The 132,036-nt window shown below is 38.0% G+C and overlaps 4 protein-coding genes across 4 annotated transcripts in view; 1 reads left to right on the top strand and 3 right to left on the bottom strand.

Annotated features, from left to right (window-relative positions):
- The first annotated feature begins 21,840 nt into the window (after positions 1–21,840).
- Positions 21,841–53,052, top strand: LOC127631142 (mitoferrin-1-like). Its single transcript, XM_052109145.1, has 4 exons — positions 21,841–22,133; positions 44,957–45,185; positions 46,845–46,901; positions 49,136–53,052. The coding sequence occupies exons 1-4, from the start codon at positions 21,942–21,944 to the stop codon at positions 49,681–49,683; spliced, it is 1,026 nt and encodes a 341-aa protein (XP_051965105.1). The 5' UTR covers positions 21,841–21,941; the 3' UTR covers positions 49,684–53,052.
- A 17,850-nt stretch (positions 53,053–70,902) lies between these two features.
- On the bottom strand, positions 70,903–72,078 carry LOC127631146 (homeobox protein Nkx-3.1-like). Its single transcript, XM_052109150.1, has 2 exons — positions 71,874–72,078; positions 70,903–71,575 (listed from the first exon to the last, which is right to left on the bottom strand). Exons 1-2 carry the CDS (start codon positions 72,004–72,006, stop codon positions 71,142–71,144), a joined length of 567 nt encoding a protein of 188 aa, XP_051965110.1. The 5' UTR covers positions 72,007–72,078; the 3' UTR covers positions 70,903–71,141.
- Positions 72,079–87,803: 15,725 nt separating this feature from the next.
- LOC127631143 (homeobox protein Nkx-2.5-like) lies at positions 87,804–90,352 on the bottom strand. The gene is made up of 2 exons (XM_052109146.1): positions 90,040–90,352; positions 87,804–88,306 (listed from the first exon to the last, which is right to left on the bottom strand). The coding sequence occupies exons 1-2, from the start codon at positions 90,350–90,352 to the stop codon at positions 87,804–87,806; spliced, it is 816 nt and encodes a 271-aa protein (XP_051965106.1).
- Positions 90,353–112,294: 21,942 nt separating this feature from the next.
- LOC127631145 (stanniocalcin-like) overlaps positions 112,295–132,036 on the bottom strand; it is a 19,758-nt gene continuing 16 nt past the window's right edge. Inside the window, exons 1-4 of the mRNA XM_052109149.1 lie at positions 131,793–132,036; positions 121,506–121,648; positions 117,805–118,016; positions 112,295–113,350 (exon numbers count right to left, since the gene is read on the bottom strand). The exon at positions 131,793–132,036 is cut by the window's right edge and continues 16 nt beyond it. Of these exons, the coding sequence (XP_051965109.1) occupies positions 113,068–113,350; positions 117,805–118,016; positions 121,506–121,648; positions 131,793–131,907 (753 nt within the window). The 5' untranslated portion in view covers positions 131,908–132,036 and the 3' untranslated portion in view covers positions 112,295–113,067. The remainder of the gene's footprint in view (positions 113,351–117,804; positions 118,017–121,505; positions 121,649–131,792) is intronic.

Below are 132,036 nucleotides of genomic sequence, written 5' to 3'. Positions count from 1 at the left end.
TTTAGCAGACTTTGAAGGAGGTTCCCGAGTCATGGGAACCAGAATTATAGAGACTTGGGGTATGGAAAGCCATATGGGTCAAAATTCACGTGTTTTGTATCAACGTATTAAGCATTGAAAGCTTTAGGCCCATTCGCTTTTTCTATTTTCATGGGGGCTGACATAAGATCACACGACCAGCTGAGTACTACTCACTGTTTCTTTGTAATTACACTTTTGTTGCAGAATAAATTAATCATTTGTAATATTTATTACTGTGAGTACAGTTTCTCTACAACGGCATCAGTAACCAAAAAAGAATGCTTTGGCATGATGCTGCAATTACGCTAATGCTCTATTAAGTCGAAGACCACTGTTGTATCACCCAGGACAAAATACAAATAAAGCCATGTACATCTCTGCAGATCATGCAAGTTCTACATGATGCAGAAGTTATGTATTAAAGTGTGTGGTCAATGAACTTTCACTATATAATATAACCACAACTTCCATAAACATCTTTTTACTATAATTATAGAAAAATATAGAAAGGATAATATAGAAAAAAGATATATTGTAGAATATCTGCCATCTGTTTTACAGAACAATCGCAAGAAGAGATCAACCTATGTATCCACTACAAATCAGCAATGGTCGATGTACAGGACTGTCTGAGGAGCAGCAGATTAAACTTTTAAATAAACAATATCTCATGCAATAATAAATTTGCATAACAAGGAAAGTTGACAAACTGGCCAACAGCAATTATGTCTGTAAACAGTAAATATATACTTCTGTAATATTAGCAACACACACACTGCAGTAAGTGAATACAATTTGTGAATTAAAGTTAGCAAATAGGGTATTGCTTAGCGAATATCCAGCTTAGTTAGCCAAAAGTTGACTGCAGTCATTTAATGTGCGTTTGCAATGTGAAACAAAGGTTCTCGTTGCCATTAATGATTTTAATCCGCCGACTTACCGTAGTTCCCTCAAACACAATAGAGGAGGAGTTATGTACATGAGCAAATTAATGGGCTAATTACGTTTTGAGGCGCTAAACTAACACGCGTTAATGCGTGACGTATATGCCGTTTATGTAACGCCTAACGCCATTTACTTAACGACTTATGGCATTTATAAAATGGCATTTCATGTATGGCAATATAAAACACATGAATTTTGACCCTTATGGCTTTCCTTATTGGGGGTGGGTTTGACTTGGGCCTGTAAGCAAACATCATGTAGCTAACAGAAAAAAAATGCTGAAACCCACTCAGAACACCTTAGCTACACTCTTAAGTCATGGTGCAGACACTTTACTTAAATTTGCTGTTTTGAAGAGCAGGATCTTTCTTCATGAACAAATTGAGAGGCTTTGAAATCAGGGTGGTAATGCTAGAGGTTGTATTCATTAACTAAAGACGTTAACTACACCACAAAATATCCAGTGTTTTTTAGTGTTAAAGGAGCAATATCATTGACTTCAAGTGTTTAAAATGGGCACTGGAGAGAGTCGATTCACCCACCCCCTCCTCCACAGACTCGAAGCTCACGTGGTTGCCTGGTGGAGGACACGCAACAGGAACAAGCAAACTGACAGTGGCAAGCGACAAGCCTTACACTTAACTGTTTTTATTGTTTGTAAGTTATAAACCAGCTCATGTGGATTTTTTTATTACTCTATCAATGTTAGTTAGATGTATTACTTGCTTCCATGGCTGCAGTACACATAATTTTTCCTCTTTTATTAATGGCGGACAACCACTGAGAGGGCAGTGTTCAAACTGAGAGGCCAGTGTTCGTTTTAACCATTCTATCAATTTTCATATTTGATTTTACATTTTGTAATAACATATGTAAGATTCCCAACATTGCCAGATTGCAAACATTATTTCCTTTTCGATAACATGGCAGACAACCGACAGGAAGCACGAGCCAGTCTAGTTAGCTAAGTAGCTAATTCTCTGTCAAATTAAGATAAGGGTAATACAATAATTTAACCAGTTTATTGTATCAGTTGCCACATTGGATTGATACTACACAATGATACTAATGTCAGCAAGATGCTAGCTAGCTATCGCCAGGTATGTTCAAAGTTGGTTAATGACAAGTCAGTTCACTCTGCGGCAATACTGGCAACGCTTCCGGACAGCTCTTTCGGTCATGCAAGAACAACTCCTATCTAATTGAACGGGATAATACCGAAATCTCAAAAATTGCATGCCAAATTCACAATTCAATAACATATTTTAAATCAGCAATAAAATATGACATGAATGGTATCATTAATGTTGTTTTGTATGTTCAAATATTATTATAAATAGTATGTTTCAGTTTGTTCCGGCCAAAGCGCATGTGCAATCCTGAGCGCAAGTCTCACAACACCAACCAGTTTACCGGTGTTTCAATAGTAACTGGAGCTTCTAACAGCAGCTGCAATGACATTGTTGTAAAGACCAAGCAATTACACTTTTATACAGTATGCAGTACTGTCTGAATGCTAACAATTGCTAACGTTATCATTTGCATTTTTATCGAGGAGTGAATACATTTTTAAAAAATGTCATGAAAATGTTTTATTTAACAAACTACAGCACGTATTAATCTTGGTTAATATAATATACATTTTAACCATTAAAGTTGTATATTTTAACATTTGTTAATGTTTATGATTTATGAACTAACAATCAAGAATTGTAATTAAATAATTACCAATAACCAATATGAATAAATTCTGATGTTGTTCATTTTTAGTTCATGTTACTTAAAGGTGCAATATGCAATATATTTACCACACTAAAGCTTAAAATTATCATAATATGTTATCAGAGATGTTATCAGAGATTTAAAATACTGGCTTCTCCGACAACAATGCTACAGCCAGTATATTCTACTTTGAAATGTCTGTCTTGACTGGAATTTCTGTTTGTGTTTTGGCCTGTGTGATCCCAACCACTGCCCAACCCAACACCGGGTTGCCAGATCTGAAACAAGTTAGCGGGCAAACACAGCGCGCTGCAGATGGCTGCAAGCCAGCAATCAATACATCTAGCTAACATTGACAGAGTTATTAAAGATCCACATGAGCTGGTTGCCATTGCAAGTTTGCTCGTTCCTGTTGCGTGTCCTCCACCTGGCAACCCGTGTGAGCTTCAAGTCTGAGGAGGAGGGGGTGGTGGAGACAACTCTCTCCAATATTTTGCATTTGGACTGCAGTACCCATTTTAAACACTTGTTGTCAATATTACATATTGCGCCTTTAAGGCATTAACTGATGTTAACAAACAGAACACTATTTTAAAGTATAACCATCATGGATTGTCATGTTTGAACAGTATAGATGACAAGTGTTTTGCACCATGACAACATTGTACAATGTATGTTGACAGAGAGGTCAATCACGTTGTTTTCCTCATCTCTTAGAGCTGTAAAGAGTCATTGATATCTAATGTTTTCTCCTTTTTTGTTACAAAACAAACCTGTGAACATATTAAATGACAGTAAATTTGTTAATACATCCAGATGTATTTTTGACTGGATAAAAATGTGCTTTATATTATACTTTATATTTAATAAAAGTAAATAATTTAACTATAGTTTCTACATTCTTGTCTAAAAAAAAGTTAATGTTAAAATAACATTAAAGTTAACAAATCCTTTCAAAGTGCATGTTTTTGGGCTTAAAATGTGGATCACAAAGAAAAAAAAAGTATTGACAGTGTGACTTATGGTTGAAGTTATTATCAAAACAATAAGTACTGACAGGGTGACCGATGGCTGAAGTTATGATGAAAACAATAGGTACTGACAGGGTGACCGATGGCTGAACAAACAGTAAGTACTGACAGGGTGACCGATGGCTGAAGTTATGATCAAAACAATAGGTACTGACAGGGTGACCGATGGCTGAACAAACAGTAAGTACTGACAGGGTGACCGATGGCTGAAGTTATGATCAAAACAATAAGTACTGACAGGGTGACCGATGGCTGAAGTTATGATCAAAACAATAGGTACTGACAGGGTGACCGATGGCTGAACAAACAGTAAGTACTGACAGGGTGACCGATGGCTTAAGTTATGATGAAAACAATAGGTACTGACAGGGTGACCGATGGCTGAACAAACAGTAAGTACTGACAGGGTGACCGATGGCTGAAGTTATGATCAAAACAATAAGTACTGACAGGGTGACCGATGGCTGAAGTTATGATCAAAACAATAAGTACTGACAGGGTGACCGATGGCTGAAGTTATGATCAAAACAGTAAGTACTGACAGGGTGACCGATGGCTGAAGTTATGATCAAAACAATAAGTACTGACAGGGTGACCGATGGCTGAAGTTATGATCAAAACAATAAGTACTGACAGGGTGACCGATGGCTGAAGTTATGATCAAAACAATAAGTACTGACAGGGTGCCCGATGGCTGAAGTTATGATCAAAACAATAAGTACTGACAGGGTGACCGATGGCTGAAGTTATGATCAAAACAATAAGTACTGACAGGGTGACCGATGGCTGAAGTTATGATCAAAACAATAGGTACTGACAGGGTGACCGATGGCTGAAGTTATGATCAAAACAATAAGTACTGACAGGGTGACCGATGGCTGAAGTTATGATCAAAACAATAGGTACTGACAGGGTGACCGATGGCTGAACAAACAGTAAGTACTGACAGGGTGACCGATGGCTGAAGTTATGATCAAAACAATAGGTACTGACAGGGTGACCAATGGCTGAAGTTATGATCAAAACAATAGGTACTGACAGGGTGACCAATGGCTGAAGTTATGATCAAAACAATAGGTACTGACAGGGTGACCAATGGCTGAACAAACAGTAAGTACTGGCAGGGTGACCGATGGTTGAAGTTATGATGAAAACAATAAGTACTGACAGGGTGACCGATGGTTGAAGTTATGATCAATCAATAAGTACTGACAGGGTGACCGATGGCTGAACAAACAATAAGTACTGACAGGGTGACCGATGGCTGAAGTTATGATCAAAACAATAAGTACTGACAGGGTGACCGATGGCTGAAGTTATGATCAAAACAATAAGTACTGACAGGGTGACCGATGGCTGAAGTTATGATCAAAACAATAGGTACTGACAGGGTAACCAATTTATTCTGTAAATACAGCAATTATTCTAATGAATCCTTTGATCCTATTGTTTATTCAGACAGGGTGACAGAGACAGAGGGTGAGTTAAGATGTAATTATTTTACTTATATACAGGGAATGAAAAGAGACATTTATTTATTCATTTTCTTATCTTATTTTCCTATCTAGCCCCAATTTTTCCACAGAGTGTTGTCTGAGTTTGAATATTGGTAATATATATATATATATATATATATATATATATATATATATATATATATATATATATATATATATATATATACAGGTATATATGAAAAATGTGTTTGTGAGTTTTGAACCCTTCCTTATAATAATTATCTCAAATCATCCATAATCAGGTGTGAGCTCTGATGTGAAACGTTCTAACCAGTGATAATGGGGACAAATTATTTGTCCCTCAATTTATACAAAGATTTTATAGTCAAACTTTGAACTGCTTTTATGATGAGCATTGTGGCAGCGGGGGTGTGGACAAGCATCCGTGGCGCCTGGGCCGGTCTGCTGGAGTTGCAGGGATCCGGGACACTTCAGGGATTAATGCATTGTGATGGAGCTGGGGACATTGGTCCAGATCACTGATAGGGCTGGATCGTACCAGAAACGTCAAGGGGGGTACTCGCCAAGCATTGGTGGACACGAGTTGTAATCAAACCACTATTCACCAATGTTTGGTTCAACGTGAGGCTTTGGGCACAACCAAAAGGGTGAAGTGTGTGCATGGGGATATTCACAATTACCCTGTGGTGACCCTTGTCATAAAATTAAAATAAAGTCAATTTGCCCCAGCATTTACCATCCACAAATGGCTTGACCCCCTGTTATTTGGATTACGAGAGGTCCTGCAATCCTACACTGGGTTAACCCCATTCAAGCTGCTGTATGGGTGGCGGCCACACGCCGTGCTTTATGTCATTCACAAAGCTTGGGAAGAGGGACCTTCAGCCAGAAAGAATAAAATTCAGTACATTCTTGCTCTTAGAGCAAAACTCCACACCTTGGAGCAACTAACACAGAAGAATTTGCTTCAAGCTCAAGAATGACAGAGCCGAATGTATAACAGGGGAACTCGGCTGTGGGAATTTGCACCGGGAGATAAGGTACTCATATTACTCCCCACATCGAGCTTCAAATTAATCGGCAGGTGGCAAGGACCCTTTGAGGTCACATGAAGAGTGGGATATCTTGATTATGAGGTAAAGCGAACTGATAGAGGGGGCGCACGTAAAATATATCACCTCAACCTCCTAAAATTATAGAGGAAGGCAGTCCCTGTGGCATAGCTTGTTTGCACATGAGGTCGCGTCACTGTGTTGCTGTGGCGTGAAATGCAGATGGAGGGCAGGAAGTGATTTTCTACATAGGAAGCACTATCACAAACACAAAATGCCTATGTTTTGCATTGTTCACGGTTGCTCAAATCGACCAAACCTCCTGTTGCTCAAATCGACCAAACCTCAAATCGGTCCTCACTCTCCTCTACTACCTGTTTGGGCGGGCCTTCACCCTCTGCTCAGATCACGCCCCACTCCATTGGCTCCATCGCATGAAAGATACCAACGTGCGGATCAGCCGTTGGTAACTGGCCTTCAGCCATTTAAATTCAAGGTGGTCCACAGACCGGGGGCACAGATGGCTGTCGCCAACTTCCTTTCCAGAAATAGGGGGGAGTGGTAGACAGGCAGTATGTCTCCCCGGCCTGAGTCAGGCAGTGGGGATATGTGGCAGGTGGTGTTTGGTCAAGCGTCCGTCCAGAGAGAGAGATAAAAAGTGGTAAGGGCGCTTGCACCTGAGCTAGATTATGTCTAACACCTGTCTCTAATTGCAGTGATCATGGGGAGAGCGGCATATAAGCAGCCATGCCACCAGCAGAGTGGGGGCAGAGCCTGGCACAAGGAAGTCCATGGCGTCTGTGAAGCTGATGAGTTTATAAGTGTTCGTATCTGTGAAGATAATGGGTTTGTGAAACTATGTACAGTGCATCCAGAAAGTATACTCAGCGCTTCACTTTTTCCACATTTTGTTATGTTACGCCTTATTCCAAAATTATTAAATTAATTATTTTACAAAAAATTCTACAAACAATACCCCATAATGACAATGTGAAAGTCATTATGACTCACATGTACATATAAGTATTCACCGCCTTTGCCATGACACTCAAAATTGAGCTCAGGTGCGTCCTGTTTCCACTGATCATCCTTGAGATGTTTCTACAACTTTGGATTGGAGTCCACCTGTGGTAAATTCAGTTGATTGGACATGATTTGGAAAGGCACACATCTGTCTATATAAGGTCCCACAGTTAACAGTGTATGTCAGAGCACAAACCATGCCATGAAGTCCAAGGAATTATCTGTAGACCTCTGAGACAGGCTTGTATCAAGGCACAGATCTGGGGAAGGGTACAGAAAAATTTCTGCAGCATCGCCAATGAGCACAGTGGCTTCCATTATCCGTAAATGGAAGAAGTTTGGAACCACCAGGCAGACATGGGGACTTGTGACTTGGTGACTTGGACTCGAGTCGCTATTTTTATGACTTGTGACTTGACTTGACAAAAAATAAAATACTTGAGACTTGACTCGGACTTGGAAGTTAAAGACTCGGGACTTGACTTGACTTGAGACACGAAGACTTGAATGACTTGAGTGTTAATCACATCATGTTTTCAGTTTGAATATAAAATATATAAATTATTTAAAAAAATAAAGTTGATCCAGCTGGAGCGCAGGCTGAGAATAGTTTTGTCATGACTGGATCACAACACTATAGGCTATCATCAGCCATGCCCTCTCGTACCTTACGCACACCACGCCCACTTAGATCAGATAACACATCAACATGTCAGCCGGAGGGGTAACGTTACCGAGGGTCATCGCTTCGGCTTCAAAAATTATTATCAAGATGGCAAAAGACGAACAGCGCTTTGCAAGACATGCAACGTTAAGATCGCTGACAGCCAGACGATAACCTCCAATTTAGATCCGCCATTTGAAGAGCCATTCTGCCCAGTAAGTGCTTGTCAATTTGTTAATTTTATCTGGTTAGTTGATAGTTAGCTAATGTAATAATAGCAGGGTTCCCACGGGTCCTTGAAATCCTTGAAAGTTTGTGAATCTGAAAAATAAAATTCAAGGCCCTGGAAAGTTCTTGAAAATAAACATACATAGATACAGGTCCTTGAAAGTGCTTGAATTTATTTTGTGCAAGAAGTTTTCTGGAAAAAAAAAATCTGTCCATTAATTTATTTCGCCAACACTTTGTGGCTTATGCTGCATACTAGCCTGCTTGATTTACGTTAGTTACGCGCATTTACGTTAAGTGTTTCCCACGCGAGGTACTTTGTTTTGTACGTTGCCATGACGTTCACGCGCGCTGGTACCTCAACGTTTCCCACTTTCAGACATTGCAAAAATAGGCTTATGGATATACTCTGTGTGAGTGAGTGTGGGTGTGGGAGTGTGAGAGCGCGAAAGTGAGTGTGTGTGTGTGTGAGCGCGAGAGTGAGTGAGTGAGTGAGTGAGGGTGTGGGAGTGTGGGAGAGAGAGTGTGTGGGAGTGTGGGAGAGAGAGTGTGTGTGTGAGAGAGAGAGTGTGTGTGAGAGAGAGGAGAAATGTAACAAAGTTTAATGTATGTAACTGTGTTTGAGAGAGAGAGAGAGGGAGGTGTTCAGAGAGGAGTCTGTTGGATGTTAAGCTGTTATTTGTTTTATGGACTCAATGTTGAAAATTTAAAACATTTCAAACACTGTTGGCAGAAGTGAAAAATAAATAATTTTATGAAGTTACAATTTTGTTTGATTCCATGATGTATTTTACTGAACATGAGTATTGTAATTTACTGACAGTTACATATATCTTGTCTTTTCACTTTATTATGATCAGATTCTGCAGGTAAAATTACAATAATAAGGTGACTTGACTTGGACTTGACATAGCCTGTGACTTGACTTGGTCTTGACTTGACATAGCCTGTGACTTGACTTGACTTGACTTGCCCAAGAAAAAAATACTTGGGACTTACTTGAGACTTGAAGGTTAAGACTTGAGACTTACTTGAGACTTGCACATGTGTGACTTGGTCCCATCTCTGCCACCAGGACTCTTCCTAGAGCTGGCCGCCTGGCTAAACTGAGCGATCGGGGGAGAAGGGCCTTAGTCAGGGAGGTGACCAAGAACCCGATGGTCACTCTGACAGAGCTCCAGTGTTTCTCTGTGGAGAGAGGAGAACCTTCCAGAAGAACAACGATCTCTGCAGCACTCCACCAATCAGGCCTGCATGGTAGAGTGGCCAGACGGAAGCCATTCGACAGCCCGCCTGGAGTTTGCTAAAAGGCACCTGAAGGAGAAACAAAATTCTCTGGTCTGATGAAACAAAGATTGAACTCTTTGGCCTGAATGGCAAGTGTCATGTCAGGAGGAAACCAGGCATCGCTCATCACCTGGCCAATACCATCCCTATAGTGAAGCATGGTGGTGCCAGCATCATGCTGTAGGGAGGTATTTCAGTGGCAGGAACTGGGAGACTAGTCAGGATAGAGGGAAAGATGTATGCAGCAATGTACAGAGACATCCTTGATGAAAACCTGCTCCAGAGCACTCTGGACCTCAGACTGGGGTGAAGGTTCATGTTCCAACAGGACAATGACCCTAAGCACACAGTCAAGATAACAAAGGAGTGGCTACAGGACAACTCTGTGAAGATTTCAAACAAACTTCTTTCACGTTGCCATTATGGGGTATTGTTTGTAGAATTTAATCAATTTTGGAATAAGGCTGTAACATAACAAAATGTGGAAAAAGTGAAGTGCTGTGAATACTTTCCGGATGCACTGTACCTGTGAAGCTAATGAGTTTTGTGAAGCTGTAAGTGTTGAAGTTGCCAATTAAAATCTTACTTGTGCCAGGAGAATCCTGTTTCCCTATTTCCTCCTTTTATTCTGCTTTGGACCCTTTTACAAGCATTTTCATCACAAATGGCCAATGACATTGTATAATTATTTACACGTGATTGTGAACAGAGAGTTTGTCTGTGACTTAAGGTGAAATTATTAACTGAAACAGTTCAAGCCCAGGCATTTCTTGGTGACGCCATTTCATTCCTCATTCGAGAGAGTGTTATACAGTAATTTAGCTTGGCACCAGAATACATACCATGCAACATCTTTAAGTGAAATTCAAACTTAACAGCAGATAGAAGATATAATGAATTTTATGTCAAGTCAAGTCAAGTGGTTTTTATTGTTGTTTCAACCATATACAGTTAGTACAGTACACAGCAAAACGAGACAACGTTCCTCCAGGACCATGGTGCTACATAAAAACAACAAAGGACCAACACAGGACCACATGAGACAACACAACGAAATAAAATACCTATATAAAAAACCTATATATATCTATATAAAGTGCACGTGCAAACATGTGCAAAAAGTACTGGACAGTACAACAAATTTCTGACAATGAACAGGACAATAGACAGTGCAGCGCCGACCAGTACTCAGTAGTGCAAAAAGATGACAGTTTCTAAAAATGTAAACATAACATACTATGAGATAGTGTTCTATGCACATAGCAGTTATTGAGGTAGCAGACAGTTATAAAGTGACAGTAATTAAAGTGCAACTCAGGACACGTGTGTGTCAAACCAGTCTCTGAGTATTGAGGAGTCTGATGGCTTGGGGGAAGAAGCTGTTACACAGTCTGGCCATGAGGGCCCGAATGCTTCGGTACCTCTTGCCAGACGGGAGGAGGGTAAAGAGTTTGTGTGAGGGGTGTGTGGGGTCGTCCACAATGCTGGTTGCTTTGCGGATACAGTGTTTTTTGTAAATGTCCTTGATGGAGGGAAGAGAGACCCCAATGATCTTCTCAGCTGTCCTCACTATCCTCTGCAGGGCTTTGCGGTCTGAAACGGTGCAAGTCCCAAACCAGGAAGTGATGCAGCTGCTCAGGATGCTCTCAATAGTCCCTCTATAGAATGTAGTGAGGATGGGGGTTGGGAGATGTGCTTTCCTCAGCCTTTGAAGAAAGTAGAGACGCTGCTGGGCTTTCTTGGTGATAGAGCTGGTGTTGAGGGACCAGGTGAGGTTCTCCGCCAAGTGAACACCAAGGAATTTGGTGCTTTTGACGATCTCCACAGAGGAGCCGTCGATGTTCAGCGGAGTGTGTTCACCTTGTGCTCTCCTAAAGTCAACAACCATCTCTTTTGTTTTGTCAAAATTCAGGGACAGGTTGTTGGCTCTACACCAGTTCGTCAGCCGCTGCACCTCCTCTCTGTATGCTGACTCATCGTTCTTGCTGATGAGACCCACCACGGTCGTGTCATCGGCGAACTTGATGATGTGATTCGAGCTGTGCATTGCTGCACAGTCGTGAGTCAGCAGAGTGAACAGCAGTGGACTGAGCACACAGCCCTGGGGGGCCCCAGTGCTCAGTGTGGTGGTGGTGGAGATGCTGTTCCCGATCCGGACTGACTGAGGTCTCCCAGTCAGGAAGTCCAGGATCCAGTTGCAGAGGGAGGTGTCCAGGCCCAGCAGGTTCAGCTTTCCAATCAGGTGCTGGGGAATGATTGTGTTGAATGCTGAGCTGAAATCTATGAACAGCATTCGAACGTATGAGTCCTTATTGTCTAGGTGGGTGAGGGCCAGATGGAGGGTTGTGGTGATGGCATCGTCCGTTGAACGGTTTGAACGATACGCAAACTGCAGTGGGTCTAGTGAGGGGGGCAGCTGGGTCTTAATCTGCCTCATGACGAGCCTCTCGAAGCACTTCATGATGATGGGTGTAAGTGCGACGGGACGGTAGTCATTGAGGCAGGACACTGAAGACTTCTTTGGCATGGGGATGATGGTGGTGGCCTTGAAGCACGTTGGAACGACAGCGCTGCTCAGAGAGATGCTGAAGATGTCGGTAAGAACATCTGCTAGCTGGTCTGCACATCCTCTGAGCACTCTGCCAGGAATGTTGTCTGGTCCAGCAGCCTTCCGTGGGTTGACTCTACGTAGAGTTTTCCTCACATCTGCCGCGGTAAGACAGAGCACCTGGTCGTTGGGAGGAGGGGTGGACTTCCTCGCCATCACTTCGTTCTGCACTTCAAACCGAGCGTAGAAGTTGTTCAGCGCATCTGGAAGGGAGGCATCTTTGTCACAGGCAACTGATGTTGTCCTGTAGTTGGTGATGGCCTGGATGCCCTGCCACATGCGCCGCGTGTCACCGCTGTCCTGGAAGTGACTGTGGATTCTCTGGGCGTGTGCACGCTTTGCCTCTCTGATTGCCCGTGACAGTTTGGCCCTAGCTGTTCTTAGGGCTGTCTTATCGCCTGCTCTGAAGGCGGAGTCTCGGGACCTCAGCAGTGTGCGCACCTCCGCAGTCATCCACGGCTTCTGGTTGGAGCGTGTGGTGATGGTCTTGGAGAAAGTGACATCATCAATGCACTTGCTGATGTAGCTGGTCACTGATGCTGTGTATTCCTCCAAGTTGGTAGAATCGCCATATGTTGCAGCCTCCCTGAACATGTGCCAGTCAGTACACTCAAAACAGTCCTGAAGAGCAGAGATGGCTCCTGCTGGCCAGGTTTTCACCTGCTTCTGAAGCGGTTTTGTGCGTCTGACGAGCGGTCTGTATGCTGGAATTAACATAACAGAGATGTGGTCTGAGTAGCCGAGGTGGGGGCGGGGCTCCGCCCGTGCGCGCCTGAGATGTTTGTGTAAACAAGATCAAGCGCGTTAGCCCCTCTCGTTGCAAAGTCCACATACTGATGGAATTTAGGGAGCACTGTCTTGAGATTTGCATGGTTGAAATCTCCAGCGACAATAAACAGTCCGTCGGGGTGAGCGTTCTGCAGTTCAGCTCATAGCCCCATACAGTTCACAGAGCACTTCCTTAGCGTTAGCGCTGGGGGGAATGTAAACTCCGGTTATGCAAACAGTGGTGAATTCCCGTGGTAGATAAAAAGGTCTGCATCTAACAGTCACAAGCTCCAACAGCGATGAACAGTAACTAGAGACTAGCATAGAGTTCTTGCACCATTCCGTGTTGATGTAAACACACAAGCCACCACCGCGAGTCTTACCGCAGAGAGTTGTATTTCTGTCGGCACGAAACGAGGCGAGCCCGTCTAGCTGAATGGCGGCATCCGGAACGCTGTCGCTGAGCCACGTCTCTGTGAAAACAAAGACGCAGCAGTCTCTAAACTCACGCTGCGTAGCCTGCTGGAGTCGGATATAGTCCAGATTATTGTCCAGGGAGCAAACATTTGAGAGCAGGATAGACGGGAGAGCCGGCCGGCTAGGGTTTGTTTTTAGCCTAGCATGGACCCCCGCCCTCTTTCCGCGCTTCCGCTTTCTCGCACACCGCTTACGACGTCCTCTCCCCCGGCCACGGGCATCAGGCGACGCCGAGGGCTGGAGGCCTGGTCTCCGCAGCAAGCCGAGTACGCGTAGCGCCTCCTGCAGGTCATCATGCAGCTTGGTTTTTGCATGAGTCTTATATTTCAGTAGTGTCTGGCGATGGTAGACACGAACACCGGTTGCTCCGATGACCATGTGTTGCAAAAGTTGGGCTTTTTTAACAAAAATAGCACCATTGTGGATCCGGAGTGGCCGCTGCGTGCTACCGCGCCGCCATCTTGGATCGTTATGTGCCTCATGATGAATTATTGAATGAGTCTATTCAAAAACAGAAATGGTATACAATGTATTTCTGGTGTGTGACGAGGAGGAGGGCTGGGCCAGGCCGTGACTATGACCGGCCCCCAATCGAGCTAATCAGCTGAGTGGGATAAGTGCAGCGGGATGCAGAGGCTCGAGAGAGACCGCCACATGCAGCTGCCGTTTGTGTTGTGTGTCTTTTTGTTTACGTTTTCATTACCATTAATACAACCATTATTTTGACAGGGGCGGAGGGGCTCCCTACCGGCCGCCAAAATGCAGAGGGGCATTCCATCCGCCAGGGGTCGGAAGACTTGCTCCAGTCTGCCCGGAAAGGAGTGCCTGTCGTCCACCAGAGGGTGGAGGAGTGATCGAGGACCATGCGACAGCATGTCTAGGAACTGACTCTCTCTATCTCTCTCCCTCTCTCCACACGCCACACGCAGCTGCAGTGTGTGCATTTGTGCTCTGTGTCTTCTTGTTTAAGTTTTCATTAAACTATTATTTTGACGGTTCAGCCGGTTTCCAACTCCACCTTTTCCCATTTTTAACCGTGTTACATTGGTGCCAAAGCCCGAGAGGGAGGAGGGATGCGCTGTCATGGAGTCCTCACCACTACCAGCCAAACGAGAAGCAGCCGTGGCCGTCCGCCTGGGTGGACGCCTTGTGGATTAATTTTGTTGTGTTTTGGATTAATTTTGTTGTGTTCTGGCTTTACTGTTTTGTTGTGGATTAATTTTATTGTATTGTGGCTTAACTGTTGTGTTGTGGCTTTTCTGTTGTGTTGTGAATTTTCTGTTGTGTTTTGGCTTTTCAATTGTGTTGTGGATTAATTTTGTTGTGTTTTGGATTCATTTTGTTGTGTTGTGGCTTTACTGTTGTGTTGTGGATTCATTTTGTTGTGTTGTGGATTAATGTTGTTGTGTTGTGGCTTTACTGTTGTGTTGTTGCTTTTCCGTTGTGTTGTGGCTTTTCTGTTGTGTTGTGGATTAATTTTGTTGTGTTGTGGCTTTACTGTTGTGGATTCATTTTGTTGTGTTGTGGCTTTACTGTTGTGTTGTGGATTAATTTTGTTGTGTTGTGGCTTTACTGTTGTGGATTCATTTTGTTGTGTTGTGGCTTTACTGTTGTGTTGTGGATTAATTATGTTGTGTTGTAGCTTTACTGTTGTGTTGTGGCTTTTCTGTTTTGTTGTGGATTAATTTTGTTGTGTTGTAGCTTTACTGTTGTATTGTGGCTTCACTGTTGTGTTGTGGCTTTTCCGTTGTGTTGAGGCTTTTCTGTTGTGTTGTGGGTTTCCATTGTGTTGTGGATTAATTTAGTTGTGTTTTGGATTCATTTTGTTGTGTTGTGGCTTTACTGTTGTGTTGTGGATTAATGTTGTGTTGTGGCTTTACTGTTGTGTTGTGGATTAATGTTGTGTTGTGGCTTTACTGTTGTGTTGTGGATTCATTTTGTTGTGTTGTGGCTTTACTGTTGTGTTGTGGATTCATTTTGTTGTGTTGTGGATCTACTGTTGTGTTAAGGCTTATTTATGTTGTGTTGTGACTTATTTTCATTGTGTTGTGGCTTAATTTAGTTGTGTTGTGACTTATTTTCATTGTGTTGTGGCTTATTTATGTTGTGTTTTGACATATTTTCATTATGTTGTGGCTTAATTTCATTGTGTTGTGTCTAAATGTTGTTGTATTGTGGTTTAATTTCATTGTGTTGTGGCTTTATGTTGTGCTGTGGCTTAATTCTGGGGTGTATTCCAGAAAGCAGGTTATGTGACTTACCCGGGCAAGTTTAGTAAGCGGATAACCTCTGCTTTCGGTTCCAAAAACGGAGGTAACTTTCGGGTTATGTAAGTAACCATAGCAACTGACTCTCTGATGATAACCTGCTCCGGAGCAGGTTATGTTGCAGGGTTAGTTTGTTTCAGAGAGGTTTCCGAGCATGGCGTGCCCTTTTGATGAGGATCCTGTCGACGTAGAGGCACAGATTATACAGGGTTTTATTCGCCATGAGAGGGTGATAAGACCACGTATCGATGTCTTTTCTTATCCTAACGAATATTTGCAGGAGCGCTATCATTTTTCTAGGGAGTCGTTAATTTATTTAACAAACCTACTAAAACCACACATCTCAAACGTAACAAACCGCGGGTCAGCGCTTAGCGCCGAAAAAATTCTTTATATTGCTCTGCGCTTTTTTGCTACGGGGAGTTTTCTCTACAATGTGGGCGATGCAGAGCATGTGGGAAAGGCAACAGTGAGTAGAGCCGTTCGTACAGTATGCATGGCACTGAAACTTTTGTACAGTTCCCTGGCCATAAACCTGTGCGCTTTATTAAAGAAGAATTCCACAGGGTGGCAGGTTTGCTCTCAGAAATTCTGTCATCTACTTCAATTAAATGACATTTCTTAATAGGTTTATTTTTACTGCACACACACGTAAAGGCTACACAGACTTCTTAAACTTGTAATTAATCTTAATTTCAGGGTTCCCAAACGTGATTGGGTGCACTGATGGCACCCACATTCCTATTAAAGCTCCATCTATCAATGAGGGAGACTATGTTAATAGGAAGTCTGTGCATAGCATCAATGTGCAGGCAATAGCTATATTTTGGCTCCTTAATATTGGTGTAACAAATAATAAACGTATTGTTCTCCACAGGTAATATGTGATGCAACCCACCTCATCACTAATGTTGAGGCAAAATGGCCTGGGTCTGTACATGATTCCAGAATATTTAGAGAGTTATCTCTGTGCAACAAATTTCAACAGGGTACGTTTTGTTAGACAAATGCTTGTAGTCTTTATTACATTTACAAAACACCTCAAACATTACAGGACAATTCTATGGTTACTTGCTGGGGACAGAAGATACCCTTGCCTAGAGGTCGACCGATATTGGTTTTTTCAGGCCGATGCCGATCTTTTGAAATCCGGGTCGGCCGATGGCCAATTAATGCTGCTGATTTATTTTGGCCGATATTTGGCCGATATGTGCTTGTTTTTAACCTCTTATTTGAACCTTTTATTTGAAAGATAAAATGTAACACACATAATTACTTAAGATAGACAACATTTCTCAACAAATACATTTATTGAACACTTGACCAATCTGCAATTGTACACTTAAATTAAAAATGTATAATGTAAAAACATATTGTATAAATAATGTATAACAAATATATTAAATAAACAAAGCAGGTGTTACTGAACTGCTCCGAGACACGAAGGTTGAGATCCAAATGCAGCTTTAATTAAGGGGCAATCCAGACACGTAATCCAATATTCAGAGCATCCAAGAGAAGCACAGGCATAAATAGGGATGGGTATCGTTAAGGTTTTAATGGTATTACAATCTTACCGATACTGCTTATCGATCCGGTACTTTAACGGTATTCTTAACGGTTCTTTTTGTTATATATATATATATATATATATATATATATATATATATATATATATATATATAATTTTATTTCAGGAAGGTCTACTAACATTACTGTTCAGGTGTGGTCTAAAAAGAAATCTAATAAAGTAATCAATTGTAAAATAACACTGCATAGTTTATCATAGATAGATTAATCCTTATTAATGCAGAAGTTATTCATTCAAGAGCTGTAAGTGATTTTCTCTTTGCCTTTTGTTGTTTGATTCGCAGTAATGGCTCAATCGTCACACGTTTAATAGACAGCTTCCCCTTTAAGACCGAGTTCAGATCTAATAAGCTCCTGATGCAGCATATTTTCTCCCCAACTATTTCCATAACTACGTCCATTTAAGACATAAACTGTGTTTAAGTGAATCTCCAAGCCGGTCGTTTTGACATATTTTTGTGTCCAGTTGATCGTTTAGACGTGCACATGAAACCCAAAACGCGTCCCGCAATTTAGCAACAGTAGCTAGACTGCATTTTACAACAATCACCGATCGTGCTGATTCTGACATTAAGTTTGAGTTTTAGGGAGAAATGTCAGTGCACCGCTGTGAAGGGAAGGAAGTTGTGCTAGACAGAATGCGGCTTATGTAGAAGTATTCTTTTTATAATCTTTGGAAGGCGAAATCTAAAATAAAATCAGACTAATAATCACATATCTAAACCAGGCTATGTTTGAATGTTTAGTTCTGTCACTCATTATGCTGGGCTCGTTTTGTGCTCGCTGTGGCACCGCGTGAGCGAGTTCTCTCTCTCTCTCTCTCTCTCTCTGACTGCGAATAGCTAAATTGCATCACAGACAAATGGTTTCATATTATTATACATAGAAATGGCTGGCGATATAAAATAACTATCTCTTTATAGCAATAAAGAATGTATTTTCTTAATTTCTCCAGTACCGACAGCAGAACCGATAACGTCCGAGCTTACCAAAGCCAGTCCTTCAATAGCCTATACTGCGTTGGTATATTTTTATTACTTATTTATCTGCATTGAGTGACAACCCTCTCAAATATAAGACACACAAACAGAACAAATAAAAGTCTCAGATTCACTGTCTGTAATTGCAAAATTCTTGCTTCCTTATTGTGACATGATAGCAACCCTTCTGCTGTGATAATGCAACTTCAACTATGCTATCAATATCCAAAGTAGCCGAACGTCATGGCAACTATCGCGTTTGTCACGTTTTTTCTTGAAGTTGGCAGTAACGTATCAAAAGTTTTTAATTAAATCTAAAGAAGTTATACAAATTTAACCCTTACTGTTTTCTCCAAAGAACTTAGCTCCTTCCTTAGGCACTGGATGAGGTCTGCTCACTCTGCTGGAAAATGACTCTAGGGGCAGCGTGCGTCAAACACGTGTTCCACAACAACACTAGGCTGCCCACAGATGCACCTGCCTAATAATCGGCTTGATATGCGTGGATATTGGCCGATGCCGATTATGTAAAAAATGCAAAAAATCGGCCGATTAATCGGTCGACCTCTACCCTTGCCTCCCCTATATGATGACACCCTACCCTGATCCTAAGCCTGGACCACAGACACGCTTCAGCCTGTCTCACAGCAGAACATGGGCCAAGGTGGAGATGACAATAGGCATTCTGAAGGCGAGGTTTCAGTGTCTGCGTGGGCTCAGGGTCACTCCAAATAGGGCATGTGACATCACAGTTGCTTGTGTGGTACTTCACAACATTGCCACAATAAGAGGAGAGAGGCATCCCCCCTGTCCTGATGACGATGACCTAGAACAACACCCATTGAATCTAGCAGACCACAGAGATGGCAGAATGCTTAGAGACATGATTTGTCAAAATCACTTTATATAATCTGTTCTATTTCTTCATATCCTGAAATAAGAGACATGACAGATTTGTATTTATTGCTTTATACACACACAAAAAAATAAAAAATAAATAACAGATTCATGTTCACATATAATTCTTCTCACCTTAAGGCGATGCTCCAGTAGTTCTATTTCAAGTTTGGCCTTTTTCAGTGGCCAGCCTTTTCTCCTCTAGCTGAAGCTGTATAAGGTCCATGTCAGTTTTTTTTAATTTGCCTTAATAGATGGACCTTATACAGCTCCTTTGCAGACAACTAGGAAGGCAAAGTAAATAAGATGGTTAAAGAAGAAAATCTGCCACATAGTAACATTATGTAAATAAGGACAACTAGGGACAAGTTCTTACACTGCTAAGATTATGTGTAGAGGTAGATGGACCCTCATCTGCATGTACATCCCCAGCTAGATTCTGTCACAGGACAAATTACACATTTTTCACTCCATCTAAAAAGCTATGCATTGTCCAGTATATGCATCATACCTCTGTGGGTCTCCTAGCACTTTCTAATTCAGTCACAGCAGATGTGGTCTCTTCATCATCATTCTAGAGTGGAAATATGCAAGGTTACCTTGTCTGGCAGACAAAGTGAAAGATCTAAAAGCAACTGGTTCTTAAAATGCACCACTAACAATTGTGACAGACTGTGTGGTTTCAGGAGGATCCAATAATACAATGCGTCCATCAGCAACTGCAAGAAAAAAAAAGATACTCAATGTGTAAATTACTAAAGTATGACAGACACTGAATAAAGGCATTAGGAACATGCAAGAATAAAAAAAAAACAGATTACTGTATACAGCATATGCTGTAAAATAGAATATGTATGCATAAGGCACAAGTGAAACAATGACTGCATTTGGGAAGCATTTAGCCTTCTTCGTAATGACAAGAGTTAATGATCGTTTTGTCCAAACGTATGACTAAATATTAATAAGTACTAATATGGTACACCTACATTGTACCAAGTCACTTGAGTTGTTGTGGGAGGTAGCAAAATCTGATGAAGTGCCCTCTGAAATACCCATATCAATTTTTGGAGTGGTGGTGGTGTAGTGGACTAAAGCACATAACTGGTAATCAGAAGGTTGCTGGTTCGATCCCCACAGCCACCACCATTGTGTCCTTGAGCAAGGCACTTAACTCCAGGTTGCTCCGGGGGGATTGTCCCTGTAATAAGTGCACTGTAAGTCGCTTTGGATAAAAAGCGTCTGCCAAATGCATAAATGTAAATACCATCGACCACAGGGCGACCTTTATTAAGTGAAAGAGCCAACTCCTCAGATTGGCTGAGAGGAGGTGGAGGTGGACCCCCACCAGTTAGACGGGCCTCAGCCTTCTTTCTATTAGCTATATAGGAAGAATACTGTAAAAGTAACTTAAGTCATTGATCTTACAACAGTTAAAATAAAATGTTACATTTTTGGAGAATGTTTTTGTGTTTCATTTTGACTTGGGAAAGAGTTCTTTTGGCTCCAGAAGGATTACACCTTATAAAACAAGAGGCCTAAATATTTCTTGTCAATATACATTGCACTGTATTCTTAAGAAACTGATGTAGAGGAAAGTAAATGCTTGTCGACAGTTGTTCAACTTTGCAAATTAACAAAGGCAAGCATATTTAAAATGTAATTAAAAAAAAAAGTACGCATTTACTCTGTTGGTTATTTTTTGCCAAGCCAATTGTCTTTCCCTCGCATATGCAGCTGTAGGCTATTGCTTTTTTTCATTATGGGCTTGAACTCCTCATAAGCCAACATTAAAACTTCTAACTCTGCTTCGGAGAAGTACGCGGCACGTAACTTTTCACCCTTAGTTTCCATGGTGACTCCTGAATTCGGCGTTCCATTGAAAATGCCTTTAGATGTTGGCCGTGCGCGCGCATTAACTAGAGGTTATTAGCAGTAGGTTGATTAAACTAACTCGACACACCCCGAGTAAGCAGGTTTTGGGTTAATCAACCCATAGTTCAGGGTTAATCTGATTGTAAATTAACCCAGCTTTCTGGAATACACCCCTGTTGTGTTGTGGCTTATTTTCAAGTGTTGTGCATGGCTGCATTTTATTGTGGATTTATGTTGTGCTGTGGCTTAATTCTGTGTTGTGGCTTAATTTCATTGTGTTGTGGATTCGTTTAATTGTGTTTTGGCTTAATTTAGTTTTTTTTGTGTGTGCTAATTTTGTCGTGCTGTTCACTCCCGCGCCACCATACATAACACGAAATATGTCGCTTTGTGACTTCTGTAAACACATTTGTCAGATGATTGAATGAATCAAATGAATGACTTCCCTAAAACCAGTTTACTGAAACAAACCGTTTGAACGATCCGCATCCCTTCCAAGGGTCAGTGAGTGAATAATTGAATTAATAAGATTTATGAATAAAATAAATATATTTATTATACACCCAATTAATGCACAAATGTTGTGTTACTTGTAACAAGTACGGTTTACCCTTGAGTCGAGTGGGGTTAAGTTGGTAACAGACACACTATTGATTGGTAATAATGAATAATAAAAAAAAGGAAATATTTAAAAGTTTGGTGAATGACTGCACTCCTGAAAGTGCTCATCGTGATACTGTAAGTAACAGTGGTTGATAAAAAAAAAAAAAAAAACATTTTAAAATCTTGACAGGCTTTTCATGGTTAGTAAACTTTTTATTGGGCACATGAGTTTTGTCTTGAACCCCGCCTTCACTTCGTACTTTACAGTTCTCGTTGCCTGGCGCGGGACCGCTGCGTCACGGTGACGCGGTGTCGCTGAGATGACGACGATGCTGATAGTAATGTGCTCGTTCAAGTTGCCGTTTCACATCGTTGCCGCGTCTCATCCGTGCGGTTGAACCCTGCTTTCCCAGCGTCCCCTTTCACGCATGGAGTTGCGCACCGACACGGTGCTGGCGAGTCTGGAGATGTCGGAGTTAAAAAGCGACGGCGGTTCGTCGGAGGGCGACGAGGATTACGAGTGTTTGCCCGCGCACGCGTCCCTGTACACGCACATGACAGCGGGCGCCGTGGCTGGAGTTCTGGAGCACACCGTCATGTACCCCGTGGATTCGGTCAAGGTAACTCAAAAGACAAGAGGACACGAAGACCTTCACTAATGTGTCAGATGTACTTTTAGCAGCCTGAGACCGCTTTATGCAACGTTGCCTTCCTGCTAACTTATTAAACAAAACTTACAAATTAACTTACAAACCACTTGATGACTCAAATCTTCTCAAAATTGTAAAAACTACACACAAGTTACAAAATCGGGCATGTTTTTTTGCTGTAAACAAATGTGTGGATTGTCACCCTGCCATGCAACAGTCAGATTGCAGCTGTGTACTTTGTTTCCAGCACTAGTACGAAAGTATGTTTGAGAGTGACTACTGCTGTCACTAACAGCTGACCCAAAGAACCTTCGCTTTTTAAGATGCAAATCCAGACCTTTCTTGCCATACTCTACCCATTTAGAAATCTGATTTATAATGTATGCTAAACATATGAAATGTATGTTCATATATGGCTTTCTCTTATTTAAAGTCACGTACTTGAACATATATGCAACATATGTTTTAAACATGTCCATTTTCGTAACATATTTTTCCAATTACAAGTGGAGTTTGAAAATGTCCATACATGCTCAAAAATACTCACTAATTGGATATGTTCATATATGAGCATACAGTATATCAGATATATCAAGTTAACAAGTTGTAATGGTTTGGGTTCATGTCTAGAACACAATGCAATGAATTACTATTATGTAACTTTAATTTGTCTGATTTAATCAGTCACTAAAACTCATGCAGTGTCCCGTTTGAGTTTTTCAGTAGCGGACATACATGATTATAAAAGGGCTGGGTTTTGAAACAGATTTTTCGATTCTTATTCACAAGCTTTCGATTCCGATGAATATTTTAATTATAATGTCCACTTTGCTTACATATGAAATATATTATCACCCAGATATTGCTTTTAATTTTACTGGCGACCAGTATACTGAAGTAGGTACATTACAAAAATATAAGTTTTACTAATTTGACTATTTTATTAGTTTTTCATAATTTTAGTCACATTTTAGCTTTTTAAAAATGAACAAATCCATGTATTCCATTATTGCATGTATTATATTTTGCTACATATTTATTGTTTAATTGCATAATTTGTTCTATTTACTAGTATTTAATTTGTTGAACACCTACTAAAATGGTACTGTCTCTTTAAGAAAACCAGCAGTTCTTTAAAGAGCTTAAATGAGCGCATATATGAACTAGAGAGGACCTAAATGGCTTTATCTCATCTGTGCTATGTGTGATTATAATTAAATTTCAGTCAGGACCACTTGAGTCAAAAATACCAAAAAACAATAATATTTCCAAAATATTTATTTGCATGATTGTTAAAGTTTCATTTGGTGGTATGGCTCTGTTCTGAATTACCCATCCTTTTCATGAGCTCCATGAAAGCTAGTCAGGTAACAGCAGCAGCTTCTGGGGACAATCTCCCATTTAGAACTGGGAAAGCAGCAAACAAATCCCCAATTGAGAACAGAGCATGCGTCAGTGAAAACAGAATGACACTGATTAAGTTAAACAGAGTTAAAGGAGGAGCTAGGGGAGGAGGTGGGTTGCAAGAATGCAGTGGAAGCAGCCAAGCAGACAGACAGAAAAAAGCCTTTAAATAAGGCCTAATTGAAAGAAACTAATTGAAGGCGTATGAATCGGATCAGCTGATAGACTGGGTATCAGCTGATAGCTGAGCTTGACTACGCGGCCTGCCTGAACTAACGCTGAACGCTAGATTTGTATTTTTTGTTGTTGTTTTTTATCAACAACTCCGTGTAAAAAACAGGAAAGGATATTAAGAGACATTATTCAATGACAAATGGATTGCGCAAATCTCTTCTGTGGACACATTACACGGAACAATTCAAACCACTCTCAACATGGTGCTTAACAACTTCCCCACTATACTGCACAATCACTTATGAGTGGAATCTGAACATTTACCAGCCAGGTGCCATACAGTATCTCACAAAAGTGAGTACACGACCCCTCACATTTTTGTAAATATTTGAGTATATCTTTTCATGTGACAACACTGAAGAAATGACACTTTGCTACAATGTAAAGTAGTGAGTGTACAGCTTGTATAACAGTGTGCATTTGCTGTCCCCTCAAAATAACTCAACACACTGCCATTAATGTCTAAACCGCTGGCAACAAAAGTGAGTACACCCCTAAATGAAAATACCTTGCTAAAGAAGCTGAGGGTGAAGGTGATGGACTGGCCAAGCATGTCTCCAGACATAAACCCTATTGAGCATCTGTGGGGTATCCTCAAACGGAAGGTGGAGGAGCACAAGGTCTCTAACATCCACCAGCTCCGTGATGTCATTATGGAGGAGTGGAAGAGGACTCCAGTGGCAACCTTTGAAGCTCTGATGAACTTTAACAAGAGGGTTAAAGTAATAATGGAAAATAATGGTGGCCACACAAAATATTGACACTTTGGGCCCACTTTGGACATTTTTAACTAGGGGTGTACTCCCTTTTGTTGCCAGCAGTTTAGACATTAATAGCTGTGTGTTGTTATTTTGAGGGGACAGCAAATTTACACTTATACAAGCTGTACACTGACTACTTTACATTGTAGCAAAGTGTAATTTCTTCAGTGTTGTCACATGAAAAGATATAATCAAATATTGACAAAAATGTGAGGGGTGTACTCACTTTTGTGAGATACTGTACATATTTTACATGCATAGTATGAAATTTGGTCGCAAACGCAAGCGATTTCCACTCATTGTAGTAGATGGAGTAAAAGATTGATCTAGGGATTTAAGTATCTATATCAAAATTGTTCAAATGAAGATAGTGATGCATCGGATAATCAATATTTTTTACCCAGTCCTATGGTGTAATACAATGTTATAGTACCAAAATGAGAAGTACATAAAATTGTGGAAATATTTTACTTAATCTACTTGCAGTATTTAAAAATAGTATTCTATATGCATTCTTAATAGACAAGATTGTTAGTTAATTTTGTGAATGACACTTAACTGCAATAGGGCCAATTATCAATAGATATATCAGTCCACCACTAATTCTCATCAACATTCTTGGTTGTTTAATGATCTACCTAGAGATAGGAGCATTCGGACTGGCAGGATTTTAACTTGTATTATAATTTATAACTTGTAAGAGGGACATGGATCTCACCTCACTGAGCTTTGAACATATAGGTACTTCCGTGGACCTTTTACTGCATCCCATAGCTACACTTTTAACTCAGCCTAACATTGTAATGAAATTGATATAGTGGCCTTACAAATCCTTTTCTTTTGGAGGAACAAGGGGTTATTTCTGTTTTCTCCCTTAGTAAGTTTGGTTTATCCGAGGTGAAATAGCAGTCTCATGATGTTGAGTGGAAATGCCAGGGTTTTTTCCTGTAATGGCAGCACTAATCTTTGGGTTAGCCTCAGTCTGGCTTTAAAACAACAGTTCTTTCAAACTGGCCAGTTAGTTCACTGAACAAAATAGTCCTTTTGATCCAGTGCCTTTTTGTAGGAATTCTAGGCCTATCTCTTAGAAGTTATGGGTGAGACAAAAATGTTAGGCTAAGGTTAGTGCCAGGGCTGAAAATTCTCTCTCCTAAGTGAGTCTTTTTGGGAAACTTGCGAGTGAAAGTATCTATTATGTGAAACTTGCATAGGCCATTGTCACCATTTCCTTAAAGGCTGCAAGATTTCACTCATTCGCTGGTAACCATAGCGCTACACATTTTAAATGCACATACTACATGTCTGGAGAGCACAGAGACCTTTCAGATGCCTGACCCACCGAGGCCCTGCTTTTCATCTGAAAGGAACTAATTAGTTTGTGTGTATGAATATGTGTTTGACAGTGGCAGTCAGAGATCAGAGATGAATTTTAGTAAAAAGTAGAGATGTGCATGGTAGCCGTTTGTAATATTCAGGTTGACCGCGAGGTTTCACGAATGGTTATTAGTTTTTTTTTGTTTTTGGAGATTTGGGACTTGGGAATAAATAATTTTTATTGCAATGGATATGCATCAAACACTACTTAAAATAGCAGGAAATACAGTGAGCCATGAGTCAAATAGCACAATACAGATCTTCAAGTGAAAAATACACATTTGTAACAAAACAATTCACAAGGTGGGAACCTAATAATGAAAATTAGGGTCACGATTGTGAAATTTGGGTGATGATTAATTGCCTGTTTTAGGACTATGCTGATTAATTTTCTGTTTTCTGTTTAATTTAGCTTGGGTCATATAATAAAATAAGGGTATGATTTAATTTTCAGGCTTCAAAAACATATGAATGACAGTCAAATAAACTTATAATATTTAAATTATCAAAATATGTCTAAACTCAAATATATCTCTTATATTTGTCCGATTCACTTTTGATCCATTGGGCTTTTTCAATGTTTTGTTTAGCTTCTTTTGTAACCCAGCCAACCTGTATAGCTATTATATTATATTGTGTTGTATTGTGCAATAGTAAAATACTTCTGCCTTAAATCCTTCACTTTCACAGATTTTTTTAAGGCGCTCTGATTAACTCACAAGCCCTTATTTCTCATGAAGGAAGACTTTGAGATTCTGTTTCTTGCATTTTATAACTTCCACAGAAATAGAGCAGGACATCTCCACTGTCTCACTGCCTGTTATTAACACTGTGTGAATAAACCCACAACGACCACGGACATTTGACATTACTTGGCTGTTAAGTGAAACTGGAGCACTTTGCGTTCACAAAATGAATCTGTTTATACCTTGTTAATATTTTCGCGGGAGATTGGCACAAGCCTCTGTAGACGGCGTGCCCATCAGAGCGCTTGAGATGTGGTTCATCTTGACACACGCTCAAAAGAGCTGCTCTTGTGAAGTCAGCGGTGCGGTTCCCTGAGATGCTTTGAGTTCAACTGAATGACACGTCATGCAGGGAAAGATGAGGCTGAATCCAGCTTCTTTATCAACTGCTTTTTATTCAGTAAAGGGGCCTCGGACACTACACAACTCTATCACTGGCGAGTGATATGTTAAAATTTACCTGCCAGTGGCTAATAACACGTATATACGTAAAATTTACTCGTATATGAAGTGATATACTCACAATGTACAGGGCTGAAAAATATATTTTAAGTGATTTCTACTAACAGAAACACGTGTTGTAATACTATGTCATGTTTGGGTGGGGACAAAAAGTAAACCGGACTTACTTTGGCTGTCTTGACAAGCTCTCCGGGATGCTTTCGCTTCAAGTGTTCGTTCATGGCGGTTGTATGGCTGTGATTAGCCATTTCCAATTTGCATATCTTACACATCACCACATCGTTGAGTCTCTGGCTATAATACTCCCATGCTTTAGATCACCGTGTGCAAGTTTTTTTTAGCTGCAGCTTGTTCTTCGGGGAATCCATGATTAATCCGGGCGCTGCCATTTTAATTATTCCATTGCGATGTACCGACCCATGTTATGCAAATCGACGTATTTCTGTAATCGATGACGTCGATTATGTCGACGAATCATCCCAGCCCTTCTATTGGATAAACAGCGCACAGTGCAGACACATGCAAAAACTAGTGTAAACAGCCCCTAATTGCACTTGGAAAAACTGACCCGAACCTGGCCCAAAACACGACGGTTTGTCGGGTACTGTCTAGCTCCGATCAGGTTGAAGACCTCTATCGCACATGTAGAATAACCGAATATTGATTTTGGAATTTGAATACAGGCATTGTGAATGGTTAACCAAATGTCAACTGTCCGTGCACATCCCTAGTATTAAGGAATAAAAGTAATTATTGTTTGAAGCACCTCTAGTGTTCATTTTATCAGGAAACTGGCGCGATACTTACAATGAGCCACATAAAAATCATCTTGCAAAAATGTACTTCTAGTGACGTGATATGAGACCATGTTTTTTCTTGGTGCTGATCTTAACAAGGCAATGTGGGAGTGGAAAAATTATGTTAACTGGAGATATATCAGTCTTTTTCACAATCCAGTCACATATCAATGGATAAAATTAAGTCGCATTTTCTACTAAATATTCTGTTTAAAGAATAATTTGTTGTCAGGAAATTTGTGTTGTCTCTTAATAGTTTTATTTTGATAAGAGGATTTCGACATAAGCAGATGTGGTCTATGCAAATGAAATAGTTTTTTTATACAGCTTATTTTTAATTTTTTTTAGTCACAGATAATACGAAATGTGAATTACTTTAAAAACACATGTTAGACCAAACTTATTCCCCAAATGGTATCCCAACTAGCCTAACAGTGTTGTCTGAACAAACAATTGTATATTGAACAATGTTGATGTTTTGTGAGATCCCAGCATGCATTGCTACATGAATAAATTATGCTTTTGTGTTATAGGCTTACTTTTAGCTGTTTGCTGAATGCTGTTATTGTTGTTTTTTGTTGGCACTGTTAAGTCAAATTGTTGTTTGGGGATGTTATGAGATCATATTTTAACTTAAAGGGTTAGATCACCGAAAAATTAAAATTATCGTATCATTTACTCACCCTCATGCCATCCCAGATGTGTATGACTTATTTCTGCAGAACACAAATTAAGATTTGTTCGAAGAACATTTCAGCTCTGTGGGTCATGCAATGCATGTGAATGGGTGCCAAAATTTTGAAACTACAAAATCCATATAAAGGCAACATAAAAGGACGATTCTGGTGGTTAAATCAATATCTTATACTGTGATGTGGATGAGAAACAGATCTATATTTAAGTCCTTTTTCCTTGACTTTCACCTTCTCCTTCTGTTTTTGGTGATCCACATTCTTTGTGCATATCGCCACCTACTGGCCAGGGAGGAGAATTTATGACAAAAAGGACTTAAATATTGATCTGTATCCTACCCACACATGGATTACATTTATGCTGCATTTATGTGTATTTTGGAGCTTCTTGGCACCCATTCACTTGCATTGTATGACCCACATAGCTTCTTAACTCTTTCCCCGCCAGCGTTTTTAAAAAAAAGTTGCCAGCCACCGCCAGGGTTTTTGACGATTTTCGCTAAACTTTAATGGCCGGCAGAATATTTTCTTCCACGAATATGTGAAGATGCTATACATCACAATAAAGATCTGAGCCTCTGCTTTTATCCAAAAAAACAGATTTTATTTTATCTTCATTTGTTCTTTTTTTATTGCGACTTGAACAGAGGTCGGTTTTGTCAAAAAACAACATTTCAGACAAAAAGCTGATAAAAAGGCATGTTTATGTCTGATATTTTGAGCTTCTCAATACTCCACTTCTTCATGTTTGAGACGATCGCAGTCTGTTTCTTTGATCAAAGAGTTGCGTACTCTTTCAAAACATGCGGAGGGGTCTTCCTTACCGTATAACACCTAAAACACGGAAACCCGGAAAATTCCGTGTTTGGCGGGGAAAGAGTTAAAGGTTAACTAAACCCTAAACCAACTTTTTTTAGTTAATGATCTGTAAGCATGGGGCTTTATTAGTACTGGTCCTTGATTCAAGTAATTTTTTTGACATTTGTGTATAAAGTGTTTTAATTCTAAAATATATGGTGTAAAAACGTCTGAGTGCTGCCCTCTTCAGGTTGATCGGTGGCTACTGCAGTTGAATTTTCCTATTGGCTGTTGCGTTACTTGGTGACGTAAGCAGGTTCCAGCTCACCACGCCAGATTCATGTACATGTCGTCTTGCGACCGTGTGAGGAATAATAATAACAGAGTCTGACAGCAGCTGTCAATTAATACGTCACTAGAGTCTCAGGTGCCACCCGCTCAGCCCTCGACTCGGTTCGTTCCCTCTATCCCCACCGGGGTCTGCCCACTTTTCCTGCATTTTCAAATATTTCTTGTGGGTGGAGTCAGACTCTGAGCAGGTGTTTAGTTACCCTTTAATCTTAATTTGTGTTCTGCAGAAGAAAGTCATACACATCTGGGATGCCAGTAGGGTGAGTAAATCATGAGAGTAGTTTCAATTTTGGGTGAACTATCCCTTTAATTTTGTTTATTGTCACTGTTATTAAGGTTTGTGGGCTAAGGGTTGATGACTATTGTTTGTCTTACTAGTGGCTTGCAAGATATTCCTCTCTTTAGAGGCCAATATTGCAGTTAACTTCATGTAAAAGTAGTAGTGCCGATCAGGAAATTTAAGGCCGATACAGATCTCCGATTTATTTTAACACTAAGATCGGCTGATACCTATACAGGTTTTTTCTTAGTGCCCTTTGCCACAATTTTGCAAGTTAAATGCTGCAGTTATATGTTTATTCCCCACACAGTAAAATGATGGTAACACTTTACAAAATGGTTCCATTTGTTAACATTATTTAACATTACTGTAGTTAACATGAACTAATGAATGTAATGTTAGTTACAACATATATTAATACATTTTTAAAATCAAAAGTTGTATTAGTTAATGCACATTTATGCACTATGTACTAACAATGAGCAAGTGTATTTTTATTAACTAACATTATGATTAATAAATGCTGTAAAAAATATACTGTTAATTGTTTGTTCATGATACCTAATGCATTAACTAATGTTAAAGAAATGAAACCTTTTCATTAAGTGTTACCAAAATTACGTTGTGAATTGCTAACATGTATTTGTATTGAAAACAGTTATTAATAGATCTGTTCCCAATATCAAAAGGTCATTGTTACATACTGGCAACCAAAATACTTTAATAAAATAAGAAACATATATCCATTACCAGCTCTCCAGATATCTTCCAGTGAGAAATCATTAATATGATTTGTTTACTGTCTTTGGCGTTGTACTGTAAAACAAATCACTAATTATTAATAATTTGCATGAAGACGCTGTGCTGACATTAAAGGTTAAACAGTTACATCTTTTATTAGTATTGTGACCAATGTTAATCTAATTTAAATTGGAATCCTCCCATAAAAGCGCTGGGATGATGAGATGGAGAGCACCTGCTGAGCGTGCATGTTTGACACCAAGACCGCTCATGTTGAAGAGAGTGAAGCTAAAAGCACTCATGATGGCTCAAACAGTCTCTATCACTCAACACAATGTCTGATTGTGATGACTCGTGTTATATAATGTGTACTCAGATTTCTATTTGCATGTTTATTTTGTTTTTATAACCTCTAGCAGACTCTTTATCCTTTTCCTGCTCACTGTGCAACGAATCAGAATAACTACCATAATGACTCTAGAAAATATCAAATCCATTTATTGTCAATCAACCGTATACACAAGTGCAACATAGCAGTATGACAATTACAATAAACATCTGATTTACACATAACACAGTTTACACCTAATGTTGTATACACAAAAATAAGAAGACTGTATACAATACAAATACACTGTACACTGGAAATAAATATGAAATGTCAGTTGCCAGTGTGTTATTAAGAGAAGGATAAAACGTGAGTCCAGTCTTAGGCTAATAAAGTGCGGTGCTGATATACACTCACCTAAAGGATTATTAGGAACACCTGTTCAATTTCTCATTAATGCAATTATCTAATCAACCAATCACATGGCAGTTGCTTCAATGCATTTAGGGGTGTGGTCCTGGTCAAGACAATCTCCTGAACTCCAAACTGAATGTCAGAATGGGAAAGAAAGGTGATTTAAGCAATTTTGAGCGTGGCATGGTTGTTGGTGCCAGACGGGCCGGTCTGAGTATTTCACAATCTGCTCAGTTACTGGGATTTTCACGCACAACCATTTCTAGGGTTTACAAAGAATGGTGTGAAAAGGGAAAAACATCAGGTATGCGGCAGTCCTGTGGGCGAAAATGCCTTGTTGATGCTAGAGGTCAGAGGAGAATGGGCCGACTAATTCAAGCTGATAGAAGAGCAACTTTGCCTGAAATAACCACTCGTTACAACCGAGGTATGCAGCAAAGCATTTGTGAAGCCACAACACGCACAACCTTGAGGCGGATGGGCTACAACAGCAGAAGACCCCATCGGGTACCACTCATCTCCACTACAAATAGGAAAAAGAGGCTACAATTTGCAAGAGCTCACCAAAATTGGACAGTTGAAGACTGGAAAAATGTTGCCTGGTCTGATGTGTCTCGATTTCTGTTGAGACATTCAGATGGTAGAGTCAGAATTTGGCATAAACAGAATGAGAACATGGATCCATCATGCCTTGTTACCACTGTGCAGGCTGCTGGTGGTGGTGTAATGGTGTGTGGGATGTTTTCTTGGCACACTTTAGGCCCCTTAGTGCCAATTGGGCATCTTTTAAATGCCACGGCCTACCTGAGCATTGTTTCTGACCATGTCCATCCCTTTATGGCCACCATGTACCCATCCTCTGATGGCTACTTCCAGCAGGATAATGCACCATGTCACAAAGCTTGAATCATTTCAAATTGGTTTCTTGAACATGACAATGAGTTCACTGTACTAAAATGGCCCCCACAGTCACCAGATCTCAACCCAATAGAGCATCTTTGGGATGTGGTGGAAGGGGAGCTTCGTGCCCTGGATGTGCATCCCACAAATCTCTATCAACTGCAAGATGCTATCCTATCAATATGGGCCAACATTTCTAAAGAATGCTTTCAGCACCTTGTTGAATCAATGCCACGTAGAGTTAAGGCAGATCTGAAGGCGAAAGGGGGTCAAACACAGTATTAGTATGGTGTTCCTAATAATCCTTTAGGTGAGTGTATGTATCATGAGCGATCAAGAATTCAAAAGTCTGATTGATTGGGGGAAGAAGCTGTCATGATGTTGGCTGATGTGGGTCCTAATGCTGCGATACCGCCTGCCTGATGGTAGCAGTGAGAGCAGCCCATGACTCGGGTGGCTGGAGTCTCTGATGCTCCAAGCTTTTTTATATGAGCTTCATATTCATATATGTGTAATTCTTACACATTTTTAAAAACAAAACGGCACATTCTTGTGAATTACATTATGTATTAAAGTTTAAATTTGTGAATGCTTAGAATTGCCTACAACTCATCCCGCATAGGCCACACTGTCATGCTCAAGTGCTGAGCAAGCACTCATTCATTAGAGTAGCTGTCTATGTGTGATTCCCTGCATGCTGCAAAAAAGATCGGCCCTGATTCTAGGCACTATCGCGATCACTGATTTAAGATGATGATCGGCTGATTTTTATCAGTGCACCCGTTTGTAAAAGTAATTAAGATGGTGACAAAATGAAAGTTCTCGTATTGCGAATTGATAGTTGGCTGAACAAGAAATTAGTTATTCGCCCAACAAGAATATTTGCATTTAATGAACACATTCACATTGACTTAAAGCAGTGCTACTGAGGACAATTAAGACCATTGTTGACAGAAATAAAAAAGTCTTACTGCATCTTAAATTTGCTCAATTCTTTTTTACAGTGTGGATTTGACTTTTTACTAGTGCAAATATGTTGTTTGAAAGTCCCTTGATTTTGTTTACATGGTGGTCGTGGTCAAATTAATGTTTAAGAGCAGAATTACTTATTTAATTAAGAGCTTATTTATACTTACTGTAAGCAGAATTAAGTTGAGGACTTTTTGCCCCTCTCTAACACTCTAACAAAAGATAGTTTAAGGCTTGTAATGATTCATAATTTAGGTCTGTAAATCATTTGTCAGAAATCCAGAAAAAGATAAACTGTAAAACATGCCTCTTAAGTGTTTGTGTGTTCAAAGTTGAAATATATGTAGGGTTATGTACCAATGAATATGATGATCAATGACTGCTTGGATTTTATTGTCCATTATAAAGATCACATTCATGTTTTGTACTCATTGTTGTTGTATTGTAATGTTGAAATACTACTGAAACATGATGTTGCAATTAAGTTACTGGAGCACATGTGTAATAGCACAGACAGCGAAATGAAACTGGAATTTCCAGTGTGTGGGAAACTGTTGAGGACCTGCCAACTGTGTGACGTTTGTGTCACTTCCTGAGAGTACCTTTAAGAATCATACTTTTCCATATTTGACCTTTATATGTACACACACACACACACACACACACACACACACACACATAAACCTTTCCTGCTATTTACAACCTAACCTAGTCTATTAGGTTGCCTCGGTGGGTGTCATGTGTGCATGTGAAAGTTTCCCAAAGGATCCCAAGGTTCTGTATGGCAGCGTTTGTTACTTCTATTGTGACACATTTACAGTAGAGGCAGTGGGTGATTCAGAGAGATGCAGCAATAACAGAAGAACCGGCATAGAGAAACTGCAGTAATGACGTGTCTTTTCCTCCTCAAATGTAACCCAATAAAAACATATTACAATAAAGTAATTTATCCCCCTTAATACATCAGTGCACCAACAACACAAGCTTTGTGATCTTTGTGAATTAAGTGAAGAATAAAATAGTAAATGGTAACATTGAGGTATGGCTACAGCCATATATCCAAACTATTTATAAGAATAATAATAATAATACTGTATATTTAATAATAATGTAATGCTAATATTAAGACATGCTATTTGCAACATGGAGCAAATAACGGTGTGCTATTTACACCCCAGGGCAAATTGTGTCAGATACTATTTGCACTATGGATGTCACTATCGATTATTTTGGTGATCTAGTAATCTAACGCATTTTCTGACGATTAATTGGAAAAAATTGCATAAAGTTGTCGATGTGAAGCAACATTTGGCTGAAATGCATTAATTAGCCTAAGTTTTTATTTATTTTATGATCGAATAACAACAACAAAACAATTGTGCGATATTTAATGCCAACAGACACCCAAAGCAGTTTATAATTATATAAATATGTATATTCAAGCTGATAGAGTTTGGCTTCTGAAGGTATGCCCAACTTTTTAAAAATCAAGATCTACATATTTTCTTAAACTATTTCAACATGATCTACACATTTTAGTTTAGAACAGGCCATGGATATAAAATATTTAATCTTTTCAGAAACAGTATCTGCCCACCAGTCATGTTTATTAAGAATAAGTGGTTAATCAGTCAATCAAATCAAAATCAAATCACTTTATTGTCATACGACCATATGCACAAATGCAACAGTGGGTGAAAGTCTTGTGTGCAGTTCCGAGCAACATAGCAGTCATGACAGTGACGAGACATATACCAATTTACAATAAACAACATATTTTACATATCACAACAATGCAATTTACAAATCTAATGTACACATAATTACACAACACAATAATAGTATACAATGTACAGTAAACAATACACACAATATGGAATACACGTACAATAAAAAAGTATATAAAGTGTATAAAAAAAAAATATACAGTATGTTGGATTGCAAGAGAATATAATTTATATAATTTATGACAGTCCAGTGTGAGATTAATAAAGTGCAGTGCTGATATATTGATCATGAAAGATCAAGGGTTTGATTTTGTGAGTGATCAATTTTAGTCATTTATTTGCACATTAATACATTTTTTTTTATATAGTATGAAGGAAATAACAGCACACACAGTAGTCCAGCAAACATGGATGGCATTTACACATTAGCAATCGCGTTGTCTCAGAATCAAATCAATTGTACATACAGTGCATAGCAAGATATTGACTCATAGCACACGTGAAGCGCTTTTACTATGAAGTTGCTCTCAAGCACTGGTGCAGATCCAGCACGAGCAACAATCTCCTGACAGTTTTAATGGCCTGGATTGCCTTCTTGGATTGTCACCGACTGACCACCATGATTTGTGAATCAGAGGAACTTGTGATCCTGATCCTAAAGTTTTTGATTCTGGCTGATGGAATACGCACTTCAGAGGAAGAGCTAAAAGTGACGGAACTGCTGAGGAGAGGCTGATAGAATACGTGCTTTAGAGGTAAATAAATGAGCGCTCCACATGATGCTGGATTTGCTCAAGTTTTGTGAGGTCTTTGTATGGTGATATCTGTTTAAACGAGATATGCACATATTTGCAGATGGTATGATATTCGTTTTATTGATATTTGCCTTTTTATCTTTAGACAAGACAGTTAAAAGTTAAACTGTTTAGGAAACAGACGAGCACTTTAACATTATGAGATCAAACACGTGTACCGCGGTACTGATATGCGGACCATTTAAATGAGACTGTGTTGCACACGGTCTATTATTGTAATAACACGATGGGATGTAGCAACAGAATTAACTATGACTACTTGTTAACATGTCTCAGTCGCTTCACATGCTAGCAGGCGATTCTCAGCACCCTCAATAAACATATTGGCCAAACCGAAAAATTTACTGACTAATGCGATAATGAAAAAAGTCAGAATATCGGCTGATTTATTGGCCTTGGCGATATATCGGTTAACCACTACACACAATATCAACTTCTACCCCTAAACTTAACCCTAACTGAACCACGGTTGTTAGGACAACACTACACATTCACACACTGTCGTTACACCCCACACCGCTTCAGCGATATCTTTTGGTTAGTTTGTTGTGTATTTCTGCAGATCCACCCGACTAATGGGGTGCAAATTGCTGACCTGTGTGGCAGATGCTATTTACACGGGGGTGCAAATAGACACCCTGTAATATTAAACTGGTTGAGTGTATTTAAAACTGAATGCACTTCATTTTACAAGGGAAATTATGTATATGCAAGCAGATTTCAGTGTGTATATACAGTCATGTGAAAAAGAAAGTACACCCTCCTTGAATTCTATGGTTTTATGTATCAGGACATCATAAAAATCATTTGGTCCTTAACAGGTCTTAAAATAAGGTAAATGCAACCTCAGATGAACAACAACACATGACATATTACACAGTATCATGATTTATTTAACAAAAAGAAAGCCAAAATGGAGAAGCCAAACTAGTTCAATAGCTTGTAGAACCACCTTTAGCAGCAATAACTTCAAGTAATCGTTTTCTGTATGACTTAATCAGTCACTCACATTGTTGTGGAGGAATTTTTGCCCACTCTTTTCAACATTGCTTCAGTTCATCTGAAGTTCGCGGGCATTTGTTTATGCACAGCTCTCAGTCCCACCACAGCATTTCAATCGGGTTGAGGTCTGGACTTTGACTGGGCCATTGCAACACCTTGATTCTTTTCTTTTTCAGCCATTCTGTTGTAGATTTGCTGGTGTGCTTAGGATCATTGTCCTGTTGCATGACCCAGTTTCAGCCAAGCTTTAGCTGTCGGACTGATGGCCTCACATTTGACTGGAAAAACGTTGTTATACAGAGGAGTTCATGGTCGACTCAATGACTGCAAGGTACCCAGGACCTGTGGCTGCAAAACAATCCCAAATCATCACCCCTCCACCGCTGTGCATGACAGTTGGTATGATGTGTTTGTGCTGATATGCTGTGTTTGGTTATCGCCAAACGTGGTGCTGTGCATTATGGCCAAACATCTCCACTTTGATATTGTCTGTTCAAAGGAGATTGTTCCAGAAGTCTTGTGATTTTGTTCAGATGCAACTTTTCAAACCTAAGCCATGCTGTCATGTTCTTTTTCTCCTGGCAACCCTTCCTAACATACCATTCTCGTTCAGTCTTTTTCTAATTGTACTGTCATGAACTTTAACATTCTAACTGAGGCCTGTAGAGTCTGAGATGTAACTCTTGGGTTTTTTGCAATTGCTCTGAGCATTGCACGGTCTGACCTTGGGGTGAATTTGCTGGGACGTCCACTCCTGGGAAGAAGTCTAGAATGTTTTCCACTTGTGAATAATCTTTCTCACTGTAGAATGATGGACTTTAAATGGTTTGGAAATTGCCTTATAACACATCCCAGATTGATTGGCGGCAACAATTGCTTCTTTAAGATCATTGCTGATGTATTCCCTCCTTGGAATTGTGTTAACACACACCTGAATGCTCCAGACCAACAAACTGCTAAAACTTCAGCTTTTATAGAGGTGGGCACACTTGCTGATGATCAATTAATCAAGGCCATTTGATTAGCAGCACCTGGCTACTACTTGGTCTCTTAATTCCTATGGAAGCAGTAAGGGTGTGCTTAGTTTTCACACATTATGTCATGTGTTGTTGTCCATCTGAGGTTGTATTTACCTAATTTTAAGACCTGCTAAGGACCAGACGATTTTTATTATGTCCTGATACGTAAAACCATAGAATTCAAGGAGGGTTACTTTCTTTTTCACATGACTGTACAGTTGAAGTCAGAAGTTTACATACACTTAGGTTGAAGTCATTAACTTATTTTTTTAACCACTCCACAGATTTTATATTAGCAAACTATAGTTTTGGCAAGCTGTTTAGGACATCTACTTTGTGTTTGACACAAGTAAGTTTTCTAACAACTGTTTACAGACAGATTGTTTAACTTTTATTTGACTATATCACAATTCCAGTGGGTCAGAAGTTTACGTACACCAAGTTAACTGTGCCTTTAAGCAGCTTGGAAAATTCCAGAAAATTATGTCAGGCCTTTTAGACAAATAGCCAATTATCTTCTGATAGGAGGTGTACTGAATTGGAGCTGTACCTGTGGAAGTTTTAAGGCCTACCTTCAAACTCGGTACCTCTGCTTGACATCATGGGAAGATCAAAAATAAATCAGCCAAGACCTCAGAAAAAAAATTGTGGACCTCCACAAGTCATCCTTGGGAGCAATTTCCAAATGCCTGAATGTACCATGTTCATCTGTACAAACAATAGTACGCAAGTATAAACGCCATGGGACCGCACAGCCATAATACCGCTCAGGAAGGAGACTCATTCAGTCTGCTAGAGATTAATGTAGTTTGGAGTGAAAAGTGCAAATCAATCCCAGAACAACAGCAAAGGACCTTGTGAAGATGCTGGAGGAAACCGGTAGACAAGTATCTATATCCACAGTAAAACGAGTCCTATAACAACATAACCTGAAAGGCTGCTCCGCAAGGAAGAAGCCACTGATCCAATACCGCCATAGAAATGCTAGACAACAGTTTGCAAGGGCTCATGGGGACAGATCTTACTTTTTGGAGAAATGCCCTCTGGTCTAATGAAACAAAACTTTAACTGTTTGGCCATAATGACCATCGTTATGTTTGGAGGAAAATGAGTGAGGAAGAAAACCATGTTGTTTGTGTGCTTTGCTTCAGGAGGGACTGGTGCACTTCACAAAATAGATTGTATTGTGATGAAGGAATATTATGTGTATATATTGAAGCAACATCTCAAGACATTAGCCATGAAGATAAAGCTTGGTTGCAAATGGGTCTTTAAAATGGACGATGACACCAAGCATACCTCCAAAGTTGTGTCAAAATGGCTTAAGGACAACAAAGTCAAGGGATTTGAGTGGCCGTCACAAAGCCCTGACCTCAATCCGACAGAAAATTTGTGGGAAGATCTGAAAAAGCATGTGCGAGCAAGGAGGCCTACCAACCGGACTCTGTTACACCTGTTCTGTCTGGAGGAATGGACCAAAATACCAGCAATTTATTGTGAGTAGCTCTTGGAAGGCTACCCAAAATGTTTGACCAAAGTTTAATGGCAATGCTACCAAATACTAACAAAATGTATATAATCTTCAGACGCACTGGGAATGTGATGAAAGAAATAATTGCTGAAATATATAATTCTCTCTACTATTATTCTGACAGATTACATTCTTAAAATAAAGTAGTGACCATAACTGAATGTTTTGAACGGGAATGTTTTATACGATTAAATGTCAGGAATTTTGAATTTTAAATGTATTTAGCTAAGGTGTATGTAAATTTCTAACTTAGAGAGAGAGAGAGAGACTATAATTATTATGACAGAACCAGAGATGAGAAGCTGTATGATAAGACTGAAGTCTGTTTGGATTATTAAAATAATAATCGTTTGTCGATTAAATGGGGTGGTATGTTCTTGTTGCTTATGGGTGTACCGGGGCGGGGGGTCTTAATCTCACACATACAGAAGGGTGTGTGCGAACGAGAGTGTCTCTTACATGTGGGGAGGAACCTATTGAAGCCGATTAGCACACCGCTATGAACACAGATGCATACTTGCACTCACATTACTAATGAGATTGTCATTTCCCTGTTACTACAGCAGCTTGGCATTATCCATTATCCATTATCAGTTCCTGTCATGATGTTACTTCACAACAGCTTGCTTAAACACATTACAGTATAAAAAGACTTAAAGGAATGTTTTGGATTCAGTACAAGTTAAGCTCAATCAATCAATGAACACCTTTTGTGGCATAATGTTGATTACCACAAAAAAATCATTTAAATTAATTTCCTTTTTCATATAAAAAAATTAAATAAAATAAAAAAGTAAAACTCGGGGTCACTGTGAGGCACAATTTTTGAACATTAAAATAATCACTGTTTCAAAAGTATATCCAAAAGAATAAAAGGATATGCGTGTAAACAACATGATTTCACTTACTAATCTTTTCTGTCAAGTTATAGCTAATTTTACATCTTCGTTACCATGATGAACAAACCTTAAAACAACTGTAAAAGTGACAATTTAAACTACTTTACAACTCAAATAATTCACAAGTTTTAACAGAACAATTAATGCAAGTGCTTTTATAAAATTATAAGCTTCATATTTGTTTATAAACCCTCCACAAATTTACCACATTCACTTCCATTAACCTTTTTGTGCTGTTTTGCTATCGACAAAGTGAATATGATTAAACTATTTTGGCAAAATTTGCCGTCTCTAATGCCTGTTTCCATTCAAATGGCCTTTTATCAATAAAAATGGGGTGCATTATGACGTCATGCTTAACACTTTGTTGCATAAGTTAAGTCTTATCACAAAACAAATCTGCCTTTAAGCCGTTTGCATACAGAAATGTGAGTATATTGCTAATTGTGTACCCAGAAGTTTTGGTAAAATGGGGAGAGTATTGATTCATTTAAATTAGCCACCTTACTGTCATTTTAAGTTCACAAATTAATTAAATGAGAAGATGAGGAATAGCAATCAAAAGGGAACAGTTGCCCTTCTGATAGGACTGTGATGTTGGTCCTGATGTTGCACCTAACGCAGGTTGCCACCGGGTCCAACCCCAAAGGGAATCGTCCTGGCCCTGTTCAAAGCTGGTAACCTGCACCAAGTAGTGGGGAAAACTTTCGGTCTTAGTATAAGGACCATCCATCGACATATGTGGGCATTGCTATTAAAGGAAAAATTATGCTGTGTTTTATCAAGGTTTACATATGATCAGTGCTCAAATTGAATCAAGTCTTATGGGGGGTCCCCACAACAAGGACGTCAAAAATCTGTGATTGCTGTATGGAACATCATACTATTTACCAGTCTCCGTTGCTGAGATTTCTTGTATGACGGAGGAGTTCTGCACCGCGACTGGACGGGCGCTTATTTGGAGAGCAAGACGATGTACCTCCATTTTCCCCCACATCGTCATGTGGGTACCCCTACGTCGTTACCAAAGCAACCCATGCAGATAGGTTGGTTATGTCTGAATGCGCAAATCTGATTTGATCACTTGCAATTAATACTGCGGACAGTCTGCCAGAAAAGATCTGATTTGAGAAAAAAAAAAAAGATTTGCCTGCAGTCTGAACATTGCATAAGATTTCACAATATTACAGTTTTACTGTATTTTGGATCAAATCAATGCAGGCTTGGTGAGCAGAAGAGACTTTTGAACTTTTGAACAATAGTGTACATTCAACAGAATAATTCTAGTATTATTTACCAGTGTAGTATTTACTACCCAACTGGATGATTGATGTGACACTTTGTGATAATAATGTTTGTTCCAAAATACTTTTTTAAATGCATTAAACTAGTTTATTAGATATTAAACATATAAATTGTGACAAGAGGCTGTCAGTCTCTGTGTTAGTGTTGGTGGGGATTTTTCAACTATTTCAGTGTAGTTACATTATTACTTCAGTAGGTGGTGGCAAGGGACTGTTATGAGTGAGTCAGTCAGCAGACTGTTCAACCATTTCAGTCAAAAAGGCTGCTTTATTCAGGAACAAACAATCCTATTATCTATATGTCAATCATTGCTATTTCAAGAGTGAATCCCGCATTTATATGTGGATGTAATTCCCGAACTTTTGCAGCGTGTATGTGGCCATTTGTCCTCCTCTTAGCAGCATGAAAAACAAGTTTTGTACAAATTCTGAATGGATATATATATATATATAGCATAAAAAGCACACAAAGGGCGATCCCTGTCACTCATCTACTTCGCGATCTCTAGCACCCCGAAGAACCATGCCTATTAATAATGAAAAATGAGTAAGCCTAAATGTGAGAGAGAGAGAAAATGAATTACCCCTCAAAAAAGTCAGTAAGATGTTTTCTCTTCCCGACTGCGAGTGGAGGTTTATTAGTCTCTATTTTTTTTTAGCTTCACCGGAGCGGCGCCAAGCAAGCAGTTGTCAACGATGTCACGCTTAGCAGTCTTTAGTTGTGGGGAGGGGCATTTCTATTTTAAAGAGACATGATAACTAGCCTATAAACAAACTTAATAGAAATTATTGTAAATAAATAATTCACAAAATGTACCATATCCTCTGCATGAATTTAATCAGATTTGCCAAAATAATTTGTACTAATATCCACTAACTGTATTTTATTACTACTGTGCGGTCCGGGATTTTGAATTGAATTAAAGCACCACTCGTTGTGACTGATGAATGTTTTGTGAGATCTTGGTTAAGCCGACACAATCCCACTTTCCTAATGTTGGCTTCAGCTATTTGTTGTCAGTGATTTGGTAATGATAGTTGCGTGGAAATTAAAACATATCTGGTTGTTTGTCTTTGGTAAAGAAAAGCTTTTCAAACCCTGTTGATTAGCTGTAGATCTAGATCAAAGTAAGCCCTAAGTGTCTAATATTTAGGAATAAAGTGGTGGAATTAGCTGGAAATGGAGAGAAATTAAAGAATGAATGAAAAAGATTAAGTGAGTTGGGTGCTATACAGGCTCAAACGTGCTCTACAAAGATTATATACTGTGGATGCTATTCATCTTGTGTCTTGGAGAGCATTTACACTTGCTATGTTTTTAACGATACGATATGATCATGAAAAGATCAAGTGACCATGTTTTAAAAAAAAACAACCTTTATTTTAATAGTCAAAAGTCTGTCTCTGTGAGGGCCTATTCTCCACAGTCATGTCTTTGTTATGATTGTTGTTTCCAAATCATTCTCATTAAACAAAGCATGTTTTTATTATTGAGCTGACATGTTGGCAGAAAAATGGCCTGATCTATCACTCTGTACATATTGATTGTTTTTCCTTCCCTTTTTTGTTAAGTCAAATCTTTTGTTTCTTTTAGAAATAGCTGTCTATTTTTAGAGGTCTCTGTTAAATTATATTTTTGGTGAAACAAATGATATCAGAAATGTGTATTAAACAAATGCTGCTTTGTTTCCCGGAATATAAGAAAAGTGAATTTGGGTTTTCATGATTTGGACCTTCTATTTTTTTTTTCATGTATTGTTTGTCCTCTTTTTATTACTAGTGTTTTCTAAGGCAAGCATCAATATAGGTATTGCTTATATATGAGTAGGGCTGGGTATCGTTAAAAAATTTGTAATCGATACCGTTACCTAACGATACTTTTTCGATACCAATTTTATGAAATCCGTTTTAACAAGATTACAAACATTACGTAAATAAAACCTTAAACCAGGGTCGGCAGGGGCAGAGGTTATAACGTTAATGTGAAGAGGAAAAAACAAAACAAGAAAGCTAAACTGTTAATTCATCCAATCCTAAGGATAAGTATGGTTTAACAAGATAACTAGTTTAATGTGAGTTGAACTTGATCAATTACTGTCAACCTTAAAAGCATTTTTAGCATCGATTTAGCTAGCTATCTATAGCCATACATCCAAACAATATTTAATGTTACGTAAGTACACAAGCATGCACCACATGTTGATTTTGTTTGTTGGTTTGCTTGCAAAACGTTAACCTTACCTGTCGGAGTCCCAGTCATAGCGCTGCTACATCAACTACATCAGTAGTTTTGGGGGAGCGCTTCATCATAATTGCTGTTGTCTTGGCAGCAATTATCTTGTCGCAAATATTGCATTGCGTGCTGTTGGCATCAAGCCTGGTGAAATGTAGCCACACTTTTGACAGTTTTTCACATCTTTTACATCTATGGGGGTTGGGATACACACTACAGCTTCACGTTTGAGCTGCGTCTCTGTGCGTAACCGGAGTAAACTAGTGTTTTTCCTTGATGCCTAAACACAGCCAATCACCGGCACTTTTAGATTTAGGCACATATAGCATGCTAATTGCTCATCACTGATGTTGACTAGATTAACCCCATAGGTATCAAAATTTGGTACCGAATGACTATTTTTAGTTTTTGTTTCATTAGACCAGAGGGTATTTTAATATACTCAGTTGTTTAGAGGCAATTCGGTCGGTGCCTAAAATGTATCAAACTCGATACCCAGCCCTATATATATGAGGTTAAATGTTTTTAAAACAGACTGATCTCGCAGTGAAATCTGAAAGAGTAGGTTCACTTTTCTTTAGCCAAAATTACCAGTGACTAAAGCGGAAAGTGTTTTTGGGCGTATGTCCCAGTTTCCAAAAAATCCTCTGAGGGGCGCCAAAAGCAAGTTGATTTAATCTGTACAGGCTGTAATACAGTGAACAAGAATGCACATTTATGCTGCAAACATAAATTATACCTCAAATCATGTTGCTTAATGATGAGAGGTATGATAATACTTTTTACTATTGAAGGAGGGTTCTGAGTCATATCTAGGGACCAGAAATATATATTTGGGTGGTTGGCTCTTTTGAATTTACCCACTAAGCAACCACCTAAAAGCCCCTAGCATTGTGGTGGAGAGTTTTGTACAGACAAGCACCAGTCACATTTTCTCCAAAATATTTAAAATTCTGGTTGATCTCCACGTTCACCCTTCTAATTTTCTCAATGTATCATTCTTTTTCCATAGACACGTATGCAGAGTTTACAGCCAAACCCAAAGGCTCAGTACCGCAGTGTGTATGGTGCACTAAAGAGGATTGTGCGAACGGAGGGTCTCCTTCGGCCGCTGAGGGGCCTGAATATCACTGTGCTGGGGGCCGGCCCCGCCCACGCGCTCTATTTCGCCTGCTACGAGCAAATCAAACTCAGCCTTAGTGATGCCATACAGAATGGAGGCAACAGTCACATCGCAAACGGTAGGAGTAAATCAGTTATTTCCTGATAAGTGTCCATTGCTAGATTTCTATTCTATTTCTGTTGAGTTGTTTCTACATTGAGCCAGAGTTTTGGGGGCATATTGTCACACTGTATGGGGCAAGTTGTGACAATGGAACTTGCCACTAAACCAGTTTCATGTTAACATTTGTGGGTGATGGGGGAATGTGTATCCACTATCACAACCACCAAAGTCTACCTACACCTGTCTTTTAATGTAAGCCAGTATTAAAGTTTTTCAGCAAAATGTTTAAAGTAAAACAATAGCACACAATAATTCATGATGCAACAAAAATGTAAAGTATGTCATAGTGATTTTTTATTTATTTTTTATTATTATTTTGAGAATGGAATTCACAAAACTTGTTCTTATTGTAGAGGATTTTGGTCTAGGTGTTTGAAACAAAAAATACAAAGCATCTGTTAAGGAAAAAACACATTTTAGCAATTGGACTTTTGGATCCAAATCTTATCGTTTCTAAGAGAAAGCATTTGTGACAACTAGCCCTGATCTGTGGAGGCCCAAACCTGCATAAATAATAAATAAATAAATAAATGTAATAATAAAAAATAAATAAAAGAATAAATGTCTTGATAAAACAAATATAATTTGTTTTTAATTAAATTTATTCCTGAATTTATTATTGTATGACTTTATTCCTTTTATTATTTTCTATATGTATTTGTAACTTTATTTGTAACTTTTATTTATTTTGCATATTTTTTTTATTTATGTGTTAATTTATTTTTTATATTTATTACCACATATATTTATTTCCATATTTATATATTCCCATATATATTTATTTATACATGTATTTATTTTTACTTTTCTGTGTGCGACATGGAAATGAGGGAGGCGGTCACATCAAAACAAGTCAAGAGTAATCGAGCACACGCGTCAATCTAAAATAAGCCAATGGTGAGCAGGACCCGCCCACATCATTATCATACAAGAGACAGAACTATAAGAATAAATACAAAAATAAATAAATGTGGGAATATTTAAATATAGAAATAAATGCATGTGGGAATAAATAAATATAAAAATAAATGAATGCATAAATAAATAATAATAAAACAAAAACAAATGAAAGAATAAAAAAGTTTTAAAGAATAAAAATAAAAAGAGAAAATAATAAAGGGAAAAAAGTCAAACAAAAATAAATTCAGGAATAACTTTCATTAAAAACGAATTATATTTGTTTTATCAAGACATTTATTCCTTTATTTATTTTCTTATTATTACATTTATTTATGTATTTATTTATTATGTTTGCATGTGTGGTCCTCCATACTGATCTCCCTATAATCAATCAATGAGTCACAAGAGGCTGTGTGCTACAGTGATGCTGTACAGTGAAGTTAAGTTGTGCTGTTAGTGGCTAAAACATCTCAACCATGGTTAAATCACTGTATTGAATGGCCTTGAGTGGCTTATTGCTGCTTGTAAAATAAATGTTGAATACAGCAATATAATATAAGACACTCGTGTACTTAACATGGCAAATACATTTGTGGTGCATACAAGTACCAATAATAGGGTTTACATTGAGTAGTGAAAATGTAGTAAATGAGTTTCTGTTCCTCACTTTATTTCACATGCTGTGACATAAAGTTTCATTCTGTTTTCCCCTCAGGGGTTGCTGGAAGTGTTGCCACTGTCCTCCATGATGCAGTTATGAACCCAGCAGAAGGTATTCTTCTCCTTCTGTCCTGTTCGCACTATTTGTACTTTTATTTAATCATTAATGCAGTTGTTTGACATCAATCTACACGTCAATCTACACTCCAAACCCCACAATGACGGGGGTTTGGGGGAGATAAACTGATAATTAAACCACAAATTAAAATTTGATAACTTTTTTTAAGAGTAGGCAATAGGAAAAAAAAATGTATCATTATTTTTGATTTTAACATCATTAGGGATGGTAAAAATAAAATGTTTTTCAGATTAATTGTGATCTTCATTTGAAAGATCTTGATTCTTAAATCCCAAGATCGATCTTTCTCTCAATATGCAACCCTCTACTACAATGAGAGGAAATTGCATTTGCAACCAAATTTCGTGCTGTTGGACTACGGTAAATATATTTGGCAACTGGCTGGAAAATATTTACATTTCACTAACCAGTAAATGTGTAGTTTAGTCGTGAAGTGTTCAGCTGAGAGATCAGCGTGTTGAGTATAAAAGTTGTTCCGTGGAAAGTGTCACATCCACACAAGACACATTTATCATTGAATAATGTCTCTTTTAATACACTTCCTGTTCTTTACAGTAAGTTATTGATCAAAAACAACAACTAAAATTAAAACATTTAATAGAATTAAAATTTTTATTCTAATCATGTATCACACAGATGAGATAAAGCCATTCGAGTCCTCTAGTTAACATGCGCTCATTTAAAGACACTGTTTACAGAAATGCTGTTTTTTGTTAAAGAGACGGTACTGGTTTTAGCACGTGTTCAACAAATCAATGTAAATAGTACAAATTATGCAGTTAACAATAAATATGAAATATAATATCTTATTGATTATGTTTATTTGTTCATTTTTAAAAAGCCAATATGTGACAAATGATGAAAATGAATAAAATATATTTAGTAAAATGTATATTTTCCTAATGTATCTAGTTGAAAGGTCCCCTGTATAATTAGCAGCATTAACTGGGTGATAATTTATTTTATATGTAAGCAAAAGGAATATTATTACTGAAATTAGCCCACATGAATCGATATTGAAATCAAAATCAAAAATCGGATCAAATCAACATCGGAATTGAAATGTAATGAGAGCTTGTGAATCGGAATCGGAATGAATCAACCCTACAGATCATGAAACCTGTCTGCAGTTGTAATTTGATAAATTAACTATTTAAATTTTAGGTTAAATCAAATTAGTTCGAGTTAAAATGGTTTTTATTTAAGCATTAATGCGGATATATTTGAAGACTATTATTAAAATTAGGCAATAAAGAAAACATTTTTAATAATATTTTTGATGGTCATGAAAACTGTATGTCTGCAGTCACATTTTTAGAATACATTGATAATTTAGCCTTAAATTTAAATGTATGGTTAAATCAAATTAAATTTAAAATGTTTTTTTTAGCAAATAATGCAGATATATTTGACTACTTTTAATAAGATGAGGCAATAATAAAAAAATCTCTAATAATATTTTTGATGTTAAGAGATCATGAAAACTGTATGTCTGCAGTCAAATTTTTTTTGAGTACATTTATTATTTAACCACAAATCTTTACATTAAATGAAATAAATATTTAAGTATTTATGCAGATATGTTTGATTACTTTTATAAAGAATAGTCAACAGAATAAAATATATATTTTTTATGTGAACTGATCATAAAAAAAAATAAAGTAAATTAATAATTGAACCATATTTGTTAATAAAGTGAAATACAAATTTTTTTTTCATATATTTTAAGCATTTATGCAGACACATTTGATTACTTTAATCAAGATTAGGCAAATTAATTAATACATACGTGTATACATTTAATACAATGAATTTGAATGAACACAAAAATATTTTAAACAACTTGTTTATTGGTTAACAGAATCTCAAAATGTCTAAATATCGGCCGATTAATTGGCCTGGTCAATGCGTATCGGTCTATCACTACTGTCTGTGGTGTTATTACCCATCACAATAACAGCACAGAACTGTCTTAGCTCTGTTATTACACGTGCTTTGTGTATTTATAAGTATTTAAAGATCATTAAGCACATGGAAAGCTAATTAAGTTAATTCGTCTAAATTTCAAAGGTATTTTTATATTTCTCAGCTGGTTTGTAACAGCATAAAATCAAATAGGGATGAAAAGTGCTATACAGATGTTTTCAGTTGTAACTATTATATAGTGTTTTCCCAATAGATTCTCTCATGTTCTATCCTTCTCTTAGTGGTGAAGCAGAGGATGCAAATGTATAACTCTCCATACCGCAGTCTATATGACTGCGTACTTACTGTCAGTCGAAGGGAAGGCCTAGCCGCCTTCTACCGTAGCTACAGTACTCAACTCACCATGAACATCCCCTTCCAGGCTGTTCACTTCATCACCTACGAGTTCATGCAGGAACACTTCAACCCTCAGCGCCAGTACCGTCCTGAAACGCACATCCTATCCGGAGCGGCAGCGGGAGCAGTGTCTGCCGCCGTGACGACGCCATTAGACGTGTGTAAAACTCTATTAAACACACAGGAGAACGTATCGCTCAGTTCTGCGCATGTTAGCGGACATCTCTCGGGTATGGTCAATGCGCTACAGACAGTTTACCGCCTAGGAGGCATGCCAGCATTCTTTAAAGGCATCAGAGCGCGAGTGATTTATCAGATGCCATCTACAGCAATCGCCTGGTCCGTGTATGAGTTCTTTAAGTACTTTCTAACTCAACATAAAGCACACATCCAGGAACCGGGAAGGAACATGGATAAGGCTGGAACCACATGAAAGTGCAACCTTTAGGCCTGTTAGCACTAATTCGAAAGGCCCTGCTGATCCAAAGAGGAGAGGATTGAAGAATGTGGGTATATTTAATGTGTATGCGTCTTATTGAAGAGGCCTTTGGTTCAATTAGGAATGTAATCACTAATTTCTTATGTAGAGAAGACTCCAGCATCTCTAGTTTATTTTTTTTGGATAACACATTAATTTATTGGAAGAGTTTATTGTTGTTACAAGAATAGGGGATGTATGGGCATTGCACACTATGGAACATAACTGCTATACAGATAATGTTAGTCATGTTTCAACCCACCTAACACATATTTATGATTGCAAATGATATTATATACATACTTGTTTACATTACATATTATATACACATGCTTATTTATATATATTTTAAAGACGTCATCTTCTCAATGACGATCAAATGTTATGTTTAACTTCACTCCGTTTATTTGATTGGCTTTTCTGGGCTTATGGGTTAGATGAGTCACATCTGTTTGTCTTTATCTAGATGTGTGTTTTTAAAGGACATTCCTGAGTTCTGTTGCGGAATTAACCGACCAAATGTTTCATTTTAATGCCTAACCACTGTCGAAAAGCCGTATGGGCTTCAAACCCTGCATTCAACAGAGGTTTTTAACCTCAAAATGTGTCTTATCCTGATTAGAAAATCTCTACCATCCAGTGAAAAGATCATGTGGGATGTCAGATCTCAGTTTTCATAGATTCATCCCAAAGATGATTTTAAACTCACTAAGTTATTAAAACTATTGATTTTTTACATTTGAGTTTCCTAAGACTGAATTGGATCCCAGGTAAATCAAATTTGCCTGATTTCACAGCTGTAGGTAACCTGAAGCACTTACTAATTGTGTATTGTGTCCTCTTATTTATTAGAAGTGATGATATTCAGTTTAGAAATGAGAGGTAGTTCAGGCAGTGGAAAGCTGTGATCGAATAGCTGAAATCGGCAAGTTTTGTATGTGGTAACTCTAGATACTTTATCTTTTAGGACATAATTGTCATTATATATTACCAATCAAGACTAGCATATATTAAGACTCCTAAACTTCAGTGTGGATGAAAGTTTTGTGGTTGCAGTTTAAAAACACAGCCTAGAATTATATCTTTGTTCATAAAAAAAAGTACATAGGAGGATGCAGAATTTCACATTCTGTTTTACAAATCTTTGGCCATTTTGCCACAACTTGTAGGTATGCTTGGGGTCATTGTCCATTTGGAAGACCCATTTGCAATGAGCTTTAACTTCATGGCTGATGTCTTGAGATGTTGCTTCAATATATCCACATAATTTTCCTTCCTCATGATGCCATCTATTTTGTGATGTGCACCAGTCCCTCCTGCAGCAAAGCACCCCCACAACATGATGCTGCCACCCCCATGCTTCACGGTTGGGATAGTGTTCTTTGGCTTGCAAGCCTCACCCTTTTTCCTCCAAATATAATGATGGTCATTATGGCCAAAAAAGTTACGTTTTTGTTTCCTCGGGCTAGAGGAAATTTCTCCAAAAAGTCCCCATGTGCACTTGCAAACTGTAGTCTGGCTTTTTTATGGTGGTTTTGGAGCATTGGATTTTTCCTTGCCTTTTCGAGCAGCCTTTCAGGTTATATTGATATAAGAATCGTTTTACTGTGGATATAGATACCTGTCCACCTGTTTCCTCCAGCATTTTCTGTATATCAACTGTATATATATTCACCGATCAACCACAACATTAAAACCACCTAATATTGTGTAATTCCCACTCGTGGTGCCAAAACAGCTCTGACCCATCGAGGTATGTCTCCACATGACCTCTGAAAGTGTGCTGTGGATTCTGGCACCAAGACTTTAGCAGCAGATCCTTCAATCCTGTAAGTTGCATGGATTGGACTTTTTGGTCCAGCACATCTCATAGATGCTCAATCGCATTTAGATCTGGGGTAATTGGAGACCAAGTCAACACCAACTCTTTGTCATATTCTTAAACCATTCCTGAACAATTTTTGCAGTGTGGCAGGTTGCATTATCCTGCTGAAAGAGGCCACTGCCATTTGAAAACACCGTTACAATGAAGGGGTGTATGTGGTCTGCAACAATCATTAGGTAGGTGATAAGTGTCAAAGTAACATCCACATGAATGCCAGGACCCAAGGTTTCCCAACCGAGCATTGCTGAGCATCACTCTGCCTCCGCAGGCTTGCCTTCTTCCCATAGTGTATTCAGCTGCATCTCCTCCCCAGGTAAACGATGCACACGCACCTGGCCATCCACATGATCTAAAAGGTAACGTGATTCATCAGACCAGGCCACCTTCTTCAATTGTTCCTGGGTCCAGTTCTGACGCTCATGTGCCCATTGTAGTCGCTTTCGGCGGTGGACAGGGGTCAGCATGGGCACTCTGACTGGTCTGCGGCTGCTCTGCACTGTGCTCTGACACCTTTCTATCTTGGCCATTATTAAGTTTTTCATCAATTTGTGCTACAGTTGCTCTTTTGTGAGATCAGACCAGACGGGCTAGTCTTCACTTCTCACTCGCATCACTGAGCCTTGGGCACATGACCCTGTCGTCTGTTCACTGGATGTCCATCCTTGGACCTCTTTTGGTAGATACTAAACACTGCATACCAGGAACACCCCACAAGACCTGCAGTTTTGGAGATGCTCCGACCCAGTCCTCTAGCCATCACAATTTGGACCTTGTCAAAGTCACAAAGTCCTTACACTTGCCCATTTTTCCTGCTTCCAGCACAAGAAATTCAAGAAATGACTGTTCAATTGCTGCCTAAAATGTCCCTCCCCTTGTCAGGTGCCATTGTAAGGAGATAATAAATGTTATTCACGTCACCTGTCAGTGTTGTGTGTGTGTGTGTGTCTGTCTGTGTGTATATACTGTATATCATTTTCTTTTTTCATAATAAAAAGTCTACTATTAATATTTTTCATTTTTTTTTTTTTTTTTGCATCGTGACATTTTCAAAACAATTTTGCTGTCAAATTCCCTTTACCATAGACCATCCAGATGTTTACTTTTAAAGTTGTTTTTGTAATGGTCATCATTCTCAATTATGGATTTTATTAGTTTCTTATTAGTGTAATACAGTTTGACAGTAAAACATTTATCATTAAAATCAAGATAAATTTAAGACAGTATGCCAAATACTACCATAATGTATAAATTCAATTTATAAAATATATTTTTGTATCCAACTAGTTAAAAAAAATATTTTAAAATAACATATATATTTGACTGTACATTAAAAAATAATCGTAATTGTTGTTATTATTTTATCAGTAAATTTGAATCTCATTTCTTTAAGCAAAACAGCATTTAATATATATATATATATATATATATATATATATATATATATATATATATATATATATAATATTTTGGGTTGAAATGCAGCCCAGAACTGTACTTGACAGCTTTCATGAGATTCACCCTGATGGCATTAGAAAAGAACTTTCGCCATCAGCAATGTTCTTCCCCTGAACTGTTTGTGAATATGCAGCTGACTTCATTCCTGTTTTGCCTCTGTGTGGTTCACTAAATTCAAACTCCAATTCAAAATGTAGCCTTGAGTGTTTGCCTTCATTGGAGGAGATGCTGCATTTAATTTGGCGTGAACGAAAACAAGGCTGTGCGGGATTATGAAAAGGTGTCTTTCCACAAATTCAGTATTTAGTGGACAAAAAAGTTTTGTTGTCTGAATGGTAGACATCAAGATACACAATAGTTCCACATACTGGGCCTCATTCATGAAGCACAAGCAGAACGTATTCTTGTGTAAATCATTTGTAAATCCAATCTTGCGTAAATTGCACTTTGGACATAATGCAATACTGTATGGAAGAATGTTTTTACAAGCTATTTTAAATTTGTTCATCAATCTGATGTACTCTACGTCAATCCCTCACAGCCTTGTTCATTAGCATCAAATATGGCGCCCATTCGCTGGTCCACAAAGGATTTGCACTGGAATCACGAACAATCATTTAACGACTGGAGAAATTGTTTTAAATGGTGTATAACATGTTGAAAAGTTGTACCTTTTGGCAACTTTCTATTTGAATTTTAGCTCTTGACTGAGAGGATACGTGTATGCAGGTCATCATGTTTGACAGATGAAACGAACGCACATACACAAAGCATTTAGCTGTCATAGATGACACAAAGGCAGCTTTTGTTTTTCCTGAATGTGATATTTACTTTCCACTTTACATGCTAGCAACGTCTGAAATACATATAGTATTGCGCTTTTACTCTTATATCTAAGTTCAGCCATTTTTCAGTGTTCCATGAAGCTGGATTGTCTCCGTAGCCTATGCAGATTCCCATGTTTGTGTGTGTGTGGGACGGTGTGTGAGAGTTTCTGGTTGTACAATGGGCTGACTGGTTCAGCTGGCAGTGTTCTGTTTGGTCTATGCCTTTCCTGTGTCCTCTCACATCCTGTTCCCTCGGACTATTGTCTCTGGACTTAAGGGATTTTTTTTCCATTCCCGAAAGTTTAAACACTGGAAATTGTGAATCCATGGACATTTTTTGTTTGTTTGTCTGCCTTCTGATTATTGGTTTATTGGTTCAGAGCTTCATTACTAATGCATTTCCAGATCTGCTATCAGACCAGTTGTTTTTCTGCTGCCACTAGCATCTAGGAACCAAAGAAATGGACTCTTCGGTCATTCCCTCACTACCATACAGTATGGCTTTCTAACCTGTAGAAAGCTACATTTTTGTATAATTATTAACTTAGACCTGCCAGTAGTCATCCATTACATTTTTTGATGGGAGAAAATGGTGTTAGCGTTGTGTTTTTACTAAGGTGTAGTGATTTTAATTGTATTTATTTTTAGGCTGCATACAGCTGGGATATTAGTTATGACAGTGATGGTGGCACACGTCTGACTGTCATTGCATTCGATAACAAAATACAAAACCAAGTGTCATCTGCAAACAAATGATGATCTCTTCTCAGATCTCAGTACTTCACTTTTTAGAGCCATTTTTGTAATGACTTAATCAGCTGGTGTCAAGGTGATTTTAGTGGATCTATAAGGCTAGTTCCACTCAAGTTCAAAAACATGTCCTTGCAGGGTAACCACAGGTGTAGTTCATCACTTGAACTATGGACATATTACACAAAAATCTTTCAACCATAAAGAGTTTGAGGCTTATGTTTCCTATTTGCTATTTGTTTTTAGCAGGATGTATGTTGTGTTTGTTTAAAACCTGAAAACATTTTTATTTTGTGAATTATTTAGCTTGAAAGGTGTGCTTGTGCTATCTTAAAAATGTATGTTATTTGATTTTATATTTTGTAATGTAATGAAATGAATCCATGCCTTAAGTGTGCCTTAAAGGAGTAGTTCACCCAAAAATGACAATTCTCTCATCATTTACAAACCATCTTAACTCTTTCTTCTGTAGGTTTATGGAGATATATTGCAAATATTTCCATATAATGCAAGTGAACGGGGTCCAACACTTTCAAGTTTAATAAAGGCAGCATAAAGTTAATCCAAACAAATGGAGTGGTTTAATCCATGTCTTCTGAATAAACACACCAAAATATAACTCCTCTTTCACTATAAATCTCTCTGCAGTCTCCTAGGTGCGATCATGATTTGAAGCTCAACTTCACTTCTTTTCGCTTGACACAGTTGCGGAGGGAGTAAATAAGGAGTTATTTTTGGGTGAAATATTCCTAAAAGTTTCCACTTCAAGTTTCCAAATAGGTTTTTGGGCCACTGTATTTATTTTAAAGCGCATACAAAGCAGATTCCATCTTTAACCTTTGCATTGACTGACAGCATACTACTTTTACTATTTGGCATCATGTTTTTCTATGGTGGAAACCCCATGGGTTCGCTTCTTATGCGTGCAGCATTTTTAAATTCTTAGTATCTGTTTGATTTGCAAAACCATCCATTTTTAAAATAAACATTGCATTTTAATTCATTTTAAATCATATGTCAGTTTTACTTTTGAAATGTTTGCTTTTGGGCCAGTATAGACAACATTGCCTTTGGTTTTGCCTTAAATTTATCATCACCTTCTATGCTTTGAGAAAACAGGATGAGATTTATCCATGTTTTTTCTTCATAATTGCCATATTATAGTAAAGATGCTGAAATTGTGCTCCTATTAAAGCTACAGTGCACCATGAACGTCTTGGATAATGCCAGCAGCTTTGTACAAACTTTCGAAAAGAAGTGGGAGGTTTTTTAAAGAGTGCTATCTAGAGTGTTTGTTTGTTTGTTTGTTTGTTTGTTTTTTACAGCATAGAAAATAAACAATAACTTGGAAGCATTAAGGTTATTGAATTGTGGAAATGCTGTTAGAGTCTGTAACACTGGAGCTGAAATAAATTTCACAATGAAGATAAAAAATGACAATGTTCTTATGAACTGATTTCAAACCACTTTAAACAATGAAGTTCAGCTTTGGCCAGCTTTTGAATAAACAAGAGAGTAATTATTAGATTCAGAAGTAGTAGAAGTATTTGAAGTGTTCTTGATATAAAGAGACCAGAGCTAGTTTTCAGTTTGGGACTATTTTTGAAAGTCTGTTTCACGCCATACATTGAAGTCTTGACTACATATAAACTATTGTACATTCCCCTGTAATTGCCCAGAAAAAAAAAAAGATTCTGCCTATTTAACATTTGATCACCTTTAATGACCATGTGCCACAAGTTGAGGCATGTTGTCACACAATATTGGATAAGCCTCAATGGGAGCCTCCTGTTATTTACACTGAGAAGAATACCTTGTTGGCACGACATAAAATACTGTAAACTCAAAGAAGCCATCTTCTACATATCTGTGTTTAAAATGTATTTAAGGTTTTTTAATGGCTTTAACAGTAAAACAATGATGAAACATAAGACAATCAATGAAACCTCATTTGAATTGAAAAAAGCAAAAGGTTTCACATAAAATATTAATCCTTTTTGCCAACAGAATTTAATAATGCAACTTATGAAACCGTAGCCGCATCCTTAAATTCTCAAGAAATACCACTATCATTTCCACTGAATGTATTCCAATTTATTCCACATAACATTTATGAATTAAAGGATACATAATAAATCTAAGTTTTAGACTATTGTAGTTTGAAACCAAAATCACTAGAGAGATATATATATATATAGATAAAGAGATAGATAGATATCTATATATCTATCTCTCTCTCTCTATATATATATCCCTGTAACATATTGACAAATGTGAGTTTACTGAGAAAATCTGTCTTGAATTGCCTGAAGAGGGCGCTGTAGACCAGAGTTCTGTTCACCATGTCTTCTTCTACAGCCCCTTTCATTAAGAACTAAATAACAGAAGGGGCTTGTTTATAACTGTGGTGAGAATGCACGGGAGTGTTACTGGAATAAGCAAACACAATATACTATGAAACAATGGTTGTCAAATACCTTTTTAATGCATTATTAAAACTTCTATCATTTCAACATGTCATCAGTGCTTTAATTTATCTCAGCCTAAAGTCAGTCATACTGCTTTTGTAGTATATTATTTCACTTTCTAGCAATAAGACTCTTCCACCCCACCAAATAAGTGCAGTCATTTTAATTCTAATTTTTAGGTTAAGTGAGTTTATTTAGGATTCAAACACTGAACATGCGGCCCCTATTTATTTATTTTGCCGCCATCTTGATGCAGGGCATTGCTATGGGGGTTTATATGGAGTTCTTGGTAGTTGCTAGATGGTTGCAACCTAACCAAATTCAAAAGAGCCCACCTCCTTTGGTATCTGTGATATTCTAGTCCCTAGACATGGCTTTAGTCAACTTAATCTGCCCATTGAAAATCATAGGTCTGTTTGTTTTGAAAAGCAATAACATGTTTTACTCTACAAGCAGCGCAGTTTATGGTAAAATTTCAAGTTTTTAGATACCATAACCAATGTGGGGAAATATTGCAATCACCTAATCTGCCATTAGGGTGCACTTTCATTTGCAATTTTAAGAATTTTCATTGAGTTGTTGGTGCTTCACAGGATGCTGTTTATCTCGGGAAAGATGATATCATCTCAGGGACTTTATAGACTAAATGAGAGACTTCCCCCTTAAAGAATGCTATGCGCACTTCATGAAACCCAAACCATGACTATACTATCCTGTTAAAAATATCTCTTCTCACACATATTTGCTTTATTTGCTAAGAGAGCTTGTGTACAACAAACACAACTATTCGTGAGGAGCAAGAACATGTTTTTGGCTTCATTCTTCAGCTTCAGTCTGATTGGATGGGAGGAATTCCAGCTCTGCTACTACTTAATACTGTTAAAAGATAGTTTACTGCCTGCCTGTGTTGAACATAGCAGACACATGAATGTTTTAAGCTTTAAAAGTCTGAGAATGAGACTGTGTGTGATTGCATGTCCCCGATTGACCCTCTAAGTGAGGAGCCTTCACAGGATCGCAGCAACCCTGACCTTTGACCCCATCAAGAGTGACCAATCATGCGCAGGCAGGGTCAGATAGCAGGGGGACGCAGACAAGGGTCTCTGACTGTCGGCATTATCATGACGGATTCACGTAGTGCTCTTACCAGCAGCCCTGTTACAGGCCATTTACAAGCTTGGGACAGACATGAGTATTAATCAAATGGAAACTTGAAGAAGAGATACAAAATGGTGAGAAAGTATTCCAGTTGGGTTTGTGATTCAAATAATTTGAAAAGGTGGAAATGGGTGCCACCAAATGAATGCAAGTGGTGACGTTAAGTTGAATATTCCACCACCACCCTTTTGCTTTATGATGCTATTGTAGTATATTGCGCAGAACAGAGTTCCCACACTTTTCGACAAATGTATTTCCATTCAAATAAATGTTCTTAATCAGCATGTACTATGGTTCAATGAAGAACCTTTAACATTCATGGAATGTACTCAGAATTCCCATTGCACATATGTTTCTTTGTAGTGGAAAATGGTTCTTTAGACTACAAAAAAGTTCCTTAAAAACCTTTTACTGAACTGTTTGGGAGACCACAAATGGTTCTTCTATGACATCACTTCAAACCCCCCCTTTTTAACCTTTATTTTAATTTTTGATTGCTGGATAAGAATTTTAGAAAGAATTTTTCATTCAGACCGATTTTCTAATGGAGTCCAAGTCAAGCCTCAGGTTTTTTGGGTGTAGTCCAGACATTAATGGACTTCTTTTTGGAAGTCTTACGTTTTGTCACAAATAGTTTTAACCTTTTGAAGACTTTAAATTTTATGACCTTTCAAGGCCTGGAAAACACAATTTTAAAATTCCCTGATATTTCCATGGTCCTTGAAAACCTGATAAGAACTCAGCGAGTTTCATCATTTACCTTTATAGCTTAAATTAAAATTTCTTTTGAGATGATTTTTTTTATCCAGTTTAAAAAGTGGTAATTCTTCAACAACAATGTACGTCAGTTTTGATGCAAGGAAGATTATTCTATTATCCTCTCAGGTTTGCGCTACATCAGATAAGACTAAGCTGTTGACGCAACCCCAACTCATTGATGTAATTACCAATCAACCTTTCTGACACCTGTTATTCAGAGTAGGACATGACGATGGCAAGCACTCAAACAACCAACTCCCTGAATGTCTCTCACTCCACCCTCTTCTGAGTACATCAACGTAAGTCTAAATGCTTTATTGGTGAGCACACTTAGACAATGTTCTTGCCAAACCAATAAACAAACACAAAATAATAGAGAGGCCCGAGTAACATGAGATCTCTCATTGTCTTGTAAACTGACTGTAGGAGCGTCGTCCTCAAGAACGTTGCCAAACTGGCTCTTCGAAATATGGAATGTCAGATCGATGATTTATTCCAGCGTATTCAGATGTGGATGGATGTGAATGAAACTCAAACAACATGTAAGACAGCAAATCTGCACGCTATAAAATATACTTTGCAAACTGATTCGTTCCCAATAACCAAAATGATCTCCAATCCAATGTTGCAATTGCAAACATCTATAAAATTCACTCATTGCTTTTATACACATTAGCATTTGTTGTTATTGATTTGCTTTTCATGTTTTCTTCAAGGCTCACATTTTAAAATGAATTAAATGTGAAGTATTGAATCTACAGTGATTTTATTCTGTGAGAACCCGGAGCTGAATTTTATCTCCATCGTTGCATGGTCTGATTGGCTCTTAAGATTGAGCATACAGTGTGGTCGCAAGACCATTATAGCCTCTATTGAGGCTTGGCAAAACAAACAGAATCTCCTCCTCTACAACGACGGGCATGCCCAACTCCTCCACAAAGAGCAGCATTGTCAGCGCTGCAATATGCCGTGACTGGGTAACAAATTTGCACATGCTGATAAGACAATGCTCAACAGGACATTTTCATGACGATTTGTAAAATAAATCACACACTGATAGTGAGAAACCAGATCCACAGTGTGGCAGTGACAACATAGGACTAAAACCACAGATTTGGAGTTTTCCAGATCTACACAAATCTCAAATGTGTCCCAAAATTGTTGTCCAAAGGCAAATGCAGTAACTATAGTTTGTCAATATTTAGTTATGACCAAAATAGGGTGCTTTATGATCTGTCCTGTGAAACACTGGTTTGGCTAAACTATGCTCATGTTATCTATGCTGAGATAAGAGTCTGAAAATTGTTGTAACTACATAATTCACACTTAACCTTGTAAGCTTCATGTAATTTTGCTCAGTTTTTACTATTGCCATTGTTCTTCCTTTTGAAGAGATGAGTCTGTTAGTCTGTGGCTGTTCTGAGCCACACAGAAAAAAAGATGGCATATGGCATGATGGGTTGAGAATTATGTTTCCGCTATATTTGTTTGTTTTGTGTGGGAATGCATAAAGAATGTACATACACTTAAGACCTGGGTGCTTGGCCAACCTTATCTGCGATACAGGGACACAAAGTCAGTTGGGACAATTGTTTGCAGATGAAGCGATTAGGGTGAGACGTTATGAGGAGATTTCAGGCCAGGATTATGGAGGTCTATCTTTTGTACCTTCCAGGTAAACACTCATCTAATCATACAAGAGAAAACAAAAAGAGAGCAGTGTGTGGGGAGTATGTACGTGTCCTCGTACATGTCAGGTCACAATGGGAGAACCTGGGGATGTTGTTTTATGATAGGCCCTACAGTAGTGGTCAGAAACTCTGCTGAATAGATACATGGAATACATGTAAATTGGCCTACAATTTGTATTCTCTCAATATTACACTGAGGTTGAACCCTTATAGATGACTATTTTCTGTTTAGTGTTGTTACCATTGACATTGCATAGTTACTTTGAAAAATAGATCAAAAATCTATTAAATTGCTTTCCTGCTGCTTGTTCTGTATATGATCTAATGCCAATTTTAAAAGAGATTGGACAAAATTTGTCAGAGGTGTCGATGATTATTATTATTATTATTATTATTATTATTATTATTATTATTATATTTGTCAAAATGTTGGCCAAGCCTGTATGCAGAAATGACTTCACCAAGCTCAACATTACAAATCATAAGAAAAAGAATAATGTTTATAGACCAAGGGATTTAAAAGTGAAGAAAATGTTGAAGAAAAAAGTAAAGTTTAAGTAGTTGACACCCCAGTAGTTGCCAAATTTGACAACCTTTTACCATTTTTTACAATTAAAATGGTTTTATGGGCTGCTTTAGACACTATACCACACAAAACACCAAAGCAGACAAGCACCACTGAGTTGTTAGCTAGTGTCTCCTTAAAGCAAATATGCCCTTGACTTCCTAACTAACACATTCCAAGCTAAATTATTTTCCCAGCAACTTTGAGTAGAAGCTCAGGACAGGTGATAATGAACATGTAGGTAATGTTGTCAGTCAGGTCAGGTGTGGTTACGTGGAATTATATCTTATAAACAACATTGGAAAGAATGATGCCTCACCCAATCACTCAATAGAGCTCTACAAGCGAAGATGCCCTGCTACCTGCAAATCTGGTGGAGTGTTTTCATAGAGGGTGTGTGTGTGTGCTAAAAGTGGTGTACAATAACAATGAGGCCGATCAATTTCTGGTGATCATATGATGCGTTTCATGAATTTCTTTGGAGGTGTGATAAAGAAAACCACACAATTAATAACAAAATTCAGATAGCGTAGATGTCAAATTACTTAAAAGAAGATACTACTTTTTTCTGAGAAATAAAGGACATCTCTATGGCTTGTTCATGGAATGCTGGTCAAACACCCACTCTAAACCTGTATTTACCATGCTGTCTCTACATAACCAGACCCAACACCTAACACTGCTGACCCACCAGTCTTATCAGTTTGTTTACAGGTATCTGTCTTCATCTGTCAGGCTCGACATGCAGGCGGTCTCATTTGCATTTACTGCAATTGTATGCCCACACCAAAATGTTATGCATCATTCCTGTGCAAGAGGTTTTGTTAGCCGATCACTGATCATGTTAAATAGGATTACAGGTTTAAAAACATTCAAAATTAGCTATTCTGAATATTCAGACTGATCCAACAGGTTAACTTTTCTTTGCCTGTAATCAGTCTGTGCTTACCAAAATTCAAAACACCTCCCCCAGTGGCCAAAGTGGTCAGTGTGATTGGGTATATACGCATGTATGCGCTTCATTTTCTGGGTGGAATGTCCACGTGAATCAAGTTGTTTTCAGCTGTACAGGCTGAAAGAGAAATGCAGATTTTATAACCTGTACCTCCAATCCAAACCCCAAACCTAACCATCAGTAAATTAACATTTAATGTAAGAAGGAAAAATGCAACCTCCGAATCGTACTCGCCACTGGTTGTGTGAACGCGATTACTTTTTGGTTTCAATGTGGAAACCGAACCCTGGTCTCCCACAGTGCTGAAATAACGCCATCAAATCATGGTTAGGTTTAGTGTTTGGGTAAGGGTTACACTTTATGGCTTGATTTATGTTTGGGGTAGGTTTTAAACTTTGGAAAAATCATAATATCATTGTTTGTTGGTTTGCTTATTTTTCACTATGGAATAATAAAGCGTACATTTGGACTTAATATGTATTTACCAACTTAAGCATTTGATACAATGTACATATTATGTTTATCTAGCATGTGTTGTTGCATTGTACTTACATTTAAAGAGCCTGCATTGAATTACATCTGTAGTTACACATTTAATAGTACCCCTAACCCTTAACCTAATCCTACCCCAACCCTTACCTTAAACCCTAACTTTACTCCTACCACTACTCCTAATCCTTCCCATACCTCAACCTCAGATGCAGCAAATGGGAATCTTGTGAGAATTTTCAGAATAACATGTAGTTACACAATAAAATACATTGTATTGTATATATTTGAATATTAGTACATAGTAGTTAAAGACACCTAATTTAAAGTGGGGCCGTACATTTTGGTACAAGCCAACTGTACAAGAAACTAGGATTTCGCAATCTCGTACTAATATTATGACTTGTCATAAGACTTCTCATGTCTGTAGCACAAACAGGGCAGGGCTAGTTCTGTCAAAGTTTCATATTTAAGGTTAGGGGCCAAATATCTTACCTCAAGTATGAGCAATAGTAAAAGTGATGCTTGCCCTAGCACAAGTTTAATTAGCAAATGTTCACAAATCTTTCAAATATAGTTTTCCTAAATATGAACTTGGCCATCAGGGACATGCTCTTCAAAGCTGACATTACTACAAACCCTGCCATTTCCCCACAGAGATTGTATCTTTGTCTGTATATGTATTGCAAATAGACATTACTCAGAGCATGAACACACAGACGTTACGGATGTGAATAACGGAAACAACAACATGGCTTAATCCTCACTCAGAACAGGCCGCACTTCTCTGTAGAACCACTGTCACTCTTCTGATAATAGCTGTGTATAAACCTGCGCTAGACAGCGAGGGAGGTGAAACATCTTTATCAGGGGTTCCAACTCTTTTAATCCTTTAATGATGGAGCCAAAGTGGCTGAGACTCTGGATCAGTTGGACCCAAAGGCTTTAATCCTGTTTATCCCTAAACGTAGACTATGGCATCTTCCTCCCAAAAGGCATTGCTTAGAGAAGCACCTCACATAAATAAAGAGATCCAGTGAAATTAGCTGAAATGTATATGCAACTGTCTCAGACAAAGTTACATTTGCAATTAACTTTGTCTTATAAGACATAAGCAAGACATTTGCTAAGGTAACAGTACAGTGCTATAAAATCATTGTGAATAGCATAGCTCGCACAATTGGTCTTGGAGGAATTTGATGTGTTTAAATTGATATATCTCACTTTTTATTTCTTACTTGGCAAATCTGAGCACAGTTTGAGACATTGTCGAGTTTTGAATGTTCATGTACACATATTACTTATTGCTGTTTTGAATGAATATAGTAATAGCAATAATGAGATGTAGCCTACCAGCAGCTCTACAAACTAATTATGCAGTAAAAGTACATGTAGCTCAGTAGTACAGCTTAGAAATTACTTACTGTATGTATTCACACAGTAACACGAACACCAAAATAAAGTGTAATCTGTATATCTCTAGAAACTTTAAACTAGAAACTCACTTTTCACTAGAAATTCTCCTCCCTACCCAGTAGGTGGCGACATGCACAGAGAATGTGAATCAGAAAAAACAAAAGAAGAAGAATGTGTAAGTGAAAGTGTACATTTATAGTAAAAAAAGAACTTAAATATTGATCTCACCCACACTTATTGTAGTCGCATCTGAAGATGGATTTTACCACTGGAGTCTTATGGATTACTTTTATGCTGCCTTTGTGTGCTTTTTGGAGTTCAAAGCTCTCGTCAAAATTCACTTGCATTGTATGGACCAACAGAGCTGAAATATTCTTCTATAAATCTTCATTTGTGTTCTGCTGAAGAAAGAAAGTCATACAGATCTGGGATGGCAAGAGGGTGAGTAAATGTTGAGAGAATTTTTATTTTTGAGTAAACTATTCTTATAAGGAGATTTCATAAAAAAAATTTCTTGCTACTGGGTTCATATGTAAATGCAAATATGAATTTGTTGTGTAATATTTATTCAGTCTCATTGTTAAATAAACTGAAAGGAGACTATGACATCTGTGCTACAAAATCTGCATCCATCACCTTTGAAATTCTGTTCAGAGTGGTACTCAAATTCCCAAAACATGAGCTATGCTCATAACTGTTAAGCCACAAGGCTGTTTAACCTGTACGTTTAAAGGCATATGCGTGGTTCTTTATCTTCTATAAAAAGGTATGTTTCATCTCACGGTTAGCTCCACCCGTACTTGCGTGAGAGAGGAGTCTAGTTTGATTGGCAGGTGTTACTTTAGGTGAGCCACTATCAAGAGCTTTGTTAATTCTCCATCACACACCTGGGGGTCACCTGCTCCAATGATTTCAATTCAGTATTTCTTTATATTGGAAATATTTCTCCAAATATTTTCATTAGTTTGTTTTCCCACATATTACCATGCTATTGCTTTGGAATTTAATATAATGGGCAAATGGTTTGGTAATTACAGAGTAAGAATATTTTACATAATGCACTCTAACAAATAGACAAAGTGAATAATTCAGGTGTGGCTTGACAACAGGATCATTAGAGACAAAAAGATATCTTTGATGCTGCATGCCTGGACAAGTCAAGTCACTTTTATTTGCAAGCGCTTTTCACAACACACATCGTTTCAAAGCAGCTTTACAGAAATGTATGCATGAACAGAAAATTAAAGAGTCTTATCTATAAAGTCTTAGTCATCATTGTGTAGTTTGATTAATTATTATTGTAAATTGTGTTTACAAATATATAATTAAATAACAATTGTATTTAGAGCCCCAGTGAGCAAGCTGAAGGCGACTGTGGCAAGGAACACAAAACTCAAAAAAATGTTGATTAAGGAAGAAAAATAACATTGGGAGAAACCAGGTTCACTTTGGGGCTAGTCCCCTCTGACTAAACAGCAGGAATATAATGCAAATATTACTTATTTATGTGCAATGCAAGTCATTGTTTAAAATGAGTAAACTAGTTTTAAGTGCCAGTGTTTATACAAAGATTTTGTATGAACTATAAGATTAATGACTAATGTCTTTTGAAGTTCATCCTGTATTAACTGCAGAAGATCACATAGATGCAATTGTCCTTTGTTAGTTGGCTGATGAAGGCTTTTGTTGGCAATTAATTGATAGTCTGTGTATTCCATTTTAAGAGTGTTGTCCATCATTAGACTAAGCAGATGCAGGCAGAGATCAGTGAGGTGCATCGCAGTTCAACCAGTAGGCCATTTCTGTGGGGTCCATCCTAAATCCAAGGTTCAGGCAGTGGCATATAAATTATCCCATGTCTTATGGTTGGAGTTGGCATCAGTTCATCCTCTGAAGTCCATCATAATAAAATGAAGTTATGTCTGGCTGCAGGGCTGGACTGGGAAGAGAAATCGGGCTGGGATTTTACATGGCAACTGGGCCAAAATTTGTTTTGGGGGTGGGTGAGCCAAAAGTTGTTGAGCGGGGTTTGTGTCAGCTGTCCTTTTTACCGTTTTGTGGTCCATTCTGCATATGGCGGCAGCTACTTTTTGCTCATCTCGGGCCATTTGGCATGTTTTTGGCTGACCCACCGGCCCGCTCGGTTCTCCCGATGGCCAGTTCGAATGTCATCCCATTGGGAAAATGCCCATTATGCCAGATTACCAGTCCAGCCTTGTCTGACTGGCACCGGCTACGTCACTCTGAAACATGTAGCGGTGGAGTGCAACACCAAGCAGTGACGGAAGTGGATCTGGCCAGCTCTGGTAACTCTGGATATGAATCCCGAGGTTGAGACAGGGAAACAAATTGAAAAATATTAGCGTAGATGCCATTACATTTTTTGCAGTTATGGATCATGATAACTGTTTCTGGTTAAAGCAACCTTACCGTGAGTTGATGGATAAATTAGGTGTATGCCTTGCTAAATAGACGAGTCTTTAGTCTAGGCTTAACTCAGTGAGTGTGTCTGTGTCCTGAACAGTGTTAGGGAGACTATTCCATAGTTTAGGAGTGAAATAGGAAAAGGATCTACCTCCTATCGTGGATTTTGATATTCTAGGAACTATTAACAGGCCAGAATTTTGCAATTGTAATGAAGGTGATGGAATATTGCATGGTAGAAGTTCACTTAAGTACTGCAGGGCTAGACCATTCAAAGTTTTGTACATAGTTAACAAAATTAAAAACAAGTGATGATAAAATGGGGGTTTTGTCAGTTGGTTCTAGTCAGCACTCTGGCAGCTGCATTTTGAACCAATTGACATTTATTTATTGAACTTGCTGGATGTCCTCCAAGTAATGCATTACAATAATAAATGCATGAATTCGTTTTTTTCATAAGCAACATGAGCATGTGTCATGACCATGTGTCATAATTTAGTAACAAATGGAAGAATGATGTTCTACAAACATTGGAAATTTGATTTTCAAAGGACAGATTGGTATCACATATTGCCAATTCTAATTTGCTTCTTTTTTCATTTTTTTAATTCATCTGATTACAACAAAAGTCGATAGAATCGAAAGCGGCTATTATCATCGTACAAGCAGTTTCAAAAAGTGGAGAAAATAACCAAAATTGCCAAATTTGAAAGAACAGATCTGTAAGGTGCAAGGCAATTTCATTACTAAGTGCTCTTGATACTTTGTTGGTATTTCAACTGCCATTTTGAAACTCCTAGAAAGTTGGTCCAAGATTAATTTGTTTGGGAATCAGACTACACTAGTTACACTGTGTTTTGTGTTGTAGTCTCAAAAGAACTGGCTCATAAGAGCCATTTGAGTGGGAATTCGATTACACTAGTCACACTATGTTTCATGCTATAGATTCAGTAGAAGGGCAGCGCTACCCATGGAAAAAATGGAACTCGGTTCTCGGTTCCCAACACTAGCTTTGTGTGAGGAGCTAAAATTGAAGTTTTTATTCTGTGATGAATTACTTGAAACCTACCGTGACGCAAGGATTCACCTTTTTTTTAATCTAAATGTGAACTAGAATGAGAATATAGTGCTTTGGCAGAGGGGAAGATTATCAGTGAGTAGTAAATAAAATTTCAGTCTGTTCCCAGTGCAAAGCTGTCATATGGCTTTAGAAGCTTTTGACTAAAGCGCATAGATCATGTGGACTACTAATGGTGCATTTGTAGTGTATTGTTTGCCCTATTTGGAGTTTGACAGATGTGGTCACTATGAACTGTCCTTGTATGGAAAAGAGGAGTGGGAATATTTTTCAAAAATTCTCTTCCATTAAAAAAATACAGCTTTGGAATGTCATGAAGGTGACATAATAAGGACAAAATGTTAATTTTGGGGTGAACTGTTCCTTTAAAGTTGTCAGTCATTTCATAGTGTTTGTCATAACAACTTCTAAGACTATTTGTAAGACTAAAGAGTTTTACCTGGTTCTCTAGTCTGCACACATTGATAATAACAAGCCACATTTCAATCTCTGTCAGTCAGCTGACTAATTACCTCTGTCATATTTGTGAGATTGGTATTGCAGCCAATTCCATGCATGTTTTCATTTGACATCACAAGAAATTCCCCAGTGCATACGCATACAATACGAACAGTAAAGTTTATTGGGAGTTTTGGGGTGTAACCTAGAAATTTTTCCACTTTCTACACAGAATGGACAAAACTGATATGAACAGATTAAGCCTGTGAGAAATCGATAGACACCAAAACATTTCAGAGTTACTCTGGAGCCAGGCCAAGTGGGTGGCATTCTGGGTTGAACCCGAGCTCTCTACAGAGTACCCATATATCACAGCCTGCTCTTATCTCAAAAAAACAAAACAATGTCACCACACAGATTGCTATTATTAAGTGGCATGGCATTGTTGTGGAGATAGAAATATGCAGGGTGGACATACTCTGGTTGGGTGGATCTGCAAGCTCACTTTAACTGAAAGAAAAGGGCCAAATCTAGAACAAGTGTGAAGTCAAAGTCAGTTTTCACCTGACAGGTTTGAGTTTTAGGTAACAGATAAAACCAGGTTTAATCATTTGAAATTTATTGCAATTATTTTCCCATTAATCATAAAATGAATGGGAATAAAACTATTGCCTAAAATATGCAATAATGTCAGTGCTGGAAATTTGCATGATGCAAAAAGTGTACAAAATAAGAGGTTTGTTTGTTTATGTATTTATTTTACGATAAAGTTGATGTGAATATTTAAACATTTATAACACATCACATAAATGTGTACCAGGGGTTTAAATGGGATTAATTTAAAGAATGAGTAGCTTCAGTCAAAACTATAAAGCCAGTCATGACACTAAAATATTAATGCATACCTCAATTTAACACCTCTGTAACAAACATTTCCTACTGCTATTCAAGTAAACCATAGAGTATACACTGCGTGTCCAATTATTAGGTAAGTGAGTATTCTGATCTTGTCATTATTTTCATGCATATTTGCTAAAGTTGAATGCTTATTGGATTCAGTAATTTTGGTATTTGTGTTATGAGGGAGGGTGTGGCGAAAGTGACTAACACCTTACATCAAGGTGTGCATAATAATTAGGCAGCTTCATTACCTCAGGTAAAATGGGCCAAAAAAGAGATTTAACTGACACTGAAAAGTCAAATATTGTAAAATGCCTTTCAGACGGATGCAACAGTCTTGAAATCCCAAATCTATTGAGGTGTGACCACCGGACAATCAAGCGTTTTGTTGCGAATATTCATCCGGTGCGCAAAAAAGAGAAGAAAAGGCCCAAATTAACTGCAAAAGACTTCAGAAGAATTAAACGTGAAGCTACCAGGAACCCATTATCCTCCAGTGCCCCCGTATTCCAGAACTGCAACCTACCTGGAGCGTCCAGACGTGCAAGGTGCCAAGTGCTCATAGACATGGCCAAGGACAAGTTGAAGCGTCAAGATTGGGCAAAGAAATACCTGAAGACAGATTTTTTTTAAAGGTTTTATGGACAGATGAAATGAGAGTGACTCTTGATTGACCAGATGGATCACTAATAGACACAGGGCACCACTTCAAGTCTGGTGCCAGCAAGGTGGAGGAGGGGTACTGGAATGGGCTGCTAACATTAAGGATGAGGTAGTTGGACCTTTAAAAAAAAAAAAAAAAGTACTTTCATCAAGCAGTGGTACAGGAAGTAGTCCTCAGCATTCAAGAAGGCCTTGATCTTTACACAGGACAATGCTCCATCACATGCATCTACTCCACTGCTTGGCTAGCCAGCAAGGGCCTCAAAGATGCCCAAATAATGACTTGACTCCATGGATGGAAGACTCATAGCAGTTATTGAAAAGAAGGGTGGCTATATTGGTCACTGAATATTTTTGAAAGGCCAAAAAGGTTATTTAATTGTCATTTTGTGTTACTTATTTGTTGCACTTACTAAAAAAAATGAGTATAAACAATTGAGTTGGGAGTTTTTTTTTTGTTTTATTTAGTTGCCTAATAATTGTGCACACTTGTATATTCTTCTGAGAAAGACAGAACTCACTTTTTCTTTCTTAAACATTCAGGTTTGAGGTTCAATAACATTTTGGATTGATTGAGAGAATTGTGTTTGTTCAACAATAAAATTAATCCTAAGGAATACAATTTGCCTAATAATTGGGCAAGCAATGTATTTACTGAGACACTTCTTTATAGAAATATATAAAGAGGTCTGGTTATGCCTGAATGGTTTTTAAATAAAGGTGATTGATGATCTACATTGCAGTTACTTCCACAAGACAAACATGTTTTCGAGCCAAAATCTATTATCTATGGACTCTTCAGATTTTTTATGTGTAAAGTAAACTATGAAATGGATCTGTTATATATGTTTTATTTACATGCAACTTAATTATTCATCTTTCTGTTTAATATTGGATTAGGCAAATACTGTTATGCTCAAAGCCCTTTTCAGAATGGTGTTCTCATTGATAGGACCATCTCTTACATGGTACAACAGACCACCTCCAGTCCTGGCAGTTTAAGATATTGCTCTGTTGAATTCAACTTAGCCGAATTGGACAAGGATAGGGGCGATTGCTATCTCTTGTTGCAATGTTAAACTTCTATGTTTAGCGCAGGCCCGCATGTTGAACAAAAGATTCCTTCTCTTGATTTATCAGCCTGTATGGCTTGTGAACATGGCAAGTGTTCAAGATAAAGAGCAGTTGCAGTCATTGCTAAGTGCAATGGACAGATTGAAGACAAAATTATATACAGGTTTTTTTTTTATTTATTAGTTCTTAAAGAGTTTCTTTCATGTCTGATGGGTTTCAAAGAAACGTGAGGGGCTTTCAGGGCTATAATCTCATTCACACTCAATACTTACACCTTTCAAAAATATACTTTATTACACATAATACAAAGCTGTACAATATATATTCAATAATAATAATAATAATAATAATAATAATAAAGAATAGTATGCACAATAATGTGAGAACATTGACAAAGTCCAGTTTAATGTCCCTGTCATCAGAGTGCTGGTCTCCATACACTCAGACCGTGTATGTCATACACATAGGGCCTGTATGGATATGATTTATAAACTCTCGCTAAAAGTGATGCTCTGAGAAATTCCCCCTCCGTAGTAACCAAAGGGGTTCCGTCTGGTTTATGAAAGTAGTCCTTGTCGTACTCTGTCGTTAATTGCTTCCGTTTGGTTTTATACCTCCGGTTCTGAAACCAGATTTTGACTTGAGTCTCCGTGAGGTGCAGCGCGCTGGCGAGGTGCGCGCGCTCCGGCGCGCTCAGGTACCTCTGACGGCTGAACTTCTCCTCGAGCTCCAACACCTGCAGGTGCGTGAAGGCAGCGCGAGAGCGCTTCTTTTTCCCGCCGCCGCCTGTCATCTCCGTCAACGACGCCGCTTTATCCTCAGCACTCCGACAAACCGTGATGACAGCTGAATCTGTGAACATAGGACATGGGTATGGGGTTGAGATTGGAATTTTAGATGCACAATAAACATTTAACTAATTTTCTCAAAGAAAAACCGGTAAAAAAACAAACAATTTATGTTGAGTTTAATATAACTAACTAACTAACTAACTAACTAACTAACTAACTAACTAGCTTATTGTTTTACACAAAGGTGGAAACTATTTATTTTAATTGTTAGGTACATTTGGCTTGTTTTCAAAGTACACGTTCTTCTAACTAATTTTAAATAATATATGTTTTTCTGATTTTTAGGCAAAGTGCAGTACCTGTTCGTCTGTCAGTGCTGTCGCTTTCTCCTCTGCTGCTCTTAGATTCGCATGAGTCATTTCTCTGGTCGGCTTTTAAAGATAGAATATCCTCTATGAAAAACGACGTTAACTGCTTGTTTGAAGCCGCCATCTATACTGATTAAATCCAGAAAAGGGTATGGATATAGCGTGTACCTCCAGTGAGTGTTTCGGTGCGGGTAAGTGCCTGGTACTTTCTCTCTCCAAACCTCCTGCTTGACTTTAAATAGCGCGTGAGTGTTGTTGTCTCATCTCCAATTGGAGGAGCGCTCTGTTGCGTCATCAGTCCACGTTCCTTGATTGCTAAAACAGACACGTCTTCATGACAAAATCCACAATTTAAAAAAACAGCAGTTGTGTGTCCTGATGTCTTAATAAAGTGCTAACACAGTGGCATGGACAGTTTATACACTTTAAAACAGTTACAAAGAAGAATGTGTTTTTTCAAATGTATTCTCCTTTCAGCTTATATTTTATGCATATGTTTTATAAATATATATTTGTCAATATTGTAATAATATTATAATATATAGTATATTATAATATTAATAATAATGTTTTGTTTGATATTAGCTTATATTAACAAGTACAGTATCTCTTATTTTTGCTCTTTTGAATTTCAAATAGTAGGTCTTTTTTATCTCATAATTTAAAGGAATATTTAGAGTTCAAAACAAGTTACATATCACATATCAGGTTAACATATATCACTTGTGGCTATACTTTAAAAAAAGCGTATATGATTATGGACTGGCCCCATTCACTTCCATCGTAAGTGTCTAACTATAACCACATTTTTGTTTTTTTTAAAGCAAATTACTTTTAGTGGTAATCAACATATTGCTACAAATGCTACTGATTGAGCTTAACTTGTACTGAACCTGGAAAATTCATTTCATTCCATTTATTCTTAATTCAGTTTCTCTTATTGTTATTTATATTTTATATGTAATGTTTTTCCTCTCAAACTTATTATAGGATACTCCTGTTTAATAAAAGCCAAAGAAAGAGATACTAATGCCTTGTGCAGTAGTATCTTTTATTCACTTTTGCACATCTTGACGACTCTGCCCCTCATCCTAAGTCAGTTGAGAATCTGGTGCGATTTATAGTGTAACAAGATATCGGTATTAGTCTCCTATCATCCCTGAATGTCAAGCCGGGGGTAAGCCCCAAGGTCCAGGCCACTGAAGTATGTGTTCATAAGCAGGAGGAGGTTCCATTGCCAGGCAGGGTCAGGGTGGGTGGCCCCCTCCCCATGGAGCTAATGAGTTCAACATATTTGGTCTCGGCTCCTTCTCTTGACCCACACGTTGTTGTATGGCTGTTTGTTTGTTGTGCCCCTGTGCTTCTGTGTGACCCCATAGTGTAGGGCAGTGGAGAGAGAGAGAGAAACCTGGACATTGAGGGAGATGGAGTTAAGGGGAGGCAAGTTGAGGTAGAGAATGAGACAGGGAAAGAGGATGCACTGACCCCAAGAAGGTATAGGGAGTTTCTTGGAACAACACAAAGCCAGAGAGTTACAAACAGGACTATTGTCCACCGGTATGACCTCCAACGTAAGCCTTGAAATACTCATGTCTATAGTAAACTAATTTAGTTAACAAGTCAGTCTATGTTTACTGAGTGGCAGAGTGGTTCCACTGGTCCCATGTTTTATAAAAACACGTTGATAAAAATGCTCTAGAAAAATTTTACAAATATATTTTATTTTCAGGAGACCAAAACAATAAGCTGACAATATACTGAATATTAGCTGTAATATGTCTCTGTCACCACTCCTTCTCTCTTGAACACACACACACACACACACACACACATACATGTTGGTCTACCTATCATTATGAGGACCTTCCATAGACATAATGATTTTTATACTGTACAAACTATAGATTTTATCTCCTAAACCTAACACAACCTCTAAACCTAACCCTCACAAAAAAACATTCAGCATTTTTACCTTTTCAAAAATCATTGTTTAATATGTTTTAAGCTATTTAAATTATGGGGACACTACAAATGTCCTCATAAACCACATTTATAGCATAATACCCTTGTAATTAGAAGTTTGCAACCTAAAAAATTGTCCTCGTAAACCACAAAAACATGCCCACACACACACACACACACACACACACTGAGTAGACTACCTGCATTGCTCTATCTTTGATCAAGTATTTTTCCTGTTTCGTGTATCTTACGATGCCTATCTTAAATGCATAAACATATATTCAGCTCCTTCTTTACAATGCAAGATTTATTTCAGAGGCTATGTCATGCTTTGGCCATGCAAAACAAGCAGTAGTAATTGGATGAGCATTTCTTGCGGCTTGTGTAATGCATCTCCTGGTTTCTCCCCTGACCCCATGTCCTTACACTAACACAATCTGGAAGAGATGCATAGCATCGTTTGCTTGTTTTGGGCCAGATGTGGGCTTGTTAGAATCTGACCCTGTCGACAGGAAGGCATATGTCATACTTGCAATGTGATCTGGACATCTTGCTGTTGTCCTTTGTTGGGTGGCATCAAAGTTTTGGGCTATATTTTTGTAATATTTTACAAGAGATTAGGTGTAATATTATGTATGTTAATATATTTATATTATATTTAAAAGACAGCTTGCTGTTCAAGCTCTCACAAGGAAAGTTAAAGAGGGTGATTAAATCATGGACTTTCATGACCTCTGATGGTTTTAAGCACATCCTGATTTTTTTTTACGTTGTATGGTTCACATAATATATAAAGGGGAGACCAGGGCAAGTTGTCAAACGAGTAAGTTGTCACAAGCTCTATATATCAGTAATGATAAGATTTGGTGCAAAAAGTCAAATTGCGCAAATATGTGTTTTCCCTAGCAGAGGTTTTGTATGTTGATTTCATACACCTAAATCAAAACTCTCTTCAATTAGAATAATGTTTTGTGAATTTCACTTTTATCATCATAATTTTATTATAGCACTTGGTTAAATAAGTGACTGTGAACACAATCAAACCACACTGGCATACATTAAGGCAAGGGACAACTATATCAATATGGCAATTTTTACCAAAAGGTTTAACTGTGTTCTAAGGACAAAGAAATGTTTTAATGAAAATCAGTTCAGGGCATGTTGTCACATTTGTATTGGGGCAGACATGTGTCTGGAATGTCATACATTTATACAATTTAGCAATTGCAATATTTGTTGATCAAAGTAATTTTTTACAGAAATATTTTTGTACTTTACATTTGCCTCTTTACTTTTAAAAGTTTGCTGAAAAGCCTTTATATAATTTTCATACATTTAAAGAGAAGAGTATATATTGTTTTGTGTATAAGTAAAAGTAAAACTTATGTTAAACCTATGGCACTGGTTTAATGTGAGGTTCAGTGTGACATCTAGCTCCGGTCTCCCCTACAACCACATTGACATTAATTATATATACAGTATATTCCATAACATAGTCTTTAACTATGTGGTATACTGTATATGGTTTCAATTTGAAATATGAATAACCATATTGTATCATTTTAAACTATTATTTATGTGATATTGCAAAGTATTTGTGGGGATTTTGCTTTTATTTATTTATTTACTTATCATATTCATTTTATTGTAACATCTGTACAATTTTGTTCTATGAAATAGATTTTAAGTAGCTTCCATCTACTTGTAAATGTGCTTGTAATGCTACAGCATGAGTTCTGAACTCTTTTTAATAGCGAACATAACTTGCACTATTGTTAAAATAATTATAGATTTTTTCACCCTTATTCGTGGACAAGATGGTTTCAAAGAGGACATTTTTTTATGATAATGTGAGTCAGACATTAGAGACTAGTGCCCTCTTGTGGACTCATCTTTCCCTTCATTCTAATTAAGAAACATCCCTCATTTCAATACCTACTGCAAATGCATATATGTTTTACTATTGACCACACAGAGTAATTTAACATTTTTGTGTAACATTTATTTTGTGGATTTAAGTGATGCTTTAAAGTTAAAACTGAGATTACAATTGAGGATTCCTTTTCCTGGAGTACTTTTTTATGTGAGTAGCTCCAAGTACTTTCCAAGGAGTTCCATGATCCGATTAGTACAACAGATCCACATCCTACATCCACATCCTAAGTGCTATAAGCATAATTTGTTTCACTAGATTCCCTGTAATCCTTGTTTTGAAAGTGTATCATGGCAACTGCAGCAGTCAAACAAAAAAAACTAAAAATATATGACCTCATCTGTAGTCGAAATGACTATGTCTTCACTGATACTTGTCTTTGGGTTAGATTACAGTTTTGACTGGGGCCTAGTTTGTGTTGGCTGGCACTCACATACTCTATATGAAGTAATGTAATCTCTCTGAACTTTTTCAACAACAAAGTGAAATGCTTGGACTTGCAGGTTTTTAGGTCTCATATAAATAAGTGAACAATGTCTACAATTTGTGAAAATTATACATGCAGATGAGGGTTTTGCTCCTGCAAAAGAATACATATATGTGCAATACTGTTACTTTGTCTTTCAAACAGCAGATGGAGCTACATGGCAGCATTTAAAACAACAACATAAAATTGTGTGCAGATGGGGGAGCAGCCTGGAGTTAAAGTTCTCTCAAGGTAAGTTTAAGATAGTGATTACATCATGGACCTTTTTAACTACCCATATTTTGTATGGGTCACAGCCAGTATGTTTCTTAAGTGAGTCCTGCAACAAGTGTATCATAGCAACAGGAGATCATGCTTGTGGAGCATGGATTTGATGAGGCTAAACCTAGACTAGTGTTTTTGCAAGTGACATGACTGGTTGGGGCAGAAAAGCTGGCAGTTGAGACATAGATAAAGTGCAGAGACAGACAGCAGTGCGAAAGCTTGATTGACAGACTGTCCTCATTCCTGCTGAGGTTATCCCTAAACAAACGACAAGCGCTTAGCTTCAGGCAAGTGTCTGTTTTACAGTTGTGTTTGCCACATACAAGCAAATGTAACTTTGATTTTAAACAAAAGATAAACTGAATTGGTAATGTTGTAATGAATGTATAGAATGTAGTGACATTATCCTGTATGAAGTTTTTAAAATAAATGTTTTGACTTCTTCACACAATCCTACCCATGCCAATAATTTCCAACAAGAACTTCCACCAGCAAGAATGCAATGCTTTTTGAAAAAAGGGAAGATTTCCATTAGTAGTTTCAGATAATAGTGGGCTAGCAGTTTCATATATGAATTTTAGAGAATAGAATGACCATACTGGAAGTTTCCATTTTAAGCACAATGTGTTTGTGTAAATCCTCTCATAAACCCTATTTGTCAAATCAGTCTGTTATTACGACAAAAAAATAAATTGCTAAAAGCAAGTTCTCTTATTAATTCTTCGTGCATTACAATTAATGCATTACTTTTAACAAAGGGATTTGAAGAGGGTATCAGTAAAAAAACATGGCACTTCTCACAAGTATCATAATTTCAGTCATAGGATTATAATTAGTCATTATTTGTAACTTTATTGTAGTTAAAAAACCTTGCAAACTTCCTTTGCAGTGATTACTATACATATTAGTAACCTTAAATGACAGACATGTCACTATAGAGATTTCATCCAAATGTTGATTACTGGACCCAAGATAGTTCATCTAGGCTATGGCCCTGCCAGTCCTCAGGCAAATACACCCTACTGTAAGACCCAGACTAAGAAAACTAGACTGCCCTTAATGTCCAAATGTGGAAGTGGTGTTGTAAAAAAAGTGAAAGTGACCCATCAGCATAGCTGTCAGCATCACCCAGGATGAAGGTAATCATTAGGCCCAGCTGCAAGAAACCCCTTCAGTTAAGAATATTATTAACCCAACACATATTAACCCAAGGTGGTGCTTGGTATAGTGGCAGCTGTGTTTTTGATAATTGAGCCAAGGAGGAAAAGTAATGATAGCAATCCACCTTGGGTAATCTAAGGTAGCCATACTTACAAGCTGCATACAACTTGGTACAAATAAAAAGTTTTTTCTTGACCAAATATATTTTTTTTTACTGCTTTCTGAAGTCTCCTCAATAATTGGGTGGAAACTACAGTGGTAGTGATTGAGTAATATAATTAATTTGAGATATTGTTATAATTTTCATTATATTTATCTTACCTAATGAGAACCTTAATTTACACCAATTCAAAAACTTAATCTCAATCTTCTGTATAATTTACTGTCATAATATTATCCAAACTCTGTGTCAATTTAATTCCTAAATATTTCAATACTAAAGGGCGGCATTGGAATTGCCATCCCTGTCTAATTCTAAGAGGACAGACTCTTGATAGTGGCATAGCCTCTGAATTTGTCCAGATAACTTTATATCCCGAGTCTGAGGAGAAGGAGATCATCAACGTTAAAACATGGGGTACAGTAATAGCAGGATTAGTTGTTAACAGTGAGATATCATCCGCATACATTAGTACTAGAAGGCCACAGTAAGTATCGTACTAGTTCTAGTCTGCCACATTAAATGGAGTAATCACCGAACATTATCCGCTGCAGTTCTATTCTTAATAAAACCTACTTGGTCTGAAGCTTTTCGAGCCTTGTAGCCAACCCCTTGGTTAAGATTTTTGTGTCCATGTTTATTAATGAGATGGGACGGTATCTTCCGCAATATTGTGGATCCTTGCCTTTTTTTATGTATTTAAATCAGGTAGATAACATTATTATTTGGCACCAAGATAGACTCCCGATGTATAAAAAATCACTAGGAAAACTATCTTCCCCTGAAGCCTTTTCTGCTCTAAGATTTTTAATTGCTTGTTGAACCTCCTAAGGTTCGTATTGAAGAGGAACCCACAAAGCCATATCCTCTCCATGCTTTTATTCCTCAGGATTCTTAAGGGGTATCTCACCACACATCTATGTAAGCATTTGCAAGAGAAATCCGGAAAACCACACATCAAATAATACAATCTAATCCAAATTTTACAGGCAGATGCTCTGTTTGGAATAATACATTATTAAAAATGGGAAAGTAGTCTCTTCATTGGGTGGAATGGATTAAGGACAGAATAGTTTTTATTGAGGATGTGGTAAAGGAGGATCAGTTTATTTATTTTGAACATCTGGTGACTAATTTCAAACTTGGACACAATTCTGGAAGTATCTTCAATTAAGGAGCTTAATTATAAGTACTTTAAGGAAAATGCCTGTAATTTCTAAAAGTTATATCCAGAAGTTGTTCCAGACCTGTTGTTTAAAAAAAGTTGGAGCATCCCAGTTCTACTCTTTATTAAGGCAGTCACATACACATCATTGTATAGGTTTAAAGAGAGCGTGGGGAAAGGATATTGGGTATGAGATGGCACAAGAGACCTGGCAAGAGATAATTGGTTCATGGTATAAAACACTCGAAAAATGCCTTGAGACTTGAGATTTGAGATTAATCAAAAAGACTTGATTAATCAATTATAAAATATTGAATAGTGTACTGGACATCTTGTAAAATGGCTACACTTAAATTAAAAGATACTGATAAATGTTGTAGGTGTAGTTCTTATAAGGAACGTTTTTACATATGTTCTATGAATGTTCAAATGTAAGAATATCTTGGTCACATATTATAAAATGTATGTGTGATGTGCTTGTTGTAAAGCTTAATGCAAGTCCAGCTTTCTGTTTATTGTGTGAATAAGTATAAAATCAATTGTGTAGACTGGCTATGTTAACAGGTTTTAGATTAATACTAAGACTGGGAATCTGTTAGAAATATTCCTTTTGATGAATGGTTGGGTAAATTGAAAAAAACGGCATCATATGAAGAATTGATATTTAAGATAAATAATGATTATAACATCTTGAAGATATGGGGCCCTTTCATGTATAAAACTGATTAAGAAATCCAGCTTTTTGGATTATCACCACAATAGATGTACAAAACTGTTTTTTTTTAAAGCTTCCTGCAGTTGTATGTGTCTGATTGTTAGGTCTGTTGTGTTTATGTTTGATATGTTTGTGTGTGTGTGTGTGTGTGTGTGTGTGTGTGTGTGTGTGTGTGTGTGTGTGTGTGTGTGTGTGTGTGTGTGTGTGTGTGTGTTTGTGTCTGTGTGCACATGTGTCTGTGTTATTGTGTACTTTCGTGTTTTATTAAATCATAAATCAGTAAAATTATAAACACTATAGTAAAACAAGAAAACCCTCAAATATCATTGTAAGCGTATTGTCACTAAGGGTTTTCTTAACTTTAAGTGTTAACGCCTCATGGACAATCAGAGCTGGTGAAGTGGAGACACCTGTTCCACAGAGGAAATCAAGGGAGAGAATGAAAGGAGGGATGTTGTGCCTGAATGGTGAGCACTTCTTTATGGCAAAGGATTAAGGACTCTTCTCTTTCCCTTAGGAAGTGATTGAGGATGTCTGCTCAGATTTCCCTACACTCATGCACCAAAGCATACTCACTGGCCCACTGGACAACATTCATATCCATGCACCCATTTCCAATCTAAACTCTGGACTTCTTCAGTTCCCTACACCTTTGTGCACCATAAAATCCACGTTGGGACTGTTTTCACTGGATATGCAAGATGGTTGGTGAGTTGGTGAATATTCTGAAGATGTCTGCAATTGATAAGACTCAGGATCTTTAAGACTTTTGAAAGATCCTATGTACTTTATATGAGTGTTCTGAATTGCAGTTTATGCCAACTGCCCACTTACAAACTGGCAACAACTTGATAACCGTAGGGAATGCTAAACGTATTGACTGTTGATGTTAAACATTTTTCAGACGTTTCTACACAATTCACCATCGCCTGTTGGAGCACCTTATTTTAGCAGCACAGCCATGTGTAGTTTGCTGAATTAAGAACTGGAGTACAGTGCAAACTTAAATTATGTTCAGTGTAGGTTTGTCACTTACTGCTTCTAGATTCTTCTGATGCCACCATCAATAATTCAGTAACTACACACAAACATTAGTGCACTTCTAACTCCATCACAGAAATTATTACATTATTGCACAAATAATAGTTCAGGATTAGTGGGATGACGTGCTGTAACTTGTCAAATACAATGAGAGGCCACAGTTGAGAAAACAGCAATGCAGCAATCAGTTTCATCAGTCATCAATGCAATGCCGCAGCAAGTAGTCTTTTAAATGAGCTGACAAAAGGCTTTTTTGTAACTCTAAAGTTGTTCAAATGCAGATTTACCAGCACTACACTCAGTTTGAGAATGTCTTGCCAGGGGACATGAGTGTGTTTATGTATGGAGGCAGTTGAGCAATATCTCTTAAGTGTGGACAGATGTGTGGCGTAAGCATTGTTAGGAATCATGAGAGACTTTCTAAAGATGTCTAGTCTGCAGACAAAATGTCTAAAACATTTCTTCTGATGTAATAAAAGCATAGCCAGTATCCACACTGTCCAATTTCTCTTAGAGACATGCTGATGATGTTCTGCAGAGCTGTGGTTAATCTTTCCATGGTTAGTCTGTTTTAATGCCACCAATGTTCCTGTCCTGTTTTAACATTTTTGTGTGCTCCAACAAGTTTCAGCAATAGCTTCAGAGGCCTAGTTGTTTTTCACATTTCTCCTGTTGTTTATTTCTTGATATAGTGTTTCTTTGACCCAAAATACAGATTTAGTTAACTCCTCATTTTGTCATTTGTTTCTGAAATTCATGAACATTCCCACCCAGTGTCATATATGGCACATCACCAATTCAGCATTGTTTAATACGAAGTCGCTTAAAAAAAAAAAAAAAAAAATCTCAAAATAAGATGACTTTTTTGTTTTGTAGTTAATTTCATATTTTACATTTTATTTATCCTAAATACACAAAATTTTAATATATAGTCACACTTTTTGCCTTATTTGGCCTTGACCTTGTTTTGTTTTTTGTTGTTCAAACATAAAACATAACTTATATCATATTTCATCTCATGCATGCCCTTCACTGACATTTTGGTTGACTTGGTCAACAAGTACACTAACTTTTGAAAAAAAAAACTTTATTAAATAATAATATTATTAGGCATAATAATAAGTTATTATTTATTTTGTATTTTATTTATTTATTAAAACAAAATAGATTGGAGTTTTGTAAATGACGCCACAACTCTGGAACAGTCGTAATGTTTATAAAAGTGTTTTTACACAATACATATTTAAATGGTTTATATTATAATGTTTAGATTGCCATAGTTTTAAGCATGTAATAATTTGTATTTTAATAATAGATTTTTTTTTAGTTTAATATTAAAAGCCTGGGTCTGATATAAAGCTAAAACAATCAAATCAATATAAAAGCATTGACCAAAAAAAAAAAAAAAAAGAAAAAAAGAGGAAGGCCTGGCAAAAAGTTTTACCTTCATATAACAAATAAAAAATAAAAAGTTTAAATCTGATTGTTTTAATTAAAAAAATCAACCCTTGGCTGGGACATGAAATTGTCCATAGTTGATGAAACTCCTGATGACATTCTCATTTATTAGGTCATACTGGTTTAGAATTTTCAATAGAGCTGCTTTCTCTTTATTCAGTGTTTGGGGTTTCACCATTTTATTATTCATTTGATGGAATGAAGTCAGCTTAACCTTTAGCCCATATTTCAGTTCCCACTTCCATCAGAACAGTGGAACATTTTAGCAGGGGAGCAAGTTTTCTTGTCTCTTTCAGAGTGACAAGAGAGAAGTGAAGATCTGGGCCTCCTCTGTCTTAACCCTGTCACTTGCAGACTGAGTGAGTCTCTGATCAGATCTCTTCCTGTGGAGCTATAGAGTGGACAGTGCTTCCGATGCTCTCTCTCTCTCTCTCTCTCTCTCTCTCTCTCTCTCTCTTTTACACAACACACACACACACACACACACTACGTCAATCCTTCAACCATATGTATCTGCATTGTGCTCACATTCTCACACATTCTTAAATGTGCAGCACAAACCAACTAACAATAATCACTTGCATACTGACTCTCTCTCTCTCTCTCTCTCTCTCTCTCTCACACACACACACACACACACACACACACACACTTATCTGATCTCTTGAAGTGGCATAGTCTCCACTCTGTCTGCTGCTAAATACTGCTCTTAGCTACATATATCAATCTGCTAAATACTGCTCCAAGCCACATACTCTTTCCTTATCTGAGTTCAGTGCTGACGAGACTCTTGAGTGTGTTTTCTATCTTTGCCTTGGTCCTATCCACCAGAGACTTAAACAGGAAATCAATTGTGATACCACTGAAGGAGAAACTTTTTCTATAGACCCTTTTAATGTTCAATTCATTAGGGTGTTCAAAAGTGCAAACTCATTGGTCATTTTAATCGTTTTCCTGACAGATCAAGAGAGAATGGAGGGTGAAAGTGTGCCGGCTTGTCTGCGGTTCTGTTTCCTCTCGGCCCTCCATTCTGGACAGAGACTCTCTGATTTATCACACCGCTTCTATTGTTTTATCAATTTGGCTAATGTGAATGTAATGACAAGTCCATTGGAAAGCGTTAAGACTGGGAGATAATTGTATTTGTTTAGTTTATGATGTTACAGCGCATTGATTACAATAACAGGCTTGCTTATTAATAGGCCTACATAACCCATTAGTGCCAGATAAATTCATTTGGTAAAATTGCTAAATGCAACCATTTCTGTTTTCTTTTTCATTGAAAACAGAACCGCCGTTCATTTTGGAGCCTATTAAAGGAATATTCCAGGTTCAAAACAAGTCAAGATCAATCGACAGCATTTGTGGCATAATGTTGGTTACCACAAAAATTTATTTTGACTCGTTCCACATTTCTTTAAAAAAAAAATTTAATAGAAGCAAAAATAGAGTGTGGCACTTACAATGGAAGTAAATGGGGACCATTTTTGGAGGGTTTTAACAGAAATGTGAATCTTCTAATTTTATAAAAGCACACATTCATTCTTCTGTTAAAACTCATGTATTATTTGAGCTGTAAAGTTGTTTAAATAGTCATTTTTATGGTCGTATTAGGGTTTGTTGACATTACATTTTCATGGCATTGTAAGTTGTAAAATTGGCTATAACTTTACACAGAAAAGGGCTGGTTTTCCGCAAACACGAATTAGAATGTTAATAGCATTTAAGTACTTAATATCAAGGGCGTAGCAGCTGCAGTTTTTAAAAAGGTGATTTTGTCCCCCACACTATTTCAAGCTAAGCCCATACCGAGTCCAAGTGGTGGATTTCACGCTATTTCCACAGCATCCACGCACAACTTACCACGCCCCACCGAGAGCGAGAACCACATTATAGCGACCGTGAGAAGGTTACCCCATGAGACTCTACCCTCCCTAGCAACCGGGCCAATTTGGTTGTTTAGGAGACCTGGCTGGAGTCACTCAGCACTTCGAACTCACGACTCCAGGGGTGGTAGTCAGCGTCAATATTTGCTGAGCTACCCAGGCTCCCTCTCTAAAGTATTCTTTGCATCTTGTTACTTTGGGCTGATTGAGCAACCAATCCAGCCAATCACATATGAGTTTCATGAGCCGAAATAACACTTACATAATAGTCAGACAGTCTTATCAATGCAATTCTATTTCTACAAAGTTTCTTTTTCAACAATGCTCATTTATCTATGTTTTTATCGCAATGATGTTTATCTACAGTATTAATCTAGACATGAGGAACACACAAACAAGAGATATTTATCTGCATATCTTTCATAATTGGCAGCATTACCTGAAATGCACTGCAAAAAAAAAAGCAATGGACAATCCTTCTTTTAAGCACATATTGTAAATGGAGTTTATATCAGTCTTCATTAAGTTATGCTTTTTACATTCTGTTTGTGCGGTAATAGTAATGATCATTTGTTTTTGCCAATTTGAGCAGATTACTAGATCTGTGTTAAATATGTAAAGCTATTTTTAATTTCAGCTCCTGTTTTTTAACTCTATGTTGGTGTGCAGTCGACAGTTTGTACTAAAAAAGATAGATCTCCTATTTTCTTAGAATACCTGTGAAATTTACAGAAGTTAATAGATATGTAGACATTCTTTTTTATACATGAAAATGTACAGTCGATATTGAAACTCATTATAATTATTATGAGAATATTATTGTTGTCTTTTGATAAGTCATGCTCAGTAGTTCACAAACTGTATAAATTATAGATTTGCTTTGTTCTTATAATGCTTAAAACTTCTGCTAAACTATTTTTGTAGGTCTGTAGACATACAAATTTTAAAGGATTAAAATGTTGTTTTGATTGTTGATTCAATGACTAACTCATTTCACACAAGACACTCATTTGTCACCACCTTCTGGTATCACCAGAAATGGTCACTGAACAAATAATAAAATGGATCTGAACAAATAGTGGGCTAAAGCACATAAGGTCACTGGTTCGATCCCACAGCCACCACCATTGTGTCCTTGAGCAAGGCACTTAACTCCGGGTTGCTCCGGGGGGATTGTCCCTGTAATATGTGCACTGTAAGTCGCTTTGGATAAAAGCATCTACCAAATGCATAAATGTAAATGTAAATCCCACAATGCACAAGAACAGAGGAAAATTTTGTATTGTGCTCATGCACAATTGTCATTATTGTAATTGATTAATTTTATTCAGGACCAGCTTGTCCTCAGTCTTTTATTGTCATGTGTGAAACAGATGCCCTTTATTTTAGCAGTTAATTTGGCAAAATTTTGCAATTAATTTGCAATACCTGAATCTTTAAAATACTACAAATATTAAAAGTATATAATATGGATATATTAATATTATACTTATTACATATTTATGTATTAATATATACTGTAATATATTAATAATGCACTGTAAGTGTTGGGTGTCTGCGAGCCACATACTGGCAGATGTGTCCCCCCCCACTTTTTAAATGACTGCTACGCCCCTGCTTAATCTCTAAAGCGAGATTCCCAAAAGCATCGTTATCTAAGTAGCCCGTAAAAACGTGCGTAAATTAAGGATAGCTTTGAACCGCTTTTAAATCCATTAAGTGCAACTTAAAAAGATCTTTATGTCATCTTTCACAGTTTATCAAAGGCAATGACGCCTAGTCTTTCTGCAAGACAGTAACAAATTGCATGATGCATAATGGCAGTTAAAGTACACGGTGACTTGAACTCTAACCAGATGTTTTATTATATTCAGACAGGTCTATGAGTATTTCAATACAGATGCCCGTCATTTCAATTCTGTTCTATTTACATTTGTTCAGTTTCCAGCCCTTTCTGATTCACATCGTGTACATTCACGTTACATGCATTTATTGCGTCACTTTCATTCATCTCTATGACTGAGCATCAATACATCTGAAACTCCGTCTTACTAAAGCATCATTATTTATTTTATTTAATTCTGTAATTGTTAATAAGTTATAAACAAGGTTACAAACAACTTCCACCTTTGTCAATACTTCCACAATATGTTCATTTTGTGAAGACAAACATCTGGACACACTGGCCAAAGTGATCAGCACCTTTGAACTGGACAGCTCCCGTATTAAGTTAACTCAAGTTAAACTTTATAACCAGCAACCTAAATGCTGGTTTGGGAAACAGGTGTTACTCCATCATAAAATAAAGAACAACGTCAGTTAAGATGATAGTAAAGGCTTAAGTTGCAACGTCATTGGGGAAACCCAATTTAGTAAGTGATTTTATCCCTCTAAAATCATTATTACATGCATATTGTTTACGTCTTGTGGCTATATATATAGGCTATATATATTTTTTAAAGTTAATATTTTTTAAGTTCTAAAATTTTTCCCATTCACTTCCATTGTAAGTGCCTCACTGTATCCCAGATTTGTGATTTTTCAAAGAAAAGGAAGGATGTCAAAATAATTTTTTGTGGTAATCAATATTATGCTAATGCTGTCGATTGAATTATTCCTTTAATTGCGCTAATATATATATATATTCAATACTGATATATATTAGCGCAATTAAAGGAATAATATAAAACAAATATTGTTTTAATACATTTAAACATTTAAAAATGTTTTGATTGCTAACACAAAAATTTAAAAACATTTAAATTCACTTCTATTACTACCAAAATACAGTTTCATATAATTTAATCCAACTAAAATATTTTTGAAGGTCAGATTAGCTTGAAAAACATATTAAGGTAATCACTGCGCATTTTCAATTGTCATATATTTGTTTTGTTTTTTTACGATATACGGTTACCGATTCGTTTGCTAATTTAACGAATTTGTGAAGTTAACGAATGTCAGCAAACTGACAAAACTTTCGTTTGCATTCGATGTCTTGCTTCATAATGTTCATAATGAATTAAATTATACGAATCTGTTAAATCCTTTGCACAAAAGCTTGAATTAATCGGGCCTCGTGTTTCAGAAATCATCCCAATTCAACTTGAAAACACATCTTTAACTGCTGCCATAAAGTTTGAAGTAAAATCAAATCCGTGCCAAATGTATAGTGTTCATTGCACTTTATCCGATCACGTTGATCCCTGATGATGAAGAAAGTCAAAAAGAAATTGAAAGAAATTGTGACGGGTTAATTGGATACTAACTCAAATATTCTTACAACACAATGATGGAGTGCATTAATATATTTCATTTTAAGGGTATGAATAAAACAATCTATGTCACATTCTAACTCACAGACACAATTTTCCCCTTTAATATGATATATCCTCTACTTATGACAGCAATCAACTCAACACAGAACTCACGATATAGGAATACAGTATTTTGCATTTAAGTATGAATGTACAATCTCCAAATGGCTCTTACAAGTATTGAAAAACGTTAATCGAGCTTCTGTTAAATATTATTTATTTGGTGTTAAACTCACGGATATAAAAACACAAATATATATAAAATCAGTCAACATTTTAGGAGCTGAATTACTGAGTTTCTGTCAGCAATATTTTCAGCAGTGTCATTAAATAGTCTTCGTTCAAAATCTCTTTTGGGTTTGCCGCCATGTTTCACCAAGCTCTGATCCCATCAACAGTTCCTGTCGTCAAATTCATATCCATAAAGTGGTTGGGTATTTGGCTTGTATTTGCAAACGAGGGTACAGAAGTGAAGTTACAGTGGTATGGGTTATTCCCATTACTGTTGTAATAGTTATAGGATCCTATAGTGACATTGAACGGCGATCCGTGACAGGGTTTGCCATCTCGCACCAGCACTGGCACTGCCACCCTCCGTGGGCCGGCCAGCTCTAGAGTTGTATCCTGACGCTGCCTCTTACATTTGTACCTCCGGTTCTGGAACCATATTTTCACCTGTGTGGAAGTGAGCTTCAGGACATGAGCCAGGTGGTCTCGCTCGGGTGTTGACAGGTATCTCTGCTGCTTGAAGCGTCTTTCCAGCTCAAATACTTGCGTTTGAGAAAAGAGAACTCTGGGTTTCCTGCGCAGCCTCTGCTTTGGTTTATCCTTGGGTGTATCGTTTTTACTACTAGAGTTGACAAACAGACACATGCCTGTTTGAAAACAAACAAAAAAGAACAGATGGCATTTATCCAATTCTAATTCAGAAGTACCATTTTACAGCCATTAATAGACACTTCCATAATTAACTAAGACTGGCTTATACATTTCCCGATAATATTTAAGATCATCATAACGTCATACGTCATTTTACTATGGAGAAATGCCTGTTAACAAAAGCAGCACTCGGATCGCTCGATGTTTAACTGAAGTACATCGTTATGGCAGCTGTCAGGTCCAAAGGCGCTGATCTATGAGGCCAAAGCTTTCGAACATATGAAGAAATTAATGAAAGTGGTCCAAAAATGCATTTAATGTGATTGCACAAGACACGAATAGATCATGGAGCTCTACAGTGGAATTAGTTACAGGTGTGCTCCTTTGTTTGTAAAGGATGCACTAGGGCTATACAATTAATTGAATAAACAATCAAGATTTTTCCAATTACAGCTACCATTATTAATTAATGGGGAAAAGTGAAAATACTGTCATAAAGGGGCCATAATACAACGTGTTTATGTAATTAACAAATGACATGCCAGTTGTTCGATTTCTGTTTGTGTATATAGTTCAGCATATACACAGTATATATATATATATATATATATATATATATATATATATATATATATATATATATACCAGCCCGTCTGGCACCAATAATCATCCATAATCAGACAATCGTGTGGCAACAGTGCAGTGCATAACATCATGCAGAGTTGTGTCAGGAACTTCAGTTAATGTTCACATCAACCATCAGAATAGGGAAAAAAATGTATCTCAGCGATTTGGACCATGGCATGTTTGTTGGTGCCAGATGGGCTGGTTTGAGTATTTCTGTAACTGCTGATCTCCTGGGATTTTCACACACAACAGTCTCTAGAATTTACTCCGAATGGTACCAAAAACAAAAACATCCAGTGAGCGGCAGTTCTGTGGATGGAAACACCTTGTTGATGAGTAAGGTCAACAGAGAATGGCCAGACTGGTTCAAACTGACAAAGTCTACATTAACTCAGATAACCGCTCTGTAGTGTGGTGAGAAGAAAATCATCTCAGAATCTCAGAGCTGTTCTGAGATGCAGACTGGCGCTGTTTTGGCAGCACGATGGGGACCTACACAATATTAGGCAGGTGGTTTTAATGATGTGGCTGATCGGTTTATTTAAACTATTTAATGAAACTATTTAAATGCAATATTTATATATATATATATTTGGCTATAACTGACACAATAAGTTATTTTATTTTAATTAGATCACATAGCCTACAATTGTTAGATGGGGGGGGCAGAATACGTTATATCACATGTAGGCAGAATACGTTATAGTTTATAAAAAAGTATACACTGTATTCATGAAACAAGACATATTTGTAACAGACGTGTAATACTAATGTGAAAAAGAAAAATACTATGAACCAAGTGCATTTACCCAATAATGTTAGTTCACTGCTCTCCCCTAATTTACAAACAGCTTGTTTTTGGGTGTGTAGCATGAGCAAGATGACATGCAGATCCCCCATGCAGACAAACTAAATAATAACCTAATGTAAATTAAATTGATCGAATTGAATCGCACTTACAATATCAAGGGAAATAATCGACAATTATGATTTTTGTTTCGCGGGGAATCCAGCCCAATGCGGTCCAATCAGATCATTTTACCTAAATTAAAACAGATCCTTCATCCTGCAAAGATTGTACAGCGATCTACATTCTACTCACTTGTGTCTTCACTTGGATCCATCTCCTCCTCCGTTGGAGAGCCACATGAACCTTTGACGATGTCTAAGTCATCTGAATTCAAGGCACGTTTCATCTGTTCCCCAGAAATCGCGTTGTGTTTCTCTGGACTGAGGAGGAGATCTAGGCTCCGGCTTAATGTGCTCTGCATACACTGAAGCTGAAGCGACTGCAGCGGTACAGTGTCCTCCTGCTCTGAACCCATGAATCCATTTGGGTTAAGAGTATGTTGCTGTTCCATTTTCAGGATGTCATTTACCAAAAATGGAGTTGAGGTTACCGGACTCGGTGGCATCACTGCTCGCTGCTCCAAAGCGAACCGAAAACGCGTGCGGGTTGTTGAAGAAAGTGGAAGAAAGTTGACTTTTTGACGTCCACTGTTATGCAGAAGAGAATTTCCTATACGATAGTATATTTTTATCTTAATATTTTCAATCGAAGTTGTTCGACTAATTGTATGCATGCACGTGATATAGCTTATGTCCTAGTAGAAGCAGCACTAGATAAAGAGAAGCCCATCGTCCTTCCTCTGCTGCTAATAGAAGCGCTGTCCTTATCTTATAATGACCCCTCCCGTTCTGTTCGTCCCGTCGTCACCTATCCTAATTCACAACAAGCATTAGGCCTAGATTGTTTTTCAGTCTCTAAATACCATTTGAAAATGGTTCATGCAGTTTAAAGTTGATTTAGTTAATTTAATGTTCAATTAAATAGCCCAAAGAAAAAGTTGGGTAATTATAAATATATAATCATACTAATTAGGCCTATTGTAAAATAAAAAGGTGGTGGAGCACGCAAGTAAGAAATTAAGTAGAACGTTGTCATCCACGTTTAAGTCTTAATTTAGGACATTATTTAAGCATGTTATTGAGTTTACACATTAATATGCTGCTAATTAATAATATAAGCCTTATAATTGTGGCCCTCATTTAACGTCTGAAGGTAACAAACTGCTGAGATTTGTTGCCATGCCATACATAGCCTACTTGCCAGAGGGTAACACTGAACATTTAGAAAGTCAGTGTTTCCATACCCTGACATTATAAAAAGGTCCGGCTATTTAACTTCGGAGTAGTTGAATCAGCAATAGAATTTATGGGGCCCTACAGGTTTCTAGAAAATTCTAGTTAATTTAGAAAAAATATACGAAATGAAACATACTACGTTTCATTGATACGGTTGTGTGTTTTGTTGATTAGAGTAGGCCTAATTGATGGACAAAAAATAAAATAAAATAAAATAAAATAAATGGGCGTGTTGGGTGGGTCCCCGAACCAATCATGGGGCCCTAAACAAATGTTTATGTTGTTTATTGGGTCGGGCCGGCCCTGAAGCATATTTATGTTAAACATTTAGCTAATATTTTAAATTTAAAACTAAAACAAGCATACCAACAGGAAACATTTAGCGGTTCATAATTATTAATTATAACTAATTTATGTATTAACTAGGCTACTTAATTATTAATTAGCAGTACATAGCCTAAGTGATATTCCTTTTGATTGCTATCCGCGCAGCCTGTACGACTTCCGCGATTCATGCGAAATCATGGCGATAAATTGGTTTGTGTTTCGGTGAAGAAAAGTGGATGTCCGAAAAGGTGACGCCGACACTGACTTTCAACAGGCCTGTTAGTGTACACAGGCCACAACAAACAGTAACCCTACACCTGATGTAGTCTCTGGCGCCAGCCTGCAATGCTTGACTGATGTTCAGACGCAGGAAGAGCCGCGACCACCGGATTACACTTCAGCTGTCTGTCCAATGCCTTAATGAGAGAGACCATAGCATTGACTGACGTTTATTCATCTCATTTATACCAATGATATAGCCTACATAATTAGTAAATATATATAATTGTATAACTTGACATCATTCGTTATCATTCGTTTAGGTCATTTATATAATAATGGCACGATTCCTGGGTGGACGATTCAAATAGGCCTACAACACAAGACATTTTACGTGATTTTTATTTGATCAATATGAGACTATATAAAAGCTGTATTGCTTTAGCATAATTCTCAGTCAGGTTAATGCAATTTGAAGATTTTATTTTTATTTTAAACTTCTTTTTTTCTGCTCGTTGGAGACTGTGTGTTTACTCACCTGAAGTGACCTCTTGATTTATCAAATGCAAGTCTCCATGTGCTTAAATATTTGAACTAGTTATTTTGTCTTCCTACTTCGTTTGTTGCTAGCTTATAGACCTGTCTGCATCAGTAATAACAGGAACAAAAACTGCCACACAAAATATATATTTTCCAAACTATTTTGTCCATTCCTTAATAATAATATATTTAATGAGCTTTTTTTTTAATTTTGTGTTGCAAAATTCAAATAGTAAAATTTTTTTACTTGTATTGATGCACTTGAAAAAAAAAATATAATGGGAAATTGCGTCTTTAAATAAAAGAATAATAATTTATTTTTAAAATAGTCCTCAAGTGAACGTTATTTTTCTTGTTTTATTAAATGAGAAAACTTTATGTAAAATGCTGCATATCTTTTGTAGACTATTTGATTATGGTAGCCTGTTTTCCCTCTTTTTGTGGAATATTTGTATGGTTACAATATAATAAAACATAAGGCAGTTATTACATTTACGGTCTCTTTCGTTAAATGTAATACACAATTTTAACTGATCATTGCAAGGGAAAGTAGATATTAGATATAGTAGTAAATAAATGTCGGGTTAATTTAGTTTAGTAAAAAAATACAAATTAAAAATATATATACAAATGTATACAAATGTAACAAACTGAATAACGAGTATCAGTGAATCAAGTTCAGCCAATGCCGCATCGTCATATAACATGGTAGGGCCTTTTCATACATATTATTATTATTTTAAATTCTATATTATATTAATGAGAGTCGTCCCTGTAGCCTACATCTTTGTCATTGGCTTGGTGATGTTTTAAACATCAAACACTTGTGGTGTCAAAAAGGTACCTCTGATGAGGTAATGACTATAATTGCGCATCTCCACCTTTGTCCTTGGTAATGTGTTCTGTAAATTTGGGGCCCCAGTGTTCGTTAACTAACCCCCTTGCCTCTTAGCACAGCTGATGGGCTCGATCCCATCTCTGCAAATAACGGCAAAGTAACATTACACGGTAGTTAAGTAATAGCCGTAATTAATCATGCTGTAAAATAGAGCGCTGATGGCTGCTGAAAGGAGACACTGGCCTTCGAGCATCTTCTTTAAACAGTTGGACACCAAAGAACTTCATCAAAACGTTACTCGAGATTCTATTCAAGCGTTCAGTTGGTGTGCTATTCTGAAACCTGTGATTTCACACAGCGGTGGACACCTCGAGAAGTGTATTTGATTGACAGCCCTCATAAGCGTATGGAGAGGACACTATATGTAATGTGTAGCCTATTATGAAACGATGGGTTCATTTTATGCGACGTTTTGGTTGTTGGTTAAGTCTCATAAAGGGGCATCATGAACATTTGTGTTTCAGAACTGCAGTAAGTTTTGTACACCAGTTCTTTTTATTGAGAATCATAGAGCTCTATAAGGCTTGTAGTTTTAGCCACTAGATGTCTCTACAAGTCTGGTTATAACAATCTAAGACAAGAGTTGACAAAGTAGAACACTTAAAAACATGTCAAACTATATCTATATAAAGTGGGACAGCTAAGCTTGACCCCCACTGTATCCAAATAGTGAGCAATTTAACCTCACATGTTATAAATGCTTAATAACACTTGCTCAAAATTAGTGACCAATGCAAAAATGTACCTTAATGGAAATTGGACACATATGAAACATTTATAAAGGAGTTGCCAACATTGGAAACCTGTATATAAAGTTCAGTGGTTTAATTGTCATCAGGCTTTATTATATGATATGAGCTGTGAATGGGCATGAGGACCAAATACCTAAATGGTGTTTTTGCTGAGGTCTTTGGGTAACTAGGATTAGGTATGTTGGGACAGCACTCGAAGAAGCACTATTCTTTTGTAAAGTAAAGTGCAGTGAGTCAAGACACAGTAATAAATATAAACACAAAGCGGACTGTTGAATAGGACACAATCCATCCTTTTAATCTCGCTATAATTGTCTATTTTTGTGACAAAAAGTGGAATAAAGGCATTGATGGTTTTGGTTAATATAAGTATGAATAAGAGTTTTAAGCATTTATAACATGTGAGGTAAAATGGCTCACTGTTTGGAAGGTGTGTATAAGGCACCCTTTTCATTCATGTTGTCATTACTGCCTATTAAGATTTATAATGCATTTTTAATTGATTCTTAGTCCTTAAATAACCCCTTAATTAACTCTTTAACAAAGGGAATGAACATTAATGTAAAGTGTTACCAAATAAGCTTAATCAACAAGGACCAATCAAGCCACTAAACACTCTGAGTGAAATGTGGTCAGTGTTGTGGTGTTGGCAATAGCATTAATGTAACTGCATTTGTGATTATCGAACATAATTAAAATACATAATATGTAATACATATTGCAGTTGTAATATACACTGTAAATAATAAGGAAAAGTATTGAACTTTTAAAAATGCATGTTTACATGTTCACGACACATTTGGTAACCCAGGTTTTTCCTCTATTATTAAAATGAACATATATCTTTAGCACATATCTGCAGAGACTGCCAACAAAATACATTCTCATTAGAGATAATTACAAACTGTTTGTTATTTTAAGAGTTTTATCATGCAAATAATATACCGAGCAAAGCAAGGCTTCTCTATTCCAATGATGCAAACGCCAGGGACAACTTCTCTGTTGCTACTCAGACAGAACAGTTTTGTGCTAACAAACATCTGGGACCAAGTTGTGGCTGGTTCGCATGGCCAAGTTAGCCCCCGCTGGTTGATACCAGAGCTACACCACTATTAGAGCAAAAAGGTTCTTTGTCCACTGATGGACATTTAAAAGTAGCAGTGTATTCTGACGGAATAGTATGTTTAAACAAAATATAAATGGCAAAACATTTCTTTGGAGGGTTCTTAAAAGCATGAAATGGACCTAGGTTTTACCTGTCTACTGCCTTTGTCACAGCTCAGGGTACTTAGTGAAGTAGCTTAGGAATGGCAATCATCCCATTACCATTGGCAGCATGTCAGAACATAATTTTTATTTGGCTCCAGAGTGATAAGTCATATGGCATTTAATGAAAACTACAACAACATCAACAACAAAAATTAGCTTTATTCGGCGCTAAGTGTCGTGCATCATTTGAGGAACTGCTGTTGAAATAATAGAGTCCACTCTAGATATTATAGACCAGTGGTTCTCAACCAGGGGGCCGGGGCCCATGAGGAGAAACTTCAAAGATAATAAGCTATAATATAATATTCTAACTTGCCATTATAAATCTAAGATGCAAAAAAACAAACAAAAAAAAAACAAAACAAAATCAATATGTTCAACATGTATACTGACATAATATTTCCTATTTCAACAACTGTTTTTATTGAAGAACATACAGTTCTATCGGGAAGATTTATGTCTCTCTTTGGCGGAGGGAGTTGTACTCGGAACCGTCATATCCTGCCGGAGATAGGAGGCAGGGGCGAGGAGCCTACCCCCGTGCGGGACAGGGCTCAACTGGTGGTGGTGGGGTGGTGGAGGTTACCGTGTTAGCACACGGAAACAGCAATGTGATCGATTGTGAGCAGACTTATAAAGCAATGGCTTGCATGCGATTGGCTAGGAATTACCCAGCTAATGGTGTGATGATGAACAGCTGCTAGTGTTCCCGCTAGAACTACGCTGCGCTTACATTTCTTGAAACTCACTTGAATCACAAAATGATATGCGATTATAATGAAATATTTTAACATTCCTAGTTAGTGTTAATAAAGTTTGAAAACAAATGCCAATATCTGTCAAATTTTGCTAATTCCTTTGAGACAGCAATATGTTTTTTTTTTTTAAATAACAAATTAAGATAATGCTTGTTAAAAACAACAATTGCATAGAAGGGTGCATCACTTCAAATATTGTATTGGACAGGGAAAAGTTCCCAGAAAAGTTGAGAAACACATCCTTGGATGGAAACCCTTCACAAAACCTGAAAAACATTGCCCCCTGCTGATGAGAAAGGCATATGCGTTGCATAGAAGAGCTTAAAAACAGGCCTATTGGTTGTTTGGCAATTTAAGGACAATGTTGATGCTTCATTGCAACATATTGTAACTGAGGACTAGCATACAGTTTCCTGAGCTATGAAAAGTCAAATTCTGAGCATTAAAATGGTCCTCAAGAGCAATAGGAACAGCAACAAGCCTTTTTTCAAACAGGTGAGGACAGGATGGTGCCATAACAAAAAATAGTTAATTTGAAGCTTTGAGCTCTTTGTTGGGCAAGAGTGTTCAATTATAGCTCCGTGGCACAATTGCATTCCACATAGATCGTTTTGAATTGCGCAGAGCTGACAGTGACTCAAAACTCACAGTTCACAGTAAGCACTGGCTGGGTTTGACTTCCCATCAAAACAAGCTAAACATACCACACAGAAGCTGCAAAGTGTGACAAAAATGTCATATTGCCCGTGAAAATGCCATAGTATGTACATACATAGTAACTGTTTTATGCTTGAGAGCTGAACACATTTGTATTGTTTATTTGTCCCAGAATGTATGCTCAGCAATGGATGCCATTTTACATAGTTGTGTATGCAGTGGTCTAATTTAGTGCAGTAAGTGCCACAAGCATAGTTTAAGTGCTGCATTGTCATGAGTTTAAGCCGCGCTGAGATGCTTGACAGTGATACAGAAAGTGTAACGTGTCGAAAAAGGCAATTGAGAAGATAAGGAGGGTGCTTGAGAAATCCTCTCTTCAGTTTCAGGGAGATGCCAGTGATTTAACAGATAACATTATCTCTCATTACGGTTCCTGTCTGTCTACCCTGCGGCTGACTTCTCTGTGCTGCTGAGCTAGCACCACATCCACTTCCACTAAAGAATATGTGTGCATACCAATTGTTGAAAGTCAGATTTGTGACTTATGGAGGTAACTGCGTGGAAGAAAGTCTTTTATATGAGGTGCCCCTAGGGACATTATTCAGAATTACCATGCACATACACATATGAAACTAAATTCATTCACATACTATACTGAAATGCTCACACACACACAAGTGAAAAGCTCTCACACACCCAACTGAAACGCGCTCACACACACAACTGAAACGCTCTCACACACACACACAACTGAAACGCTCTCACACACACAACTGAAATGCTCTCACACACACAAGTGAAATGCGCTCTCACACACACAACTGAAATTATTACGCTCACACACACAAGTGAAAAGCTCTCACACACGCAACTGAAACGCTCTCACACACACAACTGAAATGCTCTCACACACACAACTGAAATGCTTGCATACAACATACTGAAATGCTTTCATACAACATACTGAAATGCTTTTCAGCTGTGTGTGTGAGAGTGTAATCATTTTAGTTGTATGTATGAGAGCATTTCACTTGTGTGTGTGAGAGCTGCTTCAGCTGTGCGTGTGTGAGCCGATTTCAGTTGTGTGTGTGAGAGCGATTTCAGTTGTGTGTGTGTGAGCGCTTCAGTTGTGTGTGTGAGCGCATTTCAGTTGTGTGTGTGAGCGATTTCAGTTGTGTGTGTGTGAGCGATTTCAGTTGTGTGTGTGAGCGCGTTTCAGTTGTGTGTGTGTGAGCATTTCAGTTGTGTGTGTGAGCGCGCTTTCAGTTGTGTGTGTGAGAGCTGTTTCAGTTGTGTGTGTGAGCGCATTTCAGTTGTGTGTGTGAGCTGCGTTTCAGTTGTGTGTGTGTGTGAGAGCGTTTCAGTTGTGTGTGTGTGTGAGAGCGTTTCAGTTAGCGTGTGTGAGAGCTTTTCACTTGTGTGTGTGAGAGCTTAATAATTTCAGTTGTGTGTGTGTGTGAGCGTTCAGTTGTGTGTGAGCGTTCAGTTGGGTGTGAGAGCTTTTCACTTGTGTGTGTGTGAGCATTTCAGTATAGTATGTGAATGAATTTAGTTTCATATGTGTATGTGCATGGTAATTCTGAATAATGTCCCTAGGGGCACCTCATACTTTTATCTGGCACACTACACGATCTTGTCATTTGGACGATTGCAAATTGTTTCTGTGATGCGTTCACTTACCCATGAAACGCATGGCTAGGATCTAAGTTCTTATCGGAGAGAAAAATGACATGAGATCACTTATATCTCAGTTGTTTCTCCAGGACAGTAATGACTTTAAAGTGAGAACGTTTTACTCAAGAGTTTTTCTCCTGAGAGACTGATCTGAGCTATTACAGATGTATCAACCAAACAAAGGTATCGGCCAATAAAAGCAATTATCTGCACTTTTGGACATGGGTCGGAATTTTTACCATCAGCTGATATTCAGGGCGGATTATTTGCCATCAAAAGTGGTCAGAAAATCCCATTAGATTTGCCAACTCATGATGTGTGTGAAATAAAATATCTCTTGTGTGGAATTACTTTAAATTGGGTGACAAAGACAGCAAAGTTGCCATTTGAAATGAAGGCTCTTCAGAATTCAGTCAATGGGAATTAATAATGTGTTAGTTTCATTGTTTTTTTTAACTGAGACCAGTTACTCTGAAACATGGAAAACATGTAGAAACAGAAAATTAAGCTGCTATTGACATTTCATTCAAAGTTGAGTAATTCATTATCAGTGATTTGAAAGAACAGAACCACCAAACTATCGGAATCAGTATTGGAATTGGAAGATGTTGGTCTAAATAATCAGATTTCATACCGACACACACATTTTGTATCAGTGCATCCCTACCAGTAATCTCACATGTGTCTCCTCTACAGTTTCAGAGATTAATTTAGTAATGTCTCCAAATCTCTGCAAAGTCAGAAATCACATTTTTGTTTAACTTTCATTAAACATAACTGAGAACTCCTGATGATTCTCCTGCATGAGGTAGGAACGTTCCTGGTTTATTTTCAGCTATGTGTGACACATTTGTTCTTGTCTGAATGGATGCTTTAAAAAAATATCCACAGCATCATAGTGGACACTGACCTTGCTTTATGCATTCATGGAACTAAGCCGCTATGGTATTTTCTTTTAACCGCAAGACAGCATCACAGGCACTTCCACACCTGTGAATAGAGTCATCCTCCTCAGAGACGGTGAACTTTTCTCAACATTCTTGGCTTTTGCTCTGTACATCTGGCCAGAGTATGTTACATAATTTCACAGTCCCATTTTTCCGGTGTTAAGTGGAATTGTTTTGTGGAGACATGCCAACGTGGACACAGATTACAGTTTTTGCTGTAAGTATGTTGTCTTTGGGTTTGGGTTCAGTATGAAGAGAGCTTTAAATGGCCTTTTGACTATGTAATAGTACGGGAGCTGTCACTTTAGATTTATCCATCTCAAGACCATCAGCTTCTTGTTTAAACAGTTTAGCCACAAATATCAGTGTGGTAATGATGGCCCATTAGGAACTGTGACTTCACCCTGGACTGAATCTCTGTGTAATCTCTTACTACTGCCGTCATTGACTCTTTCTTTCTCCTCATTATAAATCACTGCCATGGCCGTTGCCAATTTTAGCCTTTTTGTTTTGAATAGAGCGACACACTGCCCCTGAAAGACACATCACATGTGAGGAGTTCAAGGCATACAGAGTTGAAATGGTGATTGAACCACTCATGTGCATAAGCTTTATGTTACATTATTACAAAAGCTGTAAGCATGTGACAAACAAATAAAAGTTTTATTGTTACAGGGTTGGATGTTATTGCAGTTATTATAATTCATCTGCTAATAAAGTACATTCGGTTCAAACTCTGGCTAGGATTCTTTCTTTTTTTAAATGAAGAACATATTTGTAAATATAGCTGCAAGTAACAAAAGACAGGGATAAGCACAATCTACATTGTAGTAAGCACAGTGCAAAGACACAAAAGAGGTTGAATTTTAAGACCACTTTAGGTGGGACTTGTGCATACAACCTTTGGTTTAATAGGCATACTTATAGTTTTACAACTGTGTAACACAACCTATAGCTATGCTTGCTGGTAAAGAGACTAAGCAAGTTAAGAGGCAGCACAGAAAAGCATAGATAAAATGCTGTTGGTGCTACAACCAAGTGGTTTTGAATACAAAGAATCAATGTGACTAGAGACCGACACGGTCTGAAGATCGTCTGAGCCAAATTTAGAGACAATTGGACTGAATTTTGACAAATTGTGAGAGAAACTGAGAAAAATTGGACATAAAATTGGGACAAAAAGAATTGTGGGACAAGGTATTGATAATGTTTACTAAGGGTTTTCTTCAATATTCTCAAGCTTTTCAAAGATACAGCAGTCCATCCATCCATCCATCCATCTTCAACCGCTTATCCGAAGCCGGGTCGCGAGGGCAGCAGCTCCAGCAGGGGGCCCCAAACTTCCCTATCCCGAGCCACATTAACCAGCTCTGACTGGAGGACCCCGAGGCGTTCCCAGGCCAGTGTGGAGATGTAATCTCTCCACCTAGTCCTGGGTCTTCCCCGAGGCCTCCTCCCAGCTGGACATGCCTGAAACACCTCCCTAGGGAGGTGGCCAAGGGGCATCCTTACCAGATGCCCAAACCACCTCAACTGACTCCTTTCGACGCAAAATACTATACAGCAGTCCATGTTGCAAAAATATGGCTGATCATGGAAACATTGGTATTGCAAGGCTCTGCACGACTCAAGGAATAGAAAAAGACCTTCTGATTTTAGGACAAATAACTGGAAAGTTGTATGCAGACCAGTAGGTGGTGCAGTCACCAAACCTGGCAGGTAAGCACAGATCACGGTAGCAATGATGCCTACAAAATTTACTGAGGATTGGACAATGTGATGCGAAGATAATACCTGATGTAAATGTTTTCTCAGTTTCTTTCCGAACTTTGAGGAAGTTTTAAGTTAAATAAAGAAACTACAATTATTTAACAAAGTCTTAGCAAGTGCAAAGCAAGTGGTATGTTGAAGAATTCGTTCACTAGACATACAGAGCTGGAGATGTCTATGTAAAAAATGTTTTAATAAACATCTCGGCATGTTCCAGCATATTCAGCAACTGCTTAATTTCTACATATATCTACAAATGATTAATAATACCTCAGTCACAGTTCTTAAGAATCCAACCACTACATGAAGAGTTAAGCATTTTTTTTTGCTTAATTGTGGCCCAGATTAAGCGGTTTGTTTGAAGGTGAGTGTCAGGGTCAATAATGGCATGCCACTAATAAGGTGCATACACATTTTGAACACAATTAAAAAATTCAACACAAAGCAAAACAAGGGGCAAGCTCATTGCTTATTGGACAGATAAGGAAAGAGTTGGGGTCAGGGTTGGTGTGAGGGTTAGGATTATAGTTAGGGAAGCTAACTAGCTTCATAGAAGGGCTGGGCGATGTGGCCATAAATATTATCACACAACTTCTTTCATATTTATTATGATCTATGATTCATACTGTTTTTGGTAAAGTAAATGCATCTCACATATTTGTTAGACCTCAAGAATAAATGTTAACAACTTGTTGGCTTACAAGTAATCTCCACAGGGTAATGTGACACACCTGTTCTACCAAGGCGGCTAAAGTCTACAGCCTCTAGCGTCATTCGCTAGTGTACCTCTTGAGGTCAGGAGAGTGAGGTTTATACACATTGCACAGTCTATCAGCTGGCCACCGTTACACTCACCCCCCAAAACCTCACTCCCATCCGGGTCATGGCACCATTGTTATGCTCCTCTTCTACCCTTTCATATGGGACTCGAACCGGTGTCTCTGGCATGGGAGGCAGGTGTGCTAACAAGGAGGTTAAAGGCTATAGCCAGTCGCTAGTGTAGTAATATCTTTACCTTAAAGGGCACCTATTATGGAATTTTGAAAATTACCTTTCATGTAGTGTGTAACATAGATTTAAGTGAACAAAAACATCCTGCAAAGTTTTATATATGAAAGTTCACCGTAAAAAAAGTTATTGTCTCTCAAAAGTAGGAGTCGACTCTGAGTCAATGTAATGAATCGTTTTTCCAATGAGTCATTTTCCTTTTCGTTGTGACGTCAAGACGAAAAATTATCAAATTGGCCGCGCCCACTCATTGCGCGCGCAGACACCAGGGAAAACTTGAAAACATCATGCCGACAACAAGACGCTGTGTTCTCAAGTGCGTATCAAAAGCGACCTTTTTTTCACTGCCCAGGGATGAGCATGTGAAGGATGGGGCGAGAATTTATATTTACAACTATACCACACAAGTATAGCCCGAACCTTGTGCTGTGTTCGTGTCATTTTAATGACGATTGCTTTACGAACATGAATGCTTTCAAGTGTGGATTCGCGAGCCGGTTGATACTGAAGGAAGGTTCAGTACCAAGTTTATTTGGATCAGCTTCCTCCTCCGAATCACAACCTGTAAGTATTATTAATAATTGTTACTTTTATGTGTTTTTTAGCATGCTTAATATGTATTTGTGTGTGTTGTGTAAGTTACGCTCAGCGCAGCTTCTAGGTCTCCAATGTCAATTTTTTTGAAATATGTGAAATGTTTGTCGATGTTATTGGAGTTGTCATAAAGAATAGAGCAATAACTTGTAGTAATGCAGTGCTTTACCAATATGTTTATGCGTTGGGCTAACGCAAACAATAACTGATTGGGTGTTTACCACCGAACTTTGGGCTATGATCGCTAACATAAATCAACTCAAATTCCTTCTCTGATTTAGATTTTTTTACTACAAAGCGGTGATTGGCATTCCGTTTCCGACAATCTCTGCACAGAGTATACCAATCACAACTGACTGGGTCATCTGACCAATCACCGCAGATTAGCGTCACGCAAAGGAGGGGTTTGGAAAAATGAGTCGTTGAACGAATCATTTGGGAGTCGGTGAGCAAATCAGGTAAACATAAATGCATATTATAAGACAACAAAAGTGTTTTTTGTCATTGCATGCATGTAAAACTGTTGTTGGGGACTCCCAAAACAATATTAGGAACATTTTAAATGCCATAATAGGTGCCCTTTAAAAGTCATTACATGCACTTTTATTGCCCAGCCCTGCTTCTTCATACATCAATCTCTTATTTCTAAATAGCAAGGAAACCCTGTGATATGATCTCCTTTAAAAATCACTGGTCGGACTTCACTGGTCATGCATATTCATTCACTTCACTTGACATGAGTCTCTAACGTCTCCTCTAGTAGTCTGACACAGTCTCACACATTTAATTGTGTGTGCAAGGCCACCTTGATGCGCCAGTGCTAGGCCATAAGTGTAGTACGCATGGCTGCTATGTACAATTTAGAGCATCTGTTTTTATCATTAGTGTTTGGCACTTTTTTCAAATTTTGTCTTGAGACCCAGATGTGTTCTCTTTATACATTTTCCCCGCATTTTTTTTCTGGGTGACTTTGAGTAATGGATATAATAGTGCACATCACGCCAGTGTAGTGCAAGAAAGTCAGCATTGGTGGGGTTAAATGTCAACCACATTCCAGCTGGACGAGCATCCTTCTGCTAAATCAAAAGTCTGCAGCGGCTTTCATGATGCCTGAGTCATTGCTAACCGTTGTCGCTCCTGGCATGATAATCTACTTAGGACATTTGCAAGTGAGTGAGTTAAGTGAATGACTAAATAAGTGGAGAAATGAGAAAAACCCTTCAGGACTCGTTCAAATTACCATGAAATTATCTCCCTCCCCACTGCTTGAGATAGCGGTTGCTTCGCTCTGCCTCGCTTCGGCTCGTCTCCCTTGCACGGCTTGCTTCCTTTCCCCAGGCTTCTTTGGAGAACAGAACCGAGCCACTTTGCAATTTCAGCTTGTTTGTGAAGTGAGTTTAAAAAGTTCATTTTTGAAGGGATGTGCGCCCCATCTCTCTCTCTATGGGGACAAGGTGCCTGTTGCAGATTGGTCACACTCTGCATGTTTTTTAGCTTTGGATCTTTTACATAACATTGAAACGCATGGATCTAAACATCTTTATGTCCTTTTATCAACAGTATAACACCTATTGGGTCAATCAAACCAGTGTTGATCCTTTATTGTTGATTGAGTATGAAGCCTAATGGCTTATTCAGGCTGTTTACGGATTACTCTGTTTGCTATTTATATGTACTCAAGCCAGTTTCTGGAGGTCTGATGCCATTGCTCATAACATGAAACTGTTATATGTTAACGTTTATTAATGTTTTAAGCAAATAATATTTCAGTGCCATGCTTTTGTTAGAAGATATAGTCTCTGACAGTAAACACTATCAGAATGTTGCTATAATGGTCATCTATGGGTGCTGCGCAGTGATACAAATAGTGTCTTGTGAAGAGGTCATAGCTGTGCTTTATCGTGAATAAAGCATGTTTATTGACCAATTGGCATACAGGACCAGAACTATCCATTTTATAACATTCTGTTTATTTATAATAGGGGCTGAATATCTCGTAAATTAGCACAATCAATGCATTCGGTGTCATCGGGCAGTTTGAAGATGCTAAGCATAAGAACATAATTTTTAAACAGATCGTGTTGTTGTTCCCTGCATGTTATTCATCCACCTGTGATCATGCGTTAAACTGGAATGTTCAATATTAAATTAGGCCTGCAGAACTGCCCAGTAAAAACACCTTTTATCAAAATTGAGTTATGTCTGAAATCAGGCCTCTTGGACTATGATCTATCCTGTGACATGCATGTTTGATTTAACCGGGTGACACTATAATCTACATTTGGCTGGACAAATGTTCTTTCTCAGTTTTGGCGTAGTTACTGGGTTTTGGCTTTGTAGTGAACAGTGGTGGACAATGTCCTTTACCAAATATGAAAAATATACCACTAAAATTATAGGGCACAAGAATGATAGGCCCCCAGGGGTGCAAAGCACTTTTGATTTTGTCTTTTCGCAAAACACTGAGTAGCAACAAAAGCAACCACAGAACCTTCCTGTTTGTCACTATGCACTTCAAACCTTTCCTGATACAAGAGGTTATCACTTGCAATGTCTAAAGGATAATTCTAGGTAATTTTATCTAACATTTACATGCCTAACAAGAATCCTTGAAATGGTAAAATTATTATTTTTTTTTTTTAAGAAAAACTTATTTTCAGTTTTGTTCAAGGTGATTAAATCAAAAGGTTTTCAATAACTTTCCAAAAAGTGAAAGGATAGGATAGTATCTGATGTAAAAAAAAAAAATAACTAAATAAACCATGTTGCAGGGGCTAAAGGGCCACCATAAAACACTTTGTTTTTCTTAAAGGTATATTCAGTCATTTTTTTCTCCACGAAAAAGTTTTAATCCTAAAGAAATGAATTGTAATTCTGTAACATACATATAAAATCATGAGCGCTCACATGAGATGAGGACTCTAGTCATATCAGAAACCTTATAGAAAGCTGTTTTATTCTACATGGGGCAGGGGCGCCCTCATGGATGCTGCCATTTTAGAAACACATGACCAGCTGAACTACTCAATCACAGTAACCATCTTATTTTTGGACACTTTCACTCTTGGATTAAATGAATCATGGCTGATGGTGAATAGTGAATTTCTAAAATGGCATCTGTAACTGAAAGCTATTGATTTTTAACAATGCTGCACCCACACCACTAGGTGTCACTGTAAATCCAAGATGACACAAACAAAACGTTACCGATTGCAACTTTAAGCAGAGAAAAAAATATATTTTTTAAAGATTATTCTCTCATTAACTGATACAATCACAATGGTTTGTTTAAAGAATACTTGAGATGTTATAAAACATGCCAATGTGCCAAATGTGATTGAAATGAACAGAAAATGATGCACCCTTCTATGTAATTGTTGTTTTTAACAAGCATTATTTTAATTTGTTATTTAAAAAAAACACATTTTGTTGTCTCAAAGGAATTTGCTAAATTTGACAGATATTGGCATGCAACTATTGCCCCTATAGCTACATTATATCACTACAATCACCCGCTTTGTGGGGTAAAAGACCCCCTCGCCCCCCATTTTATTTATTTTTGTTTGTTGAATTTTTTAAATAAAAATAACCTTCCGTAATTATTTCTCATCACGCAAATATTGTTGCTCCATCAATATTAAATAAAAAGAAAGGTTTTTGTTTAATAAATCCTGATACACTTTGCAACCAGAGAATAAATAAATAAAATAAAATAATGTTCCTTAGGGGATGCCTTTAGCCCCATTGTACCCTACTGTAAATAATAAAGACAAAACCATTTATGACAAAAAAGATACCATATGCCAGATCTGATCATAGTTTATTATCACACAGTAAAAGACACATAGCTCATGTATTTGCTTGTATTTTTAGTTTTTTTTTTGTTACCTATCAGCACAGAGAGAAACCCCACACATATATACAGGTATATATGTATATGGGTATAGTTTAAAGTGCAAATCAATCACAAATTTCCATCATGAGTAACATTAGGGACAAAAAAAAAAAAAAGAATGCCTTAAATAGAATACCTTGCAAAACAACATTTCCCTATTTTGGTTTCATAATTGCAATTTACATAAACCCCCCCAAAAAAAAAAAAGAGGAAAAGGAATGAAAGTCAGACATGATTTGTCCAAAATCATACACAGGAATATGAGATATATAACAGGTTTTCAAGTTTTGAGAGGAAAAAGTACCATTCAGTTTAATGGCTTATGTAGCCAAGTCTTTCGGTTCTCAGAGCCCTGGGTCAAAGAGGAAATCACCAATTCTTGGTGAAACAGAGACAAAGAAGGATCTGTATTAAAAGATCACCTCTATTGTAGTGCATCCTATTCTGTCTGGTGTTTCATTAGTGATAAACGAAACATCATTACAATATGAACTGAGCGCTAAACTAACCTGAAACAGTTTGTCTAAACATGGTATGGGACAATTCAGCTTCCAATCATTCCCACTCTACATTCCAAACTACTTCTATAAGTCAGGTAGAAAAACAAAACAAAACAAATCATTTCATTGAACTCGAAGACTAGAAGTCTAAATGTTTCCTTGAGGCAGTGGTTATATAAACTTTAAATTTGGCAACAAAAAGGGTCAGCCTCCAAGTTTTGCTAATCCACCATAAATCGTGATAAGGACACAATGCTATTCAAGTTCAAATGACCAGAGGGCTACACTAAACTTTCAGCGCCGTAGGCACCTCTTTGCACCAAATACAGACATTTGATAAAATATACATTCTCTGAAGTTTACAAAATCCATTACAGTTTTTGAAAATGTTCTGAATCACAAAATGAGTAAAATGGTAAGCTACGTGGACAGAGACAGAGAAAAAACAAGCATTGCATCCACATCAGTCTTACAATGCAATGTAATAATTTAACAAAAACACATTTACACTAACATTTAAGTGTACAACACCCTTTGATTCAGTAACGGAAGAGTTATGAAAAGATTAGATGAATGAGTGGCCATACCTTCAACCAGAGTGCAACTATTTTGCACTGTGGCTTGAAAAGAAATCATCCACATTTGACGTTACTCATGAGAAGGTCATCAATACCTTCTTAAATATTAAATGTAATGTCACTGCTATTTCTCTGCTGAAACATCCATAACTGTGGTTGAAAAATGGTGATACGTATTTCAATCAATGGTCATTTATTTTGAAGATGCAGCTCCCATTATGCAACTAAAGGGTGACCACACCGTAAACGTTGGACAAAATTGATGGGATTATCTTTTTAATTGAAAAAATAGCTTTGACATAACACAATAGGGTTGGAAATCAGTTTAGCAGCAGCTGTTTGGTATTGGAACTGTTTTGGATTGCAATGTCATTCCATATTTCCCAACAAAAACGAAAATCCTCACTATGCCACTACATTCCTGCCTCTTCAACAAGAATACAGCAGCTATTCTGGTGTCTTTGAGCAGAATCGGATTAAAAATGCCCTTTTAGCGGTCCTGTGAGATTGCCAGCCTTGTCTCATCGAATCACGTTACCACACCAACATTTTTGCCAAATAATTTTTTTATGTGGCTCGTTGTACGTAACGCAGCAGTTTCCTTGTGAAATGAATACTGGAGGCGAATTCTACAAGACGTCAGATTATCAGTTCATAAACACTTACTTTTCACCCTGTTCCTCAATGACAACTTATGACACCTAAAAACTTTTACTATGGCGGATAACTTGTATGGCTATGCATTTTACAAAATTTTATGCACATTACAAAACTAACTACATATACAAGCTTGTTCGTGTGATCAAGTTGTGCGGTACCGCCACTGACAGAGCACCGCGCTTGCGAATGGAGTCCTGAAGAGCAAGCAAGTCGAAACGTGAGGTGAAAGTGTCTTAGACGCATAATTGTTTTTAATCTCATATTTGTTTTTTTGACACAATCAGATAGGTTAATGTTTAAGGTTTAGGGTAGGAAGGTAGATTTTGTTGATTTAAAACGCGATTAACCTATTTTCTATTAAGGAGAAAATCTGACACGCTTCTAGCGCCACACAGTGGACATTTCACATCGGAACTGCCACATTACATGTAATGAACCACGTTATATAATTTAACAAATATATTGCCACAGTCACTTAATTTTTGAGAGATCAGGCTGGAAAGTGCATATATTAAGGCCACGTCCACACTAATACGTTTTCGTTTGAAAACGCACCTTTTTCTCTACGTTTTGACCTCCCGTTCGCACTGAGCTCTACCAAGTGTATACATTTGAAAATGCTGTCTTCGCATTGTAGTGTGGACTGCGAAAACGGATATTTCTGAAAACATTGACGTATTTGTTGTCATGTGATGAAGTCATGTGATCCATTCAACCAAAACAATCAAGATGGCGGCCCATGTTATAGCGGCATTGTTGTGCCCGATATTCAGTTTAATAGTGTTGTTAAAGATAAATATTAGTTTGTACAACACTCACATTGCATTCCTTCAAAGGCAACGGGAAGTTTACTCGGAATTGATGTCCGGTGACGGAACACAAGTACAGTTGCGTTTCGTACCGTACATGCAACAGCAATTTTTCACATGCACAGTAAGGGGATTTAAGCATTTTTAGGCGTTTCAGTGTGGACGAGCAACTTTTGGTGTGTTTCAAAAAACTTTAATTTCAAAAAACAAAAATGCCTTTTTCAAATGTATCCGGATTAATGTACACATAGCCTAAGAGAGAAACGTAGTTGGCCTCTTAAATACACATCTACACATACACAGATAGTGAATTAAAATAATTTTCTGGGTTTAATACAAGTTAAGTTTAATCGACAGCATTTGTGGCACAATGATGTTCACCACAAAAATAATTTCGACTCAAAAAACAATCATCAAAATTTCGACCCATCCCCCTTTTTCTTTAAAAAAGCAAAAATACAGGTTACAGTGAGGCACTTACAATGAAAGTGAATGCGACCAATCTTTGGAATTTTATGAAGCTTATTTTATAAAAGCACTTAGATACTGTTTACTGTCATTTTTAGGGTTTGTTGACATTACTTTGTCATGGCAACGAAGTTGTAAAATTGGCTATAACTTCCCACTGAAAAGGTTAGTAAGTAATTTTATCAAACTAAAATCATGTTTATACACATGTTGTTTATGCCTTGTGGGTATACTTTTGAAACAGTGAGTATATTATATCAAAAATTGGCCCCATTCACATCCATTGTATGTGCCTCACTGTAAACCTCCTTTTCTTTAAAACCTTTTAAAGAAAAGGAGGGATGGGTCGAAAATTCTGTCGATTATGATTAACCTATACGGATTGAACAATTTGGCCAAAAACAGGGTAGTCAAATAAGCAAGGATATACTGTTATATACAGTGTATATATATATATATATATATGTATATATATATATGTGTGTTAATGGGGACTAAGGATCTGCTTTGAAGCTATAGCTTCAGTCTCAAACACTTAAATAGCCCCTTTTTTCCACTTAGGGCTTGATAACATGGAATTTAGTTATAAACCTTTCAAGAGATTATTGCATAGTTTGGTGAGTTAGTTTTAGATTTTGCAGATCATTTGGTTTAAGAAAAACAGTCATTCTGCCCCTCCTCTTCATCACTTGCATAACTCTTTGGGTCTAATTCAATCAAATTGTTATCACCACCGTAGCAATACGGTGCTAATGTAAGTTTACCATAAAACAATCAGTTTAATGGTTAGGCTGTATTTTTCAATGGAATTGGGGCATATTAAAAGATAAGTCACTCAGTGGTGAAATGGCTTCTTTGCTATGGAATTTCAGTGTTTGTTGTTTGTTGTTATTGTTTTTTGCAGTGTTTGATTGGATTTGGCCCTCAGTCTAAAGTCGTTCTCAATCTAAACACGAGCGTTACATCACACTGCCCTCCAGTCTTCTAATCTGAACTTCCCCAAGAAGCACTTACGAAAAGATCTTCCCCCTTCACCGTAGGTAAACACTCTGAGAGAAATAGGCCATTCGGAAATGCTCCAGAGAATGGCTCCAGACAACAATTTGCAGTGACTGCCCCAAATGAACTGTACTGTATATGTTAACTGTGTACAATAACTGAACTGTATCGCCCTCCGTATTACCAAAGAGAAACCGACAATGCTATGAAATACTGAATGTCAATTACTCCGATTAAGCTAATGATATACTCTAACTGAATAACCCTGCATAAATGCACAGTATTTGGCAATGCTAAAGAAACTTTTGAAAAAGTTTGCATTATAGTGGTCCCGTATAACACTCGCCAATTATGTGACCTGAATCAAATGACCAGTGTGTTCCCCCATGACCAGCACAGAGTCATTACATGGGTCTTGTAAAGTCAACTCAGAAGAGTGTCGAGAATTACTGATAAATACATTTAAAACAACTCCCAAAAAGACGCCAAGCAAACTCCATCCAAAAGCACAATAATTGTAAACTAATGCTTGCTAAAATAACTAATATTGCCCACAGAAATGTAATAAAATAAATTTTAAATAATATAGTAAGAAAATAAATATTCATAAGTCAATTTGTTTTTTTTGTTTTTGTCTTAGCAACACTGGGAACAGCGTGCTTGAAAGCCACTTCTGCATGTCATATTCACCAGGGAGTAACTTGTTCATCTGTCCAATAAGTTCGCCAAAATCACTGAATAGTTGTAGCGCTAACAAAGCGCTCAGGGCTTAAAACAGAATTTCTTCTCTGATTTATTTTGTACTGTATTACTTTATAGATTATAAGTACATAGATATAAATATCAACAGTTCAAGAGTTCACCAAAAATGAAAATTCTGGTCAAACTATAATAACTTATTTTCTTCTGTGGAACACAAATGAGATAATAAAGGGATAGTACACCAATAATGAACATTCTATCATCATTTACTAACCCTGTCTTTCTTTCTTCTGCAGAACAGAAATTATGATTTTAAATAAAACATTTCAGCTCTGTAGATCCATACAATACAAGTGAATGGTGACCAGAACTTTGAAGCTCCAAAACGACTCCTGTGTTTTAATCCACAGCTTCAGTGATATGATAGGTGTGGGTGAGAAACAGATCAATATTTAAGACCTTTTTTGCTAGAATTTCTTCTCACTGCCCAGTAGGGGGCAATACGCATGAAGAATGTGAATCACCAAAAACACAAGAAGAATTGGAGATTGAAGTGGAGATTGACTGAGCATGGAGGAGAATTTAAATATTGATCTGTTTCTCACCCACACCTATCATATTGCTTCTGAAGATATTAATCTAACCACTTGAATCTTATGGATTACTTTTATGCTGACTTATGTGATTTTTGGAGCTTCCAAATTTTGGCACCCATTCACTTGCATTGTAACAGAGCTGAAATATTCTTCTAAAAAATCTTCTTTTGAGTTCAGCATAAGAAAGTCACACACATCTGGAATAGCATGAGGGTGAGTGAATGATGAGAGAAATTTCAGTTTTGGGTGAACTATCCCTTTAATCAGAATGTTAGATCATCTTACATCATACAATGAAAGTGAATGGTGACTGAGGCTGTCAGTCTATAACATTATACCTAACAATTCCTTTTGTGTTCCACGGAATAAAGAAACATATAATTTTGGTTTGGAACTACATGAGGGTGAATAAATGACAACAGATTTTTTATTTTGAATGAACTATCCCTAAAACTATAACCACCAAAATCTAAGAATTAATCATGTCAAAGGAATGTTTTAAAAATGTGAAAAATAAATGATCTGTCCCTTCCTTTGCATCTCCAAGTAATTTCATAAATAATGATTGGACGTCCAGTGTGGATCACTGATATTTAATGTTGCTGTCCTCAATGTATATGATGTATACAATGTAACTCTATACGGTGCTTGAAGTGAATTTCAGTTTTTTTGGTATTTCAGTGAATTCCTGCACATAGATTTTGAAAATACCTCTCACCAAACGGGAGAGTTTCACAAAAAGGCTAGTGGCAATTTGAGATTAACAGCTAAAATAGTAAAATATCTGTTAATAAATAAATAGTACACTCTTATTTCTATAACACATGCTGACTATTTCACATCAACGCTAGATTCAGTATATATACACATACATTTTCTTTGCTGTAATCTTTGTAAGACATATTTCATTTACAAATGACTATTTATTTATATAATATTATTTTCCTTTTATCTCTATAGATTATAATAATTTTTTTTTTTTTCATGAAAATAAGTATATCTAGGAGCACTCTACATTATGGCCTGGTTGCTTAGGTGATTTCCACTGGATTTCACAATGACCTTGCCTTTACCTACACATGAATCAGTCAGTAAACCAGCCTGATTTGTCCTTGAATCCTGGTAACATGTAACTCTATTCATCAAATGTGAAGTGATAAATATAGACTTGGACATTCAAGATGTTTTCGCACTGGTGCATGCCTTTTTTTCCAGTTGAGAAGGAATGTGTCCCTGTATAAACCACTGTTTTGTCTTGCTTTCTTTTGTGTGTGTGTGTGTGTGTGTGTGTGTGTGTGTGTGTGTGTGTGTGTTTTCACTTTGCATTTATGTGTGCTAAGTTTGGACTGGCAAATTGGTCTGAAGTTAAGAGCTGTCACCAATATTGCGTTTCTTGCCAAAGAGATTCGCTGCATCTCTGTTGCGTAGATTAGGCTGGTTCTTGTATCCATGGGGACTGACAGACCACCGCCACCCACCACGAATCTCCATTCCAGTAGGTGCTGTGGTAGACGGACACGGCTTGTTCTGCAGTAGTTGGAAGAGCATGGCAATCTCAGGCCCTAATCGGGTCAACAGATTTGCCCTCACCAGGTCCACTGTCTCTTCATCACACTCCATCAAACTCTGCAGAAGTTTCCCATAAAACCTACAGTAAGATAGGGAAAACTCACACTGAGCCAGTGGGTCAACAAATTAGGGTGTTAAGCGACGTTACAAAGATACATGGATAGTTGATGCATGACTTGTCCAAGGACTTTTGTTTTTGGTAACACTATACATTATTGTTCCTTTGTTAAGTGTTTATAAAGAGGTTAATTAATGACTAATAATTAATTTACTAATACATTTTAAAATATGAAACTATAATAAGGGCGACCTTCGTGGAATACCTTCCAAATAGTGAGCCAAATTCTCTTTACATGTTAGAAATGCTTAATAACACTTATCCAACATTATTAACCTGCAGTATGAAATGTACATTAATGGACGTACAAAGCATTTATTAACTTATATAAAGCTCTGTGTGGTACACTAAGGCTTTAATATATGATAAATGCTTTGAGTGAGCATGTTTGGTAGAGGACTTTGGGTAACTATGACAAGGTAAGTTGGGACACTATTCTGTGTAGCACCATTATTTTGTCAAGAAAAGATACTCCAGTGAGTCAAGCCAAAACAGTAATTAATATAGACGTTAAAGTGCACTGTAGCAAAATGATAATCTCACTATTGTCATCTATTGTCATCTATTGTGACAAATGTAATGATTTTGAAAAGTGTGAACAAGTGTATTTATTAAGCATTTATAACATGTAAGTTGAAAAGCTCATTATTGAATATTAGTCGCCCGTTTTATTCATGTTGCTGTAACTGAATCATTGGTGTGTACATTCACTGAAAACAGTTGTTTTGAATTTTAGAAAATGCCATGTCTTCCACCAGACGCGTCCGGTGTGGGACCCACATTTTACAGTAAATTCCCACTGTTCTGATTGGCTCTCTGCTCTTGACTGACCTGCACTCTCTTTGCCATCTTTATGCTCACCGCTACTGGGAAGGATACATAAGTGTTAAGGTAAAGTAGTCATTGATGTGTTGTTGTGGAGGTGGTCAGATGTAATTGTCTACCACAATTGGTGACATCATAATGTAGAGGAAGTAGAGAATGAGTCGTTGTGGTGGCTTGGTTTCAACAAATGCTCTTTTTGCAATGTGGAGGAAGTTTTAAGTTCTGAAACTTACAGTATGTTTTTATATTACAATAGCCTCTTATATGTCAAAAGATGAAGGGCAATTTGATTTCTCGTGTCATGAGTCCTTTAGCAAAGAGAACATTAGTGTACATAAAACATAAAAGTGATTTTTATTTGTAAATTTACTTACAGTATATGTACAATGAAAAGTGTAAAACGAATGGGGATTTTCCACTGCACGGTACAACTCGACTCGACTCAACTGGACTCTGCGCGCTTTTTTGGGGTTTCCCACTGTGGATAGTACCTGGTACCTTATACTTTTTTAGTACCACCTCGGTTGATGTTCCAAGTGAGCCGAGCCTAAATGTGATTTCAAAATCCTGCAGATCAACGATTGGTCAGGGAGAATCGTCATTGGATGTCCGACACGTGACATCAATCCACTAGTTTTAAAGTTAGTAACAGCGATAATAGTATCATTTGTTCACGTGACTTTTGAATTGTAAAAATAAATGGCTGTGCGCAAAACCTAGCCGTGGTCAATAAACGAGGTGCAGACGGTCCACTCGTTAGCAATGAGCGAAATGAAAAAAAGTCTCTCAGGAATTTACTTGCCACCAAACCTACCAAAAGTGTAAGGAAACGTAAAAAAAAAACAACTTAAACGTGACTACAGAACCATCAAGCAACTATGACGACCAGCCTATAATCCCACCCACATTGATGCAGCACTGTGGCAGGGCGGAGGGCGGGGCCGGGTCGCGATCATACACACCTGGTCCCGTATTAGGCTAATCAAGCCTCTGAGGTTTAAAGGTCGACAGCAGAGTATCGTGCGGGAGAGAGAGATCGTTTACGGACATGTCCGTCATGTGTGTGTTTATGTCTTCTTTTAAGTTTATCATTAAAACTATTATTTATATTGAAAAGCTGGTTCTCGCCTCCTCCTTGCCCATCCTTTAACTGTGTTACACTGGTGCCGAAGCCCGGGAAGGAGGAGGGATACGCCGTAGTATCCCCATCTGCCGGGGGACGAGGAGCCCAGCCGCCTGAACGAGGACGATGGCCGCCAACCGCGAGGGGAGAAGGGGCTCCTAGCCGACCGACTGGAGCGGTCAGGGCCGCTGCCAGGGGCGCAGGAGTCGCCAACCAGCCGCTGAAACGCGGCGGGGTTTAAGACCGCCGACTGCGAGCGGTGAGGGGCTCACTGGCGACCGCCTGGAGCGAGAGAACCGCTGCCAGGGGCGGGGGAGACCCCTTCTGTTCCCTGAGAACGCGGCGTGGTGTTCCGTCCACCAGGGGCTGGAGGACTGCCTCGGATCCGCCCAGAGAGGCATGGCTGTCGTCCAATAGAGGGTGGAGGAGTGGCCGAGGAACAAGCTGCGGCGTATCGGAGAACTGGCGAGTAAGAGTTTTTTTTTTTCCATCTCTCTCTCCTCTCTCTCTCTCACTTCCCTCTTTTAAATTTTACAGTTTTTTGGGGGGTACTACACTGTTACAGGAAGTACCCCCCATTTTAATTATTTCTGTTTCCCTCCCTTTTTCCCCTCCCTCGTCCAGGTAGATAGGGATGACCTGCCGGCAGACAGCGCAGAAGGCGCGCCCTCCCCCAGGGAAGGGGGGGGGGTGTACGTGAGAGAACAAGGGAGGAATGTGGCAGGGCGGAGGGCGGGGCCGGATCGTGATCCTACACACCCGGTCCCGTATTAGGCTAATCAAGCCTCTGAGGTTTAAAGGTCGACTGCAGAGTATTGTGCGGGAGAGAGAGATCGTTTACGGACATGTCCGTCATGTGTTTGTTTATGTCTTCTTTAAAGTTTATCATTAAAACTATTATTTATATTGAAAAGCCGGTTCTCGCCTCCTCCTTGCCCATCCTTTAACTGTGTTACAGGCACTAAACTGCAGTGGAAATGCAAGCTCAGCAAAGTAAAACGAGTAGAGTTGAGGCGAGTCGAACCGTAACGTGCAGTGGAAAAGTGCCATAAGGCCTTAGGTCAAAATTTCTTTTTTCGTTTTTCACCTGTTTTATTCAAATATTTGTCTTCACTTGTTAGTTTTGAATGGCTGTTGTGGTGTGACAAATGCATTTTTAAAAGTTTAAATATTACATGTAGTCAACTACCCACATGCAATGCTTAAGACGGTTTTACACGGGAAGCGATAACTGCGGGTTCCCTATTCATTTTCAATGAGAAAGTGGCGTCAGGCGGCAAAACGGAGGCAGCAGTCTAAGCGTCGCCACTTTCCAAGCTCATTCATGAGAATCCTGCCGCTTTGTTGTGCATGACTGTTTGCGGCGCACACCGCACAAGATACAAATATGTTATCTCTCCGTGGCTGCTGCTTGACATAGAACAATCAGCTGAATTTATTCACAACCAATCAAATTACATTTAACTTTTATGTAGTCAAAATCAACATGGAGACGAATATACTCACTGTTGCTGAATTTCTTGAGCTATATAACATTTCTTTGAGCGTTTATAGAGACATAAATAGAAAAACAGCCTCATGGAAAGCTGTGAGTGGATGATTCGGTGTCCCAGGTGAAAATAAACTATGGAAACACGTAAAGCTATTGTTTGGACCATCTACTTTAATAACAGGTGTCTGAAACATCAACTTAAGCCATCAATATTTACAATTACATTGTTTAGCCTTGATATTATAATTTTACATGAACATAAAAAATAGCTTATTTCAATATTTATATTTATAAAATATTTTATGAATAAATAAGTGACATTTTATTTAAGTGCAATCACATACGTGAAAACGAACACAATATTTACAGCAGTCACAGTAATCAGTTTCGCACCGCTTCTCGTGTGAATGGAAATGCCTGTGCATTCTAGAAGAGGCAAAAGCCTGCCACCCACCGTGTCCCATGTGAAACCACATTTAGAATGCACTCTGCATTCTATGCAAAAGAACACGCTGTGGAAATGTATACATTTGAAATGCCACATGAAGGGTTATTTCTCATAATGCTTGTTGCTGCCACAAAATTACCTCACTATTTAAGCTCACAGATAACACTGAATACATGCTATCTACTTCATCACACTATCAGTACCATAGAGACACAGTATGCAAACAACAAACACTCCTATGGAATGGCATCATTGCAGGTTACTTGATCTTGTAAGTCATTATGCAAAATATGAATCTCTATTAGCTAGGCCTAGGCCAATCATCCATCTTACTCATCCTTAAGTCACAAGTCTTAATTTTTTATAAACATGGTATATATATATATATATATATATATTATAGAAAACAACAGAAATTTTTATTTTAGCTTTCCAGTTTCCAACATTTCTAGACCTTCAGTATCACTCCTTTATACATTTTTACAGGGAACTAAAGGTCAGGTTTGCCAGATACTTAGCACTCTCACCTGTTGGGAAAGTGACTAGGTAGCTGCGCCACCTCTGCAAAGGCCTCTGGGTTCGATTTGGCCACTGTACAAATGTCCCACTTGCTGTAACACTCTTCTTGAACTTCAGAAATCATCCTCTGGAAAGTGGAACACCGTCTGACTGTTAGAAAGATCTTGGAGGTAATGCCATTGGCGATACACTTCAAGCTTTCCTTCACAAAAGCCTTGCCCTGCAAAATTAACAGGAAAACCCATGTCAAACACAGGAATGAACATATAAAGTGAAAATGTTTCTGTTTAAACTGTAACCTTGGCAAATTACAAATATGGAATTCAGTAGTAGTGATGACCAATTCATAAACAAATCATTCTTTTTAATTGGTTGTCTTTAATTATTAGATCAAACCGATTCACAAAGCATTTGTGAGGACCTCAACTGTAATGGAGAACATTGTTAAGAGCAAAACCACATTTGAAACAATCTGTGCAACCTAATCAATAACATGTTGATGTTTTCTGAGAAATGGTATGTATTGATGATTTATTGACATAGTGTCTGTACGAACCAATTTGCTCAAATTAATCAGACATTCATACATTGTTAAAAACATCCTGTTGAGTTTACAAAAAATGTAATTATGTAAAAATGTAAACAACTTTACAGAACTACCTGTAAATTTCAGTTTAAAACTATTGTAATTTACATGACCATGCTGGCACTGTCAAATGTTTTTTTTTTTTTTACATAGTAATAAAAAGTCATAAATAGATATCAACCTTCTGAAACTGTAAAAACCTGCTTTTTACTTTAGAAGGTATTGTTAATCACCGTAAAAATTACAGAAGAGCACATGATGGCAAGAAGTTCACCAATAGTGTCTCTTCCAGGTACACTGACCAGTAAACATGTAGAGACAGTGCTCAATGTCACTCACACAAACACCATCAGGGTAAATCATGCAAAATATATCATGCAATAAACATGAACTAAACTACTTTAAATATAAAACAGAATACCCCAATGTTCTATGTAACTGATGTTAAAAAGAAGAAACATAACTATTCCCATAAAATATGATTGGTCATGCAGGGAATGCCCAATTATTGTTTTTACTGTAATTTTAACAATAACTTACTGTACAAAGTACATGTACTCTCTTGTTAAACAATGTACATTTTTACCAGTAATTATACTTTTTACATCTAATTACATTTTTACAACATTTTATTGTCTTTTAAAATTATACATTTTTACTGTATATTTTACAGTTAATACTTGTTCATCAATTAACGTTTTTATTCTGTAGCATTTGTACAGTCTTTTAAAATTACAGAATTGTTTTTGTATGCAACTCCATTGAAAGCATTAATTTGACTATGAGTGGAAAAACCATTGTAATGATGAGTCCATGTAGTTGAGATCCATGAGCAGCTTTTAATGACAATAAACATAGTACAGACAGGCAGTGGTCAAACACAAGCAACAGTAATATACAAAGGCAATCCAGAGAGTAGTCGATAAACAGACAATAGGTCAGGGCAGGTGGCAGACAAATCACAGATTATATCCATGTAAACAAAGCAGTAACAGTAGGCATGGGTCAAAACAGGGTAAACAGTCCAGACAAGACAGTAACACAGGTAATGCTCAGAAATGTCAGCCAGGGCAAAACAAGACTTTGCAATGATAGAGTGAGACTTAAAAAGCGGAGTAAATGAGGAACAGCTGAGCAGGCAATCAGCACCAGGTATGGGGATTATGGGAAATGAAGTTCAGAGAGTTAAAGTCAATACCCAGGTGATGGAAACCTCTTGTGGTGAACGGGAGGAACTACAGAGGCAAGATTCATGACAGAGGCATCCCCCCCCCCACCGCGTGAGCGGCTCCTGAAGCGAGGAGGCAGACGACGCCAGGGTCCAAAGAAACCAGAGCAGATCAGGTAGATTTCCAGGGAAACCCAGAAGACCAGAGCAGATCAGGAGGATGGCCATGAGACCCAGAATACCAGACCGGATCAGGAAAACGGCCATGAGACCTAGGGAACCGGAGCAGATCAGGCAGACGGCTGGAGACCCAGAAGCCCAGAGCAGATCAGGTGGATTACCAGGAGACCCAGAAGTCCAGAGTGAATCAGTCAGTTGGCCAGGAGACCCAGGAAGCCATCTCAGGGTAGGGACTGGATCAGAAGACCTGGTTGACAACCACAGAGCTGAAACAGGGTCAGGAGGCCTGGATGGTGACCACAGACTAGAGACTGTAGCCGTGGAAGGTGGAGCCATGGGAGATTCTAGGGACGAAGCCATAGAAGTTGCAGACATGAGGGGTGGAGCCATGGGAGGCTCGAGGGGAAAAGTTGTAGCAGGCAGAGCCATGGCAGGCTCGAGGCTAAGAGTCTAGAATGACTGGGAAATTACCTCAGTGGTCGTGAACATGAACAGAGTCTTGGGAGTGACCTCTGTGGTTGTGAAAACTGGCAGAGGCTTGGAAACGGAAGCCTCCTCCTCCAGACAGCTGAAGTAGGCGACGCAGGCTCTGAGGCGGACGAGGCTGACAACGCAGGCTCTGGGATGGACGAGGCTTCCAGCTCATTGACTGTGGTAGCCGTGGGCATTGGCTTGTTGGCCGTGGCAGGCGTGGCCGTTGGCCGTGGCAGGCGTGGCCATTGGCTCGTTGACCTTGGCAGGCATGGCCATTGGCTCGTTGACCTTGACAGGCAGTCCGATCCGGTATATGGATTTCAAAGCAGCATCATCAAAACCAGTGTGGACGGCAACGGTGGAAAAGAAATGGGAGCACTCCCTCATTGATAAATCTGCCTAGCTTAATTGAAGGAAGAATGCTGCTATATCCATGTGCCGCTGGGTTTGATGAAGGAGCTGAGACCTCATGGTTATTTGAAAAAAAAAGCAGCTGGATCTGTTTTTGGCAAAGTCTTCTGTAATGATGTGTCAATGGAGGTGAGATCCGTGTGCAGCTTTTAATAACAATAAACGTAGTAATATAGACAGGCAGGGGTCAAACACATATCAGTCAAACAGTAATATCCAAGGCAATCCAGAGAGTAGTCGATAAACAGACAAAAGGTCTGGGCAGGTGGCAGACATTCACAGGTTATATCCACGTAAACAAAGCAGTAACAGTAGGCATGCAGCAATGGGTCAAAACAGGGTAAACCGTCCAGGATTATACACAGACAAAGTAGTAACACAGGTAACGCTCAGAAATGTCAGCCAGGGCAAAACAAGACTTTGCAATGATAGAGAGTGAGAGTGAGACTTAAATAGCTGAGTAAATGAGAAACAGCTGAGCAGGTAATCAGTGTCAGGTATGGAGATTATGGGGAATGGAGTCCAGAGAGTGAAAGTCTATACCCAGATGATGGAGAACTCTAGTGGTGAGTGGGAGGAACTACAGAGGCAGGATTCATGACAGCCATTTAGGAGCTGCATGTTCCTGTAGCTCAACTGCTAGAGCAATCTGATTCCCAGGGAATGCATGTACTGTAATATGTATACCCTGCATTGCTAAATATATTTCCATTTATTATAAAACGCATTGGACAAAAGGGTCTACTAAATGCAGAAATGTAACAACCCAAAGCATTTCTATAAAACTGTACTACAATAGCTTTATCAGCCCTTTCAGACTGACAAGTTACAGTGCTGAACTTATGCATCTTCATGGTATTTTGCAATTAATTCTAACCAAATTTACATACCTGAGTGTCGAATTTAGCAGCACTGTAGAGAAACGACTTGCAGATGTCGTGCATGCCATCTGTGTCACACGTTGAGTTTTCAAGACAAGCAAAGGCACTGCAGCCCACCTGGAGGGCACTGTTCAAGCAGCGTGCCACATCCGCTGCAAAAATAAAATCACTTTTAAATTGGGATATATTAAAAGTATGAAAAGTGCTCTTGGGCACATTTGTTCTATTTTCAGTGGTTGAAATTTACCACACAATCACAAATGTCTGCTAATGTTATAATCCATCCATCCATCCATCCATCCATAGAAGAGAGACTTGGGGAGAAAAATAAAACTTGAAACTTTAGTACTGAACAGGGCTGTACTAAAAATATCACCCCAATCTTCAGATAAGTGGTCGGTCAATATGAGATCATTTGGTTACAAGGTACCAAGTTAATCAATTACTCAATATCTGTACACATTAATAAGAGCATTTCTCTAATGGTACAGTAGATTTTGTCATTTAGGTTAATTGAGGCAATAGTCTTTGAAGACCATTTGGACTCCTAGTTCTGTATTCCTGTAGGGGGCATTTAATGCTGCAACATATCTTCAGGGAAATTATTTAAGGAGAAACTGGTTGTGTGCAGTAGCAGCAATGAACTTGTGAAACCATTTAGGCCAGATAATTAATTCCATGACTTGCTTACTAGGGAAACAAGAAATAAACATAGGATCATTCTTAAGGGGACACACTCTCATTACCACCTTCCCCTCCCATGGGATGTTTAAATACCATTCAGTCTGTGAGAACTATTGTACAAACTGAAATGCTGATAAACTACACAGTTTTTTATGTAACCATGTGTGAGTTTCCATTCAATTCTGATATAAAGCCAAATTTCTTCTTATAAAGACTTGAACTGACAAATATCAACAAGCCTGACTAGCCACTGGACACCCTCAAATATATGATACTGTAATTAGGCCAAGCTTTGGCATCATTACTCCACTCCACTATTTGCCGTAAATTTTATGGCTTTTACAGCCATTTTTTTTTCTTAGTACTGTTTGCAACCCAATGAATGAAGAATCCTCACATCTGGCCTTCTTGTGGGAATATGGGTGGTGTGTGCCCTCCGGTTGCCCCAGTGGTGGAAGGCTGGTAGTCAGGGAGTGAGAGAGAGAGGTCCAGGGCATGTTTGCCATGTAGTATTGAGTTTAGCTGACTGTCTCTTTTGGCACAAGACTTATTGTTTTCTTTACGCTTACATATGTAAAGACAATAACATTAAGCATAATCAGTAAGAGGGCCAAAACCGTAACCTCTTTGCCGCTCAAACGTGCAGCCTGTGTAGGGCCAGGATCTCCCACCACAACGAGAAAGAACCTCAAGGGGGTGTGCCAGAAAGACATGCTTTACAGTATCTGAAAGAAAAATATGCCATGTGTTGCTGTGTCAATGCTCCTGGCAGAAGCCTGACTTCTGAAATAACCAGAAACCCCCCAAATGTCATGCAATGAATATGTCTATTGTCCATAGGAGCAGGTTAGGGCAAGATCTCAGTCTCAGGCAGTGGGGATTTCTTTAAGACTGCAAGGGAAGCTCAGCTTCCCCTATAATGTCAAAAAAATAATGGTCAAATATGTACTATTGTGTAAACAATTTATTGACTAAAAATGCATTAGAACACGTTCATCTCGAAGACGAGTTCGTTCAGAATCAGCTACATTACAAATAGCAGGTCGGCTGACTTGATGTACTTCTCATACATTCCCGTAGCGTCAGTGCATTTCCCTGTTGAAGCCGAGCGTCCATTGACTTCAATGGGGCTGCTCTGAACAGTTTTTTTCAGTGCTCCGAAAATAGACGGTCATTGGATAAATGCTGCGATTATGTCCCACACACGGACGCTCAGCGTCTCTGGGGGTGAATGAGGAGTGGGCTGGCCCAGATTCCGGGCTTCCGCGTGATGATTGGAGGATCTGTCGAAAGACTGCATCTCCTTTTGATTGACAGCGAATCTGTACTAAAGAAGTCACTGAAGCTATTTCGCGCTCAGTCCCATCGCGGATTTCTCAAGTGTAGTCGAAAGACAAACTGCTGCAACCTATTTCTTTATATTTGTTTGGCGAAATTGCTAGTCAATTTGCATAATACATTTCACACAATTATACACCACATTCCTTGTTTCAGTTTTACCAAGTTTAATATATTTTGTTTTAGAGCGTTCGTTCGTTCGTTCATTCATTCATTCATACAGTAGGCTAGGCTAGCGTCGTACGGGTGAAACTGCGCACGATGGCAGACGGTGCTAATATTGTCGACCTGATTTTGGCGAAGCCATTTGAAAGTCTTCCTTACGAGGAAAAAATTTGAATTAAACAGCAGGGCAGATCAACACCTAAGATTGATTTAGTGCAAAAAATAGGGAAAAATAACAGGTCTTTTCAGCTCTCCTGGTATGACAAAGTTAGCTGGCTGACTGGAAGTGCTGTGACAAATAAAATGTACTGCTGGCCATGCCTCTTGATGAAACCATCTCACGGATGTGTTGTTTGGTCAAAAGTGGGGTTTGGAGATCTGTCTAACTTTGACAGGGCATATAAAAGACATGAAAAGAGCAATGAACATGTGAGTGCATGTGCAAGATTAAGTTCCATGGGCAGGATCAGGGTTGAGCATGCAATCAATGAAGGTGTTCGCATTCAAGTGACTAAACATAATGAAACAGTCAAACAAAACAGGGCCTTCCTAAACCGCCTTATTGATGTAACATCCTTGCTTGGCTGACAGGAGCTGTCATTTAGGGGACATGATGAGAGTAGTGAATCATCCAACAAGGGAAACTACAGGGAGTTCACAGAAACATTATCTAAATATGACTCTGTACTGTCCACACAATTAGAGTCCTCAACTGTGTTTTCTGGTATGTCCCATACTATTCAAAATGACATGATCTCTGCTCTTGCAGCCAACATTTCTGATCAGATCAGAGATGAAATTCAGGATGCTCCCTTTTTTGGATGGCAGGTGGATGAAACAACTGATATACTGTATCCTGCCATGCCCAACTCTCTGTCATTGTTCGCTATGTGGATAGTGCAGGTAAAATTCAGGAGAGCTTTATTGGATTTTTTGATGTTTCTGGAGGGCGAGATGCTCAGTCCGTTTTTGATGTTTTAAATGAGAACATGCAGGCCTACAATTTTAAGGATTAAAAGTCTGCAGGCCAAAGTGAAAGCAATAGCCCCAAGTGCAATGTTTGTGCATTGCTATGCACACAGACTAAATCTGGTGCTGTCACAGGGGGCTAAATGCTTGCCTGAGTGCAGAATTTTTTTTTGCATCACTCTCTGGGTTTGGCACATTTTTTTCAAAATCCACAAAGAGGATGTCTTTTCTGGAGTCTGCAGGCTGTTCAAGGTTGCCCAGAAACGCTCCTACTCGATGGAATTTCACATCACGGATAGTGAGCACCGTGGCAAACAATTATGATGGCCTCCTGCAGACATTTGAAAATATCATTGCAGACACGACAATTGATGATGATACACTGGATTGTGCCAAAGGCTTTCTGAGGAAACTGGAGGATTTTGAGTTTGTGTTCATGTTGTACACATATGAACAAATCTTCACTGAGACTGATGTGGTCTTTGATGTTGTCCAGCAGACGGCGATGGATGTTTTTTACTGCAAGAAAAGAATTGAATCTCTTCTTGCATTTGTCAAAGAGAAAAGGTCAGAGGGGCTTTCCAAGCTGTTTATGCCAAAACAGCAGATCTCACATCAGACCCACGAGATGAGCCCATGAGAAAGCGCCGTCTGACCCAATTGCAGGATCCCCAAGAGCACTACAGAAATCTCTACATGGCCATCCTTGATAACATCTTGGAGCAGATTCCTCAACGTTTTTCAAATTTGGAAAGTATGCTCTTCTTAGAATTAGTCAATCCAGGGAAATTTGATGACATGAGACAAGAATTTCCAGAGAAGGCCTTCCAAAGTGTCCTGAAAAGTTATGGCCATCACTTTGATTCAGGGAGACTGAGGTCTGAACTTCAAGTCCTGTATTCAGATCAGGACTTGCAGGGGAAAGCTGTGTGATTACTTGGTGTTCCTCAAAGACATGGAGTTGGACAGTGCAATGCCTCAGCTTTACAAACTGTTCTCATTAGTGGCAACAATTGGAGCTACATCTGCAGGTGTAGAAAGGAGCTTCTCCTGTTTAAAGCGTCTCAAGTCCTACACCCGTAACACAATGGGCCAAGGTCGTTTAAGCAGCCTAGCTCTGCTGGCCATTGAGAAGACACTGGTCAAGTCACTGGAAAAGACGCCTAGTTGGTACGACAGAGTCACAGTGCATTTTCTCGAAAAGGAACGTAGGGCAGAATTTACTTTTAAATAAGTTTATAATGGCCCTGCGATGGACTGGTGACCTGTCCAGGGTGTCCCCCGCCTTTCGCCCAATGTTAGCTGGGATAGGCTCCAGCCCCCCGCGACCCTGTACACAGGATAAGCGGTTGACGATGGATGGATGGATGGATAAGTTTATAATGTAGGCCGAAAATGAGCTTCCCCTCTTTGAAAGACCAGCAGCCGCCACTGGTCTCAGGCCATTTGTTCAGTGTGCACATTTGCATGTCATTTACAGTATGTCATTGCGCTATGCTTGTTGCCTTGTATAATGAGAGATCTTTATTTTTCAAATTTTATTTTTAAATAGTTAAGCAATAGTGCCGTAAGTCTTTTCTAGGGGAAAAACGATCAGAAATTACATGTTATTGAAATTACAAAAAACAGTCTTACTATGAATGCAAACTTTAACACAGTGAAAATGACACTTTATTAGCACAACATAAATATATATAAATAAATACAATTGTCAACATTATTTTGAATGTCCATGTACTAAAATAAAATATTTGATGCCATGAGTGTTCCTTCATTTACTATTACTATTATTTTGAATGGCCATGGAAAATGAAGCAATGTAATAACAATTTAAAAAAGTAGTCTGTTAATTTACCTGATGAACTTTCACCTTTTGCTGACCCTTTATGCTTCGCAGAGCTAATGTGTGCTAAATCACTTGCACCTTTAATAGCAACTGACATATAAGTGTCAGCTTTACATGTCATACATTCTGCTTCCCACAGATCTCAACCTGGACGAAAGCATTGGAATTGTTTGTGCAAATCTTCTCTAAATTTACATTTTCATTTGGGCATTGTTTCCACTCATTTGCTGTTATTGCTAAGCATCTGTTTGATGCCAAACACCACAGCGTTTTGCGCATTGACATGAGATTGACATGCAGGATTGGCCAATAGTTGCTGCAAGCATCTTATAATCGACCAATTGGTGAGCGAGAAGGCGGGACTTACAAAGAGGGGTTAAAGCAATGCAAATATCCACGCACACACAATAAAGTATTAGACCAGATGCACATCATAATGCCCAACTAAAGCCAAATCCCAGACATTTTCGAAAAAGAGGACATGTCCAGGAAAAAGAGGGCGTATTATCACCCTAGTCATAAAAAGCAAATGGGAAATGAAAAACAATTGCTGAAGCAACAACATCATTTTGTGGTGCTTCTATGGCATTGCTGGCTTATGTATAGACTTGCATGCTCTTCAGGACTCCTATTCTGGTCTTTTGCATCACAAATGCAACACTCGATCAGTTGAGATAGTGTGCAATTTCATTGCACTTGAACAAGCTTGTAAATGTAGTTGGGTATATAACACAAACATAAAAAAGTATTGCCTTACAAGCTATGCACTATAGTAAAAGTGTTTTGATGCCATAAGATAGCATTGAGTGAGAAACAGTGTGAAAAGTGTTTATGAACTGATAATTTGCTGTTTACTTGTGATCTGTGTGAACATGATCATGTGGTGTGTTAATTTCATCAATAAACTGACACGATACATCAAGCCATGTAACATTAATTTAGCAAAAATTAGGTATAATGTAGTATCTAGGGATGTGCATAGTTACCATTTTTAACATTCGGTTAACCACAGGGTTTCATAAATGGTTATTTAGGATTTTCGTCAGAATAAATAATTTTTATTGCAATGGAATTTCCTTAAACACTACTCAAAAAAGTAGCAAATAAAGTCTACAGCGAGCTATGAGTCTAAATAGCACAATACAAACATCTTCAATTTATGATATCTTACATTAAAGTCAAACACACATAATCAAACCGTCAATGCCAGTATATGCGCTCTGCAGGGCAGTTTCACATTTCTGTGAGAGAGCGAACACAAGTGTTGTCATGTTGTCAAAAATAAACTGGAATCATGTTTATTGGTGTAACAAACAGTCGCAAAGTACTCTACTTCAGAACGCAGCACAACGAATGAAACACAACGCAGGTGTTTCGAGATGCGTTTATAGGCCGCCCTCAAAAGCAGGACAAAACATGAAATTTGCGGGCATAAGAGGCATGCACACAACACGTGCATTTATTGGATAAGATGGCAAGAATGGCGATTAAGGAGTTTACATGGGCAAAAGATCTACCCGTGCCGATCGGTTTATTCTTACACCGATAACGCGTTCACATGACCACATATTCAGTGTAAGAACATGCATGTAAACACACTCATTGTCTCAAACTGTGCTCAGATTTGCCAAGATACTAAAGTCTGCAATCAAAAGTCAGAGATTTTAACATGAACTCCAACATGTCTCGTCTGATTCTTCCAAGACCAAATAATCGGAGTTATGCTATCCACATTAATTTAATTGTTCCCTTCAATTACTGTATACTGTACCAACAATTTTCTAATTTGTTTCGATTTTTAGTTCTCCTAAAGACTTTAGGGAAAAAAACTAATGAGACAAAGTTACTACAACTAAGCCTAACAGAAATCTCCATTAAGTTTCTTGAGGTATGAAAGAGAAACCTCTGAGTAATAACATTTTCCTCTGGGTAGTCATAAAGATGATAACATCTTCGTTTAGTACGGAGTACAACTGACTCACTTTCCCGCTCTTGCTGTTAGCCTCAGGAGTCAGGACAGGTGATGGTCAAATAATCCCATGATTAGCATCACTTATCAGTTGAAAAGTTTTCCATGTGAAGCGGATTAACATCGTTTTGTTCACTTTTCTTCGAATAAGAGCTAAATGATACCATGGTGTGTCTTGCTGACCCATGCCTTGGCCTTTGGTCTGTGTTTAAATTGGTTAATCTAGTTTCAAATGTTTAAAGATATAATGAAGACTGCCATATCACATTGTATCTCTCATCAGCTCTGGACTTTACTGGGAAAATACAATGCTTTATTTACATCAAAAAAAGTTCTCTGATTTGTGCTGTTGGTTTATCAACGCCTGTAGTATATGACGTTCATGGAGGGAAAGTGTATTGCTTGTATCAACAGACACCACCCTGGATGTCATCGGTAACCTTACAAGGGAAAATAGTGTTACGGATGAATTGGGCCACACAGTCAAGGGGTTGTCTCTTCACCTATACTGCAGATGGCTGAGATAGGACATAAATATGGGTTTGATATTTCATTTGATGCTTTCATAGAGCACTTATTGTATTGCAATGGGAAACAGTCATGATGATTAGACATATTATGACTAATGAAACTTAAATACAGCCTGGCTGGCTCACTCTAATAGTTCAGAAGGCACTGTGATGGGGCCTGACAGGTCAGAACTAATTTGAGATCCCAGAAATAGACTATGCACCTTCTTGTGTTTGCTTTCTCTCTAGCTCACTCGTATCATCCAGTTCATTAAAACCACATCTGAGCCCCTATATACAGTTCTCCACAGGTGATATTACATGTTTCCATGCAGAATAATAGGAATAGGATGAATTGTTGGAATTAGTTATTCATTTTTACACTTACATCACTACCTGTTCAGATTTCAACTTGCAGAGTGTGTGACCCCCAACTTGCACTCGTGGCCCTGGCCCTTGAGAGTCAGCAGAATGCAATGACTCAGCTACACCCTGCAAATTTAGAGACTGTGCTGGCATTGCCTTAGTATGTCATGTAGAGTTTATTAGTTTACAACTGGACTTTTTTCATTATTTGAAGATGTTTCAACGCCCATCCACAGTTTTATCATATTCCCATCAACCTACAACTGATGTCGGCACTAGGAAACGCCTTAAGATAATGCGAGATAAAGTCCGGTTGTAAAATAACTTTACCTGACAATCTACAAAGAACAGGATGAAAGTAAACAAATAGTACACAATGCCAACAAAATGTCAAATTCAAAAATGTATATAACATTTCAGTGTTAAAAACCTTTGATTAAACATCTTTGTCAATAAATACAAATTTGTGCCGTTTTTGGCCTACATATTGTCTTTCACAAAGTATATATTGTCCATTTCTGCCTTTTTGGAATATTGGTGCACCACTGTCTCTTTGTCTCAAAACCACTGAGTCAGTACATGTCACCCTGGCAACAAAGTACAACAGGAAGCAATGCAAATACCAAGTGGAGTCTGACAAAGGTTTTGACGTCCCAAACAGAGACAGAACGGAACTGAATGTCCCATGCCACACACAGATCCACTCTTTGACACTTGGACAAGCATTTATCTGCCGAATAATAATAACTGACAAAGGAAGACACTTTTGTAAAATGGTTTGAGGCCTGATTTTCAATCTCAATATAATAATGGGCAGTAAACACATTAAGTCAAAACTATTGTTTTCATAAAGGTGAAGGTGTAAAGTTCTTGGGTCCTTTCAGTTGTGGAAAAGCCATATAAACCCTCCATTGCGCCTACTCCTATAAAATATAGCAACCCACCCTCTAACTCCCTCTACCAGAATGATCTTCACATCTGCTATGGCATGAGTAAGTGCATCTTTCCAGTAACAGCCTACAAATCTGCATATGCAATGGGTTCTCAATCCTACTCTTGGAGATCTACCAAAAGCAAAAGACCTTGGTTAGCTGGTTCAGGTGTGTTTCATTAGAGCTTGAACTAAATTTAGCGGGAGCTGAATTGAGCACCCTTGAGCTATGCTGAGCATGATAATGACACTGACAATGACCGCACTGAGGAAAGCCTTTACTGAGCAAAAACATAAAAAATACATACAACCATAATGTGTATAAATAAATAGCTTCTACTTAGAAATGTACATATGTATAACAGTTATAGCTTTCTTTTAGCTTAACATATTTTCATTCATGTTCACAACACAAAATATAAAATTTAAGGTGTACATATAGTACATTGATTATTGTAAGTTCCTTGAAATTCTTTAGCTTACATTAAAATTTTAAGTACAACTAACTCAAACAATCATGTACAGATCTGAGGGTGTGTGGAATACCCATAAGCCCTTGCGCTTTATTAATTTAAGCATGTTTGGCTGGTTGGTCAAAAGGAACATTAGTTGGTATTAAGAATTCATAGTGATTTTAGCTTTATTTTCCATTTTATTTATGTTGTTTTACTGTAAATAGCTGTTTTGTGTAAATTCACCATAAGGGTGATTATTGTTCCATAAGTGGTCAACTTGGATCCTGTTCAACTCATGTAATTTTTCCTTGCTCATGTGAATGTGCATAGGCTAGTTGAAGTGGATGTGCACTAATTTGGGGAATCAAGTTTAATGCCTGACCTCAGATATTATTTTCTTTAGAGCCAAAACTATAATAAGTTTTAAACAACTTGCTATTAGTTAGTTGCTCTTAGAGACTGTTTTACTGGAAATCATTTATCTAGATGTATTAAGAAATCCTAAAATGCAGTAAATCCATTTAGAAAACACTTTTATGATTAAACAAGTCAATGTAACTGCTCCTTTCAATATGAAAATAAGAGGGTTTTAGATTTGACTATAATTTGGTTTTGTGCATTTAGGGACAGATTTTAAACACACAACGCAATTTAGGCTATTGTGCGGATCTTTCATGTTCTGCGTTGATAAATCTGTCCAATAGGAAGTATTTCAGAAGTATAACTAAAAATCCCTGAAACTCCTATAAAAGCGCACCGTCAAGCCGCAAATTCAGCGGCATGCAGAATCATTCGCATTCATTCATCGCTCAGCCTCTACTGCGCTCAATGCATCAAAAGAACCTACGATGAGTCCTCACAGCCGCATCTATGCCCGGTAGCCGCAGGGTCAGAGGATGAGCGTAATATTTACTGATGCATCTGCTGCCACAGAGCAGGTCAATAGATGCAACGGATGACAGCTGTCATTAGAGCTCCGCACCTCTACCCGACACCAACCGAGCCCAATGCATGCGTGTCTGAATAAAACCGGCTCATTATCTCCCATACGGTTCCATACTTACAGGGGCTGTTGGCGGAGAAGCGTGCTCTCCTCGGCGAATAGGATTCGTTCTGATCCAGTTCATACGCGGAGGCGATGAGCACGGCGAGCAGCAAAAGTACGGTCCTTAGCGGCATCTCTCGATGAACGATACTGGCTTTTTTACCAAGGGGAATAAAAGAGGACTTCCTTTATCGTTTGCGCGCGGTATATGGTACTTGTTCTTGGCGACCTGATGACAAACGCGGAGAAAATGCGCGTGATGT

Source organism: Xyrauchen texanus, chromosome 37 (genome assembly GCF_025860055.1).
Source record: "Xyrauchen texanus isolate HMW12.3.18 chromosome 37, RBS_HiC_50CHRs, whole genome shotgun sequence".
NCBI classification, from domain to species: domain Eukaryota; kingdom Metazoa; phylum Chordata; class Actinopteri; order Cypriniformes; family Catostomidae; genus Xyrauchen; species Xyrauchen texanus.
This window is presented reverse-complemented; position numbering and strand designations above follow the sequence as displayed.

Excerpts from the sequence above, each read along its gene's own strand:
- LOC127631142 (XM_052109145.1), top strand. The coding sequence starts at position 21,942 with ATGGAGTTGCGCACCGACACGGTGCTGGCGAGTCTGGAGATGTCGGAG. Across the intron at positions 22,134-44,956 it reads ACCCCGTGGATTCGGTCAAG|ACACGTATGCAGAGTTTACA; the intron begins GTAACTCAAAAG and ends CTTTTTCCATAG. Across the intron at positions 46,902-49,135 it reads AGTTATGAACCCAGCAGAAG|TGGTGAAGCAGAGGATGCAA; the intron begins GTATTCTTCTCC and ends TCCTTCTCTTAG.
- LOC127631146 (XM_052109150.1), bottom strand. The coding sequence starts at position 72,006 with ATGGCGGCTTCAAACAAGCAGTTAACGTCGTTTTTCATAGAGGATATT. Across the intron at positions 71,576-71,873 it reads CAGCACTGACAGACGAACAG|ATTCAGCTGTCATCACGGTT; the intron begins GTACTGCACTTT and ends CTATGTTCACAG.
- LOC127631143 (XM_052109146.1), bottom strand. The coding sequence starts at position 90,352 with ATGCCACCGAGTCCGGTAACCTCAACTCCATTTTTGGTAAATGACATC. Across the intron at positions 88,307-90,039 it reads GGATCCAAGTGAAGACACAA|GCATGTGTCTGTTTGTCAAC; the intron begins GTGAGTAGAATG and ends GTTTTCAAACAG.